At 38.7% G+C, this 109,467-nt stretch overlaps 3 protein-coding genes across 10 annotated transcripts; 2 read left to right on the forward strand and 1 right to left on the reverse strand.

The window, feature by feature from the left end:
- Nucleotides 1-2,942: 2,942 nt before the first annotated feature.
- THNSL1 (threonine synthase like 1) lies at nucleotides 2,943-20,311 on the reverse strand. Of its 7 annotated transcripts, XR_014590534.1 has the most exons (4): nucleotides 20,277-20,304; nucleotides 18,687-18,778; nucleotides 15,532-18,192; nucleotides 2,943-5,711 (listed from the first exon to the last, which is right to left on the reverse strand). XR_014590534.1 is itself a non-coding variant. In XM_083865246.1 (3 exons), the coding sequence occupies exon 3, from the start codon at nucleotides 18,136-18,138 to the stop codon at nucleotides 15,913-15,915; it is 2,226 nt and encodes a 741-aa protein (XP_083721372.1). In that variant the 5' UTR covers nucleotides 18,139-18,192; nucleotides 18,687-18,773; nucleotides 20,277-20,311; the 3' UTR covers nucleotides 14,309-15,912. The 7 variants fall into 7 exon arrangements, 6 of the variants coding, with proteins under 6 accessions (XP_083721372.1, XP_083721373.1, XP_083721376.1 ...); XM_083865246.1 differs by lacking the exon at nucleotides 2,943-5,711 and having other exon boundaries at nucleotides 14,309-18,192; nucleotides 18,687-18,773; nucleotides 20,277-20,311; XM_083865247.1 differs by lacking the exon at nucleotides 2,943-5,711 and having other exon boundaries at nucleotides 14,309-18,195; nucleotides 18,687-18,773; nucleotides 20,277-20,310.
- Nucleotides 20,312-20,623: 312 nt separating this feature from the next.
- ENKUR (enkurin, TRPC channel interacting protein) lies at nucleotides 20,624-32,633 on the forward strand. The gene is made up of 5 exons (XM_083869038.1): nucleotides 20,624-20,705; nucleotides 24,142-24,287; nucleotides 25,390-25,607; nucleotides 27,349-27,495; nucleotides 30,936-32,633. Exons 1-5 carry the CDS (start codon nucleotides 20,632-20,634, stop codon nucleotides 31,107-31,109), a joined length of 759 nt encoding a protein of 252 aa, XP_083725164.1. The 5' UTR covers nucleotides 20,624-20,631; the 3' UTR covers nucleotides 31,110-32,633.
- An 8,307-nt stretch (nucleotides 32,634-40,940) lies between these two features.
- PRTFDC1 (phosphoribosyl transferase domain containing 1) lies at nucleotides 40,941-81,844 on the forward strand. Of its 2 annotated transcripts, XM_083877366.1 has the most exons (9): nucleotides 40,941-40,999; nucleotides 44,629-44,735; nucleotides 45,256-45,439; nucleotides 61,776-61,841; nucleotides 76,488-76,505; nucleotides 77,928-78,010; nucleotides 78,414-78,460; nucleotides 80,432-80,508; nucleotides 81,128-81,844. In XM_083877366.1, exons 1-9 carry the CDS (start codon nucleotides 40,955-40,957, stop codon nucleotides 81,173-81,175), a joined length of 675 nt encoding a protein of 224 aa, XP_083733492.1. In that variant the 5' UTR covers nucleotides 40,941-40,954; the 3' UTR covers nucleotides 81,176-81,844. The 2 variants fall into 2 exon arrangements, with proteins under 2 accessions (XP_083733492.1, XP_083733491.1); XM_083877365.1 differs by lacking the exons at nucleotides 80,432-80,508; nucleotides 81,128-81,844 and having other exon boundaries at nucleotides 78,414-78,905.
- The last annotated feature ends 27,623 nt before the right edge of the window (nucleotides 81,845-109,467 follow it).

Genomic DNA, 109,467 nt, shown 5'->3' on the forward strand with positions numbered 1-109,467 from the left:
GTGTACATCAGTGAGCATTTGCTTTGCATCAGTATTCTGGGTTTTGGTTCACAGATGAACACTGTTTGAACTTTTTGTGGCATAAAGGCACTCGGACTCCTTCTGAGAGCAAAATGATTTCTAGTAGTTACTCTATACTAAGCACTGCTGATTTTGTCTCACAGCAAAGAGTTATTTCCATTCTGCCTGATAATTCAAATTTCTTTTGGAAATTATGTTATAAAAGACTCAGCAAACTGAAAATTAGCAGTGATTTTTTTTCCTTTTTATTTCTTTTAGTAATAAAAGCAACAAGCATTTCCAAAAATACCCTTGTTTATGTATCAATTGCAAGCCAGAAACGGTTTTCGAATTATCGCTGCTTGTAGGAAACTGCCTTAGCTTTACAGATAACAGAACAAAGTGCTTATTTTTGTTACCATGAAAGAAAAACTCCTATGTCCTTCAGCCTGCCAGTATTTCAAAGCCCATCTGAAGCAGAGCAGCAGGTGTAGCAGTTTCTCACAGTCAGTGAAAAGAGTGATGATGAATTGAATATATTGCCCCCAGATCCCTGCCCCTCCTCCAAAAGCCAATATTTCAGATTAGGCTGAACACAAACAGAGCTGCACAGGACCACCTGCTCTCCCTTGTGCTACATAATATGTTCTCTAAGCTCAGATGTGCCTGGAAATGTAGTGAATCCAAGTTCAAAGGAGGCAACTACGGGCAGAGGGGTATAATGGAGTGGGCTGCAGAAGAGGGTAATTTATTTCCCAGTTGATAGACTGCTGTGAGTCTCTCTCCAAAATGTATCTTTTGCCTCTTTAGCAAGTGCCCAAAGGTAAATGCTATTGTACATTGTGCAATAACATTTCTGCCTTCAGCTTAGACCAGAGACTGGTTTCCTTAGAGGAGTTTGGGCTGCAGCAGTTTCTACATATCAGAAGCTCACAGTGTGACTAGGAAGCCTTTTATTCCTGAGCACCTTTGTTTCTTTCTGGTGTATGAAATTCTACTTCTCAAGGTTCCCAAGTGATTCAACCATGTGGGCAGTTTAGTTCACTGGATATATTTTGTATTTTGTCTATATGTAGTTCACACTTGGTAGCTTTGGAGACCTCTCAATAGCATCATACCTCACTGCTACTTTGAAATTAACATTCATGGGGTTTTTGTTGTATGGAAAATCATCCAAATACAAAGTTTATAGGCCAGATTGAGGTCATATCTTTCTCTGTAATAAACAGCTTTTTGACACGGCTGTAATTTTTTTCCAGATAAAAGACTCTCCTTTTTACAGCTTTTTTCCCCCTTGCTTTTTGCCTAATTATCAACCTAATGAAAAAACTTCCATTTATTTGCAGTCATTGTACCACATCTGAAATTTTGCCTAAAGCTCTAGAAAGCTATTGTGCTTCCCTTGTACACCATAACATTAGTATCTTCAAATAATTCCCCTATATTAATGAGTTATGAACTTCCTTCTTAACACTACAACCACTTTCCTACCTTCTGCCTCTGCCTCTTGGTTGATTCTCCATCACTTGTTTACTCCTCTAGTTAAGAATCCACTGAAGGAATTTCTTAACCATTTTAACTACAAAATCATCTCTCTAATTTCTTTGAATGTTACTATTTTCCAACCTCTAAGGTTTTTCTTCAAATGCCATTTGGCAAACATTGTTCATGCATTTGAAGCTACAGCTGAAATCTACACAATGTGGATATAGTAAAAATTTGATTGGTATTGGTATTGATTGGTCTGATTGTAACTAGTGAAGTAGATTCAACTTCCATAGTATGCCAAAATGGATACTCTAACAAAATCAGACATAAATCCCATTCCAAATCTGGTCCTCAACTGACAGTTCAGGGACAACTAAATTGCCAAACATTTTATGTTAGCATATTCATTTATAAACAAACAATCAACAAATAACAAACCCAACCAAACAAAACCCCCTCAGATTAAAATTTATGGAATCAAGGTATACTTGCAGTCCATCTTAAATTGCCCAGGTTGTCTGTTTTGTCCAATGCCCTTCTGCTTGCCTAATTACCTGGCATCAGAAGTGAGATGAAGAGACTGGCATCAAGAAGAATGGTGCTGGTAGAAAGAGGCCTGGTCTGAAGGACATAAGAGACGAGGAGATGCAGAATCTTCACTTTGGTCTGAGGAGTTGCAGAGCACATGCCAGGAGCCACACACACATTTCTTCTATGTCCAAAACAAGTGAAAACCAACAGAACTTCAGTAGGGTATTGGCTGCATATCAATGCCATCTATACAAATAGTACATCCAAACATGGATCGTATAAAGGCTACTCTCAAAATGACACTCCCAAAATGAGATGATTTCTTTAATCAGAGGGATCTGAAGGCAGGAGAGAGTCTGCCATGTATGTAGTGTGCTTCTGGAGACAGCTGGTGACTTTGGTTGTGACAGCAAGGTGGGGAACTTCTGCCAGGGCTCAATAGTGACTGGCGGCTACTGTGATTGGAAACCAGAGTTATTTTTACCCAGGTGCTTGTATAAGCAATAGTGCAGAATGTTATGGGTCCCCAGTCCCTATCCCAGCCCCAGACACCCACATTAGGGCTGAGAATGTCATTCTTGCTCCTCCAGCCCTGATGCCAAGCTGTGTGGGCCACACAGCCAGAGGGCTGGCTGGTCACTGTAGCTGCTCCAGGGCCACCACACCATGCCACTGTGGACATTGGGGTCAAGAGCACTGAGAGAACAGTACCACACGCCAAGTGTGCCTTGGGGGCTGTATGTTTACAGAGTGAAATGAGAACAGTAAAGAGTATCAAGAGGCACTTTTGACCAGAGGCTGATCAGAGAAGCATCCTTCAGAAGGGTCAGGAAATATCCATATGGAAAAGGAAAAGGGAGAATGGAAAAGAAGAGAAAAGCAAATGAAGTGGTTTCTGTTGCTTTTTATTGGTGTTGCACACTTTATATTTAATAAGAAATATCTTTCATTCATGTCAAAATACCCCAGTAAATCAGTACAAGTCCTCACAGTTCAAGAGATTCCATCTTCTAAGCCTTTGCTTTCTCCCTTAGATTTTTAGATTCCATGTCAGTATTTGTCCCCAATCCCTGAGACAGTGTTCCCAGCTCAGCACATTCAGTTCTGCTTGTTTTTACTTTTCTTATCTTGCACGGTTTCAGTTTACAGACTCTCAGAGCTCAGCAACAGCTTCCTCAGTGACAGTGAACCAAGGTCAGGCAATGAATCTGCACAAAACCAGCCAAGGGTCAAGGCCAGCTGGAGCCCTGGGCTGCAGAAGCCCTGAACCTGACAGCACAGCTCAGGGAAGTCATGTGGTCTCTCTGTGACATCAAACTCGCATTGAGTAGGAAGGACAACTGCATGGGTCAGATCCCATCTGGATGTGATGATGTAGCAGACTGGTACTCACAGGGATCTCTTTCTTCATGGGGATGCATGTCTCTTTCAACACATGATCTGAGATGCAGCAGTCAAGATCACTCACATTGATCCAGCAAGCTACAATTCCAGCATGATATTCCATGCACACAACAAAGTGAAATACATATACAATCTGTAGGCATCCACATTATATATACATGTGCACATACATAAAATCATACAACTTCAGATAGACTGCTGAACTATAAATCCTCATTCCACGTTAAACACAACTTTTGAAAAAAAAAAATTAATGTTTTTTTCCTCTTTTAGCTCAGAATTATTGCCAGACAAAAAGTAGAACCATTCTTCTCAGTGTCCCCCAAAAAGCTGTTTCCCTGGTACCCAGTCTCACTGCAGCAGGCTTTAGCATAAATCTTTCAAGAAAACCACAGCTCCACTTTTACAGTAAGATATTAAGGGTAGGAAGCCTTAGTCATGGCCATGGTTAAAGGAACTGTTTAAAGGGTCATAATTTCAATCTTGGGCTTTAATTTGCAGACACTCAGCAGAATTGTGTCCAGCTTCTGAGCATTCACTGGATCTGATTTTTGCTGCTCTTTCCCCCCACTTTTTACTTTCTACATAGTGAAGTCTGATTTTAAAAATTTTTGTGTCATTCATTTATGAATTTAGGTAGGAGTAAGGTGGAGGAAAAAACCCAGCATCTCCTAATCAATTTGAAAACTTGCAAAAATCACCACTTTCAAGCTGTCTGAGAAAGATATAAACTTATCAAATATCCACGCACTTATACGTATGCATCTCTTCTCCTCTTAGGTAAAGTTATAATAACAAAATCATGTCTTCTGGTTTTCCTTTACACTGAAAATTGTTGCATACATACACTTTCCCTTCCAGTCAGCATTCATGGCAGTTTTTAAAATTCTGCTGAAAGAAGTAAAGTGACAACACAGTGTCACAACACAGAATGACAACACCGTTTACAGAACTTTAGCATGAACATTTCAAAGGGTACCTGATTCCAAAAGGGAAATAGAACTCTTGATTTGCAGTCCAAGTTAATTACATTAAGTACAAAATACTTATTTCAAGATTATTTTTAAGATTCTGGTATTTTGAGCTGTAATATAAAGCAAAATTTATCCCACAAAGACTGATTTTAAAATGTTCCGTGAGAATTAAAAAACAGTTATGCTAAAATGGCTTTATGATAATGGGTGACAGTGAAGAATTTGAGTGCATAACAGAGACATCTGCTTCGCAAATAAAAAAAATTACTAAGGTGGTCTCAATGGCACTCCAAATGTTGCTTACTTCATCTGTCTATCCTCTAAAACCAGATCTACATACAACATTATCCCTAACAACATCTAATACAGCTATCAGAAAAGGAAAAAAGGAAAGGCAACATACAGAAGGGAATTTAGGAACACAGGACTGGGAAATTGTTTCTGGGGAACTGGAGACAAATGCCTCATAGAATTGCTTTCATAAGCTGATCAAAATACTTCTTAAATTAAAGTGACAGGAAACTCATTGGAGGAGAGTTAAGGGACACTGGAGGTTAAAGAGACCAATTTTTGTCTTTTTGGTCCTTACCCACACAGCCACAGGACCCATAAGGTGCAATAATTGATCAGTTGCTCAGCTGCACAATTACTTTTAAGCTGTTCCATGTAAGTTGATTTATGAAGCAGATCATGCAATTAATACAAGAGAAAAATCCTCACAAATTAAGATGATGCTTATGCTGCCCCTGAACGGACCAAAGAGCCACCACCATGGGAGGTGGGAGATCTGCCCTTCACCCTGAGGCTTAGCACAATAAGCTAAGTATTCACAGAAGGCAAATTTTATTTTGGACAGATTGCTTTTAAAAAGTGACTGATATTTCTTCCATCAGCTGTCAGCTGTGCCTTGCAGAAATGAGTAACAATTTGTTTGATATTGGGGGATCTTAGTAGTCTGTGAAATAGTTTTTAACTAGCTTTTATACTGGCTCTATACAGTGCTGAAAAGCTCACTTTGCACTCAATATCTTCTGGGTGAGCTTCATCACTCTGCATTCTGAACAGGGGTTGGCTGGGTATTAAGTTTGATTTGTCTTTACTAGAAGTAATTTCAGAGTCAGGCCAAAGTAACACAGTGGAGAACTCTGTTTTACACTCAGATCCCTCTGAGAAGGAAGGGACCTAAACTTCTAACTCTCTCTTTTCACAGTAATATAAATGCATAAGAAAGTAAGAACTTTACCATCAGTGACCCAGCAGTGCAATGAAAAAGATGTTGGCAATTCAGGTGCTGCACACTTCCTGGAATCAAGACTTAAAAGCCAGATTTAACAGTTAGAAAATATAACATCTTTTTGCCTTTTCTAAAAGAAGTGAGGACAGTTCTTCTGTTTTCAGTAATCATCAGTGTATCACTAGCACCCAACATAAATTCAGAGAATACAGCATATACTTTTGATAACAGATAAAGTAAAAGAATACAATTTGGAAGCACATTAAATATTTAAGCATCTGATAAGTTTCTCAAATGTGTAGTTATAGGTTTCTGAGACTCAGGAAGTGAAAGAGAAAGACTGAGAGATTATGTGACTAACCTGAGGAAGAAAACCTTGACCCTTTGTCTTCCACCAATTTAGAACCCACATGAAAGTACTTCATAAATCTAACATTTCCAATAGGCAGACCTGGTCATCTATTGAAAGTAAACAACTCCAATTTCCTTTGGAGTACAATCATTCCAGAAAAGTCTTTAATCAAAAAATGTTAGCCAGAGTGATAAATCACTTAGAACAATAAAATCACCTGCATGAGCAAACACAGCTTCTGTCAGTAATTGTGCTTCCTTGCCCTAGGCATAAGTTGGTTACATATGGGAAGTGATAATAGTTGTGGTTACAGCTCCCAGTATCACATTTTCCTTTCCCAGTTCACACTTACTCATACGTATGCTGACCCAGCAGCAGTTACATAAGATGCAATTCCAAACATTTATAATCCACCTCTTGCAAACAATAAACTGTATCAAATTAGCCCCTGACGTGCTTTGTACTAACAAAGCAATTTGCAGATCCATCATGATGTATCAGGACTGTTACTTGTCTACAGTCATTACAGCCATTTTTTCTGACAGTGTTACCTGCAAGTGCTGGGTTATGGGGACTTACAGTCACTGTCATGTAACTGAGACAGCCTTAGGCAAAAGGCCAAATTCAGTATAATTTCTTTCCCCCACTTCTGGGAGTTGGAGTACATACCCATCTGATTAGACATCATGAGATGTCCCAGAAGCACCATCAGCGATGCTCCAGACTACTGATTTCTCCTGTTGATGTCCATCACACTCTACACATTACGGCATTTTTGGGGACCCTGAATCCTGCCATTACCTTGACTAACCTCTTCCCTTGTATAGTTGTGTACAGTTCTATCTATGGACCATCCTTCACAATAAGCCCTTTCCACATGGCAGCCAGCAGAGCAGAGAATAATTCTTTCCATTTGTTTTTTTGTAGATTTGTTTCTCCTATTTTTAAACCTCCTCTGTTGGTCAGATTTCTTGCTCCTCTCAGAGGAATGCTGCCCTCATTTACTCATCTAGTGCTATGACTAACTACTATAAAGAAAATTCAGTACGTAGACTAACTTGACAGGCAACAACAACAAATCATTTACTTCCCCATTAACACTTCATAATTATTATATATAACTTTCTTTGTCCAGCCATCTCCACATCCTGGAAACAGTAATTTTCATCATATTCCTTTAAAATTTGCACCATGTGGGAGATGTTTAGGCCCTCAAATTTTACTGGTAGTCAGCATGAGATACTACCAACTCAGAAGGTTTGCCTCTACAGTCCTTGTGCCAGATTCAATCAGCAGGTAGGTTCTACCAGGTTGGTCATGCTGAAAGTGGGGTTGTTCTGACTGACAATTGCTTTCAGTGAACAAGAATTTGTATTCTGTTTTGCAGAGCCATCTTTGAGAGATGATAAAGGTACAACAGAATGTTGGGAGAATGAACATCTGCTTAATGTCAAAACGGTGCCCACTATCTCAGCAAAGACTGTCATTAGTGTCAGCTGTGGTGCAGCCGCTGCTCTGTCCTTTCAGCTGTGTTGAGTGAGAGGAACCAAACCCAGAGGGCTGAGGCATCATTGGGGTCGGCACATGGAGCAGAGAGATTAGCAGGAAATGTACACACACATTAGAAAAGACTCTACAGAAGTTTTGCTACCACAAAACAATAAATCAAAAACCAAACAACTCATATTCCTTTCTGCTGACTCAAAATAGACTTGGAAAAAATTCCACAATTTACATTGGATTACAGTTTCAGCACAAACTTTAGGTTATGTCTTTTTTTTGCAAACCAAAACAGAAGTAGGACAGCAGCTAGAATGGAAATATAAATGATGTTTTAGCTAAGGTCTGATCTTACAGAATCAGCAAAAAAAGCAAAGTAAGATCAGGACCTTAACCAAGGGGGAAAAAAGTAAAATATGCACGTCTCTGTTATATAAAATCTAGTGCACTTGTATTGGTTTAGCAGGTATATTATAGTCCCTTCATGCTTGTATTTAAAGAAAAAGAGTAACAAGATATTTGAATTTAGCATACAAAGACTATAAGAAACTGAAAAAGACATAAAGCCTGAAGAAAAGCAGAGCTGCCCGCGGGCTGTTATCACCCTGGATGACAGGCATATGAAAATAAATTGCTTGGTCATTGTATCATTAAACTATGCAAAATCCTCCCCTGCAGAGCAAGACATAATTTATACAGTTTTTCCCCATGAACACTGTTATCTGCCCTTCCTTAACCCAGAACTCACTACAAGCTCCACATACCGCATCGTGTTCAAAACAACAAACACTGGAGTTTGCAATACCATATAAGACCATGGCACTACTTGTACTCTTGATTTAAAGAATTTTTAAATTATTACTTTAGACTCTTTCACTGAAGCAAAGCTGATTCCAGCTTTACAGTTGAAAAGTCTCTAGCAGCATATAATGCCAGGAATGAATGTGTTGTTTTGTAACCTGGTACCACCACATATTTCTGGATACTCCGCACATCAATGAGTATTAACCTAATTATCATTGAGGTTTCTGACTTAACTTACTCTTAATCACACTTCATAAAAATGAAAACATAAAAAGGTCATATAATATTACAAAAGCTTATGACTGCCGGTCATTTAAGAATCATTCAAAAACTGCAAGAAGTGACCAAGTCTAGCAAACTCCCGTTAGGAATGCCACCTTGTGGATAAAAGCTGTATGGAACAACGATTCCAGGTAAATTTCGCCAAAATTTTCACTTGCAAAATACCGGTTTTGCAGAAATGAGCCACTCTTGTGGTGTTTCAGAACTGCATAGGATTCTTTTATTAACCTTTCTGGTAGAAAACTACTGTGAATATGGCTTTCCCATCCTCATCTGTATAAAATGCTAATTAATTATGCAGGAAACACTGGTTTCATTAGGAGATGGGATGCATTTATTAGCATTTTAAACAGGATCAGATTGGCACAGATACTTAAAAAATGCCTGCTCTATTTAGACATAACTTAGTGAATTAGTTTAAAATGTAAAGAAAAAAATATATTTTAGTCAAAATATGTTGCTAGAGCAGAACCCATGAGCACATTTTACCTTCTCTAAGCTTTAATTGGTATATAAAAGTTCAAGTTTAACTATAGAAAGGGAACATTGGATTTTTCCATTTGTCATATAAGTCATATAATAAGCTGAAAATGAATTGAAAATGGCCATTGGATTGCAAGTTGCTTGTAAAAGCAGAGAAAAAAGGGGTGCAAAAGCATCTAATAAATTTCAAAAGATTTCTAACTTTCAAAAGCTTGGGAAAATAAATAATAATAAATATATAATAACTAGCTGTATTCAATAAAGCTGACATTTACACAGACACTTTCCTCCTGTGCTGTTTACCTCATTTTCATAATGAAAGTATATATAGCTCAAACTATTACAAGGCGTATTGTATAATGAAATTTAAAACTAATGAGCCATATCCTAATAGCCATGAGTCGTCATTAGTAGTACATTTGCAATTCTCCAGAGACAGAAAGAACACAGCTAAACATATCCAGTAGCCTGTTTAGTTCAGAACTTGCTCTGTATACTGATCACACCACAGCAGAACTCAAATTAGTTCATAATCTCTACCTCTCAAACCTCTGTGAAATGCTGTTCATGCTTTTGTTAAAGGGAAGTTACTCCTGGGGCAGCCAAACACAACTTGTCATTGTTTGGTTTGACTTCTTGTGGAACATGGGTCTGATTTATCCGAATTAGTCCTCTTTCTATCAAACCACATTTTTTCAGGAAATCATCTTGTATGTCCAGACTAGGGAAGCCTCTACTGCTCTGTTATGTACCTTTATCTCTTTTTGTAACATGTCCAACTTCTGCTTAGACTTGCTGGATCACTCTTTCTCTGCTAGGTGGAACAGTTCTTTATTATCATTTTTTCTCTGAAGATGGTTTATCTAGGCTGATTCTTCTTTCACTAAACTATGCAGATTCTAGTTTTTGAGACCATCATGTCAGTGTTTCTTTTTAATGCTTTTATTGCTCTCATGACTGTTTTCTGTCCAGCTTTCCAGCATCACTGAAAATTGTGACTACTGAAATTGGGCATAATATTCTTCCAAAAGGTTACACCGAAGCCAAATACAGATAGCAGTATTTCTTCCCTGGCAGTATTCCCATTTCTAACCTCAGGATCTCACTGGTCCTTTTGGCCACAAGGCATGCTGAAAATTCATACTTCATCTCCAGACACCATTCAAAGTCAGCATTTCCTACCACAAATTGTTCAACTTGCTAAGTATGTTCTCAAACCTCTATGCTCCTAAAAACACAGGTCTACTTTAGGCCAGAGTGAAATGCAAATTGCTTACAGCTCCTAACCAAGCAATTAATCTTGTTCTGATTAAGTGGCTCTTTAGTATTTAAGTTTTGTGGCATCTGCAGATTTGAACAGTCATTACTTTATTTCCTCCTATGTTCTTAATAAACTCATGGTTAAGAGCCAAATCCTGTGTGAAATCACTTAAAAATCTGTTCAGTCTTTCCTTTCCAATTTACATTTTGAATTCTTTCAGGTTTGACTCGATTATTGTCATGATGAATTTTAAATCTGGGGGTGATACCCTCCGTTTCTATAACAATAACTCTTTAAAATAAAAGAAACTATTTGAAAATCTAAGTCTATTCCAAATACTGGTGACAAAATATCTAAATAAAATGGTAGAGTAACAATTCCTGTGCTATGTAACTGATTTTGTGAGACTTGAGATACACTTTTAATGAAAAATGTGTTCTTGTGTTGCGCAAGGAAAACAGTGTGGATTCCCCCCTTGGTTAAATTTTATAATACCATACACAAGCAAGTAAATCAGGTGTTATCGTGATTCTACTGAATAATTTTCCTATATTGTCAAGAAGGAGACCAGACAGCACCTTAAACACTTATCAGGGAGTAAAGTCTTCTAGAGTGAAATGAGCGCATAGCCTAGATCTCGGTCCATACTGAGAGATCTTTGAAAGTTTTAGCCAAGTTGGTGAGCAAGACCAAGACAGTTGTATTTCAGATTACTACATTCTGAAAAAATCTGAAGCAACGGCTTCCCAGGTCCGATAAGCAAGCTGAGCACATTTGTAATTGCTGTGAAAAAACAGGGTGACATCTCAATCCTCCTTAAGATGCTAATACATGTTCAGAATCGATGGCCCATTCACATTAATTCACTGACATTAACTGCTCATTGCTGTTTCAACCATTCAAGTAATTTTTAAGCCCATGATCCTGAAATGATAGTAGAAGTGTACCAAAGCTGCTCCACAACAGCTAACAGACAACTAGCTCATCTCTCCACTGAACTAAACATGAATAAGAAAGGTTAAACTGTTAGAGATTTCCTTGTCCATAACAATCCTCAGAATGCAGACTTTCCATGCAGCACTGGACAAGTCTGTGGTGCAATGTAAACAGAGTGTTTAGACATTAGCTATTTTTGATCTGTGTTTCCTTTTTTTATACATATTTCCTTCGAGAATGATGCAGGATTATCTCACTAAAATCTTAGTCTCAGCAAAATAAATTACTAGATTATCACCAGCTCCACCCCTAACTTTCAAGGAAACACAGGATGGAACACATCTTTCAAGATTTAAGAATATTAACCTCTGAAACCACTTCTTTTAGTGGATTTTCTTCATAGCAGATTGGTAAGGATTTACAAACATATTTGCAAAGAAAATGCTACAGTGATATATAGATCCTGCAGTGTTTATTTAGAAAAAAATACAGTGGATACAAATGAGTAATGTGTATTTTAGGTATGCAAACACAATATACTTAATAGCAATGTCTGTTCTTGATGTCCTTGAACGCAAGCTGACCTTTTGAACAACAAGAATCTTCCCTGTAGAGTTCCATCAGATAAAATATCTCCTCAAAACTGTAAACAGCAATTCTTTTTATATAATAAAATCCTAAGAAAACAGTATTATCTTCTGATGTCCTATTCATCCTTTACCTCAAGTCACTCTCTGTCACGCTGAGAAGAAGGGCTGTGACTAAAGGCAAGTAATGAGCACCTGGTACATCTGTAAGCACAACAAAGTATTTTCCACAGAAGTATTCTTATTAAAAAAAAAGTCTAAATATAGATGCTATAGTTCTCCTTACATTAAATTTGTCCCTGAGGTTTTTCATGTAGTAGAAGTGTTCAGCAAAGATTTATCTATAGAGAAGAATAACAGCTTAACTAAAGCAATGCTTTTACTCTGGGTCAACAAAGTGAGTGGAAATGTGTAGATCTGCACGCTCACACTCTCTGTCAACCTGGATTTTATTGATTGATACTCCAACATCCTGCTAGACAAACAGAAGCAAACTGTGTATACAGCAAACTTAAATGGCTTAAAGAATCCTACTAACCAGTACAATATGAATTTGCTTTTCTGCACCATTGGCACACCCACTATGCCTTAAGAAGTTAATAGAAAATTATGTATGACAGCATTCAGTGTGCACAGTGTCCTATTGCTGAACACACAAGACAAAAAAAAGGGGGCACTTATGCCCAGTCTTTAATGCTTTTTGAATCTTTCATAATACTGATAGTGGGGAAAAAAAGGACCATAATAGTAGCACAATAATGGATGAACCACAATATATTGTCAACACTGAGAAAATCTAGGCTGGGAAGAAAGGGGGTTTGCTTCCCTCACTATTTTATGTACTCACAGCCAGCTATCCTGAGCATGCAGGAAATTTTTTTCCCTTCCATTCCTACAGGCCCTGCAGGACAGAAGATTGTACACTACAGCTACCAGAACACAGCACTGGTACCAGCTCACAAGTACTGTGTACATCCAGGATCACAACACTACTGCAGCATTTTATAATGTTCATTACTAGGACCCACAAGCAGAAGTAGTGCAGGAAAATAGTTTACTGAAGTTCATGAAGGCCCAAAAATTAATTGTTTTTGAAAATTAGTAAATACTATATTGTAAAACCTTTAGACATTCTGAGAAATGTATTAATATTGTACGTGCTTATTAACCACTGCCTTTAGATACTGTAAGTCCATGTTGAAAACCCTTACCTAAGTACAAGTGCTCATTTTTTTACTTATTTGGTTTATCTCGACTGCTATAATGGCTCATGTGATAGGAAAGCAGCAACCAGAAATTCAAAGCATGCTTGGGTTACTGCCACAAACTTTAAAATCATTTAGTCATGCCAAAATAGATCCCCTGATAGTTTAGTTCTGACCAGTTTATCTAACACTGAGTTACCTCAGAGTAGGATGTTGGCTTCTAGTCTCATCTTGTTTAGAATCTCAGCCCTTCCCTTTCAGGTACTTTCTACAAAAACAAGCTCTTCTTTGAAGATGTTTCTATAAAGTATTGTAACAGTGTATGATAAACTGCCCTGTGATGTCAAAAGGATTAAGCTCCATGGAACCAAGTACTGCAGGATTTCCACTGAGTCCTTAAACTGAAACCAAACCCAGCAATTCAATCCAGGCAGTTGGGTTTGTTTGGTTTTGGGGTTTTTTTTCCAAGAGTTAGAATGCTGGTTTTGTACTGAGGACAAAAGCATTACATTTTTCAGTACTGAGAAAGCATGACATTTTTTTCCACTTGGAATTACTGAAAGAATCAGACTGAAACATACAGGAATACAAGGTAGATGTTCACTTATCACTAATACAAGCATTGCTTTTTTCTTGGCAATATGCTTATGTAACTTTTTCTTACAAAACTTGGATTTTTTTAATGACATAATCATGATCTTTTCTATGTCGTGTTTGGAAAATTATGAAAATTGCCATGCTCTATGAGGACACAGAGTGAGTTAGATCTTTTCATACTACAGGAGGTTCAATGAGCACTTCAGCATAGTTGTCCAACACTTCAGTGGTGGTTAAGAAGAGATTGGAGGCTCTCTTCACAAGGAGCCATACAGAGATGACAAGGAGGAAGTTGCACCAGGAGAAGGCTCATTTTGGTTTAAGAAAGAAATTTTTACAATGAGAACACTCAATCACTGGAACAATATCCCCAGTGTGGGGATATTGTGGGGTGTGGGAGGGTCTCCATCGCTGGAAGTTTTTAAGACATAACTGGAGAGGGTGCTAGATAATCTCATCTAGGCGTCCTTTGTGACAAAAGGTTGGCCCAGATGAGGTTTTCAGGTCACTTCCAACCTGGTCTGTTCACAATTCCATGAAAACAAAAAGTTATTTTTCAAAGTTACTGCAGAAATAGTGAATGAGGTTTGAGCAAAGAACTAGAAAGGTCCTAAAAAAGGACCTAAAAAGTATCTAAGAATGGGGGAATCTAGAAAGCTACTTTGTCACATCCATGTTCTCAGCGACATTTAATGATACTGTATATGTATTCACTGTGGCAAAGGCACATCATGCTAGGGACTTTTACATTACAATTATTTAAAATACTTTGCCAGATGGTGTCTTGTTCACTTCTAGTGTGGCAAAAAGTACAAGCAGGCACACAGAGGAAGCCATTGGATATGACAATGGTTCAAAGCCCCAAGTGAATCTTGACATGTAGGAAATGTTGCCTATTAAAGAGGAAAAAAAAAAAAAAAAAAAAAAATCAATTACCAGATTATTTGAATCTTAGTGGGAAACGCAACTTCCCAAAGAGCCTGAAGACTCTTAGCTCTTTACCTCTAACTGCATTGCACTCAAAATTTCAATAAATCATTTTAGCATTTCTCATAGTATGAAATATAGTTTATGTCCTTGTGGAATATAATCTTCAATTAGTAGAATACATTTGTCCATAACCACATGATCTCCTAGGACAATCCAGTCTATTTTTTTCTTCAGAAAAAACAACAGCAAAGAGCCTGTCATTAGCAAAACCACATAAAAGTATTTTGGGTTAAATAATGAACACTTCTGATGCTATCACACTGGAATTCATCCTTCACTTTCCTTGATGAGATGCCAAGTAATTTGGGAAGCTTCTTTTTTACACTAACTCATGCAAAGCATGAATAGTATAGAACATCAAGGAAATTAACTTAAGAAAAATATGAAAACATAAGTAATTAGAACACGAAAAGCTATATGATCTCAAAGATAAAACATAATACAAAAAATATATGTAAATAAATGGTGAAGTCTGGTTCTTATTTAAGAAGACGGCTGTTACCACTATCAGAGTCTTCTACAGTACTAAAAAAAGTTGAAAGTTCAAATAAAAAACATTTAGGAAAGAGACTAAAAGACACTGGAGAAAAAGCCACACCTCAAATATATTAAAAATATTGAATTAGATATTCTATTTAACACAGGAAAATATTTGGGAAAAAAAGGTGTTAAAAACAAAATGACCAGATTTTTTTATTTAGACACTGGCCACACAATACATAAAAAAATTATACAAGAAGGTAATATATCACAAAATTCAATGGTTCAAGGATTAACAATACAAGGATATTTTAATCTTTGTAGTGAAATCAACCCTCATTAGTAACATATGAACATGATTATAGTATTATGTTTCAGTGCCCTAAGTGAAATGAGTTAAAGTTTAATTAAACATCCACTGACCAAAGGTTCACATCGTTGTTGCAACAAAAGCAGAGCCATTAGTTCCAGAAAGGTCAGACTTCATTATCTGCCTCATTCTGTTGAGGATGTTTCAGGCTTGTGGAGGAGACAGCACTGCAAAGGAAAGCCAGCAGTGCTGGCATCTCCACTGTGAATGATTTGCAAAACAGTATTCCAGTTTTTTACACTCTCGACTCACAACCTTTCACCGCCACTAGAAATCTCACACATGTTACTTACAAATACTGTTGAAAGCTTGACAACTGAACATAAAACTGTGAGATATGCTGTGGACTGGACACAGGCCAGATGAATGATGGCTTTAGTAAAGCATGCAGTTTGTTAAGAAGGTATTGCAATTGTGGACATTGGATCAGTTGCTCAAAAAACTTTCATAAAATGATTTTGAATTAAGGTTTCTATATGGGACATCAGCACACTAATATCAGCAACACAGACCTGGTGATCCCCATTTCCTGTCTTTTTCAGGGTCTCTAATAGGCCCCAGTGGATTGGAGGCAGAGCACTGTAAGAACTTAGCAAGTGAAGCTGACTTAATGGATTCTGATTTATTTCTGCAATCCTCAAGGCCCTCAAGATAGCAGGTGCAAACTTAGAATAATGAGCTGTAGATGAAATAATAATTGGGCAACTTCTATCTTGTAATCGATCTGCAACTACTTTAGCAACAGCTGTGTGTGTGTCCAAAATATATCCTGTAGTACTGTACACAGAGTGAATGGCAGCCAGACAGTCCTCGTCAGAGCACCAGCCAGCCACTAAGTCCTGCTGAAGCTTTCCAAGTAGATCCTTCCGCAGCTGGAAGTGGCCCTGATTTTCCAGCTGATTAAATAATTGTGTCACCAGTTGTCCATCTTCATTAGCAATCAGGTGTAAGTATCGCTCAAGATTGGAGGACTTCAAAATATCTACTGCTGGTGAAAAACTGGAAATTAATTTTCTTCCCCTCAAATCATAAACACCTGTTCTTATGAAGTCGGTCAAAACATTGTTTTCATTGGAAGCACAAATACACTTTCTAATAGGAATTCCCATCATCTTAGCATAGAAAGCAGCTAATATGTTGCCAAAGTTTCCCGTAGGAATGCAAATATCTACAGGGCTTCCAAAAGAAATAATACCTTGATAAACGAGATCAAGGTATGCAGAGGCATGATAAACTATCTGAGGAAGCAGTCGTGCCCAGTTTATGGAGTTTGCTGCAGCTAAAGCTGTTCCATATTCCACTGTAAGAAAGCCAGTAAAATCAGAATTAGTAAATATTTGTTTTATAGCTGTCTGGCAAAAATCGAAATCAGATTTGACACCCACTGACCAAGCATTTTCTTTCTGACAGCCAATCATTTGTGATTTTTGAATTGGACTTACTCCATCCTCAGGAAAAAAATTCACCAGAGCAATTCTCTGTTTGTCAGTGTCATGGAGACGACTAAAGCCATCTAGAACAGCACTCCCTGTGTCCCCAGAAGTAGCTACCAAAATCAAGTAATTGCAGCTTCTGGGAATGCAGTAGGCAAATAAATGTGGCACCAACTGCAATGCAAAATCTTTAAATGATGCTGTTGGTCCATGAAATAACTCAAGAAGGAACTGATTGCCTGCTAGATGCCTAACTGGGGCAACTTTAGAACAACTAAAGTTTTCTCCATAAGCACTTTCAATAATTTCTGCCAGCTTAAAAGCAGGAATATCAGCAGGATGTATGCATCTTTCTAGTATCACCTGGGCTCTTTCAATGTAAGTTGCTTCTATAAGACCTTGCCATTCTTCAGCAGTGAATTTTGGAAGTCCTCTCTCAGGAACAAAGAGTCCTCCATCAGGGGCTAAGCCTTGAGTAACAACATCACTGAAATATAATTTATGAGAGTCTCCTTCCATACTCCTTCCAGACCTACTAGATCTCGTTGAAATGAAAGTTTCCAGTTCCGAGTCTTGGTATCTCTTCACAGCATCAATTACCTTTTCTGCTACAACCTCTGCTTCAACATCCCCTCCACAAAGAACACGGATGTCAAACCACCTTCTGTAGAACTGCTTCCTAAACTGAAGTACATCTTTGAGAGAAATGCCAGGAGACAGGCCCGCAATACGATCCATTTGCTTTGATTTCAGCCTGCTCATAATGACTGTTGTGGGCACATCCAGATACACAACTATTCCATTTTTCTTGATGTGCTGCATGCCAGCAGCATGCATTGGATTGGACCCGCTAAGGGAAATAACACTCCCAGATGCTGAGAACTTCAACAGGGCTTTTCCTTCCTCCTCTAGAAATTCTTCATAACCAACGTCCTGCAGTTTTTCTGACACACTCATATTCCAGGTTGTTTCAAGGACATCATCATCTATGTCTATGACAGGGCAATCCAGTTTCTGTCCTACTATTCTCCCAGTTGTTGTTTTCCCAGCACCTGGAGGTCCCATCAGGATAATATTTTTCTTTCCAAGAAGAGAATGACTTGAGAACCATGACTTCCATATCTGTGCAAATGCAACAGGTCTTGAAAGCATCAGTTTTAAACACATGCTAGAAAGACTGTTTTGGGTTATTAGTCTTAAAGGCTGATACTGAAAAATGTGAAACATCTTCTGATGAGTTATTGTGGGTTTTTTTCCAAGACAACTTGACAATCCACTTAACTGCTTCAGAAAGAAAACAAAAAAACAAACAGTAACTAGTCCTTCAGCAAATATTGAAGAAAAAAACCTCAAGGACTTAAAATTTAGAATGAGACTTCAAACATAAATTCAGCTAATGACCTCATTAGTGCCAAGGAGGTATTTTTCAGAGTAAAACTGATTCCCCTCTCCTGCATAGTTCCAGCTTGTTTCCACAGACAAATTCAACTTCAAAAAGTCCATGTCCTCAAGGTAAAAAGAGGCATCCAGGCCTAACACTATAACACTGTTTGCAAATAATATTGCTTATAGGAATTCAAAATCAACTAGTTTTTCTTCTAGAAGACTTGCTTTTAACTACACATTTATAAGTAACAATTGATTACCTTCTTGTAATCAAAATGTTAATAAAATATACATTTGTCCCACCTCCCAAGAAAACTTTGATTTTTTTTTTATCCTTTCTTTCTAAAAAAAACAAACGCAAGACTCAGTTAAATACACAGATAACTCACAGTCTTGTGCAACAGCAAGGCTGGATGAGTTGCATTCAAATCTCTTCTGAAGGGATGGAAACCAAGCAAGGGGTTTTTGAAGAACTCCTACACTGGAATTGTATTCAATGTAATTTGGGGGTAGAGGGGGAGGAGAGAGAGACAGACAGACAGAGAGAAATCATGAGGACCCTCTACCAGCAAAAAAAGTAACTAACAAGGATGGATTTTCAACAAAGCAAGAAACTCCCAACATTGTGCTTTGTTTACTTAGAGAAATAAACACCAATATCAGCACTAATTGGAGCACATGATTTGTCTGCGATTTTTAGAGTAAAAGGGGAAAGACTCTCAAATCTCCCAACTGCGAGGGGGGCAGAGGAAAGAGCATTTGCTCACTTCTGTGGAAAGTTGAGCTTGCAAACAGTAAATCTCTGTGTTTGCACCCAATGCTGTGACCTGGAGGATATGCTGTAATTACAAGGCATAGGTTAAAGATGGGCATAACGCTATCCAGGTTTTTCTCCTCAATCCTTGTAAAGCATAAGGGAGGCATCCTGTGTAGATGCAATATAAGGGGCTTATAAATCTTTAAAAAGGGGTTTTAAAAACCTTTATAAACCCTTAATAAAAGGAAAAAAACAAACCACAAAGAGTAATTGTAATATCCAGTATTGCTGTAAAACTGTACTGCAATAGTAAGCACTCCAAATATGAATATACTCCTTTTAGGGACAGAAAGACATCTTTGTATTAAACTTGCAGATGTAAAAAATTATAGTCAGTTGTAAATAAGCCCAAAACCAGTATATTTTAGTGACTTTATTTCTTGAACGTAAGAATCACTTCAAGCATTGTGTGTGTGAACTATGGGAGTGAAACCACGCCAAGCACAGGGTCCTGCCACCTCCTGCTCCACTACAGGTTAGCTCTGAGCTGCAGTCAGCTGTGCATTACACAAATAATGGCTGTAACATCTGGGCTGCCTTATGAATTTAGCCCATAGGTATTGTTTAAAATCAACGTGAGTTTTGCACACCCACATAAAGTACACCTACATAGAAGGCCAGAAGCATTGACTACAACCCATCTTTTTGAAGTAATTTTTTGTCCACTGGCAAAACTTTAACAGTAAAAACAGCTCAAACGATCCACCCACCCCACTTGAGATACAAACTCCACGCCAAAAGGGTGGGGCTGTTGCAGCAGAGTTTACACCCAGACCTCCAGTGACATCTTGCTTTGGCTACTCAGCTCGACATGGACAGCTCCTATAGATCTTTAGCCGTGACCCACAATTTTAAAAACCACTGCCGGTGACAGGCGCTCTAGTGAAAACTGGGCCTTGTTACTTAGGCAGACACAACCAGCCCCCAAACTGAGCTCCTGCCGCGGCTCCCTGAAGGAGTCAAAGCGCGGATGGGAGAAAGGAGGGACCGGGACAGACCGCACCCACCCGGCCAGCACAGCCCCGGGCTACGGGCTGCCACCTCCGCTCGCCTCGCCCTGCCCTGTCCTGTCCTGCCCTGCCCCATCCCCGTCCCGTCCCCCGTGTCCCGGCCGGGTCCCTCCCCCTCCCACCGGCGCCCGCAGCGCGGCGCGCGCACGTACCGGCGGGGGCGGGGAGCGCTGCCGCAGGTACCGCGCACGCGCAGTCCCACGGCCAGGCGCGCGCCGGCTCCCCCCGCCCAGCGCGGTACCGGCGGGAGCTGCGCCTGCGCGGCCGTTCCGCGCCCGGCGCCGGAGCGGGTGGCGGCGGAGGCCCCGCCCCTCATGGCGCCGTTCCCCTGAGCGGTTTCCCCGGTAACTGACAACAGCAGCCGGCCCCGCCCCGAGCCCCGCGGCGAGACGGCGCTTCTCCTGCCCAAACCCTCCGGCAGGGCGTGCCCCCCGCGTCCAGAGCCCCGCTGCAGAGCCCCGCAAGCGGACGAGCGGTTCCCCGTGCCCGGGCTCCCGCGGCTGCAGCATGGCCACGGAGAGCGCCCGGGAGGGCGCCTGTGGCTGCCCGCCCCGGCCCGAGCAGCCCGGCGGACCTGGCGGGTATGTGGGTGTGACGGAGCCGCTTGCGGACAGGGCGTCTGGTTCTGGCAAGGCAATGCATCTAACGGGCAACAGGTTCAAAAACCCCCAACAAACTAGCTTTTGAACAGTTATTCCTCCGAAGGAGTCCCTGACACCCAGGGTGCAGGAGTGTGTCCAGAGGAGGGCAGCGGGCCCGGTGAGGGGTCTGGAGCACAAGTCCCATCAGGAGCAGCTGAGGGAGCTGGGGGAGTTTGACCTGGAGAAAAGGAGGCTCAGGCGTGATTTTATTGCTCTCTACAACTGCCTGAAAGGAGAGTGCAGCCAGGTGGGGGTTGGGCTTTTTTCCTAGGCAGTTAGCGACCGAACAAGAGGAGGTGGCCTCAGCTACACCAGGGCAGGTTTAGATTGGACGTTAGGAAGAGATTCTTCACAAGAAAGGGTGATTAGGTACTGGAGTGGGCTGCCCAGGAAGGCGATGGAGTCCCTGTCCCTGGAGGTGTTTAAGGAAATACTGGGTGTGGCACTCAGTGCCGTGGTCTAGTTGACAGGAGGGTGTTTGACTTGATAATTCAAAGGTCTTTTCCAACCTAATTGATTTTGTGATCTGAGGGTTTACAGTCTGCTCCAAGAAGTGATGATGAAGTTTGGTGTCTCCAGTCACATCTTGTTAGTTCATAGTTTACAAAGCCCTCCTGTGCATGGGAATTACATGACATTGTTATTTGCAGTTGGAACAACTCAGTGAGCAGGTGAAAAGGTGAGCTTTCCAGTTTCCATACTTTCCATGTTTCAGGTGTCTCTCTGACATTGTTCCTTTTGCTCCTCTTTCTTACCTCTTGCCTTAAAAATATAAGAAAAGACCTTTTGCCAAGAGTTATGCAGACATGTTGTTTTATTCAAGTTCCTATTTATATAAAAGGCTGTTAGACTTAGGATCTTCAGTGAAAGGGTAGGTTGTAACTCAATAGCTTTAAAACAAGTAGATGTATCAGTGACACTCATTAGAACAAAGATAGTTATCCTGTTTCAGCTAAAAGGATTCAGACTTGTGAGATTCCTAGTTCTGACTCTTTCCCATGTAAAAGTAGATTTTAAAATTTTGTTTGTTTTCATTGTGAATGGATATAGTTTTGGACAGAGATACTTTTGAAGACAGAGGAAGTTAAAAGGACAATATGGCAAGGCATGCACACTAAATCCATTCCTGACTTAAAACCATTCAGAGATTTGCATACTCCATGACCATTAGGTTCAGTTTAGGCAATGGATTCCTTGGCTTAGATATAATCTGACTAAATCCCCTTCTGATCTCATTGACTTCTGTTGTCACCACACTTGCAGCTTAAGGTTCACAATGTGACAAATATTCAGCTGGTAACAGGGCTATTGAACCTGGTTAGTAGCATGATTTGACCAGTTTTAACTAACACATACAAAATCTACTTAGTTGTACGGGGATTTTTTTTTTCAAATGAAATCATACATATTTCACTCTCAACTGACTGGTACTGCTCATGAAGCCACAGCAAACATCCTCATTTTTGCCAACTTTGATATCCCAAGTTGACATCTAAGGAACAGGTGTCATCTTCTGTCTTCTTACAGATGTATTGTCTGTTTTTCCCTTGCTAAATGATGAACAGCTTAGATTCTGATGTTCCCCATAACCATGTCTTCTTCCTTGCAGCCCTCTCTAAGCCTGTGATATTGAGCCACTTTCTTGGTCTGGAAAGTCACTAAAAAGATAACAGATCCTCTATTTCTTTGTCCAAAGGGATCTATAGCTGTCTACAAATGATGTCTTTACCTCATGCCAGTATGTAAGAAACTCAGTGTCTTCTCATTCATTTTCTCATTCCAAGACTGTGAACCCCACTAGGTCAAAATTTGCATAAAGCCAGTGCTTTTCTCTCCCAAGTGCTAATGATGCCACGTCTAGAAAATGGTGAGGAATACTATTATTTATCAGTTTGGTGAGTTTGTGCAATGTCTGTTGATCTTTACCATGAATTTAACAGAAAAAAAAATAAACAAAATCTTGTTCCTTATAATTAGAAGTATTTCAGGAAGTATATATAATCTTATGCAAATAATCCTGTCTCTGGTTTTGGAGATCAAATCTCCAAAAGACAATATAAGTCCACAATTTTAATGAAGTCCTCTGACATGTTCTAATGTTATGATCAAGTACAAATACATTTATGGGACATTTGCAGCTCATGGACAGGAACTTTTATCAGTATTGCTACTGTGATACACATTCAGTGGCCCAGGGTTACATGGTTTCTTTCTTCCTATTTCAGTATTTCCATAGAATGGGTTGCACTATATGTAATCTTTTTTGTTCTTTCTTTTTATCCTTACTTGAAAACATGGCATAGTTTTTTCATAAACACATTTTTTTCTGTAAAAGAAGCACAGTTTTTCATAAGCTTTTGTCTACCATAAATTAATAGGACATGTTTCCTAAAGATGGACATATTATGAAAGTACAGTGAGGGAGCCTTTGCTTCAGGAGCAGGGAGTTCTGCTTCCTCAGGCAAACATGTGTGACAGCTCAGTCCTTCAGAGATGGTTGCCAAGTTAATGATCAGTGTTTGACTTCTTTTGGAGATTTTGATTAAAGCAGAAGTTATCATGCCGTATGCAACATTAGACCAAAGCAGCAGTGTGTGCATACCATGTTCATACAGCTTTTCATGTCTGAGCCCTTACTGATTTTCACATCAGCTGTTTCAGTGCCAAACCCACCACTGATTACCATTGTTCAAGATTGCAGCTCCTATCTATGCAATACAAGGAATCTGCAGTGTGCTGTGCTATTTCAGAGCAGTCACCATCTCATCTCTCATAAGAGTCTGCAACAGATGGTTGGACTGGAACATTGAGACAGTGATGCAGTGGACAGTAATAAGAAAAACTGATGATCAAAGACATGCTGTACAATTATTGACTACATTTGACATCTTTTCTTGAGCATAAATCATAGAATCATAGATAATGCTGAGTTGGAAGGGAACCATCAGGATCACTGAGTCCAACTCCTGGCCCTGCACAGGACACCCCAAGAATCACACCGTGTATAAAGGGCATTTATACAAACACTACTAAAGTTTGTTTCCAAAATTTAGATTTTGTTGGATTTCAGAAGGTCTGTGTTCAGCATTTATATTTGGTATTTATTTCCCCAAGTGTGATAATCTTGACCTCAGAGACACAAGAGCAGAAGGAAGAAGCTAACTGCAGAACTAGAAAACTCATTTGTCAGTGCAGTACTAGATTTAGCCTTAGCATGGAGGCTGTGTGGATGATGATCTTTATTTGGGAGAGAGTATAAAACAAAGCAGATTAAGCTTTTGCTATGAGCTACTGCAAAAAGGTATATTCTTTGTAGAAGTATTTAAAATATTTTTCTGACTCCTAACTTCTTTATGGCTATTTTTTAAACTCTAAGGTGTACATCCAAAGATAGAGAACTTGTGAAACATGAAGCAGAGAAAAATAAATCTCAGTGGAAAACTATGGGGCCAGCAAAAGTTGCAGTGCCATCTCCAAATGATTTTCTGCAGAAACAGCCCAAGGAACCCAAGTTAGCTCCAAGTAAGTGTAGACAGAAAATATATGCAATGTAATGTATTTTTAGAGTAGAGAGTTAAGTCTTTGTGTCCTACAGTACTAAGTTATGGCCAGCTATCAGGTTGTAAAAACAAAAGTACTGGTTTGTGGGGTCAGTATCAGGAAACCAGCTGCTGTAGGAATGAGCTTTGTCACTTGTGACATTACACTTATTTACTGCCAAAGAACATGAACTCAGACAACTTGGATCAAATGCTTATTTCTAGTAATGATCATGAATTAGAGTTATGTCTAGTGGGAAATATAATGGGAAATAATTATTTTTAATCCCTCACCGTAAGTGAGACTATTCAGGACACTACTGAATTTCTGTTGGTGCCTTGGAGAAAAGATTACACTAAAATGGAAGAGTTTCTCTATTCTCTGGATTAAGGATTATGAGATGTTGTTTACAAGGATTAGGGAGCAGCAATAGCAGGGCTCTTCCCTGAGGAGAGATGAGTCAGACATTGAGGGCAGCCACAATGCAAAGACCTCACCAAGAGAGTGCAGTCCCAGCACTCCAGGCGGGCCAGCAGAGCAGGGTGGTGAGGAAAGTCTGTCCTGTCAGTGTCCCACTGACCATCGAACAAAGTCAGGTTACTGGCCAGGTCCCTGCACTGATTCCACAAAGCTCCTCAGGTGCAGGACCAGGGGCAGACATGGCTGAGACAGCTCAGACAGTTATTGACAGGTGAAATGGGGTTCCTGAGCCCAGGGGGCTGGGATGGGTGCCCCAGGTGAGACTGGATGGGACCATTATTGCCCGAGGGCTCTGACAAGGAGCACCTCTGCTAAAAGTAGTTATAACTAAATTTGAAAAAAGTCCTGTACTACTGTAGTTAAGAGCAAATGAGTGACATATAAGGAAAACCCATCTGAAACATAGTGTTTCCTAGGTTATGAAACTTCTGTTAGGCCAAACATACATACATCACAGTTCATAGACAGGCAGTTCTTTCATTGTAGGTACTGTTGGGTTCTATTTTTATGTAATTCTGTTCTTCCCTTTTGAAAAGTGTAATAGTATGAAATTACAAATATCTTCACATTTATTGCTGAGAATGTTTACATGCTCTATTCACAGAAAAAAAAGAACAGGATGTTAAAAGATTGCTTCCATTATTGCCACCCAGGACATACCACCCAGTTATTCACATTAAAAAGAATTTTATAAATAAAAATGCAGTTGCTGTTATCACAGGGGAGCCTAAAAAGCCTCGACATTTTTGTGTTGATACAAGACATGGAGATAAATATCTCCTTGAACCTTCAGGACTTTTTCCAAAATACATTAAAAAAAAGGTAAGTTTTATTAAATTATATTGGAAATACTATTCATAATGCCTATTTTAGGTTCACTATTGCATAGATACCATGGCTGTTCACATTAGACTTCTTGAATTTGTCAAGAAATTACTGGGACTAGATTTGTGCTGTGCGTTTGCTGTGTTTTCATTTGCTTATGCTGTCAGCCAAAAGAATTTGCAGAATGATTGTTCTAAAGCAATGGCATATGTCTTGCATTGGGAACTCAGGGAGTGTCTAATGGGGAGGCATGGAATTGTGTGATGAATGAATGCTTGCTGCTTAGAAAAGACAGGCAGGGAAGGAGAGAAAGATGGTTGCCCTTTGAATGAAGGAGCTGTTCAAATAGATGGAGTTCTTCTATGAAATTTGCAACAGGCTGCTGGTTGAGCCTGTGAGTCAGGATCAGAGGAAAGGCCAGCAACTGTCAAAAGTGTATTTGCTCTGGAGCACCCAATAAGGTGAGGAGCTGGAGGAAAATCTCTTTAGGAATTGATTTCTTGAGGAAATCTTCAGATCACTATGCAGCTTCTTATGGAAGACTCCACTCTCTTTGATAGTTGCTGAAAGGATAACACAATGGGATGAAAGCAATCCAAAAAGTTTCTTGAAGCGTGTCAGCAACAGCTTTCTTCACAGACGGTCATGCTCTTCTGGTTCATCTACGTACAAGTGAGGAGGAATTTCTCAGGGGTGTGATAGTCAGTTGTAGTCTGGGTGGCACAGACCGTGTAGCAGTTCCAGACTCCCTCCTGTTCAGGGAGCCACGTGGTAGCATACTGAATGTTCAGGCGAGCAAACAGCAGCTTTTTGAAGGTAACTCATAAGTAGGACCCCATGTGAGACAGCTCTGGAAAGCAAAGAGCTTGGGAGAGCTGACATGCTTTTAAGGGCAACCTCCTCTGTGCACAAGAACAGTCCATCTCCTACCCAGGAAAATAAGATCTATCAAGAGTCTGGCTTACCTAAAGGTGTAACCTATGACAGAGCATTGAGATAAGACATAACTCATGACAGAGAAGATGCCAAAAAAACCCTGAAGTCCTTGCAGTACTTTTCCATGGCTAAACATGTATATGAACAATGGTAGTCCTGGTGCTACCTGACACTAGAAGATTAGTGAATGATTTTGCCTTTAGTAGAGAGAAGGTACACTCTGGTAACTTCTGGCTAGAGGAGCTTCATTTTACAAAGGGTAAGGCAAAATAGGTGTGTTTCCCCAAGAATGTCTGGGATACTCAGAAGTTATTCTTTTCCTCACAGAAACACATCAGTATGGGATAGTTTATCCTTCTTAACTAGTCCAGTTTTCTTGTATGTATTCTTGTATGTTGCAATGTTCAGCAAAAATCAGGGTACAGGAAGACCTTTTAAAGAAGTTCTCTAAGGAATGTTTCCAATCACAGAAGCTGATACCATATAAAAATGTAAAATAGCTCACTGTCATGAGTTCAAACTCCTTACTCAACCATCAGTTCTTATAAATAGACATTTTGGTTTCTGAATTCTGTTGTCTTCTAAGGTTGTGAAAAGAAATTGAAGTGAATTGCCTATATGTTTTTCTCAGTCTACAAAGATAATCATGTTTGACGCTTTTCAGAACATGGTGACTTGGGGTTTCAGTGCTCAGTAGCACAAATTGTCATTTCAAGCTATTTTTGCAAATAGATGGATTACAGGTATCTCTTTGTTTCCTTCTTAAAAGCACATATAAGGAACTTCTTCCTTCTCCTTATAGAATTATGGTGCTATACCAAAATGTGTGACACGGAGAAAGGAAGAAATGAAGAGAGAGGAGGAAGAATACCAAGCCAGTGTTTTGGAGCAACTCAAGAAGAAAGCCATGAAAGCTCTATCTGAAGAAGAAAGGACAAATATTCTGAAGGTAGATATTTTGATTTAGCGTAATTAGTAACATGTCCAAAAGATTAAATAAGGTAGTGTAAGTCCAAATAAATAATAAAAAGTATACTTTTTTGGTTAAGTGAAACTAATTACTTGGCTACTTTTTCACTAGATGGAGCTGTAGAACAGTTGTAAACAACTGAAAGGAACTGATCTAGCTGCAGTTTTAATCCAGTTTTCAGTTCTGTTTGGTTCTTGTCCACCTTTATGACTCGGAATTTCAGTGAAACTTCAAAGAGCAGAAAATCACCAATATGGACTTAGTGACACTTTTTAATGGAGAAATACAATTTTTTTCCTAATGCAGAATATTGCTCCTTTTATTGGCAGTTTCTATCTTCACATTGTGACCTCACTGATTAAAGCATAATGATTTGCTTTAAAATGGGCCAAAAAAGAAAATGGAATTAAATTGCAATATTATCATAGAACAATGAGTGAAAATTTTGTATTTTGTCAAGCTGTTCTGGATACAGTCTTTCATATAGTTTTTATTGCACAAGACTATCTAAAGAGAATTAATATCATAAAAGAAGTAGAGCATAAAAGAGATATCTTAAAAGTATATCCTGCCCCAGAACTGGAATTTTTCTTGGACACTTTTTAGACAAATTTCTTATGAAAATGAAGCTTATATGAATGTGATATCTGTCTATCTGTCTGTCCCTTAATAACTTGCTCTTAGCAGCCACCTGAAACAAACTAATAGATAGATGGACAGCTCAAAGATGCTGAATTCATACAAATATATATATATATAGAGAGAGAGAGAGAAAACAGTGCCTAACTCATTTGCCTGAAAGGTGAACTGGTTAATTGGCAAGGTCTGAAATGTCCAACACAATGGTCTTTTGCATATACAACAAGCAGTAGAAGCTAGGAGGGAGTATGGGAGGGAGGTGAGGGCATTGCACTAACAGCAATATAAAGAACAAAACAGCATGCTGTTTTGAAGAAGAGATATTTTTATGGTGGGAAAGGCATGGGACAAGCTAATGGTCCAACATGTCAACTATGCAGCAAAAATATATGTGCAAAAAAGGCATGTGAGTTCAGCTGCTCACTGTTCTTCATTTAGTTTGATTAAAATGATGTTCTGTATTTTTCAAATACAGGAATGCACCTGAATATTTTTTTTATTTTTAAAGTTTTTAGATTGTTTTTATTAACTCAGTATTTATTTTAATTTTTTTTCAAGAACATTTAAGAACTTCCATGGGCTTACTAATACAGTTATATTGTTAGGAGGAATTAGTGTCCCCAGGGTATGTGGCTGTAGACATATGGGAATTCCTGTCCTTTAAAATAATTGACATTGCTAGTGAACACATGTGCACTATTTGATTTGAAAGAATATGTGGCAATAGATGCCTGAGACCAAAATCAAGCCTCATGACCTTACAAAAATAAAGGGAAGTAATTTGTGCCAACATTTTTTGAACTCTTCCTTGTGCTTACTTTGGTTGGGATTTTATGATAATAAAAGAGAATGTTGATAAATGCAGTACATATTTCTCACTGATCCAGCATGTATTAGAATTCCATATATAGAGTTGGATATTCAGTTTGTGATCTCGCTGTAGGAATACTGGTCAGAATACTACATTGTTGGAGGAGCTGTAAAGGAGATTTTTATAGAGTCATGTTGTGCTTTGATCTCTCCACTTTGTAGGGATACAGGAAATTTGATGAATGTATACTCTAATGTTTTAAAATTCACTGTTTTCAATTATTTCCAAGCCAGTTCTTACTAATTTACACAAATAAGAATTATTTAAAGAATCTCTGAATGACTCTTTTATGAAAGTTTTTGAAAATATAAGATTTATTTTTATGCTTATGTATTTGTAAATTGTACCTGATGCCTGGTAGACTATGAACCTTATCAAAGTACTTTACAGCCTTGGAAAGCAAAGACAAGTATCATTACAGGGCACTGGATAAATATCCTTGTTGCTCTAAGTTTCACATGTAGCACTGAGGGTTTTAAGCTTATGTAGATATTTGTATATGAAGATTGTTGGAATAACCGTTATGAACAACACTTAGATGCTTAATATGAATATGCAAAAAGCATTAATTGCTATGCAATAAATACACTGGTTTGAATTGTTAAAATACTAGTTCATATTAAAGATGAGATTTTTCTTAGTGGTGGCAAGAGAGTTCATTTTTTTATGTAAATCAATTTATACAGTCATCAAAAGACAAGTTTTTAAGCACAAGAACCCTTGAGTTCTAAAATAGAAACAACAGTCTTCAAAGCTAAATATGTATAAAAATAAACTTTCTAAATTTAACTTCAGTATGTTCATCAGTTTGCCAGACTGTGAGAAAAGTGTTTAATAATAATGGAGGACATCAGGTTGGAAATCACAGCATGCCATTAAATCAGCGTGCCAATTAAATCCAATTTTAGTTATGGAGAAGAGCTGAAAAGTTTGGTTCCCAAGAGAGTAACTTCACTTTTTTATTTTTGAAGATACTTTTGCAGAACTGTTTTCTCACTGGTAGGCTTGTTATTTACTGATTGCTGTCTCAGTTCCTTGTTAGTTGCGATTAAGTTCACCCATGTAGTTTTCATGGGGACATTTGATGCACTGGATAAACTCTAATAAATCCTCACATACTTGTGGATAAAATGTGTAGATTTTGAATATACTTCTGAGGAGAGAAAGTAAGAGCAATAGTTGTGGTAATTGTAAGAAGAATATAAAGACAAGATTTAAATTTTCTTTTTTTACCACTGTCTGGTTCATTTTAGTGTATGTTGGTAGATAAAGGTGTTGTCTCTGGTGTTGACTTAACAGATTTATGAGTAAGTTTTGGATTATAGTAGTTTAATTTCTTTTTATGTAGAATTTTAGTCTTGAGGTTTTATATATGGAGAATACGATTCGCTTTTTCTAGAAAGGTAATTCTTTGCACAGCAGCATTCAAGAGAGGTAGTAGTTATAGAAATAATTTTTGATAGGGTCAGTGACAGTTAGGGGTTTTAGCCCAAATGATAAATAAAGTTGCCCGTAGTTGTTACTGTAAATGTAGATTAGAAGGGGAATGCAATTATTTAGAATTTTTTCAAAGGAGGTTTTAGAAGTCAAAGTGTTGTGGAATCAGTTTCGTGACCGTGGTCTGATCAATTCTCAATTACTGAAAACTAAGCTGCTGGTGAGATAGCCTGAAACTTATGCTGAATTTTACTGAGTTTTGGCTGGAGTTCCAAGTGTTGTAACTCTTAAGGATTTAATTAATTTGATCCAATTAATATGATTACACATTATTCATGTACGTATCTATTATTTTTGCATTGCAGTGACACTTAGCAAATGTAATATTAAAAAAAAAATCAAGTAGTTTATGTACACATTGTTCTTACTTTAAGTTTTTCTCATGTATTTCCTTTTCATGTAATTGCACCAGGCACTGAAAAAGAAGTGGGAGAAGATACATTGTGCATATCAGTGTCTTCCAGTACTAACGGACACTGCGTACAAGAGGATGCATAAAGAAGAGCTGGAATTAGAGCTGAAACAACTGGAGCATGACATAGCAGCAATCGAGAAGCACAAAACTATCTACATTGCAGATGTGTAAGGATTCTTGCTCAGATACTGCCTCTTTTCTCCTTTTTCTCTATCCATGCATCTCCAAGAAGTGCCTCTCTAAACTCTCACATCCTACCGTCAACTATTTAGAAGGAAATACTCAACTAAGTATGTAGCTTCTTAGAAAAGCTGTTACATATAACTCATCTGTACAATTTCCAAAACATTTTGAAATAAAACGCTCAATTAAACTTTGAGAATGAATAATGGATTTTATTTATTATTCCTTGTAGTTTTTATTATTACTAAGATTTCTAAAAAGATCATACAGAAAGCACATAAAACACTGTTTCATATGTTTGGAGTACATCTTTCCTTGCCTAGCCAAAACAAAGGGAAATAATTGGCTGCTGAAGACAGCTTGGTAAATACAACTTCAGGATGGAATGGCTTCTGGACTATATGTTAAAGAGATGTTGTGCTTTACTTAAAAGCTTGAGTGATTGTATTTCTAAACAGCTTGGCTTCTGCATAACATTTTGTGTACTCATTTTTGTTAGCAAAACCAATTCTTAATGTGCAAACCTGTAATAATACAGACTTCACACAATACAGATACCACATGTGTGTTTTTACAAGTATGTAATTCTTACATGTATATACTATAGTAAATCTACAATTAAATTAGAAAAATGTATTTTGACTGGAAATATGTGTGTACTGTTAGAATGAAAGCAATATACAAGCATCTGAGTCAAGACTTAGACAAAAATTATATCAGCACACTCTACTGCAATTATTTGCATAGAAGGAAGAAATGTTTGTCTTTCCAACTGCTTAACCTTTTCTTCATAGAATCGTAGATATTGTTTAGATTAGAAAAGATCTTTTTCAGTCTTTGAGAACACAGCTTTTTCTGCATGGTATCAATCACTACCACCAGCAGCTGTTGCAACATCATCATATCTGACATCGGCAAAGGGTAAAGTAAAAAATTTGAAATTAACTATGAAAAGCCAAGTATTCCCGTACATTAGGTTCATTTCCTAAATTTGTATGGCTTTGAAGACTTCACAGTGATTCTAGGTTTTATTTCTTGTGCATATTATACTTGTCGATGACATGCACTAGAAACGTGTGGGTGAGCAGGAATGTGTATTTTCTTATTTGTAACTTATTGTTAAGCAATCATGTTTATTTTCGAAGGATGTAAACTGGAAGAAAGCTGCAGATTTGTGAAATTTGGATTTAATATACTTCTTACTCAAAAGAATGACACACTGTGTATTTTAACAAAACTACGCTTAGTTATTATCATTTAATGATATGTGACATTATCTTCTAGTGAAGTACCTGATACCCCTCTTAAGAAATCCAGTGTAATCAGAAAAGGCTGTTTCTTATGGCTTGAAATAAAAAAAAAATAAATGGATTTGACTCCAAAAGAACATGCATTCCCACTGCCTCCCTCTCAACTTTTACTTGCTTGAAGACTGGGTGATTTAGGTTAGGATCTGTATTTGGTTCTTCTATTTATCATCAGTGCTAACTTTATGGAAATGCAAAATAGGTGGTGGCCTATCCCAAAATTTGGGACAAGCAGCTAGGCCACACTTAGAAACATTCATCATTCACCAGCAGAAATTACTGCTTTTTAAAATTGTGAGAAGTAGGTTGATATATTATTGGGAAATTAGGAAATTAGTAGGAAGGGATGCAAAAAGTATTCCTGCTTAACAGATAAGGAAGGGACAAAAGCCAGTGTCCATCTGCAGCTGAGTGGAGTGTCACTAGTGTCTTTCAACAGTGCTGTGGTATTTTTTCCTGAGCCTAAAATAGCTCTTTGCAGGTAGCTCTGCTGCATGTTCTCCTCATGAAAGGGGAATGTGAATTGCTTCTGTCACTCTATGAAGAGGCTGTACCTAATGGAGAGGCTTTTGGTGTGTATTCCATGGGACCTGCCTACACCTCTGATTATGGAAAAAAATTATGATGAAAATCATTGAAAATGCATGCAAAATGATAATGTTCTTACCCTTTATCTCTCTCTGAAAAGTTTGACAAAATAAATTTACAGAATCCAAAGAATGTAACTCTGTATTTATATGTTCAGGAAATGCCAGTAATTGAAAGTATAATGTTCATGAATCAACTAGTATGTATCATTAGTATAACAAAATGAAGAAGGTGAATATACTCGATTTTTCTGATAGAATTGTTCCCTCATAAAAGCTATTAAATATTAACAGAAACAAGTCTGTCCACAGCTAAAAAGTAGCATTACTAGTTGAAACATCCTTTAAATTCACTAGTCAGTTACTAATAATCGATGGAATAACAAGACTATAACCAAAATGCTTCAGTACTTCATAATTATAAAATTGGTAATTTTAAATTATCCATATTAAATTGGATAACCATAATAAAACATGAAAAATGGCACACAAATAATTTATTGGTCAGTAAGAGTTATGTTCCCACAAACTGAAAATATTTCCTGTTGGAAGTTGCGCATGACAAAGCTGTGTATCTATTTTTTAAAAATAGCAACGTGAAATTATGATGAATATCTCACTGGCTGCTCTTGAGAATGAAACTATTTATATTCAGGAAGGAAGGGATCAGATATGGCATCATCACAAACAGAGGGAGTTCCTGATTGTATGGCTCCGATAGAGCTGCCTCGAGCAAGCGTCAGCTCTGACAGGAGCATGTGGGCTCCATGTGGCTGATCTTGGACCATGGTGCCTTTTTGGCCTCTGCGTGCATTCCTGGGGACTAAGTCTGGGACAGTTGTTCAAAACCTTCCTTGTAGAGAGGTGAACTCATTCCTCTCACAAAACAGTAAGGCAAAAAATCAGTGGGAAAAATGGGAGAGATTCACCACTGAATTAATTTTCCATAGTCTCTGTTGGTAGGTTTTTTTGTAGGAGGGCATGTTCTGACACCTTGTACATTTTTGTGGAAAATTGGTACTGCAGACTGCTGCTGTGATGACTCTGCCACGAAGCTAAAATCTAGTCCTTTCACTGGCATACATTTCAAGCAACACATCTAACAATTTCAGCCTTAATGAAGGCAGACATCTTTTAGATAAGAAGATTTCACATATATGCAGATTAATAGACTCCTAGATAAATGCTAGCCCTAGTCCACACTTTCATCCTCAGCTTTAGGATGCTTATAGTATTAATGACATAATTAGGGGAGAGAGAGGTGGCAAACCCTGTTATTAAGGTCATCTGACATTTCCCATAGTCAAGGAAGGCAGCTGCTGAGCCCTGCAGCTGGCTGGCATTGTCCATCCCCAGGAACCAGCTGTGTATGGAGCCTGACCAAGCCGAGGAGGAATGACCTTTCTTCCATGAGTGGCCATTCAAGGTGGTGATGCACGCTTGACCACATGAATGCCTAGATTGTAGAGTTTTTCATACTATCTCAATCTTCCTCCTGCTCCTTGTCATGCAAAGTTATGTAAATAAAATACAAGTAAATTCAGGGTTTTCACCTTCCAGGCTAAGCAGTGGCATTATGGTAGGAATGCAATGTGAGTTATTTCTTGTGGGTTTTTTCTTTACTATTTAAAGGGTGCTGATATAAATGTGACTTCCATTTCACCAAGTTATGAAACACAATTTTTTAATAGACTCTACCTCCACAAATAGTTGTAGACAGGCAGATATAGCCAAATAGCAGCTATATGCTGATGTTATTGATGCTGCTATGAGAGTGAACTTCTGTTCAGTCACAGGACTAGCCTTTGGTGTTAATTCATTATTCCATGCCAGCCTCGACTGACTCCACAGCATGAAGAAATTCACAGAAACATGCAAACACTGGAATAACTTTGTATTCAAATCTTTCCTCAAATGGCCTTTGCAGTAGTGCCCACCAAAAATTTAACAACAGCTGAGCTGCTGGTGAGCTGAAATAAGGGTTTATCTTGCTGACTTGTGCAGTTTCCTTGAAATCCCCTGGTACTGTAGCCTCCTGTTTCTTGTCTCAGATTGTTAAGTTATCTGTCATATGGATCGTGTTTTTCTCTCTTTGGTTAGTGTCTGACACAATTTTGTCTGTTAGTAGAGCTCTTGTGTGCTTATAATAACAGTAATAATAAAAATGATCATCTGGGCATGAAGACCATGCAGTAAGATTCTTGTTGTTTACCAAAAGGATCTGTTTTTCAAGAACCCTCATTTCATCTGTTTCAGCAGCTGGAAAGTAGGAGTTGAAGGAAGAGAAATGAGATTTAAAGCACTTAACTTATTCCCTGGAGCAAGATGATTTATTCATGTCTTTGTCATAGCATGTTTTTGAAATGCAATGGTAAATGACTTATACCTGGCTTTTTCACTGGTAACCATTAATACTGCATTTCTCATTTTTGGGATTTCTGACATGCAATTTGAGCCCATCTGTTTTAAATACAGGATATGTGTGCCTAAAGCTAGAACTATTATTTGAACCTAAACAGCACTATGGAATAGTTTAAAAGCTATTGGTTACTCAAAATTATTAAAATTAATTATTAATTTAGTCTTGCTATGTGAGAGCCCCCATACAGAAAATTCAGGTGATTCAATCCTCTAATTCCAAGAGCTGCTGTAAAAATGGACAAATACCTATAGAACTGTTCTTTGAGGTCCATTTTAAAGGACCTCATGTTACTTTGAGGTCCATATTCAAGCTGAGGAAGCAATGTAGTAATTCTCTCTTCAAAGGAAAAAACTCCGGTAGTGTTAAACATGTGGCCCCAAGCACTGCACGAAGGTAGAAACAACCACATTTTGCTGTTTGCTCAGGAGCAATGGTTTGTCTTTTACACAAACAATAAAATTAGCAAATGGTCCAAATCCAGCATTCCAGCACCCTTGGGTAGTGGGTCATTCTGTGCTGTAAAAGAGCACAGAGGTTGTCCAGTCATGAACACTCACTGTCCTGTGTACAGGAGAACTCTTGGGACCAGTCTCTGTTTTTCAATACACTTTTTTTACTCTGCTGTTTATTCTAAGCAAGCTGTGAAGTATACAAAATTATATCAAAGATAACTGAGCTATTCTGGGGAGAAAAAAGCCCTTAAACTTACTTGTTTAGTTGTTTAAGACACTCTGAATTCTTTTGTTTGGCAGAGTTTCCTAAATTTATTTTAATTAAGAAAAAAAATAGTTTAAAAAGAGGGATGAGGCCAAGTGAACAACCTCCTTTAAAGGGAAAACAAACTCTAACAGTTAAATTCATTATGTTGGGTGTGACCCGCTATATAGTTACAACTCCCTGACTAGTTTTCATGGTCATGCATGATGAATTTGTCATAGGATATGATGTGAGCAGCATTCCTTGAAAATAATGCTTTATCATTCAAACGTCAATACCTCTAAATAGTTGGTTAGGGCAAATATTTCCATCATATTATAAAGAATATAAAGTTTATTCTAGTGTTGAAGGACAAGAGGAAATTTCTGTTTGCATTTCTTCCAGCTATAAGGACTCCATATTAATAACATGAACCTGAAAAGCAGGAAGGGTATCTTCAGGAGCCAGGAAATTGCAAAGCAAAGCTCTTGCTGCTCTCATTTGGCACAGTGAGATTAATAACAAACAAAAATGTAGTTTTGTATTAAAGATGTTTATCATAGACCAAATAAGTCAAAGCTCAGGGTTTTTTCAAGTAGTGCCTGACAGTGATTTGAAAATTATAAATTTGTGAAAAAAATAGACTAACATCTCGAATGGCAGCTTTTAGCCATTTTCTTGATATCAAAGTTACTCCAGTTAATTTTCAAAGCCTAAGTTAATCCCACAGACTTAGTACAGGTTAACTTGTGACCAAGCTTCCCTTGTAGATCTTAGATGCTGCATCTGCTTCAAAGCTAAACTTTCCAATTCCTCTAAAATGATGGCAATTCTGCTGAAATTGAAGGCTGACAGGAGCCAGATTCCAGCTTGCAGTGCCACTCTCACCTGCTCTAGTACAGGAGTCACAAAGAATGATGTGCATCTCTTCTGCTGCACATCACAAGCTGCTCCCCAGCCCTGCTAATGGGGCAGCATTTCCTTTGGCCTCCCTGTGTTCATGACTGTAGGGGAACGGTTTGAAATCCTGCTTCGTGTTCTCCCAGATGTCTGGAACACTGTCTGCCAGACATGTTCTGCTGCACTCAGGGTCTCCAGCAGCCACCCCATGGACTGGGTCACTGCCTCAGGTAATACACAAGAAATCAAAATTCTGGAATGTATTAAAACTGGACTTGAAAACAACTTAGAATTGTTTCCAACATGTCCTAAAGTACTCTACAATGCTAGACTTTTGCTTTTTAGAATCTCTTCAGTAACCATTTTACCCAAAAGTGTCTTTCTCTGCTAATTTGGGGTGTGTGTGTTGTAGCTTTCCTTGTAACCACAAAGAAATGCAAGTTTATGCTTGATAAGATTGTTTACAGTTCTGCTGTTCACATAACAGCTGCAGCAACAGGCAGAACCAGAAAAAGAGCTCTTACTTCATCCCCTAATTGGCAAGCTTCTACCTAGGTAAGCCATACCTCTTGAAATATTCTTGATTTTCATGCTTTTCTTGTCTAGTTTTGGTGTTTACATATTAAACTGAGTTGTCAAATGTTTGTTATAGCTTCTTGGAAGCAGAATACATAATGCAGTTGCAAAGGTTGCTTACAGGTAACTCCATAATACTTGGACTGCTTTCTTGGTGTATCCCTGCCTCCAACCTTTTATTTTCAGTATTTCTTTACACTAAAGTTGTGGGCATATCCTACTTTTATCAGTAACATAGTAAGAGAGGAATAGATGTCTAACTGAAGTTATAAAGTTGTGTAAAGGCCAAAGATATAAATATATTCACAGAGGATTTGCATATCAGTCTTAACCCTGCTTTGTTTCTCTGTGTGTCGCTTCTTCCATCTGCTCCTTTATGGCTCTTGGCTATGTTTCCAGACCTACCCAGTCCTACTTGTTAGTATTATCTACCCTTATTTTCTTTATTCTTTTCCCCTTTGATCATTTCCCTTGGTTGTAGATCTAGAAATGTTTATTCTTTTCCTCCTATTTTTAGTTCATAAACAAACAGCTAAACAAAGATAGTAACAACATTCTTCAGAATGTTTACAGGATTTTTCATAGTTAAGCCCCAAATATTATGTTTTCACTAATCATATTTTGACCCTAATTAAAATAAGTTTTGAAAGTCTGCTGTAAATTCATTCATTCTATACCAGTTCATACTGTAAAAAAAACAAAACAAAACAAAAAAACCACCAAAACCAAACATTCAGTAAGTATACATTCCTCCAAAACAAAATCCTTAGCAGCTTAATTTCCATCATGCACAAAGAATCTCATTAATTCTGGTTTCTGCTAGTTCTGTGAGTTCACAGAACCATGAATTTGTCTCATTTGCAACAAAACTAAACAAAATGTATTACTTCTTGTCCAAATAAAAAAATCTTCCATGGAGAAGAATAGCTTTGTGGGTTGGCCATGTGGCTGCTGACAGCAGTACTATAGAAGTGTACCCCACTAAATTTATCTAGTTTTTAATTTCATTACTCATATTTATTGTTATTAGCAAGACATGACACTTCATTAAACTTCTTAAGGAGGCCTGTAAAATTGCTGGAAGATAAGAACATCAAAACAAAGACTTGACAAACACATTCATCCAATCTTGATGGGAAGAACAAACATCTCCTGCTTAAGTTTTCCAGCACAATGCTGGAGGAATTTATTTTTTAGTGTCCTGCTCACGTTAATGCTTTTCAAAGTATTAAGCTTCTGCCTGTACTTATTCAGAACAATCTCTCGTATTGCAGTAGTCTGATAAAGAGAAGGGTTTAAAAATACAGAGATGTTAATAGTAACCCAAATAGGCTGAAAGGTAGAAGAAAATAGTCCTCATATAGCAGTGGCAGAATTGATTTGAGTTTCTAGCTGTAATTTAAATAGCTTCAGATCCATAGAATTCAGCTCTGTGACATAAATGCAACAGTAGCTTTATTGGTAACTTGGTGGTAACTGATTCTGACTGCATTAGCTTTAGGGCAAATATGGGCTTTAGGAAGCATTCTCTCAAGAATGAATGAGAGACAAGGAGAGTCTTCAAATCCTGAAAAGTCTGGAAACTAATCAGGAGCACTTAACCCAAAGATCAGATGAAACATTAAATTTTCTTTCTCAATAGTTGTATGAAATGTTGATGTGTAATTGAAATACAAATCTATTTAGGAATTTTGTCCATTATGAAAATCTCTTATGTATTTTACTGAAATATTTTTATTTATGTAAGTTTGTACAAGTCTGTAAATGCTGTTTATCAGATTCACTACTCTCATTATTTTACAGCACTGTGAACAGGAACTATTTCTTCCCCAGCACACTTGAGTCTTTATACACAGGCACTACTGTGAGGCAGATATATTCTGGAGTGGACTTCTGACACTTTGGAAACATTGTCTTTTGCTCTTTCAGACATGCTGTCTAATGTAGCAATAGAACTTTAAAGAATAGTTCCTTAATTCATCAAAAAGTAAACACCCCTGGCTTCATATAAGAAACAAAGCATTTATCACAAGATAATCTTCAATTGCTCTAGTACTTTGCCAGATTTTAATTAGTGATTAATTTATAGGAGCCTTCTTAACATCAGATTCCTAAGAATTGTCCTATCAGTTCTAATGTAAGTGCATTACCAGGATGCACCTTAAAACTTTGGTGTCCAATGTGGTGTCCACGTTGGGCACCAAACTCCCTGTGTAGACAGACCCACAACTGCTCCCTGGATCCATCTGTTTGACCAGAAGTGTCAATGACCACATTCTAGAACAGTAGTGTACAAACCTGAAATGTTTCCTGCTTGGGTGGTGAGAGCCCCTCAGGTACTACTAAGAATATTAGGTCTCCCCTAAAAGCAACTTTTCTTCCTTTAATATTTTCTAGTATAGGAATGGCAGAATTCTACCAGCTATGTATTTGACAGATTGATGCTGAAATTATACAGACAGAATTTATAACCAACTTTCAACTTTAAGAAAGTGAAAAGCTCTATTTTCATCCACAGTGGGCAAGAGAGGCTGCTAGCATTTTCCACAAAAGACAGGATACAAAAAGGATGGAGCAAGTCCAAATTTTAACTTCTTATATGGAAATGTAAAGGTTAGCAATGTTCAGAGTAAGCCAAGAAAAAAACCAAGCTCTTTCTCATCTGTGAAACAGTGAAGGCAAAATATTAATAATAATTTTGACAGAATTGGAAGGGGGTGGCAGAAAGCTGCGCTGTTCCTGGTGCCTGATCTGTTTATCTCCAACTGCACAGAGAGCACAGGCACCATGGCCCGGGCTGGGGCAATAGGAGGACACGGCCTGCCCAGCGTGTGCACGGCGCTGGGAAGGAGCAGCAACTCCAGAAGACACCGAGGATGGAAAGTATGATTACTGAACTGTTGGAAATTTCATTTTTTCTTCCCTAGAGTATAAGAAAATCCTGTTAAAATGGCAGTTTAAACCACATCAGCTTCGTATCACCCGTTAATCCAGGCCAGGCCCCTTTGGCCAGCCCTGCCCAAGCCTTTTCACCATCCCGACCGTACCTATACCCGCATGGCTTCCATCCTGCATCCCGCACCCCGCATCGCCCATTCTGCATCCTAAATCCCACATCCCGCACCCCACATCCCGCACTGCCCGTGCCGCACCCCACACCCCGTACCCCACATCCCGCACCCCACATCCCGCACTCCGCACCCCTCATCCCCCACCCCGCCCATCCCGCCCATCCTGCACTGCCCACCCCGCACCGTCCGCACCCCGCGCTCCGCACCCGCGGCCGCCGCTCTCCCGTCGCGGCCCCGCCCCGCCGCAGCCCCTCGGCCGGGCGCGCGCAGGAAGATGGCCGGGCAGGGCGGGAGCAGCGCTGGAGGCCGCGGCGTTGTGGTAAATGCGGAGCGCGGCCCGGCCCGTCCCGGCCGCTCGCCCCTCGCCGGCCGCGGGGCCTCCCCGGTGCCCGGCCCGCTTCCCCGGTGCCCCCCGGCGCTTTGTGCTGAATCCCCGCGCCCTCCCCTTTCCTTCCCCCGCTCCCCCCGGGCCCCCCGGCCGGCGCTTGGGCCGCGTCCCCTCACTCTGCGCCGGGCCCGCCACGCCCGGCCCGCCGCGGCTGCTGAGGGGGACGGGCTGTCGGGCTCAGCCGCGCCTTTGGCTTCCGCCGTGGGAGCGCGGTCCGGTACCACCCCGAGCGGCTCCTGTGGCCGTGAGTTTCCCCAGGCTCCTTGAGTGCCGGGGATGAGGACCCTCAGGCATCCCCAGGAGTCTTTGTCCCACTGGAGCTCTGAGAGGCCCCTGCGGGTCTGGGGGCGCCCTGAAAGAGGGTTGGGCTGCCCGCGTTCTGCTGCGGTGGGAAATAGCCCGAACCTTGGCAGTGCGTTTGGAGTGCCTGTAGGGATAGATAAACGGTGCAAAAATGAATGAATGAATGTGATTCTTATTCTGATAGACACACCAGATTCTCCTGTGAAGCAAATGCCATCACTGCCACCACCTTAGATATGTTCTCATTTTAACGTGGCATTAGGATTTTAACAGAAGGTTCACAGGTCAGCTGCCCAGATCATGGCCCAGGGCCCTCTGTGTAAGACAGTGGACACACTGTCCTCTCCAAGGTCCCTTCCATCCATCCCCCTTCCGAAGGACCTGTCTCTGTGTGTTTGTTCGACCTCTGAAAACACCACGCATCAACCACGTGACAGCCATGCAATAAATGACATTCCTTAAGTGGGTGACTGTGTGTATCATCAAAGCAACATGAGGCTATTGCAAAGAAGGACATGAATGTGCATGACCGTGTTCTGCTGCACTGGTTTAAGTTTTTCTGCTCATCTCCCCAAAAAGCCAACCAGCATTAAGTCCAGTGTGGCATCACTTAAGTTACAAAAGTCCTCACTTGCAGCTGAGGACTGAGCTCAAACCTCACTGTGCTCACTTTGCCAGATGAGAAAATGAGCAACATTCTTCTAAAGGTGTTGCAATTTAAAGTCTTCAGCTTTTCTCTTATGCCTCAAGGGAGCACTTTTGGATCTTGCCATGTATTTGTATTTCTTTTTGTATCCATTCACATCAACTTTTTAAAGACTTACCAAAGAATGTCTGCTGGGCTATTCAAACATGCAAAGCCTGAACTTTAAAATAGGTCTTTCTTTCACTGTAGGATTTTTTTTACGCACAAGTATGCCAATGTATTTAGAATATATATTTACTTATCCAGTTGAATACTGGTTTTTTTTTCTGAAACAATCAGAATTTTTTCCTTCATGTTTTCAAGGGCTTTTTTCTCAAACAGAATAGTCTTGAGAATTTACAGTTACTTGAAAATTGTCTTATAGCATAACACTGTTAATAGCTTTTGGATAAATGAGAATTTCTAAGACTTGTTGAGAATTGCCTGTTTAAAGGCAAGAATAATATGAAACAGGCTTATTATATCAGACAAGTAACTAATTTGAAAGTACATGTGAATTTCATCTTACTTGTCAAATGGCAGCAAGCACTTGTAAACAAGAACTTCAGTGTTATTGTAGAGTTACACTGTTTATGTTTTGCCATTCTAGAGAACCAGAAGGATAAATGGGAGAATCAAAATTACATCCCGATTGTGTTTTATAAAGGACTTATTGTAACCTAAGTAGAAGTTATTGGTTTGTATGAGTTCTGAAGCAGTTTCTATCCATTTAATTTGATCTACTGCATCACACTGAAACCATTCAATTTGACAAGAATGCGGAAGTAAGTAACACTGACAAGGGTTGCTAGTGGCTGTTTGTAATACTTAATGAAATTGTTTCAGTTTGCATTAAAATGCCTTTGAAAAGACCGTACATTGCTACAAAATGTTAAAAAAGTTTCAGCCCCCCCATGCACTGAAAAAGTAGATGGGAAAATGGTCTTTCCAGGCTGACTACAGCAGTGGTTTTGGAGCAAGACTTGCCTCTAATTAAAAGCCTGGCCAAGGAGGATATTTATAATCTCCTGTTTCTATGGAAATGAGGAACACAACTAAGTAACTTTTTTTTCTTTTGTGTAGTTTCAAGGCTTGTGTAAGTCAAGGGAAAAGCTTATATTCATTCCAGTCATCTCCCAGTCATGCCCTTCATGGGCAAATATTCAGTAGCAGTTGCCCACTAATAACTTTTTTTTGATGTAGAAATTTTTGGGTATAGTTAAGAATATGTGCCAGTCAAGGTGTCTGTAGCTGTCAATGAATATGCAAAGAAAGCCCCCAAGCAACCCCAAATCCACAAGGCAGAACAGTGTTTCAGTACAGCATGAGGCAGGGCTGTGTCTGAGTTAAGGAAGTGCAGATGTGGAGGAACAGCTCAACATCAAATATGTTATCTTAGCCAAAATTGTGAGAAACTGCTTATTGCTCTACTATAAAATGGTAAGCAGAGGTTAGTTTCAGTGATGGTCTTAAAGACTATTTGTAGCAAAAATGCTATTAAGACATGCACTGCACAATGGCAGGTTTGTCACCATCTCTCCTTGTACTCAAGATTCCTGTAGCCAAGCTGTACAAAGACAATGTGTGACTTGAGGAATATGATTGTAAGGAAAACCTGTTAGGTGTCGTTTTTTATCCTGAGCCAGTATTGAAGCAAAACTTTGTAATGATTTCAAGATACCTTGTGAACCTGCAAGTCTTGTCTTTCATAAGGAATAGGGAAAGTGTTTTGGAGTTTGTTTAGTTTTTGTGCTGGTGGCTTTGCATTTCATAGCTTTCTGAAGCCTTCAGTTGTTGGCTAATTTTTGACTTTCTTAATCTCTACCACTATGTGCACACCACAACATACCACCACTGTATGTTGTGAGATCTAATCTCTATATTCTGATACTTACAAAACCAATGTATATTGGTCTGTAAAATATTTTTTATTTAAATATATGAATTTACAGACTAGTTTCATAGTGAGGTGAGATCCAAACATTTTGTAATTACTTATCTTTGATGACATCTAAATTGAGAACCTCACCTTTGGCAAGAAGTACAGTTTTTCACTGATTTGTACAGATATCATCTGTGAATCACATAAATTATTCTCCATATGTACTGTTTCATCTGTAGAATACTTATCTATTTATTTATTTAAGTCATTCTAAACTAGAAATGTACAATTTTAGGGTAGAATTTTTGACTTTTAATTCCACTGTCTGAATCTCCCATTGGTGAATCCCTTCTTACTGGCAATTATATTTGCACATAAGAGTTTGAAAGTACTTAGGAACTTACTTTTGCCGCTAGTTTAGAATTAAATATTTCCTTTGTCTATCTAGTTGTTTGTAATTTCAGGTGACATATCCCACATTCTGTGGGGAAAATACTGTATCATTTGATTTCTGAGTTATACTGACAAGGAGAATAATTAATGGGAAAAGTGAAATAGTAAATTGTAACTGGAAGAAAGTATGGCACACAATGAATTAATGCAATAGAGTGTACTAGAATGCTGATTTTGTATCAGTTACATAATGTCAAACACCATGAAGGGTTCTTGACAGTACTATTTGATATTCAGATTTCAGACAATTGGCCTGGATACAGTCTGGATTTGTTCACTTATCCTCAGCACTACTATGGAGACCTGGAATATGTGCTCATTCCTCATGGCATTATTGTGGACAGGTATGTGTAGCCTGAATGTTACTAAATAAATTGTTTGGTCAGTAATTTTATTCTTTTTTATAAAGGCTGTCATCCATATACAGTGCATGTATAATCTTTGTCCTAAAATATTATTAGTTAAAAACCTGGATATTTTTATTTAGAAGTTTAGGATACAGTGCTTTTCATCTTGCATCCATCACTCATATCTGCCATCTGTGAGCTGGGTGCAAACCCAGTCAAGCATTGGAATGGACTGTCTTGGAAGGTGATAGAGTCACCACTCCTGGAGGTGTTCAGGAAATGACTGGACATGGCACTGACTGTTATGGTCTAGCTGACATTGTCGTGATCAGTCAAAGGGTGGACTCGATCATCTTGAAGGTCTTTTCCAAACTAAATCACTCTGTGATTCTGTGAAGTCGGGATACTTAAGCGGTACCAGTCAAGCTTTATACTCACCACAGTGTTTGTGAAGTGTACCATGAACTCAGAGCATCTGCATCTAAAGTTATTTTATCCCTAATTTTTTTTTGCCCAGGACAGAACGACTGGCGAAAGATATTATGCAAGACATTGGAGACAATGATATTGTGGTTCTCTGCGTCCTCAAAGGTGGCTACAAGTTCTGTGCAGATCTTGTGGAGCACATTAAAAATCTTAGCAGAAATTCAGAAAGGTTCATCTCCATGAAAGTCGATTTTGTTAGACTGAAAAGTTACCACGTAAGTCAACAACTGATTTATGTAGATTCTGCTTGAATGTCGTAATAAACAGTTGACTTTTGCCTGTGAGATCTCCACCTCCAATTATAAGAAAAACTATGTGGCAAATATTTTTGTTTGAAAAACCTGATGTTTTCTTAACAACTCATATCCCTTATACTTTTTAGATAGTCTGAATAAGGATATGAAGCATCCTTGATCTCTCTTGTTTTATTTAGTCTGTCTTTTACTTCTGGACAGAGAAGTATTCAAATTTCATTCCAGTAATATGTTGGCATCTTGTTTGTTCTCAAAATCCTCAGCAGTTCTATCAAGTTAATTTTATGTTACTGCGTTTTCCACCCCTGCATAATTTGGCATAACTGCAAGGTGGTAAATCTATGTCTTCTTCTAAATGTTTAATGTTAAGTAAATGAAATGCTTTCATCTTCATAGCATGCAGATTACATAGTAGCAAAATATACCACCAGATGATGATAGTGTTCTACAAGAAAATGAAACAAGCCATTCAATCAAATCCAGTGTTGAAATAATCATCCTGACAGAGGAAATTATGCAATAAAAATTCATCCGTGTCACTGAGGATATGATAGTGAGATGACCAGCATTTATTAGAATCTCTAACTACAATTTCTTATTGTAGAAGTTATAAATTTATATTCTACCTTGCAGTGCATGTTTCATAGTGAGGGAACATTTCTATAAGTTGTTGTAGAAATATCAGAGGAAGTACACTGAATAAATAGAGTGATAATATGGTGTTTTGCAGAAATGCAACCCTGACTTTTTTTCAGTGTGGAAAAACAGTGAATGACAACCTTTTATAGCCTTTTGGTTGGGATTTGGTCCTGAAACTTCTGTTTCAAGAATTAGTTAGTTCTATGAAACATGTGTGAAATACTAATATTATATATTTTTAGGTATTCAGCAGTATTACAGAAATAATTAATAAATTATAATGTTTGTCTCACATAATGGCACATGGAAATTTTACTCATTTTTTAAATGATAGCACTTCAGTAATGCTGCTGAGCAAATAGTGGAATTGCTTAAATTGGGTTTTATTTTGCATCTGGCATATAGGTAATGGATGTGCTTTTCCTACAGAGTTATCTCTCATCCAGTATAAAACTATCCTTGTTCTAAAATTTCTTTCCTTGGGGTCAAATCTTATTAGCCATACTAACCCATAACCGATGAGTGGCAGGAGATGTTGTGCCACAGAAGTGTGGACATTTTCACATCTTTAGCTTAGGAAATAATGTAAAAGCATGTTATATCAAGCTGAAACAGCACTAAGATTTTTTTTAGGCAAGGATGCAATTACCAATACTAAGTCCTAGATGATCTTAGCATTCAGTAGCTGTGTGTATTTTGGGTCCTAGCCTTATGCTGTATCAGAAAGGTAGCACCTTCCCAAAAAGTAGATCTGCATCTGCCTTTTTCAAAATATATTATTTTTTCTTATGTACTATATGTACTTCCAAACAGGTGTCATGTATTTAGAGGCTGAAGCTGTCCTTGATTTAGTGCTTGGATCAGTGCTTGCTATGTGTCTGGTCTTGAGAAGCTGAATGACACTGCAGTAGAAATTTGAAATTACATTAATATTGGTAGATGCAGTCCATGAGCTATGCATAAATGTAATGCTGACTAAAGCACCAGCACCAGTACCTGCCATCCTTTGCATCTTGTTGTGTCCTGTGCAATTGCAGGTTTTGGAGAACGTCTCCTTGTCAGCATAGATCACTCAGATCACTTGAGGAACTCAGTGTAACTAGTCTGAGTGACTCTTTATCCCAGCCTTACATGAAATTCCCAAATCTCCACGTTTGTAGTTTATTCTGTAATAACATGTCTTTCTCAGTGTTTTACACTTTAATCAGAGGCAACAATTACAACTTTAGAGATAAGACTGTACTTAAAATCTTGGAGCATCACCAGTTGCACTCCTTTGCTTTCCTCTGTGTTTTCTGTTCCACTTTCTAGTGAGACTTATTACTGCTCTCTCTTTTTATCCCTTTTTCATTTTACAGACGCTGTTCTTCTCACATTATTTATCCTGCTTCCTTTTACTAACTGTTCTCTCTTTCTCTCTTGAAGGGAGTCCTGCTGCTCTCAATATGCTTCTTTCAGACACGTCTCCCTTCCCCTCCAGCTGTTTAAATCCAGCAACTAATTTCAGCTCAGACTCATGGGATTTTTGTATTGTCTCATTCCAGCTTCCATATTGAAAGGTTAGTTGATTTTTAGGGGTTGTAATTCAAAGTGGGGATTTCTTGGTTTAATAGGATAGCAAAAATGAGCTGTAATTGTGACGCAGAGTCAGATCTTGCCATCAGTGAAAGTACCCCTTAATTACCAAATATCAGTGGAAAATATTGTACTTTGCTGTTTGGCATACAGACATGATTACAGGGAAAGGAGAGTGCAAATATGACCAGTTTTATATGGCTCTTTGTTTTTCAAACCTGTCATAATACTACAGAATTTAGACTTTAGAATTTATACTTAATTAGTACGTTGGGATTTGCTTTCATATTAAGTAGCTGAAAGCTGGGCATGTATTTTCTTTGTTAGATTTCTTCATGCAAATGAATTGATTGGAAAAAAAAAAGCATAGTACATTTAGATTCTCTGGGTATTAATGAATGGCTACTTGTACTGCCATAATCAGGATGGTTTTATCTGGTTTACAAAACCTTGTCATATGTGCCTGAACATTTTTACATTTTTTTGAGAAACTTTCCTGTATTTTACAAGGGGCAGATTAAAAGAAAGCACCAAGATGAAAGTTAGAAAATATGATTTCAGGAGTAAACAGATAGGAGGCATCATGTAGAATTAAAGATAAAAGTCAGGAAGTAAGACAGAAGGAAAATCAAATCAGTTTTTCAGATGTAAATCTGAATGAAAAGCAGCAGCTCTGAGTTTTAAGAGACAGAAAAGAGAAAGCATACACTTTTTTGAATGTACCAAGAGTAGCAAGGCAAGAAGTGTAGTGGGTAGATCAAGAAGCCCTACAATAGTCCCCATGTGAAATATGATGAATATATAGAAAGATGCATGCAGAGTTTTAGGGGAAAACACAGTATTCTGAAAACACTGGCATGAGAACTGATAAAATTTGGCAACTTTTTAGATATTAGGTTCTAAGATTTTCCTATAAGTCAGGAACAGTGGAATTGACTGCAGAGATTTTTGAATTTAAAACTGGATGAATAAAATTCACTATATGCAATTTTTACTATGCTGATTTTTTTCCCAAGTGATTGTTCCTCCACAGGGAATCAGAATTCTGAAGTTGAAAATGGGTGAGGGTTTCAGATTGAAAGGAGAATTCAAAATTATTTTCAGAAGCATGGTATGTTGAAGTCAAAGATGAAAAGTAATGGTGGAAGAAGTTGATTTGAGGAATGCCATCTAAGGAGAATGTGACCCTAGCAGGAGAGATGGTGGATCCAGAAATTCCGTAATACATTTCTGACATTGATAACTTTAGGAGATTAGAGATTTGATTAGGAAGAATCTGGAGGGAAGTAGAGCGGAGAAATTAGGAAGATTATTTTCCAGGGTGTTTTGAATTACATGATAGGACTAGACAAGAAAGAATGTTTGAGGATGAACCAAAAGAGAGAATTAACAAGAAAATAGATGTCATGAAGAGAAAGGCTGAATAGAATATGTTTTAGTAAAAACACATACTGTAAGAAGTGTAGCAGAAGAGCAGACTGTTCATAAACAATAATTACAGCTTCTCTTTGTTCAGTGTGGAAGAGACAATTTAGGACAAGCTGGAAAGGTAAAGGTTGAATTACGGCTTCAGACAGAAGAGGATGTTCTGGCCTAGCAAATCTAACCCACAACTAAGAGATGCAACAATGTCACCTAATCCTGTTCCATAGCCTTGCCAAATGTGACCTTTAAGTCAAACCTCAAGTTTTAAATGGAATTGAAAAAAACAGGGAGTAGAGGAGGTATGCAGACTTTCTTGAGAAAGATGTTCTCAGCAGCCTCTCAATAGAAGACAAGGTAAATGCATGTGAATTAAGGCTCCTTTAGTGGACAGATGATGAAAGCTAAAAAGAGGAGGAATAATGAAATCATGATTTCAACATTGTTGAAACTAGTGGCAGGGACTGATGGAAGAGGGGAGAAACACCACACACTAGGCAGACCAGTGTGCTTTCTGCATGCATTGCTACCTGTTCTTGTAAAATGTTTAGTATTCTGATATGGATATCCATTGATATCTATCTAATTCTATTAATTACTATATTTTATAATGGATATATAGTAAAGCTCACATCTTGCGGAAGGACAGGTGCATCTTGGTGACATAACCTATTTTCACTGAAAACCATGGACAGGTAAACTAGGAATGAGATTTTCCTTTTCCTTAAGTCTTTTGTGATTTGTTTGGTTATATGTGCAGACTAAAGTGGCAGAAGAGCAGCCATCTCTGTTATTTTGAATAACTTTGGGACTCCACCTGGAGTACTGCATCCAGCTCTGGAGTGCTCTGTACAGCAAAGACAAGGATCTGTTGTAGGGGCTCTGGAGGAGGTGACATACATGACCACAGGTCTGGAGCACCTCTTCTAGAAGGACACACTGATTCACTTGGGGTTATTCAGCCTGGAGAAGAGAAGGCTTTGGGGAGACCTTTGAGCAGACAGCCAGTACCTGAAAGGGTACAAGAAAGGTGAAGAGGGACATTTACAAAGCCATGGAATGATAGGACAAGGAGAAATGCCTTTAAATTGAAAGAGGGTAGGTTTAGACTAGATAGAAAGGAGATTTTTTTTTTTTTATGGTGAATTTGGTGATGCACTGGAACATGTTGCCCAGAGATGTGTTTGATGCTCCAAATATGAATGAACTTCAGAGGAAACATCTAGAGGATTATGTAGATTTGGTCAATTCATGTAATACTTTCAAATGAGTACATTATTTATGGTTTCCAGAACATAGCTAATACAAAAATGTAAAAATGTGACTGCTGAATTGTAATCCATGTACAATGGTTGCATTGAATTCTGTTCACAAACAAATCCATTGATATGATCTGTTTCCTCTTCAGCCTCCAGTTTTTTGAAACATATTTACAACTGTTGGTTATTAGTCTTGGCATAAACAGGACTATTAGTGCTGCAAAAATCTGAAAACAAGCAACAAAACAAGCATTGTTTAGTAGAAATCTGAATGTTTTTGCTATATGAAGCCATCTCAGTAAATAGTTTTGCTAAATCTCTCTACTGTAGGAGTAAGGAAACAGAGGATTTTTATTATGAGTAAGTCGAAAGCTTGGTAAATGGAGTAAAATAATTCCTTTTCTGCCATTCAGTTTTCTTTCTCATACACCAAGGGGGTGTACTTAATTCCTAAAAGCCTCAACAGCATGAAGCATCAGACGATAATCAGAGTGGTATAAAATGTACAGTCCTACTTTTCATAATAACCTATTCTTATTCAGTATAATTTTACTGTATGTAGCTTGGCTTTTTTATGATCACTGTGAACTTTGCATTTAAAAATAATATGTTGAAATCCTGACCCTGAAAAAGCAACTAACCTCAAAACGGTTTTATTAATTTAACAACACAGAAGAAACAATTGTCTTGCTTGCATTTAGTGATTCATGTCTATACCCAAAATCTACACCAGTGTTAAAATGATTATTTATCTCCACTGCTGTGTCACACAGGAAAACACAACTTATGATGTCCTTAGAAAAATGTGCATGCTGAGATAAATGAGAATTCACGTTAGTTTTTTTACTTACAGGGATTTTTGGGCAAGTTGTGAGTCCCCTTTATTTTGCTTCATATACACAGTTTAGCTGATGACTGCATCATCATATTGAAGCTGAGTAGCCATGGAAGAATTAAAGTTGGAGCCTACCTGATATCATGAGCTCCTGTCAACTTTGAAGCCAATTTCTACCATAATTTCACAGAACTGAACTCCAAATTGTCTGTGAATTATACATTTGACATGCAATTAAATTACTTCAGTCTAGGCAAAAATGTGGTTTAATTTGAAAATTAGGGATTTGTGGTTTATTTAATTTGGAGAGAGGTTGTGTGTGTACTAGACATTCAAAAACTAAAACATACTCTTAACCTTTTTCAGATGTATGTCTTGCAGTCACCACTACAGACAGTGAACAACTTTGCAGAGAATTTTGCAGCATGATATAGATGCTAATGGGCAGCAGAAACATGATTTAATTTAGTCCATAGAAGCTACCAGTGTCAAGGATCTAGACCTTAAAGTTGTTGCTGTTCTGAGAAATATGTTCTGTTGATTGCAGATGGTGTTGTCAGAGGGATGGATGTCTTTTGGGCAAGTTAATGATGAGAGATTTGGAAAATCTGCTTCCTTGAATTGCCAAAGGGATTTTATCTCTGTGCACTTTCTTTGTCTATGAATGGATAAAACAATATTTACATCCCAAAGCAGTAATATCTTTTTGAGTGAGAATTCCATGAGATGCTCAGACCTGCTAAAACAAGTGTGTAAAGGGTCTTTTAGAGCTCCAAGCCAAAGACACTCCCAAATCTTAAGCAGACATTGGTGCTCTCCCTGTATCTCTTATACTTCAGTTATCTTCTGAAATTTGGCAAGACCTGAGATGGTTAAAAAGGTGATGAGCAGAGAAAACAGATCATAACTTTTGTGACCTGAGTGTTTGGAGATACTACCATTCACAGTTCTCCAAACTGGGTCCAAATGTTCCTTTTCCAAGTGTTAGGACTTGTTTAAAAATAGAATATTTTCATGAAAGAAACAAAAAGCCCACATCAACATGAAGCAGTGTCTTACTGCAAAATATCAGCCTCAGAGACACTCAAACTTTTCAGAGAAATAGCTGAAAATGTGTTAGTAGTGGAAGTCATCCCAAAAGCTTATTCTTGCAGCTAGCTGATGAAATTCTAAAAGAAATTCACAAAAATGTAATGAGAAGAATGACATCTCTTTGGTTAAGTTGTGGGTGGTGTTACGAGAGTAGCAGCGCAACTCAGGCACTTTGAGAGTAAGCTCTCCTGCCAGATGAATCTGTACATCAGGTACAGTGGCTTGGTGTGAAAACTCAGACACTGGAGGTGGGTCTCTTTCCTGATTGCACTGCACTGGCTGGAACAGTGACTGTCTCCATTCCTCAGGGACTGCAGTGCCCTCCAGGCAGTCACACTGGCCAGCTCAGCTGCTTCTGAGCACTGCCTAACCTGTTTTAGTCCAGACAACACCAGTTATGAGAGAATTTCTGTTTGGACCTCTTGAGCTTGCTGGATTCGTTTTTAGCAACCCAGATGCACACATGCTTCTCAGTAGCAGCTGGGGCCAGCTTGTGGGCAGTAAATTCTTCAGTCAGCACAGTTCTTGCTGGAAAAGAGTCTGCCCATAGTCAAGGGACCTTCACTACCATGTGTGCAAGCCTCAGACTCACCCTCTGCTTTACCTGAGAGACGCTCCTCAAAAGTATCAGGAGTGTGGATATTTCAACTCTAGTTATTTTTGTGTACCAACCTATTTTCATGGTGGTCTAGGATAAACTGAAGAAGGCCATACCATATGGAATAAAATGTGAACATATAAGTCAGAGTCTTGAAACTTCTTAGGTCTGGAGGCTCTCCTTTCACCTACATCTACAGCTTCCATTTAATGTGATGGCAGAGTTGTGAGATATGAGAGCTTGAATTCATTTCTTGCTGAAAGAAAGTGTTTTATTTAAAATAAAACATACAGTTTTATTTTGTGCTTATGGGCTTGGGATGCTACTTCTAATGTAAGTAGATGTTAATTTGTGGGCATAGTTCAGAAAAGGTCATAATAAGTCTATCATACAGTCAGTTTATCAAGTTTATCTCTAATGTAAAACTTACTTAGAGAGGATGATCTTTGTAGCTATGCATCAGATAAGACACCTACACATCACTTGAATATGTTAACACCATCTGAAATCTTAGTGATTTTTTTTAAAGTATGAGTAAGTGTTTCAGTGACTCACATATGAAAGATTTGGGGGAACCAAACAACTCAGCCGAGGGAGAACTGAGTAGGAAGTGGCCTGATTGCCATGGGGACAGAACTAGAGCAGATGTGGCAGTGAAGGCAGAGTAATACTGAGCTGTCCTACAGCTTTTCAGAAATATCAAAGTATTGTTTTAAAGCATTTATGGAGCATATTAAAGCAAGTAACTACATGCTTTTTAAAGATACTCTTGATTTTTTTCTATTGTTCTCAGCTTAGGTATTACCTTCCTTCATACTGATATATGATTTTTAGCTATAGAATTGGTTTTTTTAAATTAAAAAAAAAATTTCCTATGTTGTGGGCTGGTACTATGTTCTTATGAATTTCAGATCTATTATAAACTCCACAGAGGTATTTTCTAATATTTTTTGAGAAATTTGTCTCCCCAAGGGTCACATTTTTCTTACAAGCTGTAATATTTTCTTTTGAAAAATGTCTTCTAATTGGAAATAAATGTCTTGGGTTACAGTGTATTGCATAGGGTACAACTACTATGTATAAATGGAGTTTAAGATCTAAAGTTCCTTTTTCTTAAGGTTTTTTATATGAGATTTTTTTTGAGCTTAAATCTTGGGTATTTTTAAGCAACACAGGTTCCTGGGACATCTTAACATTTAAGACTGTAGGTATTTTTGACACTGGCCACTTTTAGAATGGATTCAAAGCATCAAGGGATTTTATTAGAAGCATCCAACTGTTCATCAAAGAATTAGGTTCCCCTGGATACAATATTTGTTGTAAAGCAGTGGTTTGTTAAAAATTAAAATTCTTAAAATATTGAAGTTTAGTTTTAGTAAAATGTTTTGTTCCATATTCTGCCAAAAATACACCAAGCTATTACTAAGTTATGGCATTTGCAGCAATACTATATGTCATCCTGCTTTATGGATTTTACAGTGACAAGTAGATAGGATCTTATGTGTAAGATAGATCCAGAATTAATGGCCACTAATCCTGTTGTAAAAATAGGATCAGATGAGTTTGAAAGTACTGTGACATGTTTATGCATTGGAAAAATTACACATTAGTGGTATGCTAGTAGTGCCATTTAATATGTGAGTTTTTCGTAATAAGGTCTGAAATGGGGAAAAATTAATTAAAGGAAGCCAGAAGATTCTAATTTTTCTCAAGGAATTTGATGACTCCCTTTTACTGGCATCTTAAATGCTGTTTCTTAAAACAGATCATAACAAGTGTAGTGTTCATGCAGTGTCACACCCCAGTGGGTCTGTAAGGCCTTGGCCAAAAGGGTTACTCTAAAGGAATATGGCATTAACAGGAACTCCTCTGTAGTTGCAGTGCTAACTCTCTGTGTGAGAGATACAAAATTCTTTTCCCTCCTGATTTGATAGATAGAAGTTAAAATATTTAAATAAAGATGGGAAACTATCAAACAACCATGCAAGAAAATTCACAAAGAATATGTGTCCTGTTAAAAGTTTCCAAGTTGTCATTAGCCAAGGGACTGAACACAATAGTAGGGAAGAGAATGCTACTGAGCTTTGAGAGTCAGTGATAAACTAAGCTCCAGATTGCTGGAAGGGACTAAGCATTTGAGGTTTTTATCAGATTCATCTTCCATGAATTTGCTTATGCCTATTTATCTGTTTTCTCAGCCTGTGGCTATTTTACAAAGTTCAAGATTCTTCTTCTATCTCTGTTTTATCACCAGATTCTAGGAACTAATGATAGTCATGGTCAGAAGGTTAGCACTTCATGCTTATTCTAGAGAAAGCTCTTTTCTCTTGTGCTTGCAGAATCCCCAAATGGGCAAAGTTTTTAGTACAGAGCTACAAACGCTCTATATTTTTTTTTTCACAATATTCATTCTCTTTTGATCATTAATTTACAACACAGTTTAAAAAAACAGGGTAAGATCATACATGTGGATCTAGTAGTGTCCAAGCTGGCATGCTAAGATCCTCTGTTGAGGCTGGGAAACATGATTTCTAGTTCCACTGCTGTAATGTTCTTGCATTTAGTGCTAAACAATAATTGGACAAAAGACAGATACTCCACTTATTGTGGACTTGAATCCAAGCAGACATTTTCCTACCCAAGTCCAGTATAGTTGGCCATGGTATGATTGATCACCTTAATGACTTTTGCATTACTATAGCAGGAGGAAAATTTTCCTTACACTCTTTGGCTTATGGAGCTGAGGAGGAAAAGCATCCCAAGTCTGCTATTCTGAGAGTGTGGGCTGGTATTACATTATTATCACAAAAGGTAGACACCCTTAGCAATGCCTCCTGGCAGCCCAAAAGGAGTACCTGAGTAGGACTACGGCAGTTTTCAAGGGTATGCTTCCTAAATTTTTCTTTTACCTGTAAGTTTTAAAATTTATTTGCTTCCCATCTCTGGAGAAAAATTATGTGATCTGAATCTTACCTTACATGTCTGAAGAGCTCTGTGAAATTGTTAATACCTTTTTGTATCCTAGAACATACACAGATTTAATTTCTATGTTTTAAATATTATCTTAGAGAATAAAAATAAGCGAGAGTACAAGGAAATCTCGGACTGTAGTATGTGCAAACTAACCTGAGTTTTGAGGATTTATCTTTTTTCTGATACACATACAAGTCAAAACCTTTCTAATCATATGTTCTTGATTTCAGTTCTTGCTGATCTTTTTAAGTGTTCAGGTGCTGTTTCTGCTATATGGTGATACATAGTGCTGCAATTTTACTGCCTCATTCTTAAGCAAAATACCCATTTAACCAATGCTAAGCAAGTACATAACATTTAATTGCTAAATCAGAAATTAAAAAGTGAAATAATTAATTATCTATAATCCTTATTAGCAAAGTTAACTGGTCTGAATTCTGCTTTGATTTATGATAGTTTGGCCCTTTTTAAAGATACCTTACCTTCCTTGGATTAAAGACAGAGAAGGCATGCAGGAGCCCTGGTACACAAAAACCAGATGTGTCTGAACAGATGATTACAAGCAATTCCATTTATTAAGTTTAATAGCTTACTCTTTCCCTGACTTTTGTTTAAGCTGAATGACCTGCCTTGCTTTTACAGTAGGGAAGAAATATACCCAGGTGTTACCACAGGTCAGCTGATAAGGAGTACCTCGCTGTCAGTAAGTTCATTGTTTGTCTTTCTCTGTCCAAAGCCAACTTCCTCATTGCGAAACTCTGGCCTTCCCTGGAACTGGATAGACTAGCCTGAATTTGAAGCACTTCCAAACCTGAGTGGTGGAGCTTTTAGTTAATATAGGAATAACAACAAGGAAGAAATAGAATAAAAAATAAGTAAATCTTCACATGAGTTATATAGTAAATCTACCCCTACAGAAGTAAAATATGTCTTACATTGCAGTAACTAGAACTCTTCTAGATATACACCTGCAGCAGTTTATAATTTGCTATCATCTGTTATCCTGGCAATTGCAAAATGGCCAGTCTCAATGCAGCACAGTCAGTGTGGTCAGTGTGGTGTGGTCAGCTCAGGAGGGCAGCTTTAAAGCCTTCAGAGCTACACAAAGCTGTCAGTGCTTCAGTGTACCTGTACCTGTACTTCCCTGTGGGAAAGGGGATGTTCTGGCAGTGGGTGTGTGCCAGTTTGCTGGATTCCATTCCCACCTGGCTCAGCATTGTTGGATTGTTTGCAAGGTATTCAAGGCACCTCTTAAAAATGTATCCATGACCTGGCACTTGACTATTTTGAATGTGGGTGTACCCCGGAGGTTGCAGTCTAGCCTTTGGTATACATTTGATTCTGGGGAAGGGAAGGCAAACTTTCCAGTCTTTACTGGGAAGTGATCCATATAATTCCCACTCATTTGTACAAGTCTCCAGCTTAACAGTACTTACTAGTTGCCCTCTGAATGTTCCTACATAAGCCTGGGTAGTCCTTCTAGCTGCCTGCCATGAGAACTGAGAGCTCATGTTCTACACCCATAAGGTCTTTTGTTCTTAGCTGTTGTTCTTGGGAGAAGAAACCCAAAATTGTATTGATTCAAGTATATGTTGTTTCTAAGTAGAGCATTTATATACTACCACTCAACTTCTGCTGATCCACTGAGGATATTTTATAGCCTGTACTTTATATATCAGTTTGACTTTGCCTATTACCCAAAATAGGTTAACAGATCCTGTAGATGCCATACTGACACCTCCCCAACCAACTTACTCATAGTTCGAAGTACTTCTCAGGAGGCAGGTTGCAAAGCAATTTAGTTACATACTAGAATCCAAGGGACAACTGAATGGTTTGTCACTGACTTTTGGTCAAAACCTTCCTTGAAAACCCAGTTGTAGGAGGTGGAATGATACTGTGAAGTGAGAGCACTATCCTACCTGGAATTCTCAGGTTGGAGGATCGGCTGTGTCACCCAAGGGGACAAAAGCAACACAGAACAGGGCTGATGGTCACATTCTTCTTTGTTTTGAGTTTTCCTGATGAATTTTGGGAGAAAAAGGTAACTGCATTTTTTAAGAAATTCCATATGAACTCTGCAGACTGTATTAATCAGATGTGTGATAATGACCTTGTGTCCATATTTCATAATTTAGCTATGCATTTAAACTGTTCTGTTAAAGCTACTTTTTTGCCATGATTAAAGAATCTTTGTTTCACTGAGCCCAGTATTAATGTATTCCAGATTCTGTTTCTTTAGAAGAGTAACAGATGTTCACAGTTTGGTGCAATTTTCAGATGAGCAATGCTGTTTATAATGAATTTTCCTGAGACCACCCAACTCATTTCACTTGTAACTTGAACTATGTCCAAGTGTTGATCTCAGGAGATGTAAAAGAGATGTATTAATTCTGTGCCCCACCCAGTTCAAAACACATGACTTCGTATAGATGGAATTTAAATATGTATACTTCCAATCTACATAGAAAGCAAAAGTTTTATCTTGTATGACATGAAAAATGGTGGTGGAAATAATATTCTTGCTTTAATTCATCAAGTATTCCTAGATTTAAATAAAATTATAAAACAAAGATGAACAAGTGAAAAACCACAACCCAGTAATTAAAACCAAAGAAATTGAGATTTATCCTGGAAAATGCATATTTATTTATTAAGAAAAAACCCAGAAATATAGCTTGGGGTGAGGTGTAGGAATGTGACACAATGCATTGTGTCTTGTCAGAAACAGCTGCAATAAATTCTGTGCTGCATTAACCAAAATATAATGTGATATAGAGCTGTCTCTATACAAGCAAATATATTTAGTGTCATATATATTTAAAAAAAAAAGAGTTGATAGAGTTTAGGTATTTTAGAAAATAATATTGAGGAACTTTGGGTCACAGAAAATGAAGCTTCAATTCATATTTCTGCATTTATAAGAAATCTGAGAGACTCAAGTATATCAGTTGGAACAACTCACAAAGGAAGAAAGAAGCTCTGAATGACTTGAGACCATGAAAATTACACAAACAGTTCTGAATTGACATTAATTGGTACTGAATGAAAATGACTTTTTTCTTTCCTGACATTCATTGTACTTTATACTTAACATTTAGTGCAGTGTTATTTTGAGATTATAAACTGAGAACTCAGAAAAATGCCCTGAGAGGTTCCCATGGCAACCATAGTGTGCAAATTATCTATGTGAACATTATGATCAGGGTAATGTCACACCATAGTATTGAGCCTTGCTGTTTGGCAGGTATGTATTTTACAACATGAGTTAAGTGATAAATGTAGATAGTTGTACATGGCATTAAAATCAATGATCTAAATTTATTTTTTTTTAGCAAGAGAATTGCTCTTCAGTGTAATGCAAGGAATTTCTTTATGTTTTTTGAAAATACCTTGACTGGAGCATTCTGAGCTCCATATAGAAAAAAACCATATAGAAAATGATAGGGTTTTTAGGCACTGTGAATACTCAGCCTTGTCCTTTGACAGCACTCATTCTGCAGTCAGAGCACCAGGATTTTCATAAATGTGTGCAGTTGTGTCCCAACAGCCGATGTGTGAATGCAGAGATTGACGGGATGCTGTGATCCCCCTGCTCTCAATGGCTTTTGTGTTTGCTTAGCTGCTTGCCAGCAATGAAGATGCTATTTCAGCATCTTCCTTTCAGCTGAAGCCAGAAATACCAAATGCAGAGGAAACAGTGTTGCTGTGAATACTGTTGAAAGAGAGAGGTTTTTTTAAGTGAAAAATAAATAAATTCATTAATCATTGCACCTCACTGTTATCTTTTTTCTCTTTCTCAACTAGCAGCTTAAGGGCAAACTGCCTCTTCAGTAAGTCTTGTGTGCTGGTTGCTAATGAAATTCTACACTTTCATTTGAAAATGAAAAAATATTTTGTCAGTGCCTTGGTTACACATGCTGTGGTAGATATTAGAAACAATCTGCTTTTTATAGTCTTATAATAGTCTTGACTTGAATACATGCCTGACTTTTGAAGAGTGACCTGTCTTGCTTTACAACAAAAGACTTATGCTTTTAAGCCTAAACATAAAATCTTCTTGATCTCCACTTTTTACTTTGTTTTAAAATAATCTTCTGAGGAAATCAGTTACTTGCTTTATTGTTGTTTGGCGCTTTTTTTCTGTTTTTCTTTACAAAAATAAAAGAAATATTGAAACTTATATTAGAAAATGTATGGGATGTAACCTTCATTGCTGCTCTAGCTCTGTTTCCCAGGAAACGGATCAGAGCAGCATGAAATTTATCTAAAGCTCCCAGATCCGGTGCAGAAAAAGTGAAGGCAGGTCTAAAAACTGTACTTTAGAGCAATGACTGCTAAGGACCTCTTACAAAGCTGTGGTGTCAAAGTTTTGTGGAAAGCTGAGTCTGAGTGAAAGCCAGGAAGCCTTTTGGTTGGTCTGCAGAATGCAAACTTGGAGAAATTCTCATCTGGGCAATTCTACAACCTTGGCTTACAGTTACTCAGAAAGGCTGTATTAATTTAGACATGAGGACCAGAAATAGTTCCTGCCAGATTGCTTGTGTTCAGGTATCTGCAAAGGTACTTGAAAATATCTGAACTTCTGCCTCCTGGACAGTGAGTGTGGGCAGGTGTGGTTCCATCTGCATAGGGGGCAACACTGACCTCTGAGTACTACCTCTGCTTGTCCCACTTAGGGAGCAGAAGAAGAATAGCTATTATAAAGTCCTTAGTGCAGTAGATGTTTATCCACCTTGTAAGTCCTGATGTGCCAGTATTTACCTATGGAAAAACATTTGGCTTCAGAGCACTGGATTTATGAAATAAAACCAGAGAATTCAAGTATTGTGTATTTGTCAGTTGTGGTAATGATGAAGCTTCCTGGTGTTACCAGTAAACTGCAGTGTCGCATTGTGGTACTGGAGCTATTATAAAAATTGGACTAATGCTATCTTCCTATGGGTAGGAAGATTAGATTAGCACATGCATCACTTTGGCAGAAAACCCACATTATGTATACTTATTTCTGCTCTTGCTTTTTCTGAAAATTTCTTATAACCTGGCCATGACTGTGTATTTTTTTAATTTGCCACCTTCTTTAAAGCCTCTTTTGTCTTGCCTTAAAAGTAGGGCTTCCACATGTCTCCCTTACGTGATCTTAAATTTGTGTTCTGTTAATAATGAATTGGAGCTAAAGCTGGTTAAGAATTTTCCATCAGAAGGAATTTCAACTAGAAATATCTATAAAACAAATTCAGCAAAAAAAAAAATTCTTCAAAAAATAACTTTTTAAACAGGAGAATCAAAAACATATTTTATTGCATTCAGTTCAACCTAATTTGCTGTATTTAAGTAATTGGCCTCAAGGATTTTATCTTTGAGTCAGTTGAATAAACAGAGCTCTGGAAACTGTATGGCACAATGAAAATATTTTGATTGTAAGTGATAAATTTTGCAAAACTTTTTTCCCCTGAAAAAAAAATGAAGTGAATTCCTCCAAAAAGAGCTAACATGTAAGCACATTTAACCCATGTTTCCAAAAACTGTTCAAACCAAGAATGTGCTTACAGGTGTTTGGTCAAGTGTTGAGATGCTCCTGTCCTCCCATTTTGAAAGGGATAAATATGCTACTGATCCCTTGTCATACTAAGAAATAGCAAGCAAAGGAACACTATTTTAAAAAGAAGGATGCAACTTTTTCTGGTCCAGTAAAGCCTAGAGTTTGATGTTGGCTTAAAAACAAGCAGGAGATGCAGGAAGCCACAAGAAGAAGTGAGTGTAGTTTTCTTGTACCCCAATACTAACAAGCATTAGAAAATATTCATAACCAAGACTAGCAATCAAGATTTTTTAAAAAAAGGTATTTATATTTTTATTTTATACAATTATAACAATTTCAAAGTTTTCTGTTTCTTCTTTCAGAATGATCAATCTATGCAAGAGATGCAGATAATCGGAGGAGATGATCTTTCAAAGCTGACTGGCAAGGTTTGTTCATTTTAAATTTAAGAAAGGAAATAAATTCAATAAAAATACTTTATGAGAAGAGATATATAATTTTTGTCAGGTACTAATACTGGAATCAAAGTTATTTATTCTTCTGTATTAAATTGCTGTGATGCCACTGCTCTTAGATTGATGATGCCCAAAAAGGTCAGAATGTAGCCTCTCCATCCTTGTGCAGGATTTCCCAATAGTTATACATGTACCATCAGTTAGATTGTGGGCAAAATATGCACTGTAATGTTTTCCCTTAACTTGTTTTTGTCATGGAGCCTTTCTTTTTTTTCTGCCTTCAATGGGTGCATACAAGCAAACTTCACAGTGCATATCCCTGTTGAATTCAGCATATGAGTTTAATACCATTTTGCCTACTGCACAAAATTCAGTTGTGGAGAGTTTCACTCTGAGAATCAAATGGGATTTTTTATTTCAGCATCAGGCTGGCTATATGACTGAATCTGCACTAAGCTTGAGCCTCATAGTAAGGAGAGAGAGTGGTTTGAGACAGTGAAAAGGCCATTTTTATCCAACCATGGTAATACAAAGCACTACTTTGAAGAGGAGAGAAGGCTGATTTTATTAGGCAAATGGTCTGTGTGGCAAATGGTCAGAAAATGGATTCTTTACTTATGCATTAAGGCAACATAATACTTATTATTTGTACTGTATGTGCAGTCACTGTTTTATTAGGTGGTTCTAGATAATATCAGTTTCTTCAAAGCGCTCAAATGGAGCACTAGCATACTCCTTTGTTTTGTTGTACAACAAGAAAAAGAAGAGAAAAACTTAACTTTAAATATTTCATTTATATTAAATAGGGTTCGATGCAACTAGAACTGAAATTTTAGAAATGCTGTTATACTCAGAATATTTTACTGATATGTATGTACTCAACTTATACTTCTAAATATTCCTGCTGGGTGTTGTTTCCAAATTACCACTAAAGCGTTAATCGTATTCTGGGGAAATATTAATTAATTTGCTACTTGCTAATATTCAAACACTGGAGTTACCTGTTTTTCTGTGATGATTTTGCATACGTTTGTTTACCTCACAGGCAGAACTGGAAGTGCATCTTACTTAACATTTCTCTTTTTTAACATAGTTCAAACACTTTCTAAACTTCCCAGTCCAGCTCTCCTTCCCCATCTTCCAATTCCGAATTTCCTTGATTAATGGTTGCAGATATTAATATTATTTCCAGACATGATATTTCCAGTATCATTTGAATTCACTGGGCAAAACTTTTTTTTTTTTTTTTTTGCAAGGCTTTTGTGTATTTATCTGTGCCCATGTGTGTATGAGAGAGAAGGAAGATTTCACCCTATTTAGTCCTACTCTTATCAAAAATTAAGTAAATTGTTTTCTTACAATGAAAATCCTGGTAATCTTTTTCTCAGTGGCATGGCCCTCCTGTTACCAGGTACGGAATGGGACACAAAATTTGGCTAGGATGAGATACTAGGAGATAGTTGGGGAGAAGACTGAGCAGAAGACTGAGCAGCAACATAGTTTAAGATACAAGTTTAAAATAAGCTTAAGATAGTTTAAGAGCTGGGCAAGGAAGCTGGGATCTTGGGTAGGTGTGAAGTGGCTGGTTTGGGAATAAATTGCTGCTCAGGAGAGGAGCCCAGTGCTGGAAGCTGGGTGGGGAGGCTGAAGAGAGGCAGGAAGGGAGAGCTGGGACTGCCAGGGGAGCAGGGGCTCAAAGGGCCTGTTTGGTATTTGTATGTGGGGCTGTCTGTGACACAGCTGATGTAGGAATAATGAAATAGCATTTTTGCTATAACACGTCAGAACAGGGTTCCCTTAAGACTTATTTTACTGTTTGAAAAGCTGGAATGCAAAGCTTAGGCTCAAGTGCTCATGCTTGCATGTCTAAAGTTGGATATGTGAAGGAGTGGCCTTACGTCCACAGATGCCAACTCCTCCATCTGTTGCTGACTTCAGCAGTTAGTGCAAGTATTCAGCACATTTTACTAATCAGCCATTTGTGGGCTGATTCAGAGCCTCCTACAGGCCATGTAAATCTTTTCCTTGAAGTGTTTTTAGTGTCTCTCTTTAGCTGCTGACTTTTAAAACTGCCGGTTCAGTAACCATCCAACGTCACTGAGGGAATTAGTTGAAGGCTTATTCAGAGAATTCAATTTCCTTGCTATCAAGCAGGCTGTGTTCTTCCTCTGCCTGCTTGGAGTATTTAATAAGAAAAGATGATAATTATATTGAAAAATTTGTATACCAAGTTAAATCCCATTAACTTACTGATCATGGAAGGTGTTTTCAAAAGCACAAGCATGGATTTGGAATATAAGTTCCATTAAGTTTTTGTAAAGTTGAAAAGTATCAATAAATGTGAACAGTTTTGAAACTTACAGAGAAAAGTCTCTTGAGATTTTGATGTTGAACTGCCTTTCATTAAGTAATAATACCTGGAACCTCAGCTAGCCTATAATCTAATTGAAGGTATGTTCATGTTTTTCTGCCTATTGGAAAAACAGATTACTGAGTGAACACGTTAGTATATAATAAAGTTGGGGGGTTTTTTTTCTGAAAAAGCTTAAAGAAAGCAAAAAGTTTTAAAGGCTAATTAGAATGAGGCTATTAAGGATAATAGCTCTTCAGAATATCTCCTCTGTACTTCTCCACAATATGCTTTTGTTTATAAACCTGGCAAAAATGTATAATTACTCAAACCACAAAAAAGAGAAATATGAGAGTTAGCATACAGACCCAAACTGCTCAAATTGTTACCTGAAGAAAATCATCCTCCATTTGAAATTATTCTTCTGTGAAGAAGGTCACTGAGGCAAGAATGAAGTTTTCCATGGCACAAATCATTAATTAAGGTTCTTGACGAATTAATCCTGATACAGCTTAACACTCTAATGCTTTGTAACCATCTCTAGCCAGAAAAAATATAATTTAAAAATCTCTCCTTTAATCATGTAAGTAGTGACCATAAAGTTTCTCAGTATCTGATTTCATAGTAAAGTAGTTAGTTTTCAATTACTTTAAAGCTGAAATGCTCACTTGGGTAAATTTTATCATTAATGTTTGTGAAGGGGAAAACATTTTGAAAAGGGGAGTTAATCACTTACTGTTCAGAAATCTGTTTCACAACAAGATGGCAATGAAAATGTAAGAAGATGAGGTGAAAGAACAAACAATATAACCCTGCTTAGTATCAATACTGTAACCATACTGTATAATACTGTAAAAATTCCTAACATATTTTCAAGTATGTGTGACATTTGAGCAAAGTAAATTTTAAAGCATCTAGAAACTTCAGTAGATTCAGCTGTATCAGAGTTGTGAGTAGCCTTTTATCTCTTATATTTTGTCTGAAGAGCTTTGGAGCTGGTTTTGTAGCCCAAAGTCTCCAATGACAAGACTCTTTTTGTATGTCACTTCATATGTAATGTCCTGTAACCTTTCAAAAAGCTCCTGTATCACTTTAACTTGTCTCCTTGCAAATGAGACAAGTCAGATAAAATCATAAATTTAAGGTTTATATATTCTTGCAATTAAATACTTATTACAGTTGTATAATATATTTGATGTCAAACTTAGATCCATATATTACTGTCATTGTCCCTATTTCTATGTAGCATAGAAAGTGGATAAAAATAATCATTATTAATTTTTAAGTTAATAAGAACTTCAAATTAATACAGAGTAGTTATACAGTTAGTACTATACAATTATTGAGCCAGTGAATTTATAAAATTCTGTCAATATTTATGTTCTCACGTTCCCCTTGTTCATATTAAGTACATGTTGTTGATAGCCAGTGTTTTTGCCATTTTCAGAGAAGTATAGAAGATAATAAATAGCCATCAAGAAAAAAGGGAAGTGAGTATTTGTGTTTTCTCTGCACTTTGTTGTGTTAGTTTGAGCATCCTCACTCTGATCTCCTAAAGTGACTGATCAGCTCATATTAAAAAAAGTTTCACTCAGTAGAAGACATCCTCCATACAGCTCTTCTCAATTCCTTCTGGCAGGATTTGTGCTATAAAATCTCCAAACTTCCTTTATATGTCTTGCCTAAATCAATTTATCCTCTGCCTACCATTTTCTTGCCCAGCATGTCATTTGGAAGGATATTCCAGAAACATAAAACGTTCTCACTTTCTTCTCTTATGCCTCTGATTTCATTCCTATTTTATTGAACCATTTTCTATGCATATCATAGGCTCCAGCAACAATTCTGAGAGCTGTTTCTCTATGATTCTCCTAAATATGTTAGCATGTCAGTATTTAATAAACCATACATGTGGCAGCTGTCTAACACGTTTTAATCTCTAGATTAATATACTTATTATCCTCACCGTTTCAAGTTTGTTTCTCAGAATTATTATTCTCTCTGTTAGTATTCACTGTCTTGACTAATGTTGTGATTTCTTCCCCTATATGCATTCCTTTCTAGAGTAACGCCCATAAATTTGCAGAAACAATAATTCCATTCTCTTTAGAACATTATGTACAAGAGACAATTTATATGACAATAAAGGCATACAAAATTCACTATACACTTTGGCAATAGTCATGTCCCCCACCCACCTTAACATCTTACTTTATTCCTATCAGACACGAGGCCTTGCTTTTCATCTTTTCAAAGGTTGATTTTATGTGTCTTGAAGCATTGCACATCTTCAGTTCTTCTGCTTAACTGCCATCTTTAGTCACTTTTGTTGTTTTGCATTTTTTCTTAATTAGATTTGATACTGTCTGTTCTTCTGACAGTTGCCATCCTTAACTGTTTTTTCCTCAGCAAAAGACACTATTTTTTCCTTCTCCAAAGTTAATCACCTTTCTTTCCACTTCTTTCTTAGGTAATCTGTTCCACTGCTCATCATTATTTTCTTTTGTTGTTATTGTTGTTCTGGTGGAAGGAAAGTATATAAAAAAACCTTTACAGCCTTCTTATTCCATTTTTCATATGGGCTCTGCTCAGCCACGGACTGCCTGCTTCTACGTCATAATCCTATTTCACCTATGTCCAGAAAATCCTCATCCAATTCCAGATGACCAGAAGACTGTACTTCTTCATGCAAGTGAGAAAATGGAGAATGAGTAATTCCTGAATTACCTTTAGATTAATTATGGTAGTTTGTTCTACTTTTTATGCACAACAGAAGGATGCTGTGAAGATGGCTGCAAGTGGAACATGAGTGTGCGCAGCAGTCGACACAATGGTCTCTAAGAACAAAGCATCAGGTTCTCCATTATGTCCCCCACTCTGTTAACTCTTGAAGATTCTGAACATGTTTTACACAATTTAAATAGCTAGAGTTTGTATACGTGGACTCTTAACACATTAACTAGTTTGCTCCTGTCAGCAGCTGCTACTGACCAAACCAATTGTCTGAAAAAAATAACATTTTTGAGATGTCATATCTGCTGTCCTTCCAAGTATACCATAAGATGTGGATGAGCCCAGCAGAAAAGATTAAATCAGATATATGGAAACTTTTCTAGAATCCTGTAGAATGTTCCTAGCTAGATGTCTATTTTACAGAATATTTTCTGACATTGTGATGAAGTGTTAATATCTCTGGATTTCCTTCCTGTGTGCATAACATAAAATTGTTTCACTTCTCACAGGAGTCTTGTAGCTTCCTTTGAACCTCTTCACTGAAACTTCATGCATTTTTCTTTAATTTTTATTTGATGGTGATTCTTCAGCTCTATGGCATTGTCATAAAATGTCTTGTTTAACCACTGGTGCCTGAGGTTCCCCAAATACAATGCTAAGAAAGCAAGTACTTCATGTGTGATGAATAAACTGATAATGCATTAAAAATTCAGTTTGAAGAATCTCATTATCAATTTATGTAATTCTGATGATATGGAGTACACATGAAAAGGTGTCTTCAGAAAGAATCTAACTGAAAATGCAGACTATTGAATGGAAATTTATCTAAAGGGAATGAAAATACACTGTATTGTTCCTTTTTAACCTCCTTACCCCCATAAAACAAAACAAAACAAAGAAATAGATAAAAAAGAGATTTTGTGGGGGGAAGGTGGTGGGGGTTGTTTTTACAAATATGCTTTCGCTGTAGAACTGGACAAATAAATGATCTCACCTTTTCTTGACGCTGTGTATTCATGCGTACTTTGCAAGCTGGTATAACTAGCAATGTTACAAGTACTCCCAAGGAGTTTAAGAATAGTTCTATCCAAGAAAGAGACAAGAAGGAACTCAGAATATCAATGGGGACTTGAAGATAAAAGTATTTCCATCAGACCAAATTATGCCAATCTTCCCACATTATGTTTCATTCTTTTCCCTTTCTGCTTTTCCTTCCCCAGCCAGTTAATTGGCCTGATCACAAACAGGGCTTTGTTTAGAGATTCCTTTATCTTAAAGCCCAAAAGCATCTTGTCTGAACTTCTGGGTGATTTGGTCCCAAATGATAATTTCTTCACTGTACCTGCAGTGTATCTTTTGAACTACCAACAATTTTGATTTAGAGACTTGATGGAGAAGCCTCCATATATCAGGCATGTTATACCAATAGTCAACTGTTGTCACTGTTAAAATGGTGAACCTAATTTTCTTTTCTGAATGTGAAAAGTTTTTTGTCTTTGGCTGTGGCCTTTTTCAATACCTTTGCCTACTGGATAAAGCAGTTTGCCATTATCAAATTTATATTGCCATATGGTTGCATATTTGCCTATCACACAGTCATTACTTAAGCTTCTTTTAGATAAGCTAATCCATTGGGAGCCTGCTGTATACAGTACTGGCATACTGTAGGATGTAAATGAGACAAGGTTTGAAGGTGGAATTAATAACAGGAAATTAATAGTAGGCAACTGATATAGTAGGAAGAAATGAAATTTCAAGCATGCAGATCCTTCTGTTGGTCTGAATAGAATGAGCAAACTTCAAGCTAAGTACAGATTGGGAGAAACTTTTAATTTTAACCTAATGTGGTAATCAGACAATTTGGGATAAGAAAAGTGATTGCCCTACATAATCACCTGCCCTGTGACCAGAGGGGCAGATAAAAATGTTAAGAATTCCTCTGAGCTAAAATAAGAGAGGAAATTATCAGCTGTGGAACACTGATAAATGAGTTGAAGGGCAGCTGCAGTGGAGGATTATAATGTGCTGTAAAGCCACTATTTTATTCAGTCCATGATTTCAAGTGCATACAGCAGTTCTGAATTTTTGTTCCCAGGCTCAGCTGTTGAAGGTATTTTGTGGTCTCTCTGAGGCTGTGGGCTGAAAGGTCAAAGTTCTTCTGTGAAAAATGTTCCCCCACTGGGAAATGGGCTGTTAATTAAATAAAAGCTATTACTTCCTGCTACAAACCTCACTTCACTCTAATGTATTTTTTGAGGTCTCAAATAATTTTTCTTTTCTCAGTTTTAAGTTCTTTCTGTTCTTTTCTTTCTACTAAAAAAACACACAAGTGTGTGTATGCTATTCTGCTGATTTTATGCTGAAACATTTGAGGAGAAAGTACCCTCTTTATGTACCTACCTGATTTTCTTGCTATACATGTCAGGGCTAAGTTTGTCCTCTTAGCTATAGTATGGCATTAAGCACAGTTGTTAATTTGATTACTTAAGTATAGTTTCAGTTTTCAAGGAAATACTCTCCCTTTCTAAATGTGCAACTTAGAACTTATACCTTGTTAAAATTTCACATTTTATATTAATTCAAAGACACGGTTTTCTTCAAAGTCTTATTCAGGGCTAACTTCAAAGTACTACTATTTCATAGCAATTTTCCTTTGAAAACAGTCTTCTGAATGGAACATAAAAATCCAAATCTAGAGAAAAAATTTCCATAATTTCCATAACACTTACTACTGTCAGGCGGGAGGCAGACATGCTCTCATTATTCTGCTTGGCTTTGTTAGCTGACATTGTTCCATTTATTACTGACCTGTGGGAAGGTAAACAGTAGAAATGTATTGAGTCAGTGCTGGAGTAGTTTTCATCTTACTTTTAGTCAGGATTTTTTAAAATGTACTGCAAAACCAGCATACTTTGCAGTGTATAAACTTATGTGGCTTTAAAAAGCACTAAATGACAGATTTTCAACTTTTGCATGTTCTCTGTTTATTATTTTTAAAAAAATAACATTCACAGGGAATTCTCTTTAGCATGAGAGACAAATTCACAGGCTACCCAGGGATTAGAATTTATTTCTTCTTTGTAGCACTAGTATAGTACATAGTACTAGTAATGTCAAAAACCTCTGTTTTCCAGATCACCCAAGATGTGCTGCTATGGGCCATTTTTACTACTGTCTGGAAATGAATATGGAAGTGCAAATTTTATTTTTATGGAGATCCAGCTCACACCACAAATATTATTTCTGCTCAGTTCAAATGTTGAACTGAGTTCAAATGCTCAGTTCAAATGTTGAATGTAGAGTTGCAGGTTGTGTGTGCCCTGATCACTCAAAGCTTGAGAATTTTAAACTTCACAGCACCCCTTTGCATTCAAAACCACAGAGGACAATTTTAGGGCCACTGCTCTTTAATCTTTTTATAAATGATCTGGACTCATAAATTGAATGTACATTAAGAAAATTTGCCAATGATGCTAAAACAGGAGGGGCTATGGACTCCCCCAAAGGTAGAGGGGCCTTACAGAGAAATCTGCATAGGCTGCAGAGCTGGACAATCACCAGTCATACGAAATTTAACAAGATTCTTCACCTGGGACAGGGTAATCTTTGTTGAATGTACAGACTGGGGAATGACAGGCTGAGAGCAGCACCATGTAAAGGGACCTGGGGGTCCTGGTCCTTGGCAAGTTGAACATGAACCAGCAGTGCCCTGGCAGCCAGGAGGGCCAACCCTGTCCTGGAAGGATTTCATACATAGTCCAAATAAAAGGGATGCTGCCTTCAGAGAATGAATGCTGTCCTGGGGGGCGTCAGGCACAACATGACCAGCCAGGCAAAGGAGGGGCGTGTCCCACTCTGCTCTGCACTGAGGCAGCCACACCCTGAGTGCTGGGGTTTGCCACAATGCAAGAAAAACTTCTGACAATCAGAGTGTGTCCAGGACAACCACATTGGTGCAAGGGCTCAGGGGCAAGACTTCTGAGGAGTGGCTGAGGTCACTTGTGCTGTCCAGCCTGGGGAAGTGAAGGCCGAGTGGTGCCCTTATCACAGCCTACAACTTCCTCAAGATGGACAGTGCACACAGCTCTCTAGTGACCAGCAGCAGGACAGGAGGAAAAAGAATTAAGCCATATCTGGGGATGTTCAGATTGGACAGTTGGAAAAAGTTCTTTACTGAAACCCTGGTCAAGTCACTGGAACAGGCTCCCAAGGGAAGTGGCCAGGATCTGAAACCTGTCAGAGTTCCAAGAAACACCTGGTCAATGTCATATGGTTTAGTTTTATGTAGTTCTGCAAAGACCAGGGAGTTGGACTTGATGGTCCTTATGTGTCCCTTCCAACTCAAGGTATTCTTTGACTCTGTGTTGTACCAGCCTACCTTCTGCCCGCTACCCGGTAAAAAACGATGTAAACACAGGATGAATCACAGTCATCCAAATCTATCTGCTCCCAACTGTCCCTCTGATCCATTAGTAATGGAAGCTGATTCTTTTGCAATGTTGATTCTTTTGCAATGACTCAACAGGAAGGTGTTTCATTCTCTGAAGCCAGCATCCCTTTTTGTTTGGACTATGTATGAAATCTTTCCAGGACATATTTTAAAAAACCGTCTGTACTCTGTCTCACACTAAGATATATTAGCAACATTATTAGATTTCTGGATGTACTTCAGAGATTGTATTGGTGAAGATGGCTCTACTTAGAAATTAAGCCATCTTTAGACTAGTCAAGATGTCAGTAAATATTCCTATATCCTGTTCTCTGAGTTTCAAAAGTAGACAGAAACCAGAAGGCTGGATTACTTTTCTTTTTATGTGGTTTCCTTCTTTGTAATTGCCTCAAATATATCTGAAAGGACAAAACATTCTTGATCTATGTGGTACAGGCGCTTCAAACACACATATTTGAGAAAAGATCTTTCCTTCTGTGTCCTTTAGCTTCTTATTTGTCCAGCTATCAGTTACTGCTGCAGCACCACAAGCTGATGGGTTTTACCGGTCTCCTGTGCACCAGCTCACACGAGGATTTCACAGTGAAGCTGAATAAGGTCTTCCACAGAACTGACCTTTCACAAGAGATGCTGGGTGCAGCCAGCTGGGCTTTTAGGATGATGGTGACATTACTGATAATGCACTTATTTGTTGTATCCATTGCATTCTTCTTTCATCCTCTGCTATCCATCTGATCAAGAATAAGCTAATCTATTTCAACCAGTTTCAGTTAGGCGTTACCGCTATCTAGTCTTGGACACTATATCAAAACATTTCCTGGCAGTTTGCAGTTTATTCCTGTACTACTCTGCTATTCCGTTCCTTTTCTGCAATCTTATATCTGTAGATTGCTTCAACAGTAGAAGGGCAGGGGATAGGCAGCAATACAGTCAGTTTCCCAGCACAGTATTTTGTAGGAGAGGGTTTGTGTCCCAGAGGATTGCAAACCACTCTGAATGCCTTCAGTCATCAGCAGCAGTTAATGACTGAAAAGTATGGAGTCTTTAGACACAGTAACCCTGCATAATGATAACAGAGATTAAAGTATCACTCTGAACAGTTAGGATGCCTGCTTACTTATAGTTACAGAATGTTTTCATACTTAAATATTTTATAGTGGCTTTTCCACTGCAAAGGCCCTACATACAGGATTTCTCCACAGTAAAGAAAATCCTCATCAGTGTTTCAGAAATAATGAGAATGGGCATAATACAGAACAGCATCTGTGTTTTCTGGCCTAGATATTTTATAGGAACTTCCCCAATGTATATGATTTGCAACAGTTGGACTCCTTGACTCTATTGATGAGAGATGGCATCTACCAAAATCTTTCCTTCTCAAGTTAGTCAATAAATATGAGATCTTACAGTTCAGAGGAAGTCATGCACAGGTGACTATCACTCCTGTGGCCAGACAAACCTTTGAGGCATGTCTGGATCCACGTTAATCCTCTTTCCTTCATATGAGTCATTTGTGATAAGGAAACACAGACAAGATTAAATTTCTGTTAGACAGATGTGTAACTGGTTGAAAAGCTGTTCTCAAGAAACAGTTAATTATGCTTCGCTGTCAGACGAGATGCATTAAAGCACCGTCTCCAGGGACTATACAATATTTAATTCATGATTGAAAAGATGGAATTAGCATTTAATGGTACTCATACTACCTGGGAAAATACTACAAGATATTATGATCCTAGGAAATTTGTTTAAGAATTTGGTTCAAAGAATGACATGTAATGACAGTAAAGATGAATACCAACTTCTCTGTTTATACAGAGGTAATCTTTTGCATAAATGCAAGTGAGGGAGGATTGACTCAGCAACAGTCCTGGAGACAATATGTGGATCACAAGTTACATATGAGACACCAGTATATTTTTATAAAGGATGTAACTCTTGTACTGGGATACATAGAAAGGAGGATTATTTATAAAGTATATAAAGTGGTTCTTTTGTTCCTCTTGACACTGGAAAAGACTTCTTTCTGGTTTGGAGCACCACAACTGGAGAAGGATTCTGACCAATTGGACTGATTCCAGAGGAGAACAAAAGAGTGATCAAAAAACTAGGAAATATAGCTTGTGAGATAATTTTGAATAAATAGAAGTTATTTAATCTGAAGAAGAGGAAACTGAGGAAATATGTCTGTCAAATATAGAAGAAAAAAAGAGAAGAAAACAAAGCTTTTTCCATGTTCTCTTCAAAACAAGTTCAGGCCAAATATCCACAGAAGTTTTCTAATTGTATTTTTGCTCTTGGATAATGAGGTATTGAGACACATTCTCTGGGGACATTCTGAAGTACTCATCATGTTCTAGAAGAGGTAAATCAGATATCTGTGAAGGATTGTTTAAAATTTCTGCTGTAGCACAACAGAAGATGATCTTTCATGGTGTCTTCAGACCCATTTTCTATTAATGTCTATGATGTTTTTTCTCACAAGTTAAATAGTAGGCTCTACTCCTCCTTCTTAGTTAACCAAAATTCCATGGCCAAGGAGGCTGCTGTCCCTTCATTCTGTCCAACTTTGTGATTTCCACACATGAACAAGCAAGAGAATCCCCACTGCTGATCTTGACAGAACAGCTGAAGCAACTGTGGTAGCAAAGAAATTTATTTATCTGTCAATTACATATCCCAGGACTTTGCTTTCTCTCCAATCTGTCACAGTGCCCTAAGAGATGCACTAATAGATGCTAATGGCCATTACTTGTGTCCCCTGGGGCCTCTACTCACACCTGTGGGCATAGGAACACCAGCTCAGCTCTGGGCTCTGTCCCTGTCTGATATGTGCTGTGTCGGTACTGACCTTCAGCTCAGCTGCAGCCAAACCTGTACATTATTGAAAACGTTGACTCAGACCCTGACTGACTCTGTTGAGCCTGTCTTAACACTATGGACCTGCCTTGAGATCTGTGGGCTGTGTTTGATCATGGTTACTCTCACTGGACCTGGTACTAAAAAACTTAATTGCCATTTTTAGTTCTGGTGAAGTTCTTTCCTTGTCAACTCTTTTGCTCTCTCCCTATATCATATATACATATATGTGTGTGTGTGTGTGTGTGTGTGTGTGTGTATAAACACATCAATATTTACATATGTCACCAGCTGCACAAGTTCCTTGGGGTGGTTAAGCCATTATTCCTGTGCATTATCTTCAGGTGTCCACTGACTGAATCAAGTCATTTCCTTATGCCTCAGACGCAGGTGTCCTGAGCTAGTCCTCAGAAGTGTTTTTCCCACTTACGACTTCATATAGGAAGCCAGATGAGAACAAAATTTGTTTTGGATCCAAATGGTTTCTTTCAAAAAATGTGCTTCTACACACCTGTCATAAGCTTCTCCTGAACATGGTTTTAGCTCTTCATCTTATCTAGACAACTGATATGCTTCCATTCTTTCTTGAAGGGAGAAGTTTCTAGAGGCAGGGTGTCTTCAGACTTTTGTTTTTAAGAGGCCTTTAACTTTTTGCCTTCACAGGACTAAGTGTTTGAGATCCAAAATTGTTTGTGTCAGCAGCTGAGAGGTTGAAAGTCAGGAGTGCCAAGCAGGATAACCACTAGTGAAACCTGTTATGAAAACGCCTAAAAGGAGCCTCCCTCCAAGATTAATATACATTCCACCAGAGCTCAGTCTAAATTAGTGGCTTTCTAGAGTGGTATCTCCATTGCTGACATTTGCTCAACTGCTACTGGGAGTTCCCTCCACACCTTTACCATTTCAGAAGCATCCAGGTATAAGACTAGTGTATGGTAACATGTTTCTGCAGTGCTTAATGCATGAACTATTCCATGTCTCCCTATCAAGCACTATGAGTGTTAGGAAGAGCTGCAGTATGAATATAAATACTGATAATCTATATTAATATTTTCTGGTTTGAAGATTAAAAATTATTTATATATCAGTTAATGAAGCTGTTTAAGGTGTGCTGGTTGTGAGCATGCTCCTTTCAACACTCTTTCTCCATCTGTTTGAGTCTCTCTTTCAACTCTCAACCTTGGGTTTCTGTTGTGGAAAAGGAAGTTAAACAGTCTCCATGTTATGTATATAGCAAAGCCAAGAAGCCTCATAGAAGGAAAGTGGAATGTAAACTGGGCTGGTGGATACTGCATGGATACGAAACTATGTGGTCTTGAGGTTTTTCAGGACACACAGCGTGCGCATCCATGTAAGATGTATACATTGATGGATAGATAAAGGTATTTGTGAAATAACTTTCCTCTTGCTACTGCAGGTTTCGCTTCAGAAAGTAGATCTTAATGCATGATTGTAAGAGTCCATCCTTTTGATCACACATATGATCATGCCTACTAATAAATAGATTTTTATTTCTTCTAACACATTACATCTCATTATTGCTTTAGTAGAAGAACTGAAGTCTCCTTAGACATTGTAATTCCTGGAACAGTGATAAACCATTTCGGCAAAAATATTCAGCCTGTGTGATGATACTGTCATAAAGCTTGACATCACTGCTCTTGGCTAGGCCACTCCCCTTCTCTTCCAAGAATACTTATTTAAGCAGCAGTATCTGAAGAGAAAGAGGGTGCTTTGCAGTATGAGAGTGGGTGTTACAACTTGCCCTCTAATCCTTTACTGTGAAGTTGCTAGGGTGTGAGTGGAGGGAGGAAGAGCATTTATTTCAGTGAAAGAATAATATTATTGTTTCCTCATACTAACATTGGAAATAGTATTTTAGTGAACTATAGGGTACACTGCAGTACACAGCTAGAGATGCTGGAATGAAGTGAAGCTCATCCTATTTGGATTTCTTCCATCTAATTTTATTTTCCGAAGCTACATCCGTTCTTGGACAAAGAGGATAATCTAGGCAGAGCTGAATTAAGTTGTGGTCCCTGACTGCAAGGCTTGCTCTTATGGCTGGCTCCTTTTCAGGGCACAAAAATGAAACAGGAAACTCCTTGTGTCCTACTATGTTGTACATATGCACATGGACCTGTCTTAATTTTCCTTTTTTAAACATTTGTTTCTTTTACTATGTGAATGTTATATAATTGCATTCCTTTTTGTTTGTTTCTTCCAGAATGTTCTAATTGTGGAGGTAAGCTGGGTGCTTATGTCATATTGTACTTAGACAAAGTCACACAGCCAAATCATGATTGGCTGTTCAGTTTCTAAATCCTATCTGTGTTTACGCTTCTTTTGCTGGGTGGTGGTGAAGAGGGAGAGCGGTTGATTTGCTTAATGGCCTCTCATTTTTTTTGCAATTGCATGACAGATCAAACTACATTGCTGTCACTCTAACTGGTGCTCTGCCTTGTGATACCCAGGAGTCTTTATTTCTGCCTCATTTGATCTGTTCTTCCTATGGTTTCAACAACTCCTGTTCTTCAAGTTGTTCTGTTCCTTGGAGGACAGTGAATCAACTGCAGTCATGCCCTGCATCTCTCAGGTGCATGACTTTGAAATAGTGGCCCTGCATATGCTTTACAGCTCCAGAGTTGTTCAAAGTCTGGTTGGGAGTGTCAGTCATTCCCCCAAGGCCCCCAACTCCTGCATCCAGCTCTCCACCCAGCCATGTCCCCAGGGGACAGCCCATCACAGGGCTGTTGCTGATGTAAGTCAGCAGTGTTCAGTTGTAGAGGAAAAGAACATGTCACCTCACTGGTGCTCCAAATTCTCATATAATTAAGATTGGTGATTCTCTTTGAAAATGTTGAATAAGCAACTGAGACAGCTAGAGAGCACATTAGGATGTCCTTTCTTAAACCTGTCCGCATGTGTCGGATGTAAGCTGGACAGTGTAATGAACTGTATACTGTTGAAATTTCTTCTCTTAGTAAAGGATGGACAAAAAGCCAAAAACCACAGAGATGGCTGGTTACCTGAATAGCTGCTAAGAGCTCCATTTTTACTTATTCCAGCTGCTCTAACAGAAATTAAAAATGTCCACAGCATATTCTGTTAATGCTATTAAACAGCTGGAGGGCAGAGACAAGGTGTTGCTAATCCTCCCCCAGAGTTTGGGATCAACAGCTGCTCTCCATGGTCAGTTTTCTAGCCAGGTACCTACTGGTCTCATTGAGATGATATTGGATATAGCAGCTCTGCAGAAACCACATTTATAATGTGCTAATAAAACAACAAATAGGGCAGACCTAGTCCCAGTATGGAGAAATGTCGACATGCTGTGATCTCAAGCATAATACGAAAAGTTTTATCCCTGCATCCTTGCAGTGCCCAGTAGAGTCATCTCCAGTCCTGAATTACATTCCAAGTATTTGCAACATTGCTGTTTTCAAGAGGAAGTGGACAGACCTTGAACTGATAATTTTATGAATAGAAAGTTCTTGCTTCAAAGAGTGTAAGCTCAGTTATAACCTTTTTGGATGTAGTTTACAATGCGCTAGAAGATAAATCATCTCCACAAAATAAGAATGTGGAACTTCTCAGTCATTGTCCAGATCTTGTCCTTTTAGCTTTCCTTTGTGTTTTACTTACTTCATTTTTCTTCTTTTATAAGGATATTGTTGGAACTGGAAGGACTATGAAGGTTCTGCTTAACAATATAGAAAAATACAAGCCAAAAATGATTAAAGTGGCAAGGTGAGTAAAACAATGACAAAACATAGTAATTAATTAGTCTAGTCCAGCATATTTTCCAGGGTAGGTTCCCATTCAGAGATCCTGCTTTAATTTGATGCTGCAGTATGAAGGAGCGCTGCAGAGGAGCTGCCTGAGTCACTAAGGGGAGGGTGAAGGAAAGGAGGGGAAATGCTTTTGTATTGTTCTGCCTTGGCGATGACCCTCCAGCCATTTCAAGACTGGCACTGATGGACTTGGGAGGGGAATACACCCAGTTCTTCTCTGCAATCAGGATGTTTTCAGGAAGAGAAACAGAACAAAAACAAGGATTCACATGACTCAGAAGATTTTTGATAAAGGGAGTAGTTTTTATGTGTGTTACACATTTAGATTTAAATGGGATTTATTTTATTTTTAATTACAGTTTGTTGGTGAAAAGAACATCTCAGCCTGATGGGTACAGACCAGATTGTAAGTGTCCTGAAAATGTCTACTTGAAAATAGAAGAGATTACCACTACTCTGTCACTTGCCTTTCATAACATTCTATGGACTGCTGGAAGCATTGTAAATTACCAATTGTCAATGGGTCTATGGAATGCAATGGAAGGATTTGTGTAATTGTCATTTGGAAAGCCTACCCTGCTTAGGTTTTCTGCAGAATACTAACTTTATTGGGAAGATTTGAAAGGGTTTAATTTTATCAGTGAAAGGTGAGTGTTTTATCTTCTGTCTCTGACAAACAATATCAAAGAGAATATCCATTTCTTCTTTTTCCTTCCTCATTGCATCTCTCTGGAGGAGCTGCAGGATTCCACCTGAGCATGAAAGTGTTTTATTTTTACTAAGTATTAACAAGTCTTACATTTACATTTTTTTCAGAAAAGCACTTCTATTTTTTTAAGTATTATTGTTCACAGGGGAAACACTGTTATTATAATAAAATCCCACCCTGTAAAAAGCAGAAGATAAATTGGGCTTTTAAAACTTTCTCCTGCTGCTCAGTTTGCACCACACCAGCACCACTTCTTTCTAAATTATTGGTCCTTATACTGTGTTACAATCAAGCTGTAAATGGAGCTATACCAAGCAATTGTCATTTTAGACTTATTTAGAATAAATGATGTAATAACAGGTATGTGGCTAAATACGAAAAGAATAGATCCATCTAGAAGAGCTCAACCAGTATTTCCTGCTGAAGAAATCTCTGGTCAGCTGGGGAGGAGGGTAGAAGGAGAGTAGGCAGGTGAGTACCAGGAGGCAGTATGAAGGGTTTTGATTTGGGATGTGGGAGAGAGGGAAAATTTATGAAGCAAAAATTACTTAAATGTTGGACATGGCCCTGAGGTTTTAGCCCTGTTATCTGAACTATGATCCAAACATCTTGTTGCACAACTTTTTATACAGTGGAGTGGTATTTTTAGCATTTAGAATTTAATCCAGTAAATTAAGGCATATATTTGACTGGATTAATTAATGTTAAACAGATAAAAGAGGAAATAAAATTACTTCATGAAGGGTAGCTTTATATTTTCATGTATTAACTTTTGAATGAAACAAATTTTATCCTTGTTTATCCATAGTGTGATGAGTTTTATAAAGTGTCAGAGATCTCTTTAGTAAATCACTGACAGTGCCATATCATTTCCTCACTTACCTAAATTTGCAATTCCAAGGCACATATAACCCCCAATCTTTAACAACTGAATAAATTCCTTTCCTGAATACCTGTAGAATTTTTTATGTGGACCTATTTTTGTGTCCCTAAGATTGGGTTTTCCTCTAGTTATTTAGACAACAATTTGGAAAGAGTCTTGTTTTATGTAGTGCTGATAGTGTACAGACCTTCACACTCAAAATTATGTATGTCTGTGCTTAGCTTCAGGTGTGTGAGTTGTATAACTGAGGTGCACTGCATGCATTTGCTTTGTTAAGTATTTGCTTCAACCTTCATAAGGTCGGGGCTTTAATTTAAGAAGCATTTGACATGTTTCAGTATCATAAAATTTTAGACAAATTTTGCTATTCTTGGCAGAAAATATATAGATCTCTGAAAGGTACTTCTGATTTAATATTCTGTATATTTCCATCATTACTGTGATACAGGACAGTAATCATCACACATATATACCAATGGATCTTTCAAATGCAAGCAGAATGTCACAGCTCTGATTTTGGTTTCCTTCCACAATGTGCCAGTGATGGCTTTATACAAAATTATCCTCTTCTCTCCTCTGTCTGTTCACATCCCTCTCACAAGTATTCTGACTGGGAACTGGTTATGGGGCTACTGCTGACCATGATGTCTTAGATTCAAAAGTAACACAGCTCCAGCTGACTACATATAAGTAGAGTTTGCTTGTTGAGAACCACACCTGAATTTAAGGGCTTAAAATTGCCATTGATCTTGTATTGATGGTGTTTGTTATTTGTCTCAAAACAGATTACGGATTTGAAATTCCAGATTTATTTGTGGTAGGTTATGCCTTAGACTACAATGAGCACTTCAGAGATCTAAATGTAAGTTTCTTTAAAAAAAATAAATTAAAAAGTCACTGATCCACTTTTCCCATATTTATTCCCATAAAGATCCCATAATTTGTCTCCTCCTTGGGGCTCTTTGGAAATATGTCTTTGACATGGTTGGGATTTGGGATCCTTTCAGTGAGTGCAAAACTCCCTGCAAACCTCAAATAATGCAAAAGAGTGCCCACTCAGCACTTTGAACAGTTCCCTCCCCCTAAGAATTCCCTAAATTTCCATCTTCTGTGAGCCTAGGGCTTCTCAGGTCCACCATGTACAGAGACAGCAGCAAAAGTGAAACACAGACACAGGTCAGACGAGTTGTCTGAGTTCTATGTTGCCTGTCCCTTTTCTCAGAGAGGTGAGGATGGAAAAAAGGTGGAAAACCTTTCCTTCCCTTCTTGTGGTACTCCCAGGAGTGTATCAAAGTGGGAATTCCAAGTGGGAAAACTTGCTGTAGCTAGAAAGTGAAATCAGAATTCAATTCCAGATGTCTGGAAAGGAAAGAGTAATGTAAGATCACTAGGTTGGCCAAGCCTAAGTATTTCTGAACAATTAATTAATAATTAATAATGTACTCAACCATACTTTTGCAATCTGTTCTGGTTTTTTTCAGCACATATGTGTTATCAATGATCATGGCAAAGCAAAATACAGAGTCTGAAGCAATAATATCCACACCGGAATATTTCTGTGAAGCAGAAATTTGACTACACTCCCTCAAGCATCTCCCAGAAAAGTGATTCAACTGACTTGTATGTCTTTTAACTCAGTATAATAAGAGGTTTACTCTAGAGATGCTGATGAATATTTACAGAAGTGAGAGCTCTTATCTAAAATGTGAAGCATAGGACTTTTACAGTTACTACCTTTATTAAGTATTAAAATTACCACCTAAGATGCCTTTTGACTAATAACTTTCTGCCTCAGGTCTCATTATGTATCTTTTCTTTGCTAAGTTCTTTATTCCACCTATTGCAATTCATGTTCTTCACTGTTGCACAAGATAGTTCAAAAGTGCCATTCTGTACATAAAGACTATTTTACAAGATTTTATTGACTTCATCATGCCTTTAGTCTTGGTCAGATATGCTGCTACCAAATTGAAAGCAGTATTTCGATTTAATTCCACAGTTTAAAAGTTTCAGATGAAGTTCTGTGTTGTGTTGCAGAGTTCATTACCCACTCTTCCAAACAAAGTTTTAGCTATCAGAATGTGCTGAATTGGAGTGCAGGTAAAAAATGAACCTTTGCAAGACACTGTTGATCCAAAATTGGAAGATATCATGGTTCTGGTACGTCATGTAGCCATAGTTCTGACCTGCTTAGTGTGCTGAATTTTAATCAAGACAAACCAATGCCAGGCAGGTTTCAATTTCTGCCTGGTATCCCTGTCTTCTCTAGGACACAAACAAGTATAAAAATTAACAGTGTTCCCCTGAGCTTATACTCTTAACTAAACTTCATTAAGCACAAAAGTTTAATGTTAGTCAGACAATTATACAGTTATGATTTGATTTTTGTAACATGTCTAAGTAGAGACTTTTTGTAACCATCTGTCATCTTCAAGAATACAGATCTGACAAAGTGGAAGGAGATTTGTATAGAAAAAAATGAGAAAATTTATAGGACAACACAGAAAGACAGTTAATGCATGAGTGTTGTAGATTGTAGACTCCTTCCTTTATAGATTGTGCTGAAAAAGTTTGTGAATTTTACATACTGTATTAGCTGTGAAAAGTTCAATTCTGTATTGAATATAAGTTGTTCTTAGAAACTTCCCAAGGGAAACCAATGCAAAGTAAGTAACTGTGTATCAGTAGCTTTGCTCTGAATTGTGAGAAGCAGATTGTTACTAGCTGCAGATTCCTATAAACTAATAAAGAAACATTAGGAATACGTTACATTGCATAATTGTTTGTTTTCCTGCCTCAGCATCTTTTGCACATCTCATAAAAGCTTTTAAAAAATGCATTTACCTGGTAATCCAAACATACCATATGTATGTATTCTGTAGTTGGTAAGCTATTGATATTGCAATAAAATCCATGATGTTAAGGGAATGAAAAAGATCAAAGAATTAAGATGATTGCTAGAGAAATACCTTAGCTCATCTCAACTCTTTAAACTTGTGTTTTAAAAGAGTTCTGTTGAAAAGCTTTCCCTCAGAGTAAATATCTTTTGTTTTAGAGAATAATGCTCTTACAGACCCTGAAAGAAGCTGCTGAAGAATTTCATCCCTTTTTGTTTGATGAGAGTGGTAAAGTTTTTTTTAATGCTTCTGACTGCTATGGATTTAGCAGTAATGACACATTGCATAGACTGACATGCTTAGACTAAGGCTTAGTCCAAGACATCCATTAGATCATTTCTTTTTTATTTCTCTCCTCTTAAAAAATTACAATCCAATTCTTGCTACACCTTGCTACAATTATCAGCTTTCAGAAACAATAAAAATTTACCAAGTTAGTAAAATTAGTGTGAAAATATAAAGTACTGTAGATACACATAATTCAGATAGTGTTAAAATTGTTTAATTAGGAGACTCAGATTATTAAAATTACATGCTTAAAGGAAAAGACCAGATTTCTAGAAAATATGAGAACTAGAATTTTTCTTCAAATTCCATTTCCTCCTGTCATCATATTTTTAACATTATGAAAAAGGACCATACAGATTTCACTAGTAAATTTGCATGTGGAATTATTTTGTAAATAAGGGGGGTGTTCTCTTCTAATGTCATATTTGAATTTTGTACCTATATGTATCTGAGCATCTCCAGGTATCTCAGCTGCCATCCATGTTACTCTTTTCTTGAAGCACTTTCACCTGAAAAATTAGCTTTCAATTACTTTAACAACCAGACTCCAAAACATCATTAGTGTAACTGAGGGAAGAGGTAATCAGTCATGCATATATGACTGATTAATACTGGGCTTAGTCTCTTTGTTGTGCTCAGAGAATGTATTGTCTTGTGTTTTGGTAATATAGTTGATTCCAATTCTTTAACTAAAAGGCCACTAAATAATTTTTTCAGTTGTGGTTGCATGCTATGACCCACAGAGTTGTGTTTGGCTTTTTTTAATCAGTTCAGCAACATCTGTTACATAAGAGATGTTCTTTCAAAGCTGTTATTTTCATTGGACACTGTGTTTATAGGCAGCCTAACATTTTTATCTCAAAATTTTTCTTCTTATATACTTAACACCAGCATCTTTTCCCCACTTGTTGAATACAAACTAATTTGGACAGTAATTTTGTTTAAACTGACATAAATACTTACCAGCCATCAGGTCTTAGACTTTATTCATTTATGTCTGATTCCAAAATATCCATAAGTGATTTTCTGGAGAGAAGGTCAAACTAGGAAGAATAATTCCTGCACCTTGGTTAACTGAATATAAATTAGGATTTTGTGTTGCAAACCATAGATATGGTCTGAATATCTAGTAATTTCTGCCTAAAAAAATAGAATTTAAATAGTCTTAAAGGTCTGTAATTAAGATATTTTTTCAATTGAATCAGCTGCTGCACTCCTCAAGTTAGAGCTGAACAAAGCAGGAAAGTGTCTGATTGATTGACTGATTGCTATTAGTGTTATATTACTTGATCATGTTACGTTAATCCTCAAAATGTTACTAATAAATTTGTATAATGTAAAATTCCAACATTTCCCCCTGAAATACAATACTGACTGTATGTGATATTCAGCTGCAGAACAGTTTCTGATCTGTTAAAGTGTCAAATCATCACAATTTATATACAGTAAAATGCTTAACTTTGAGATGTATTTAGGTCATGAGTCATCACTACTGATCTATGGTAAGAATAAGATTTATTTAAATACAAATATTGGCAATTCTAAATTTTAATATTTCTTTATACTGAAGAAGATAAAGGCTGAATCAGCTTCTCTGCATATCTTGCATATTGATTTTCTCAGCTAACATAGCAGTAAAAACCCTTATTGTAATCAAACTTGTTACACATGCAAAAATGTAATTGATTCTACCTTGAAAACATTAATTTTCAGTTTCAGTTAAAAATGAGAATCTCAAAAGAAAACCATTACAGGGTTCCATAGCAGGAGACAGAAGGATTCCTTGCCCTTTTGTAAAACTATCCTATTTGAGGATGCTTTTTCCTTCTTTTACCTTTTAAATATTTTCCAAAACCTCTCATAGTCTAAATATAAAGATCTGAGATGAATGCAGTATCTCAGTGTACTGGGAAAGGTATCCTAAATTATTCTTCTCCTTGAATTGGAGGGAGACATGTAGATACATAAGTTAATGTAGGTGTGTGTTACCTCAGTTGAGTCTTCCAAAAGTTATCTCTGGCCATACCCTGCACATGACTAAGGTGTCTGAGTCAGCGTCCTTCTGTGCTTGTCTCAATGTCCCCATTTCAAACCTCATAGGTGAGAGCATGGTGTCAGGTGCTTTAGCCATCCTTTCAAAACACTGAAAATACAGTGGAGAGAAAATAAAAGCTTGTATCCTAATTTCATACACTTTTCACAGTTACTTTTTTAATGCCACATGCCTTCCTCTGGGAAGGCAGCCTTGTACAGCTATCCCAGTACCTGGCTGAAACGTTTGAACCACTAGGGAATGGCTGCTGTGCTTGCCAGGGATATTCAGAGCAGTGACAGCACCACAGCAACACTTGGACAGCTAGAAATGTTTGGGCACAGGCCATAAACTACACTGTGGGATTATTTTGTACTGTTAAAAGGATAATTATTTGTGAAGAAACAGCAATATTATGCACTTATATATTATTAGAAGGGAAAGAGACTGCAAATAAGGAAGGCAACACAAACAGGCTGAGGAAAGGTTGTCCTTTATTTTGCAGAAAACACACAAAATTTTTTTGAAGGGGAAAAAAGGAGACATCAGTTGTGGGTGAGGCTCCGTAAGCCCTTTGAAGGCTGTCAGCTGTAGTTTGGATGCTTGTGCTGTTACGCAGAACTGGCTGACCTTGCCTTCCTTTCTGTCAATAAACCAGTGCTTGGTTTCTTTGTACCTTCACATGAACACATGTGTATCCGCAGCTGAACTTTTCACTGCTGCCAGCAGTTGTTTCGGAACACCAAGGGGTTTCCAAATGCAGAAATTTAGATTCAATTAGTTAAATACTTGCTGTCAAGCCTTGTTCCTTCTGCTGCTGCATGGAGCAATGAACTACTGACAAACTATTGGAGTGTGCAATACAGCGATTTATGTCTAATACTAAGTTTTGGATACTGTTCAGAGGATGACCTTTAGTTTGTTTCAGGAGTGGCATGAAAGTTTTCCTCTGTTTTTCCATAGCAGAAAGACAAAAATTTCTTGTAGGACTGTAGTTCTAGAAGTCTGTCTTCAACCTGCATGATTGAGCCTCTGATAATGGTAAGAAAATGTTGTTTCTAACCATGACACAAAATTTCATTAAATTAACTCATTACTGTATGTGTTCAAAAATTCCTTGTTCCTACTGTTAGTAGAGCTTTGTACATTTATTTGTGCTGTTAAGTCATGAGGTTACACAAGGGACAGCTATCGCTGGAAGACATATGTTATGCCTTCATAGCTATTGAATTTGCATAGAAAAACATTGGAATTTAGCTAAGATGTTTTGGAAGCAATGCCAGAAAACAGAGTTATCTTGAAGTGCCTTTTCTCAGCAATCTTCCATTTTCCTAAACTTTTGGAAGTATTAATATTTTTTCTTCAGATTTCTTATCTACAGTTACACATTGGTTTTATATTCTATTCTATCACAATGTCTTTTAACAAAGTCCTTGCCAGTTTTTAAGGACATTCACAAATGCTTGTTATTTACCAGGAAACTTCAGCCCTTTTTCTGAAACAAGAGCAGATTCAAGAGCAGATTTTTAAAGGTGCTTATGCATCCAAGGAAATTTTATGGGATTTTACCTGCTTGGTTAGGTGCCTAGCTGCATCCTCCAGTGACCATGTACCTTTGAAAATATGTTTCTTGCCTAATCGGGATAGACTGGGAAAATATGCAGCAACATATCTGGGAATGGAAACAGGAGGATATCACAACAAAAAGAAGAGGCAAGCACAATCATGTCATTCTTTCATGTGTGCATGAATATCTCTTTGTCTTTCTGAATCATGCAAGTGTTTAATTGATTTATTTGTTTGGGTTTTCATGAGAGTTATTGTAGTAGTACTTTTGCTCTTAGGAAATTTGGAATGCAGTGAGACTGCTCAAAATTTAGCTTTTGGAAATTATAACTCAGCATAAACATTAGCACAGAGAGACAGAAAACAGATCAGCTACAAAGGAATATTTAACAACAGTGGCAGAAGAGTCAAGGAGAGTAAAAAATGAAGTGGCATTAAAAAAACTTAAGCCATAGAGTATTGATTGGAGTGGATCCACCAGTGGGTGTACAGGCAAGATATTAAAATTGTTAAATATGACTTGTTGAATGAGTGTGGAGATGGGAATTTCCTGCTGAGAGCCAGTTTGGTTCTGGGCCCATTTGTGCCATATGGGAAAGAAAACCATAATAAACTGAAATTCTTTATCTTCCTTCAGAAGCATTTCACATAGTAACATGATGCTATTAACTGTATTCAAGCTTTTAACTACAAGCACCCAACTGAAGCTTCCAGTACTAGTTTGCCTAAACTGTAGACATGACAATCTCAGCCCTGTAAAGTCAATCTCAATCTCTCTGTTTTAAATTTAATCAAGTACTAGATAACAATGTTATTCCATCTGTATAGATTCCAGTGTTGTTCCTCACAGCCTCTCTGTCCTATTTTCTGAGATTTTAGGTCTTTCCATCTCAAGCTTTACTCCTATTCTTTACATCTTAATTTATCCCAATTCCTCTTAGCCTATTAACCAATTTACAAGTTCAGCAAGTGGTGGGAGAGAGGTGAAGAATGATCTGCAGACACTGCTGAGTTTGCAATCCTAAGAGAAAACAAAACCCACAAAGTGCTGAGATACTCTGCTGAGCGGAAGTCATTGGTCTTTCATGGGAGGTTTTAAGAAAAGTAGCAAATACTTAACTTTAGAGGGGAAAAAAATCTCTGTTTTGTATCCAGAAGTTTTAGAGTGGAAGTGACAGGCTTGCAAGGCATGGAGGGAGGATTTTGTGCCACCACCACTGTCCAGAGTGGTTTTTTTGCTGCCAGAGCTTAGGTAGCAGCTGGGGCTGAAGGAGGAATCCAGCCACTGCGACACAAATCAGCACAACAAACATCCTCCTTTCGTGCAGCTTTTCTAGCTCCAGCGCTCAGACAAACACAGAATAGGATTTATCCCAGTCAGCTCTGGCCCAGTATTGATTCTGTCAGGTCCCAGCCATATCTCACAGCAGTCTAGCCAAAATATGCTTTAAAGTATTTTAATATTTTCCCCACACAAGCCATAAGCGGGAGTCCAAAGCTAGCAAGTGTTTTCCTGATTATGGGTCGTTTATTTATAGAAAAAGAGTCAAACATAAAAACACATTTCCTATGCAGAAGGGAAGAAAGGAATCAAGGCACATGATGGCACTGCCCCAGGCAGGTCTGAAGTCTTTGGTTGGGAAGAGATTTACCATGATTATTTTCCATCCCCTAAACTGTGTTTAGACTGTCTCAACTTCAGCAGTCTCTGAGACATATAAATTATTTTATGCAGAAGGACAACAGTATTTTGTGAAGCCAAAATAGGCTGTGAAAACTGTATGTAAAGTTACCCAGGAAGGAGTGCATGCTCTCTGTGTTTGAATGGCACATTTCCTCCACACATACAAGCCCCATTCCTACAGAGGAACACAGGCCAAGTGACCATCACTGCTCACTCACCACAACTTAAGCCCCTACAGAGTCTGAGCAAGACTGTGACAAGAGACTTTTGTTAATATAGGTGTACCCATGAACACAGTATTATTTTCAACATGGATGTTATTCCAAACAGTCCTTTTGCCTCCTTTAATATAATGGCATCAGCCTAAAATTAGGAATGGTGGCATATTGTTAACTACAAGAATGTAAATTTTGGGCACAAAATTTAATATATCACAAAGTATGATGGGAAAGCAGCCATGCAGTTTGAAGTAAGGATAACCACAGGTTAATCCACCAATGTTTTCTGGAAGTCTCTGCTGTTGAAGTAAATCTTCATTAGCTGAGGAGACAAAGGCACATCATAGCTCTTCTCAGCCATCATTAGGCAGACTTTCCAAATTCATAATAATTTACAAGGCCCATTTCTAGTAAAGCATAAAGACTAGAATATAAACTCTTGTTTATGAATCATAACAATCATCACAGAGCACAGCTGCTTTATTCTCCTCTGTAGTTCACCTGCCCATGAATTCCAAGGTTTTCTCCCTTGAGGTTCCTCAAGACCAACCTGGCCTGCCTAAAGCCACAGTTTCATCCACAGCCATTATCCTGACAGAGCAGCCAGAACCTTTGTGTCTTCCACCTTAATTTATAAGAGAAACCCTTTCCCACCCAAAGCACTAAACTATGTAAAATAATTATCATTTATGTAGCACAGGAGTGGCCACAAAGTACTGGGTATCAGCACAGCCTATGGGGTAACAGGCTTGGGTTGAGCTGGCATGGGGATAGTGGCATTTTACCCTTCCATTTTTGGACGGGCTGGGCTGGGAGGATGAGAAGGACATCCACAGTCTTTGGTTTATGCAGCAGCCAGAGCTGCAGTGTTCCCTGAGGGCTCAGAGCCTCTTGTGGCAGCTCCCAATGTCAAGTCCAGCACCCTGCTGAGATCTGGTATTTTTCAAGCTCAGCTCTCAGTGTTAGAGCAGATGGGATCACAGTTTAAAATTGTAAAGGTGTAGGAGTTAGCTTTTCACCAAGAACAAGCTCTAAATAAAAATTGTCATCACACTACCTTTATAAACATCCCTGGTCTTCTCCAGAGGGTTTGTGCTGCTCTCCTTGGCTGCTGTTGCTACCTTGGTTCAGCTTCTTTCCAGAACCAGTTTTTCTCACCCTCCACTGGCTCTCGCTCTTGCCTGAGACTGCTTTATAAATGTGTTTTACAGCTCAAAATTACCATTCCTACCCTATCATTCCCTCCCAGCCTGTAGCTACAGCTTAAATAATAGGGTGAGTGGGAAAAAGTTACTTTGAAAATTGAGAAAGTAAGTGATTTCCATTTTTAGGTTTAATCAAATTTATAATATCAAGATCTGTGAAAGACTAAGGCACCAAGGCCTGGCTGATGTTCTCTGCTGCTGTTGAAAGAAGCCGCAGCCTTCACTCCTTCAGACAGTTTTGATATATAGGGAAATGTAGTGGCCTAGTAGGTAATACTGTAGTTATCATAAAACTGAGACCTAACAGATGAAGATCTTCCAAATTGTAAATAATTATTTAAGAATTTAGAGTTTGGAGAGATTTTGGCTTTTTAAAAAATTCTCCTCTTCCCTGACACACTTTGCAAAAGTCCCTCACCAGCTTATTTTCAAGTGTCTTCTAATTAGTCATTCCAGGAAAAAACACATTTATCATTTATGATTTGTTCTTTTGTCTATATGTTTGCCTGAGGTGAAAAATCTTGGGAAGCTGCCATCACTCTTCTGATTTCATTAATATCAAATTTTCTCTGAAAGATAGTTTTAAAATAGGCAATTAAACATTCAGGTGTCACTATCTGCATTAATTGCTTTTTGAAAGACAAAAATAATTCTTATTTATGTATAATGTTCCTATAATAATAGTTGTTAGTAGAAATGTGGACATAGAAAAACCGCTCCAAAAAAACCCCAGTTTTTTCTATCCCTGTTTTGATTAAGTCTCAGCTAACAGGTATTTTTCTATTTCTCATCTTCTCAGTCATTTTCCAGAATTCTACCAGAACTTCTGTGTTCAATGTTTTAGGTCAGTAAATTAAAGTCATAGAATTCCTGCCTTATTGCATATCAAGTGTGCTTCATTAGCACTACTTTACTGATCTTAGAAATTCCAGTTAAGGGAAACCTCACAAGTCTGGTTTTAATTTAGCATTCTCACTTTCCCTCCTTCCAAAAAGTCTATTTCAAAGGTGGCAATGCAGATTGCTCATCCAAATTAACTTTCGTGCTGCCCTCCCTCGTGCTTTCCTCAGCAGGTCAATGTGCCTTATTTCTCCCGATACATCTTGTGTGTGTTCACAGTGGATCACATTTGACTTCTGAATTATCTCAGCAACTATGGAATTGTTTCCTCTTGCTCTAGTGACATTTTATGGCACAATAAGGCAGCCTTGAAGTGAGAACAACTGGCTTTAAAGGAATATCCTTCGTCATTTCAGCCCTTCCGGCCATGACAATAGCATAGAATATATGCTGGGCCTCATCTGAGTTCCAGCCACAGATTTCTGTGGCAATGCCAGAGACTGCTGATTTGCTTTCCCCAGTGCATTGCAATCAGTAGCTATCTCTGCAACCCCAGGTTTGCTTTCTGGACTGGGGAGGCACCTGCCCAAGCTGTACAGGCTGCTGAGACCCCCACCTCGCTCCCACCCTTGGGACTGGTCCTACACACAGGCACAGCACAATGCCAGACTACAGTCTGATGTCTTGGGCCCGTCCTACTAGTTTTAATTATTTGCAACACCTGGAGAAACTTCTAGAAGCCCTGATTCCAAATTAAGTCTGTTCTGCCTGTGCGCCAGCTTGCTCCTCTCTGTCTCTATAGATCTGTCAGTCTTTTCGAAAACAAGAACTTTTTCCTGACAAAGCCAGATTCTTGGCACATTCTTCCAGCATTCCTTTGAACATCCAGTCAGCAAACAACATCACAAACACTTGCCTGCCCCCTCATTGTTTCCTGACCCTGATTTATGAGAGGTCAGTGTGATAGATGTTTAAACTAACCACAGGCTCAGTTTATGCCAGGCCATTCCATCTGAGCTTTCATGTCATATTAATTACAATTCTTTTAAATTCTATTGCAATTAAAATCAAAAGCAACAGCTGTATGCTTTCAGCTCCCACCCAAATATCAGGTATTTCTGAAGGCCAGATTTTGCCCCTCTTCTCCTTTCTGGATACCATCTTCTATATACTATATATACTATATATACTACCTTCTATATCTTCATATTTTCAGATCAGTCTAGAAAAACATGGAAGCTCATCTAATTGAGTGGACAGCGGTGACATCCAAGAGAAAAGTACTGCATTAAATAAGACTGTTGCAGGTTGGGCCTTTGCAGATATGTCAGAGATGGCTTTCACAGCACAAATACAGGATGTGGACAAGAACACAGATTTTCTGTTTCAAAAATCAAGAAGTTACAGGCCTGATTTTAGAGATATGTATAAGGGCTACTTTCAAGGTGTTAGGGAGTTTGCCACAACAAATGAAAGCAAGGTTCTGCAGGGGCTGAGGTGTCCAGGCTTCTCATCCCCAGCAGTGGAACTACACATGGCAAAGTATCCTGTTCAGCAGCAGCACCCTAAGGGGATGCCCCATCATCGGACTGCCAAGTGTGCGAGGGTTTAGCTAATTGGTCCCTTGCCCAACAGGTCAACTGCTAGGTCATACTCTGCTTGCAGCACCTTGGCCTCTTCCTATTCCTACTCTCTTTTTCCCCCACTGCATTTCTTTTATTGTCTTCCTTTATCTTTTTTTGTATTTCTAGCTGTGCTTTGTCTTAATTTTGCTGGAACCAGCAGACTTCTGCCGGATTCTCAGACTGAAGGATCTGCTGCACTTCCTTTCTGGTCTCGCAGGACTGCTGCTGAAGCTTCTGGCAGAATTTCTTTCTTGCAGCTTTTTTTTCCCCCCAGACTCTACTGAAATAGCTGTTTGCCTTTCCAGTAAGAGATGCTGCATTACTTCCAGGAGCAGGTGGTTCTTGTTTCAGAAATTCCTGTCAAGAAACTGAAGCATGTGACATCTTGTGAATCACAGATTCTTGCTGTCTGTCCTGACAGTTTCTCTTATCTTTCTGAGCTGAAAGCTGATCCTTAAAAATGGATAAATAAGTAATATTGCATACTACAGTCCAGCCAAATAATATCAAGACAAATGGCTTAGGTGGAATCACTGCAAAATGCAGAATTAGAAAAGATCACTTGATGTTGGTCTAGACTAAACATTTATATTTGCACTATTGCCCCCCAGATTAATTAAAAATTAGATAGCCTTACAGCTCCAAAATCAGTTAAAAATCTCCTAACGTTTTATAACCCCTGATTTATTTTCTTCCTCAAAAAGTTCAACCTGAGATCCTATTTGCTATTTTGCAGCCTTCCTGTGTTTCTGCCTGACAACTAGAATGCTGGTGACCCTAGCCAGCTACCAGGCACTTCATCTTGTTCCAGAACAACTGAAAATGTACCACCTTAAACTGGGCAATCTGTCCAATGAGAAAAAAAATACATAAGGGAAAAAAGCAAGAAGTTATAGAGAAAATTAATTTTTAAATATGCATTATAGAAGATTCTCTATGGCAAAAGTAGATACAGGGTTTAAACTTCTAAAATTCAAAATCTGAATGTCTTACACATTTTAAAATGTGTCTTTGGGCTCAGATGTCTCTGGCTAGGGTCAGTCTATTTGACATTATCTGAATTGAGCTAGCTGAAAGGAGATTCTGCTGTCTCCAGACAAGTTCTTCCAGTTTCTATCCCTAGCCATCACATAACAACAATAACTTTACACTTAGCTCATGAAGATATGCCAGAGAATTTTCTTCCACACCTCGCTGCAGTCCAGATGGGTTGGAAGGCAATGCAGTGTCCCGGGAACAGCCATGCCTGAGCCCATAACAACTTTTTGTCCTACTTAGTATCTGAATGTTCTTGTTTTCACTTGTGTGCAAAGGACAAGAGCCTGGAGCTTGTGCATGTGCTGTTGGAGTGGCCCCTGATAATGTCAGTGCTATGGAGTTACAGTCATTATCCCTGATAAAAGCAATGTTCTCCTGCTGCCTCCTCAGTGGATTCATGGCAGAAGAGGAAATAGCAGATGTGAGAAGCAATGCTTTCCAAGGGTACTTTAGTCTCTCCCACCTTAAAAAATCCTGTCCTTGACTTCAGTTGTCCATCCAGGTGCTTGCTATTCCTTGCTGGGGGTCTGCTCCTTGAGCAGCACATCATTGCTCAGAGTTTTCTTCTTCAGTTCTGACCCAGCTCTTCCCTGCCTCATCTTCTGCCACCTGTGCTCCACTGAATCAGTGCACTTGGTTCATGATGTCCATAAAGTTCAGAATTGGAGGCAAGGTGTGTCTTTCATTCTAATTTTAAACTGTCACTTTAAAAAAAATTAAACTGTTTTGTGTAAAACTCAGGTATATTAAAGACAGAAGCTTGTGGGGAAAGAAGAAGGAATTATGCATCTCTCTCAGAAGCTTCCTTATGACAAGGGCAAAGCAGGAACAGACTATTCTATTGACACTGCATTTTAGATTGAGCTTCCAGAATGCCCAACTGTCTGCTGAGGGTCCCACAAAAGCCCCTATTAATTTATTTCTAGCTAACACTACCTTCCTCCTCTGATCTGTCTCCTACTTTCAGGGGATTTGTTCAGGTTAGTTGCCATTCTTCCATTTGGCTTCCAGGGTTCTATTTCTGCTTCCATGTGTTTAATCTTTCTTACAAGGTGTTAAGGGTTCCTTATTCTCTTTTCAGCATTTTCTGCAAGTTCAAGAAATAGCTGTATTCAATCACCTTGTCTTCCCTCTCTGTACTTTGCCTCTGAAGGATCGCATCATAAATACCATTTTGGCAGCTTTCTCCATGCTTATGATACACCAGCTTTTCTCCTTCCTATTTGTCACATTCAGATATTTATGGTAATCTTTTAATGCCACTCCACTAAACACATTTTTCTTGCAACTCTTGGGCTTCTGTGTCCTCTCATTATAGGAACCTGATTTTGGTTTCTCACATCCGTTACTCCCACCTTGTACAACTTATGTTCCCATAGTTCTGATATGAGTAGGAAAGTGCTGATGGGTTTGTGTGGGGTCACCAGTCACTGTAATCTAAAAAATATGAGCAAGTCGCAGTGAGGTTTGGTGAATGGAAGTAGATTAAATATTGAAAACATCCTTTAAGACTAACTTGTACTAGCCTTTACTCATTTTTTGTTGCTGTTTTTTCTCTTCATTTGAGAAGGTGGACGATACATAGTCAAGTCTACCAGATTTTTCTGAAGACAACTGTATTCAACTGTGAAGGTGTAAACACAAAAGAGAGGGGCTGAGTGCTTGGCACTGACCAACAGGGAATAACTGGGAGTAATGAGATTAAACTGAACAAAGGAAAACCACTGAAGGTTGAACATCAGGAAAATATCCTGGCTGTGTCTATCAGACCATGGACTAATTTCCCACGGGAAGAGGTGGAAACTCCATCTCTTGAGTCATTTAAAATTAGAACAGATAAATCACTAAAACACAGAGGGCGGGGAACAACCCAATTGGAATTGGAGGGGGATGAACTAGACAGTTTTGAAAGATGTTTCTAGTCTCAGTTTCTCTTCCCCTGAAATTAAATAACAAGCCTTGTTTAGGGTTTGCTCACGTGGGACAGACAAACCTGCAGCTGCATGTGTTCTACTCATTATGGCCAGGTTGAAATGCTAATGTGACTCTGTCTGATCAGTTTTCTCTGCTGTGGCCACATCACAGCTAAAGCCTTGCAAAGTGACCTGAGGACTCCTGTACAGGCCCTCCTCCTCCCCAAATCACAGGCCTGGTTGGGGACTGTCCCTGGATTTTTCTGCCAAAATCCTTTGTTTTCAATGGATTCCTTGTTATTTCCTATAGCACATACCCTGCTGGGCTGAGCTCCCCTAGATGGCAGAGCTGTAGCAATTTACAATGCAAAATGCTTTGCGCAGCCCTGCTGGAACAAGGACTGTCATGGACAGCCTTCTAATTTCTTCAGAGCTACTGGCTAGAAACAGCTTCTGTTGCCATGGGTCACTTTTTGCTGCATGTGAGAGATGGTCCAACTCCATGTGCAACTAATGCAGTAAGGCCTTGGCCCCAAAAGGATATTGTTTCTCATAAACTATTCAAATTTCCAGTTCTCAAAAACAGCAAGCCAAAAAAAAAGGTTCATTTATGGCTGTGTCTTTAGCAAACCCCCAGGGACCAGCCACACCAACTTCTTGAAAAAAGTCAGCTATAATACACTTGTGCACATGCTTGGAAAAGCAACAAAGGTGATGAGGCAAGATCAGAGAAGATATAAGTGACCTTCTTGTCCACTTACACTTCTGCATCTTCTGTTACATAACACCAGGAGTTATCCCTTTTGCAGCATCAATCCACACAGCACTGCTCTTGGTCCACACTCAGCTCTTCTTCCAACTCACTGCAACTCTACTGCAGTGCATTTTATTGGCGTTGAAGTGCTGAGGAAACCTGAACACAAACTGGGTAACATTTTAATTTCTTTTTAAATTAAATTTCAAATAACTTCAAATTTAAGGATCTGATTAAAAAAAATTGAGTTCTGTTATCTCCAGAACTGTTTTCATTTTCTATGGTTTGCTGAAGAGGACAATAGGTCAGGAGCTTTTTGTGTGTGTTATTTCTTTTTCAGCTGAGGAGCTTCATGTGTTTCTCAGTTGGCAAAAGACTTTTTTTTTAAAAAAAATTATTATTGGATTAGTACGAAATGCCTGAGAGTTTCCCATCTTAGAGTCAGAAACAAGTTAAAAATACTGACAGTAGCTGTGCTAGATCTGTGGAGAGTAAAAAGGAATTACTTGGGAAGCAAGAAGATTGATCTGAACTATTTCATGAGTCTCCCTTTGTTACCTATCTGAGATTGTAAGTTTTAGCTAATAAAACACAATCCAAAACAAGAGCTGTGAGTACAACTTGGCAAAAGAAAAAAAAATTATCTGTGTTGATACATGATCAGTTCAGAACCAAGCTAACCTTCTTAGCTCTGAATTCGTATAGCTTTACAGTTTGTTTCAGAAGAACTTACTTCTCTTATAAGAAGTTACTTCTCATTATTCTGTTGCATCCAGTCTTTTCTTGATCACTTCCTTGTTACTCACTCTATGTTACATTTTCCATTACTTTAATTTCTTTTTTTTTTTTTTGCTTCTATTTTACTCATCTTTGGTTATCTCCAGCTCATTTCACATTTATTTTACCCATTTTGTCAATTTTTGCTTCCTCCCTGTATCTGTCTTATCTTTGTAATCACTGTGTATCTTTTTTTGATTTTCCACAGCATAGCTTCTCAGTATCAAATACTCATGTTGCAAAATTTCCCCTCGTATAAAGATCAACAATAAGTTAGCTGGAAGTCATCCGTATTTCATTATATTTGGCACTGAGAAGTGCAGCTTTTAAAGAGCCTCCACCCTACAGCTGCATCGCATCATCGATCCATTTAAATGCACTAATCTAGCCAAAAAACCAATGTTTCCCATTACAACCTGTCTCTAAGTGACATCTATGTGCTAGTTTAGGAATAGATCTTTATAACAGAACTACTTTGGAGGTAAACCAGGAAAAGATATTCTGGTTCAGTGCTGAACACTTGCATGCTTTTAACCTGAAATAAGTATGGAGCTGTGTAGTTCTATCCCGTTATATAGAGGCTAAAATAAACATTGTGATTGTAGCTCATTGAATGCAAATTCTGCAATTCTGGGTTGTGTGTATAACCATTTAGGTGCCTACATTGGACGATATTTCTCCACATAAAAGGAAAATTCTTAAAAACTCTGAAATCCACAAGAAACATAGAGGAGGAGATCTAACATGTGACTAATATCCCAAAGGCCCTCAGGTCTTTATAATAGTGATCATAACACTATAGCTTCATGAAAGGAGTAATGAGGCCTGATCTGCCCTCGGGCTAACACACTAGTGTGTGACATGGCTTCTGAGTTAGTTTGACTTTGTTAACATAGTTATAATACTGGAAATCTTGCTAATCAAGATGAAGGGTCTTAAAAAATAAAAAGCAACAAACTGGGGTTTACAGGTCCAGTGATAGAGACACATTTTGATATCAGCCTCATAGATGAAAAAAGGGGTTTCTTACAACAAAGAAGGAAAACACACAGTATATTCCATAGCATATTTATTATTTCAAATATGTCTATGTTGAAATAATGATCAATATCCTGTGCAGATCTTCTTCTAGTGTAATGTTGTGTTCCTACACTTTCTAGGAGCCAGTGGGCTGCAGGACCCACCCCCGGTGCTGCTCTGCTCCAAAAGCTGTCACAGGAGAGCAAGAGGGTTTTATAACGAGAGAGTGGGTAACTGTAATTTTGGTACTCAGGAACTCGTGGGAGGCTGTTTCTTGAGTCCAAAGGCAAGTTGATAAATGAGAATATGCAGTGAGAGATGCACAGGCTTCAGAACACTTTGCAGGAGCTGCTACCAGGCGATCCGCGGGGGCCATACCCAGCTACTTATGTGTTCTGGCACCTTTAGAAATACTACGGTTTCTCCTGAAGGACCATCTTGCTGCCAAATGCTTTCTGCATGTGTTCAATGGATGCCTGACTCATAGATTCTACAGTGCTAACATTCACAAAACTAAGTTTACTTTTGATCTCCTTTCCAAAACTTCTTTTCTAATTCATAATTGTAGTCAACACCACCTTTGACCTCTGACATGCCTTCCCATAAACTGAGCCTTAAGACAGACATACAGTTCAAGCCCTGAGTTGCATTTGCTTTCTAAATTAGCATCCAGGCTGTGATAAATGTGGCAGTGCTTGGATAACAAAGTTATTGTTTCATGCTGTTTGCTGGCAGCATCAGAAGAATAACCGCAGTGGTCTCAGTTCAAGTCACACATGACTGAAAAGCCTCCTGCTGCAGGGTGGCCTTCGTTATCAATCCCAGTTCCATGGAAAAAACATGTCTCCAATCACTCTCTTGTCCAGGTGAACAAGATAAGGATTTAACCATTCCTTTCTACCGAGTAGTTTAAAGAATATCTGTACAGAAAGTCCTTCTATGATGCTGACATACAAATAGACCATGAATTAAAAACCCCCAGCCCTCATGGGAATGTGTACTTTGAATTTAGTTTTAATGCATTTGGCACATAGTTTATGATGTTTTTTCACCTCAAGAGAGGTCAATTATATCATGCTTCAATATTTTATTTTTCTCTGGACTTATACACAAGTCAGTTGTGAAACAGATCTTCTAACAATTTCATGTGGTAGGGGATACACTGTTCAATTTTTTATTACTATTAAATGGAGCAAATTTCTACATTAAAAAAAAAAAAAAAAAAAGGCATGTACTAGGTATATTGTTTCCAGGGTCACAGCCATTCTTGGTATAGTTTGTGACAGCCAGACTGCTAAATTTTTTAACGTGATGAATGAAACTAAACTGAAAACCAATATTTTCTTTTACAGAAGCTTTCAAAATACAAGGCCTGGTATCTTGCTCAGAGTAAAAAAGTCTTCCTTACTAAAAACAAACCTCTAGTAATACAGACCCTGTAGCACAGTCACACTTGCTCTCACCCCACAAAATGGCATGACAATCTATAAAGCTAAAGAATTAGAAAATAAATAATTAACATAATTGAAATGTCTCAGTTAATATACTTGGTTAACAGCAATGTTATGTTACCAAGAGAAAAATCCCCCTACACACTTGGATGAAAGCCTTGCTGTTGCCTCATATCATATTTATTTCTTAATATAGAAATAATTAATACTTTTATATGTATAGTTATACAGAGCAGAATTGCACAGCTGTCCCTGGCTAGCCATCAAAGGGATGTGTTCTATACACAAGAATAAATTGTTACTTTTTCTGTAATTCTCCCAATATGAGGGTGGACAAAAAAAAAGTGGGCTAATGTGTCATTGCAGTTGCAGTAGTCTGGGCTTTCCCAGAAGTCACTGGAGAGAAACAAGAGCCCTGAAATGTTGATGCAAACCATCTTATTTGTGGTACAAACGTGCCTGGCCAGCTTCTTTGTCTTTCATTGACTATTGAGGAGCATAGCTGATTAGCTCAGATCAAATGAATAATTTATAGATGGGTAAAATCAGGTGTCATGAATACCATCCTCAGTGTCTAGTGCATTTGGAGAGCACAAGGCAAGCAGAAAATTTCCTTTGCCTCAGGATATTAAGGGGTTGTGTTATTAAGCTCCCTGTTTGCCCAGAGAGGGAGTCCTATTGCAGCCAAATTTGTAAGGATTTGCTTTCTCCTGGATTAAACAATAGTGGCTGTGCAGGAACACCTGTATCTGCAACAAGAGCCCCTCATTCTTGTCTTCACATTGAGCTAAACAGAAGGTGAATAAAACATTCATATTTTTGAAGGAGAGTACCCAGCATATGCTTTGATAATCCATTAATGTTTTCAATATTTCAGCAGTGCTCCTGCTCTGAATTGGAACCAAAAGAAGTAATTTCATTAAAAAAAAAAAAAAAAGAAGAGAGTATGAGATCTATTTAATTAAAGCTTTTCCAGCCAATACACAAAGGAACATTTATATTCTGCCGGCATCTTATGCATAATCAATGGAAAGTGCATGAGCAGAAACCAGAAAGGCTTGCACAAAGCCAGTGTAGAATGAGCAAAGACTACAACAGACTAGACCCCAGATTACAAGGTTCTGGCATTTATCAGAAAAGAACCAAAATATTTGACTACTAAGTGGAGCCCATCTGTTGAAGACTGGCAGGTAAACCCTGACATGGTTTAAAGCACCCTGCCAGTCTGCTCTGCACTAAGTGACACATTTGACAGTAATAAAGTGCTCCAGCAATGCTTCTGCAGAGGATGCTGCAAGGAGTAGGACCATTGACCAGCACAGAGAAGTATCCCATCACTCAGAAGAGAGAGACCCACAGAGAATCCCATCACTAGAAGTACCAGTTCCCCTATAGCTGGCATCCTCTCCAGCTGGGTCAGTTGTTTCTATACCCTCTCTCAATGCAGAGCAGCATGAAAAGGAAGGAGGTGGGGCACTATTTCATTAGTCCAGCAGTCTGTGAAATAACCACTTAGCTTCAGATGCAGCTAAATCAGGGAGCTGAGGTAGCCATATTCAGGGGGCACTAACATGGACCATCCTTTCCCAGTGATCCAAGCAATGTGCCTCACTCTTCTCTCAGCTCTCTTCTTTGTTCTTGTAAGAACAGTATTGTCATGAGCAAGAAGAGCATAATCCTCTGAGCTGGAGTCAGAAAACACATCTTGCAGGAGGAGAAGCCAAAAGATGACTGCTGCAGTGTTTCCACGTGGTTCACCCCCTTCGCTAAAGCAGCTAATTATTGGAAGGGACTTGAGCTCTGCACAGATGTTATTTACCTCTATTTTGAAATGCAGAAAGTTGCAGTAATCTGTTTATTTTTCTTTAACTCTTTTGTGCTTTGGAAGTATCACACAGTTCAAAAGGCGATATAACTAATTTTAAAGAAAATTATTGAAATGCCAATGTTTTAATAACTATTGTTTTATAAAAGAAAACAATAAATAAGGAAAAGCAAATTAAATAAACATAGAAGCTACGAGCAGCACACAAAAAAAGTTTTAGCGCCTAGAGAAGTTTGACAAATGATGACTGCTGCAAATCTTTGCTATTTCTCTGGCTTTCATCAAGATTTCTCTAAAAGTTAGAGCATGTTTCCAGAAGAGCAGTCTGACACATTGCAAATGGAATAGAACCTGTTGCTCCTGCAGCTGGTCCCACAGGGGATGAGAAGAGCAAACTGGAATCTGTATATCAAGGAGGAGGTTTTTCCCTTTGGATGTCTTTTTTGTATTAATCAGACCCAGTTACTCAGGCTAATTACCTTTATAAAAGTTGTTAAATACTTGTGGCCCTCACCTCAGGTAGTCACATAGATCTGAAAGCTAATAGTCCATCCCCACCCGATCAAAAGGAAAGAACACTCTTAATATATCAAAAATATTAGTCCCTGACCCTAGACATCAGGGAAAAATGCTTTGCATTACTGTGCTCACAGTTTGTTTTGTACTTTGCTTAGGCCCTAAGGACTGCCTTGAGAATTAAACTAACTTGGACTGCTTTCCCTTGCCTCCCTTGCAACTCTTTGGTCTAATCCTGCAAATGACCTTTGTGTGGACATACTTTGCATCCACATGGAGCCATTTGGACTCTGGCACATATGAAACAGCACAATACTGCAGCAAAGAGTTCAAGTATATCTAATGAGTTAAAATATTTGGCTGCTGCTTTTTTCCTGGGAAAGCAGTTCTGAAATGAACATCTGAGGGTGTCTCAGCAGAAGACTGGGCTGAAAATATTCTGTAAACGTGGCTTTGTTCCTTAGCTCATTACTTTAATTTTGACTTCTCCCAGAATTATGTTATTGCTCATCAGATTTCTGGATTGATTTTTGACTAGATTTGAAGCTCTAAGTCCATTGCCAAACAGAGACAAACTGGTGGAGTGTGCTGATGGTTAATTTAGTCACATTAGGAACATGATATATTTAATGCTTTCCTCAGTCAGTTCAAAAGCATGTTGCTTCTTTCCATACTACAGTTTGCATAGGCAATCAAACAGCTTGTTTACAGAAAATTATTGAGCATTTCTGTTCATTAGTAGCCATGATTTACATGGCTGGATTCCTATGTTGTTGTTTTTTTTTCTGTAAAGGCAGATGAGCCATTTGGAACCTGAACCCAAGCCTAGGTAACCCTAATTCCCAGAGTTTTCTGTGCTGGTTCCTAAAGCTAGAGCAGAACCAATTGTTAGATAGTATCTCTAACTCCAAGCAGCCAGTATCTTCTGCAGCATTTGTTCAGAGGGTTTGCAAAACACTGAAAGAGAACGAATCCTCTACTTTCTTCTTGAAAGCAGCATTCATATACAGTCCTTTCTCTGGAAACAGGATGTAGCTTGCTCGGGAATTCATAATATTTCTTTCAGGAAGTTATAGTAAAAGTTTAGTTGTGTTAAAATACCAAAGATATTCCTAATCCAGTCTCTTCTAGGAAATTTATAACCTACAGACATAAATACAATCCAGCTTGCCTACACATTTGGTTTTTTTTTTTTTTTTTTTTTTTTTTTTTGTTTTTTTGTTTGTTTTGTTTTGTTTTGTTTTGTTTTGGTTTTGTTTTTGTGGGGTTTTTTTTTTTTTTTTTTTTTTTTTTTTTTTTTTTTTTTTTTTTTTTTTTTTTTGTGGGGATCGTGCTTCTCTGGATGCTGTCTCCCCATTTTCCATCTCACTTTTTAAAAGTTTCAGCAGAAAGATGGGCAGCAGGAAAGCAGTGGGGAAACAAACCAACCAATAAACCCTCAACCAACCAAAAAAAAAAAACCCACCCCAATGTAATATCACTTTCAGAGCCTAGTCCCCATAAATAGTAATCAGCTTACAGGTTTAGACACCTTCTGGCCTTTGGATGACTCCTGCTGTCCTAGAGAACATCTCTTGTGTCTCTTCAGTGAAAAGAGAGCTGAGCAGCAGTCGGTTGGGATAAGTGGCAGCACATGAAGTCAGGTTTAGAAGCCAGTAAAAGCCAAGTACCTGGTTTCTGTGGGTATCTGTCAGTGAGGTTCTGATGAGCTCAAACTGAAGAATAAGCTCTTTGGACAGAGTAGGCAAAATGTGGGAGAAACAACTGCCACATTGCCTTTGGGTGGGGCACGTGATTTTTGGAAGGAGGGGGAGTTTGAATGAAATCAACATATTCATGTGATACGTCTAATTTTTACTCCTGTATGCTTGAAAGCTGTCTTGATCCAGCCAGCTCTAGAGGCAGATCTGCTATATGACAGAGCTCAGGAGAAAGCTGCCATGCTTTGTCCATCTAGAGGGAAGCAGTAGATAGTCAGAAAAAATACAGGATGGGTAGCCTGAATTTTGGAGATGGCTGTTAGCACCTCTGTGCTACTAAGACAAGGCTTCACCAATCAGTGGATCAAGCTGCTGATTATGTAATAAAGCAAGGAGAGAGCGACAATGCTGTTGTCAATTCATCACCAGCTACTTCCATCTAAACTGTCAATTCAGTAGTTAAACTAAACATTTAACAAAATAGGGCTGACTTACTACCTTCCAGTCAGAAGCACAGAACCAAACATAGAGCTGTTATTTCAGTAGAGGAGCTAAGGTAACTCAAACTGCTATTTCACTTTTCTCTGTCATTCAGTCACTTAAACCTTTGCTGTCATGGCCAGTTTTAAATAGGTTGGATATTTATTGTGTTGAACTCTTTTAAACTGTGTGTGTGTGGGAGGAGAAGGTTTCTGAGGGAAAATCCTGCACATGTAATGGTCCCTGCTGGCTTTCTAAAACAAGTTAACATTGTTTGACCTAAAGTGAATAAACCCTCAGCAGAACTGAGGCCGATGACTTTATCTGTTAGATTCTGGCTCCTCTAATTTAAAACAAATGAAAGAATGTAGATAGTTTAAGTGCATGCAGAAAAGACTGGAGTGATTTCTTTTTCTCTTGACCTTTAAAAAAATTAGGAAATCCTCTGAAAACAGGCACAGCATCTTTAGAAACGTTGTCAGATTCAGTTGCACTGTTGTTATTCCACAGTGACAGTTTCCAACAGCAAAGCATGAAAAAACATGTTTTGCTTCGCTCATGGTTTCAGAGTGTGTAAGTAGATTTTCATTGCTGGGAACCCAAGTTAAAAGTCTTAAGTGAGTTCTGCTGGGCTCCTCTTAATCATAATCTCACTTGCTCAAGTTTTATACTACAACCCATTCTCCTGGGCTCACTGACTTATACTTGAAATTGTTTTTGTCCCTGGCTGGATGATAGTAAATTCCTGCAGGCTTGAACAACTTTGTATTTCTTTACAAAATACCAAGTTTGTGGTCTGAGCTGAAATACTAACGCTGCAAACCCACCGAAATGTATCCAACTCCAGACTGAGAGTAGCTGGGATGATTGTGTGAACAGCTGAGGCTTACTGCGGTAATAGCTGTGTCAGCCTGCCTTGGTGCACACTGGTAGCCTGACACAAACACCTCTGGGTCCAGCTCAGGAAGACTGGCAATGGATCAGGGATGCTGGCCTGGAGGAAGTCATCTTGCTGTCCACTCTTGGCTTATCTTTGTGCTTTGGATATTGTTACTCTCTCCACATCAGAAGTGGCATCCTGACAGATACAGATCTCTCTTTACACTGCAGCTTTGTTATCAGAGAAGACTACACTGAGGAGTAGAAGACACATCATCTGAGACATTGGTTTTCATAGCACAGGTAGTTGGTTCCCAGAAGTGGACAAATCCCAGAATCCCAAAGGCTTCTTTCTCCTTACAGAGCAGCAGGATAAGAACTAAGTTCCCAGATTTCCACCCAAGCTGCAATGTTACTCTCTGTCGGCACCTCTAGGCAGTGATTTTTCCCTGAGAATATTCTTGCAGAATACTATATGCACTTAAAATGGTGTTACTTCTAGGATGTATTGCCTAACACCTTGTGATTGATGAAGATGGCTGACTGAAGCTTCAGTATGTCAAAATCCTCTCTTACTATGGACCCAGTGGTAGGCCTTGCTGCAATTCTCTTTGGCAGTGTTCTGAGCACTTCAAAAGCATCAGTATCTGGGGCCAAGTGAGGAAGGTGTGATCTCCTGTGACGAGAGACTGAAATAAAAGAAAGGAAACACATTTGTAAGGGTTCAGTGTAAAAGGGGAGCCAAGATGTAGGCATGGCAGCAATGACATTTATTTCTGTTGCCTGAGTGTTGGTGATAGGAACATCTATAGAGAGAAAGGGAATATTGTGGTATGGTTACCAAAAAAACAGCCATCACTACTGATGTCTAAGAAGAATACTGTACTAGTGCTGGACAGGAAACAGATGCCAGTATCATGACTCAATCACAGGAATTTCAATGCAGAAATCTGTAAAGCAAACGCAGTTGCAGACAATGGTCACATTACTATGTAGCTACAGTAATGATTTCATGGCTTTTACATATCTAGGAGGAACTGACTACCATCTGCAGTATCTTGGAAATACCAATGAATGAAAATTGTATATGTAATCCACTCCTCAAATCTCCATGCCGGGAATAATCTACTGAATCAAGCACCTGTCAGCATCCTTGGGGAGCAGGGAGCTGTTAGGCTGATGCCAGTGATGAAAAGCCTGTAGCTTGGCACACTGTGGTGCTTGCAAACACTTCCTGGGAAGCAGTAGTATTTCTTATGTCCAAAATAACATAACAGAGGTTCAGCAGGCCCTGATTGTGAGAGTAAAGCCACTGGTGACTATAGCAGAAACGCTTATCAGAATGGTCATTACCTCAGCAGCTCCTACAAGTAACATTTTCTGAGAGCAAACATCAGTACAAACATCTACTTGCCTGAGGCGTATGTCTGCCCACCCACTCTTCCTTTCATCCCTAAACTCAGGTCCTGTAAAAACTTGGACCTTCTCCTACTTTACTTTTCAGACTTCTCCTTAGGAGAGAAAGTCTCTATCCCAGCACAAAACACCAAAGATTTACTGTTATCTCCTACTGCTGCCTATCTAATCTATTTTACTCAGGTACTCCACACTAATCTAATCTAAAGAGTCCTGTAAAAAGCCTGCTCTCACTTTAAGTTCCTTTTCTCTCCACTGCTGTTGCTGTCCAACCCAAAGGCTGGGCATTTGGGACTTGCTATGGCTGGGCCTCCTCAGTGCCTGTGGCACCTCAGGTGTGATGTATGGTGGGCTGCAGGTGGTGAGAAATGAGAGAGCCTTCAAGATGGCAAGGACAACAGAACTGTTTGGCAAATGAATTGCTTCACCTGAGTGCAGGTTACAGATCTACATGCTACTGTATGTGAGAGAAAGGCACGTGTGCCCCTGTGCCCTGCCAAAGGCAGGTGCTATGCACCATCTGGAAAGGAGGCGGGTACAGCTAAAACATATTTAGTATAATGAAATTCAGTCCTCCAGTCTACCTGGCCAGGTGAATTTTGATATCCCCAAATTATCCTCTAGAATATCTATATTCTCAACAAGTCAGCACGTTCATTCAGCAAATGACAGTGTAAGAAGATAGAGCCCAATAATTTTGCCACCACTGACCCAGAAGAATGGGCAGAACAAAATGACTGAGTAGACCTTAGCCCCCAGACTGCAAGATAGGCTTAACTCTGTCTACCTTGGCAATTTAAATTAACTGCTAGACTTTGCACTGAAGTGGCTGAGATGTGCTCAAAGATGTCTGCAGCAGCTCTCCTGTGAGGATGATACTCTTTAGCAAGGAGTGATAATAAACAGTAGGATGGTGCTAACACTTTAAGCTGCTGCAGCTGCCTGCTAAGTGAGTACGTGTCAACACCTTCAGACTGGAAGGTGAGAAAGTGAAATTATAGTTTTCCGTTACCCTATTTCTGCTTTTGCAACCTCTTTTATTAAATCACTTTCAAGGATGATTAAGGGACTCAAAGGTTTGCTTGTGTATTATGAATCCAAGATACTGAACACGTTTCTGAAAGATTGTGTCCTTCAAGCTTTTACTGTAACTATGACATCATATTTACAACGAAAAATTACAGCAAGATAGTCTTACACAGGAAAGTCCTAAAAACAGTCCAGTGTCTTTAACAAAAGCATCTGCCACTAAAAAAATAAAGCACTGTAATATGAGGAAGAAAATTAATTACACAGTTTAACAAAGGTTTGTGTAGCCAGAATTTTCTTTTGATAATTACACAAATGTAAACATCTCAGTCAATAATGAGATCTAGTCCCTCAACCTAGCAATGAAGTAATATGTGATTCTAGGATCAAATTTTTCTCTGTGATATTTTCATCTCCCTGTTAAAGTTTGAAAGCTAAAGCTAGAGAAATTGATTGCCAATGTAAAAAAGTAAAGCTGGAAGATTTTTCTCTGTATTAATGTAGCTATGTTGATAGAGAGGCTCGCTGGATACTATACTCAGAGTCCACTTGTAGTTCAACCTCTCCAAGACATTTTGTAAATCTGACAACATTCTATATGGGCATTAGTTATGATGCTCATTTAGATTTGGAGTCAGTACTGTGTCTCCTATTGAAAAAAAAATATTATGAATGCATGAACTGATTTTCTATACAGCATGGATTCTTAATGGTGTTCTGCAGATTGCCATGATGACTCTAGTGCAGAGAACAATACAGAGCTGAGCACATAGCTACACTTCTTGGCTCTGTTTGATAAGAGTCTCAACAGAAGTGCCCCAATTGTTCCCCTTCTCCACTCTTCAAAGATCTCAAACGATTTTTATTCTCGTCTTTTCAACTTCTTGACAACCATTGTGCAAACAATATTATAACAGTTTTCTCTGGGTCTGGATGGCAAATAAATCTTTAGATGTTGTAGGACAGTGAGAAATGATTAGGGAGCTGGGCAGAACCTTCCTGTAGATTGCCAGATGGACAGCAGTATGCTTATTCGAAATACGCGTATGCAATCTCTAGTCCAGGTCAGGTTAAGTCACAAAGTAGTCTTTAACATCAGAAATTTATAAGGAACTCAAATTCAGAAACCACCACACATATTTAATTTATATATATGCTTAACGAAAGCCACAGCAACACACAGTATTGTTGGCAAGCACCTGAATCAGTGTGACAGGCTGTGAGCTGTAATACCCTTTTAAACTCAGCAGATGTGACCTTGGTTGACAATAACTAGCATATGGGCCTTGAGACTTTTCCTCCAGCTACTGGAAATGAGCTTGTTCCTCAGTTCTCGGGACACCAGCATTCATCCCTGCTGACAACGCAAGTTGCTGATGGATAACCAGGGCAGGCACCTCTTTTCAGAGATTGTGATCTCATGGTCAAGGGTAGCACCGTAAAAAAACCACAACCCAAAACATTACTATTGTTTGCAGAACACAAACTAGACATAACCCTTCATTTCACTCAATTCTTTACCGATTCCTGCAAATGCTTTGTTTTTCTTTGTTCTCTGCCACAGAGACCGTACTTGTCCAATCTCCACGCAGGAAAACACCATTCTAGACCCCGAAATTTCAAATCACACACTCCAGTGATGATAAAGTGTAGAAAATGTCTGCATTTAGCGCCTTCGTGGCTACAACAAAACCAAGTTCGCGCCCTCCCGCCCCCAGCGGGATACATCCCTGTTTTTCTAAGCACGCCCCGCTGGCCCGGGGCGGCCCAGGACCCGGCCCGGGACGGTCCAAACCCGCCGGGAGGCGGTCGCGGTCCTCCCGAAGCCAGGTGCAGGTGGAGCTGGCGGCAGAAGCGCCAAATCCTGCGTTAGGGCGGAAAGTCTGAGGTCGCTGCTGTGTGATCAGCCCCGAAAACGCCCAGGGAAGCCGCAGCAAACGCCGCCGCCCCGGGCTGTGGAGGCGGGCGGGGGCCGGCGGGGCTCGGCGCTCCCCGGCCGCAGGGCGGGTGCCCTGGACGGCAGCCGGGAGCCGGTTCCTGCCCTCGCGGTGTCGTCTGAGAAGGTGGGTGGATTTCTGGAGGGAAGAGAAGCCGGCAGTCGGGAGGCAGGGGACGTGCTCCCCCACCAGCAGAGAGAGCGGGAGCCGCCAGCGCCGGGAGCGGCGGGGGCAGGGGCCGGAGCCCGCGGGCCGAGTGCGAGGGGCCGCCGGCAGGGCCGTGAGGAGGCGCCGCCCTCGGCGGGGTCGCGCTGCCGGCCCGGCGGGCTGGGGGCGGTGGTCACCCCTGTTCTCGCCAGGGCGGGGGCCGCCTGCCCGGGAACGGGCTGCAATGGGACGGCGCAGACGGGGGGCCGTGCTAGGGCCCGGGGAAAGGATCGCGGTGAGCCGCACAGGCGAGGCGGCACAGCCCTGCACCTTCGGGAGGGCGCTGGCTGGAGCAGCCCGCCGCTCCCCCCCCGCCGAGCCCGGGCCGGTGCTCAGGTAGCCGGGGCAGCCCTGGGCGGAGACCGGGGGGGCGCAGCTGGCGCGGCGCGATGGCCCCAGCGCCGAGACGCCCTAATTGCCGCCGGCTGCCGCTGCCGAAGCGAAGCAACGCCCGTGCGGGGGGAGGCCCGAGGGAGGGGCGCGGGCGGGGCGTAGGGCGCGGTGGTCTGATCGCGAACGGCCCC

Source organism: Zosterops lateralis, assembly GCF_965231275.1.
Source record: "Zosterops lateralis genome assembly, chromosome: 1".
Classification (NCBI taxonomy): Eukaryota; Metazoa; Chordata; class Aves; order Passeriformes; family Zosteropidae; genus Zosterops; species Zosterops lateralis.

What these genes read in the sequence shown, in the direction of transcription:
- THNSL1 (XM_083865246.1), bottom strand. Translation starts at nt 18,138, where the DNA reads ATGTTTCACATTTTTCAGTATCAGCCTTTAAGACTAATAACCCAAAAC.
- ENKUR (XM_083869038.1), top strand. Translation starts at nt 20,632, where the DNA reads ATGGCCACGGAGAGCGCCCGGGAGGGCGCCTGTGGCTGCCCGCCCCGG. An exon ending in CAGCCCGGCGGACCTGGCGG is followed by an intron (nt 20,706 to 24,141) that starts GTATGTGGGTGT and finishes TTAAACTCTAAG; the next exon opens with GTGTACATCCAAAGATAGAG. An exon ending in CAAAATACATTAAAAAAAAG is followed by an intron (nt 25,608 to 27,348) that starts GTAAGTTTTATT and finishes TTCTCCTTATAG; the next exon opens with AATTATGGTGCTATACCAAA.
- PRTFDC1 (XM_083877365.1), top strand. Translation starts at nt 40,955, where the DNA reads ATGGCCGGGCAGGGCGGGAGCAGCGCTGGAGGCCGCGGCGTTGTG. An exon ending in CTGGAGGCCGCGGCGTTGTG is followed by an intron (nt 41,000 to 44,628) that starts GTAAATGCGGAG and finishes TTTGATATTCAG; the next exon opens with ATTTCAGACAATTGGCCTGG. An exon ending in AAAATGATTAAAGTGGCAAG is followed by an intron (nt 78,011 to 78,413) that starts GTGAGTAAAACA and finishes TTTTAATTACAG; the next exon opens with TTTGTTGGTGAAAAGAACAT.